Source organism: Panthera tigris, chromosome E2, assembly GCF_018350195.1.
Source record: "Panthera tigris isolate Pti1 chromosome E2, P.tigris_Pti1_mat1.1, whole genome shotgun sequence".
In the NCBI taxonomy this organism is placed as follows: domain Eukaryota; kingdom Metazoa; phylum Chordata; class Mammalia; order Carnivora; family Felidae; genus Panthera; species Panthera tigris.
In genome coordinates this window covers 28,473,423-28,617,601 of record NC_056674.1, presented here as the reverse complement: position 1 = coordinate 28,617,601, position 144,179 = coordinate 28,473,423, and the positions used below count along the sequence as shown (strand labels likewise).

Here is a 144,179-nt window from a genome sequence, read left to right as displayed (position 1 = left end):
TCATGAGATCATGGCTTATGGGTTCAAGCCCCACGTCGGGGTCTGTGCTGACAGCTCAGAGTCTGGAGCCTGCTTCGGATTCTGTGTCTCCCTCTCTCTCTGCCCCTCCCTCGCTCGTGTTCTGTCTCTCTCTCTCAAAAATAAATAAACATTAAAAAAATTAAAAAAAAAAAAGAAACGGGGCATGGTCTCTGATTAATGACCCCAACTCTACCTTAAAGAACTAGAAAAAGAAGAGAAAGTTAAACCAAAAAGAAGGAAATGAAAAAACAAAGATTAAGACAGAAACTCATGCAATAGAAAACAGAAAAACAATAAGAAAAAAATCAAGAGAACAAAAACTATGGTTCTTTGAAAAAATCCATAAAACCAGTAAATCTCTGGGCAGAATGATCAAAGAAAAAGAAAAAAACTACAAACTGACAGTATTAGGAAAGAAAGCAGGGATAGAACTACATATTCTACAGAAATTAAAATGATAAACATATTAAGAGTGACTTAATACCAATAAAATTGATAACATAGATGAAATGGACAAATACCTTAAAAAATCTATCAAAGCCTGTTTGAAATGAAACAGATAACTTTCCATAAAGAAATGTGATTCGTAGTTAAAATCCTCTCGTAAACAACAGGCCCAGATGGTTTCACTGGTAAATTCTACTGAACATTTAAGGAAGAAATAACACTCCTCCAGAAAACTGAATAAGAAATAATACTTCCTAACTCATTTTATGAAGCCAGCATTGTCCTGATACCAAAACCATACAAAGACATGGCAAGAAAAGAAAACTAGAGATAAATGTCCCTCATAAACATAGACTTGAAAATACTTTTTAAAAATGAGCAGGGGTGCCTGGGTGGCTCATTCGGTTAAGCATCCGACTTTGGCTCTGGTCACAATCTCACCATTCATGAGTTTGAGCCCCAGATGGGACTCTGTGTTGACAGCTCAGAACCTGGAGCCTGCTTCGGATTCTGTGTCTGCCTCTCTCTCTCTGCCCCTCCCTGCTTGCACTCCATCTCTCTGTCTCTCTCTCTCAAAAATAAACATTTTTTTTAAAAAAAATGAGCAAGTATAATTCAGCAATAAGTAGACTATTCTATCATGACTAAGTGGGTTTTACCCCAGAAATGAAAAATTGATTAGCACTCAAAAATGTGTAAATTCACCACAGCAACAGACTGAGGAAAGAAAAATGAAAATGTCAATAGATCTAATAACAGAGATCCACACCACTTCTATTCAACATTGTATTGGAGGGCCTAGTCAGTGCAGTAAGAAAAGCAAAAGAAATAAAAGTCATCTTTTTCACATTCAATATGATCATCTACATTAAAACAAAAAAACTACCATAGAGTTTTTTCTACCATAAAATCTACCAGAAAGCTGTTGGAATTATTATGTGAGTTTAGCATGGTCAAGGGATACAAAATAAATATACCAAAAATCATTTATATTTCTGTGTGCTGGAAATGAACAATTGGAAATTGACATTTTAAAATACCATTTATAATAATTTCAAAAACTATGAAATAGTTATGGATCAACCTAATAATATATGTGCAGGATTTGTGTGCTGAAAACTATAAAACATGACTGAAAGAAAAAACATTTAGGACCAAAATAAACACAAAGACATACCATGTTCATGGATCAGAAGACACAACGTTGTTAAAATGTTGGTTCTCTTTCAAATATGTCTAGACATCCAATTCAATCCCAATCAAAACTCCAGCAGGCTTTTGGTGGAAATTGCCAAGCTTATTCTACTTTTACATGGAAGATAAGAATACCCAAAACAACTTTGAAAAAAGATCGAATTTTTTCATCTTTGGAGGAATCATACTAATTTCAGACTCACTATAAGACTACCTGTTATTCTGAAGATGGTGCAGTATTTGCATAATGACAGATAAATCAATGGAAGGAGAGTCCAGAATAGACCCGCATAAGGATCAATTTATTTTTGGCAACGTGCCAGAGGTAATGGGATGGGGAAATGATAGTATTTTTAATAAATGGTGCTAGGAAGTTGAGCATTCCTGGACTGCCTGGGTGGTTCAGTTGGTTAATTACCCAACTTCAGCTCAGGCCATGATCTCATGGATTATGAGTTCAAACCTCACATTGTGCTCTTTGCTGAAAGCTCTGAGCCTGAAGACTGCTTTGGATTCTGTGTCTCTCTCTTTCTGCCCCTCCCCTGATCTCACTCTGTTTCTCTCTCTCTCTCTCTCTCTCTCTCTCTCTCAAAAATAAATAAACATTTGAAAAACAGAAAGAAAACTGAGCATTCCTTTCAAAAGAGAAAAAAAAAAACTCAACCATTATATTGTACCACATACCAAAAGTAATTTGAAATAGATCATAAACCTAGATGTAAGGGCTAAAAATATAAAACTTCCAGAAAAAAACATAAAAGAAATGTTTGTGACCTGGGTTTAGACAAATCATTTTAGATAGAAAACAAAAAGTTCAAATCATATAAAGAAATAATTGGAGTTCATCAAAATTTAAAATTCTGCCCTTCCAAAGATGGTGTTAAGAAAATAAAAATACAAGCCACAGACTGAGAGAAAATATTTGCAAAACTTATATCTGATTAGAGCATGCATTCTCAATGGAGGTGATTGACCCCCGGGGGGGCAAAAATTACTTCTTTGGGGACTAAAAAATGCGTAAATATCACAAGCATTGTGTGGCCCTCCAGATAGAAATAATGCATATGTCCATGGCAGTAAACTTCATGGTAGGACATTAGGAAAAAAACATCTAAGAAGGTCCTGGAAATGAAGAGGTGGGTAATATTAAAATATACCGAGAAACACTGGGCAAAACATTTGAATCTAGACTACATAGAGAACTCTCTTATAACGCAATAATAAGGCAAAAAATCCAAGAAAAAAATTGGGCAAAAACCAGAACAGATACTACACCAAGATAAAGATATGGATGGCAAATAAGCTCTTGAAAAGATATTCAACATTATTACTCATTAAAGAAATGCACATTGGGGCGCCTGGGTGGCTCCGTCGGTTAAGCATCGGACTTCAGCTCAGGTCATGATCTCGCGGTCCGTGAGCTTGAGCCCCGCGTCAGGCTCTGTGCTGACAGCTCAGAGCCTGGGTGGAGCCTGTTTCAATTCTGTGTCTCCCTCTCTCTCTGACCCTCCCCCGTTCATGCTCTGTCTCTCTCTGTCTCAAAAATAAATAAAGGTTTAAAAAAACAATTAAAAAAAAAGAAATGCACATTAAGATACTTCTACACCCCTGTCGAATGGCTAAAATTTAAGAGGCTGATAATCCCTGTGCTTGCTGGTAAAAATGTGAAGCAACCGAACTCTCTTGGAAAACCTGTTGCCCATCTTTGATAAAGTCCTAATATGTACCCTTACATTATGATCCAGCATTTTCGTGCCTGGCAGAGATGAAAACACGTCCACACAAAGTCCTACATCCAAATGCTTTGTGGCCGTATTACTTAAACTGGCCTAAACTAGGAACACCCCCCAAATCTATTAACCAATGAGTGGATGTGATGGAATACTGCTCAGCAATAAAAAGAATGAACCTTGGCAATAATATGAACGAATCTCGAAAGTGTGACGGTTGGTGAAAGAAGCCAGACTCAATTTGTATGATTTTATTTGCATGATTTTCAAGAAAAGGCGAACGCGTGAGAACAGAAATCAGAGCAGTGGTTGCCAGGGACTAGCGGTGGGGAGGCAAGTGACGCCAAGGGGCGTGAGGGAAGCTTGGGGGCTGCAAGCAATGTTCCGTATCCTGATGGTGGCTGATACATGACTGCATACGGTCAACACTACTCACGAGAGCGTTCGCTCTGTGAATTGGTTTCTACTGTATGTTATACCTCAATAAGCCTGACCAAAAGAAAACATTTCAGGATCTCCAAGTACACGCTCAGCACTGAGCTGACGCTGTTCCCACGAAGCTCAGGGTCCCTTGGCAATCTGTTCCGCGTGGTTGCCAGACCGGAAGTGGACATGGCGGACGGGGAAAGCGTCGGAATGCAGAAACCAGCTCCGCGCGGCAGTCCTGGCCGCCTCTATCAGCTGGTGCACGGAAGCTCTCCCTCTGTACCTCGGAAGGTAGTGACTGTCGACCGGGGCAGAGATGGTCTCTTTGCTTGGCCCCCCCAGGTCAGCAGGGTCAGCGTGCCTGTAGGGAGGCGGGCGGAAAGGCAGAATCTCAGTTTATAGAAGGAAGACAAGACCTGGGGTGTGACTGCTGTAGGCATCGCCCCTCCCAGCTCTTCCGAGCATTCACTAGTGGGATTTCAGGGTCTGTGGTTGACCCAGAGGAGCTCCCGATCCAACCGGCCTCCAAGCAACACCCAGACCCTCTCTTGGCCCGACACCCCGCCCGACAAGCATGGCAGCCTGGCTTTGGGGGGCCCCAGGTTTCAGAGCTCCAGGTATTTTTCTCTTTCTTCCCAACCACCATGCCACTGCTTCCCGCCAACTCCCCGAACTGCCCCACACCCCACAGCCTCCCACCAAAGGGGTTCTTTTGTGTTCTCTCACGAAGGTCCTCAGACTGAGGCCACGCCAGGGTCTGACATGGTGGAGGCAGACCCAGAGAAAGCTTGGTAGAAGGCGGGTTCTAGGTCTTCTGGGGAAGCTGTGAAGGGGCCCACAAAAAGCCACCGCCCTTTACAGAGTCTTCTGTGAACCTCACATCCTGCCTCATGGGAAGTCTTCCTGTCCTCATCTGCACAACTGTCAGGGCAACAGAAATGGTTGCCAGCGTCTTTGTTTCCTAGAGCTGCAAAAATTGCCACAGACTGTCTTAGAGCAGCAGAAGTGTATTCTCTCGCCGTCCTGGAGGCCAGAAGTCCTAATGGAGGCCTCAGCAGGGCCACGCTCCTTCTGGGGCTGAAGGAGAATGTTCTCCCGTGTTTCCCAGCATCTGCCGGCAGTCAGCGCCCCTTGGCTGCTGGACGCCTTACTCTCACCTTTGCTTCTGTCTTCACATGGCCTCTCCTGTGTCACTCTGTGTGTCTTCCTCGTCTCTGTCTCTCTCAAGGGCCCTCCTCACCGGATTTAGGCCCCTCTCTAATCCCAGATAATCTCATCTCAAAATCCTTACCTTGACTACATCTACAAAGACGCTTTTTCCAACTGAGGTCACATTCCGAGGGCCGGGGTGAAAAAGCTTTTTGGGGAGCCACTACTGAGCTCATTATGTCCAGCCTCTACTTTTGGTGAATGAGCCTGGAGGGCTCTGCCCCCTCCGTCCTGCTTCCCACCCCTCCTCCGCATAGCCATTCAGGAAGAATCTCCATGCGATACCAAAATCTAGAGCCCAAATCATGAGCAAGCCAAAACTAAGGTCCCCAGATTTCTTCAGAGCAGGGAGCACCAGGTCTTAAAAAATACGTCTGGAGGGGTCTGCAATTCCTGCAGTAGAAGGGGCTGTTTCCCCCCAGCCCCGGGCAAGGCCCAGCCTCCCCTCAGCCCACCCCCAGGAAGAGGCCACACAGGCTTCCTTCAAAGGCAAAGAGGCTGGCCCGCCATTTTCTATCTGATGGAGGCTCTCATCAACTACCCTGGCAAAGAGATCATTGTCAGGGCACAACAAATGAGGTAAATGAGGGGAGTAACCGAGTACAAGCACAGGGGTGACATGGGAATGAGGGGCACGTGCCCTTCCTGCAGTTCTATCAGCCCCCTTCCCTCGATGGTTTACCTCCATCGAGCTTCTCTGACTCCTGGGCAAAGTTTGTACAAATACATCCCCAGGTCCCGTCCTTCCAACAAGAGCCCTTCCTACAGGGAAAATTCCAGAACTGGTGCTGTTGGGGCGCATGGAAGAAGAGATACTCTTTGCGTGGATGATCGGGAAATGCTTCACAGGGACAGAAAGCAGACCCCTGCACCGGGCTTTGAGGGGCTCCAAACAGAGGGAACCGGACCGAGCCAAGCAGAATGAAGGTCTAGGGCAGACGTGATGAACAGAGCAGAAGTAGGTCCCGGCAGAACTGTGCCTAGGATTCTGAGGCCACGGCCAGGCTCCATAAAAAGTCCTCTAATCGGGCACCGGGGTGGCTCAGTCGGTTAAATGACCGACTCTTGATTTCAGCTCAGGTCATGACCTCACTGTATGTGAGTTCGAGCCCTGTGTCAGGCTCTGTGCTGACATCGTGGAGCCTGCTTGGGATCCTCTCTCCCTCTCTCTCTCTCTCTCTCTCTCTCTCTCTCTCTGCCCCTCGCTCTCTTTTTCTCTCAAAACAAATAATAAAATTTTTCTTAAGAATTTCTTTGATCAGGGGTGCCTGGGTGGCTCAGTCGGTTAAGCGTCCGACTTTGGCTCAGGTCACGATCTCACGGTCCGTGAGTTCAAGCCCCACGTCGGGCTCTGTGCTGACAGCTCGGAGCCTGGAGCCTGTTTCAGATTCTGTGTCTCCCCTCTCTCTGCCCCTCCCCTGCTCATGCTCCATCTCTCTCTGTCTCAGAAAAAAAAAAAAAAAAAAAAGTATTTAAAAAGTCCCCTGATCAGCAGATCAGGGAAGGGGGTCAGTGATACAGAAGTCATCCCTGACCTAGGGTGTCAACAGAATCACGTGACGCTGAGGAGAAAGCCAGGTGATGGCAACACATTTAGCCAAATGAAGTTGAGTCCTAAAGCCACCTGTTGGGAGTGGAATTGTGTCTTCCAAAAAACGATTTGGGAGAGTCCTAGCCCCTACCTAGCACCTTAGAATGTGACCCTATTTGGAGATGGAAACTTTCCAGAGGTCATCAGGTAAGGGTGGGCCTAATCCAGCACGACGGGCATCTTTACAAAAAGCGGACATTTGCACACAGAGGCAGACACGCACCCAGGGAAGGCGACAGGACGAGACGTGTCCAACTGGCACACAATTCATGCGAATACTCATTCGTTCGCTCATCCTGAGAAGCGCTTCCCGAAGACCCGCCTAGGGCCAGACACTGTGCCCCCTGTCCGAGTTAGGTACGGTCTTCACCTCTCGGAGCCTTTATTTTCCCATCTGTAAAATGGAACTAGAACCCAATGGGGCCGTTAGGAAAATCAGTTGTATGTCTATGAAGCGCCTTGTATGGCGCCCGTCACAGAGTCAGTACCCAGGAAATGTCACTTCTCTGCGTCCTTCTTTCTTCTGCACGTGAGGTGGTGGGATTTCTTTCCGCTTAAAATAAGACCAGTCTTGGGGCGCCTGGGTGGCCTAGTGGGTTAAGGGTCCAACTTCGGCCAAGGTCTTGATCTCCCAGTTTGTGATCTCCCAGTTCGTGGGTTCAGGCCCCGCGTCAGGCTCTCTGCTCCCAGCACAGAGCCCACTTGGGATGGAGGCGGATAGTAATTTGCCCGTGTCTGTTCATGAAAAGAAGATCTCTGGAAGTAACTAAGGAACTGGTAAAGATGTTCAACCCCAGGGAAGGGACTCTGGAACGGAGACGCATAGGCGGGAGGGAAACTTCTTGCCACTCTCATACTGTTGGACCTCTTTTTTAACCACATGGTCACATCAGTAATTTCTTAAGGAACTTTTTTTTGTTTGGGAATATTTTTAGATTCACAACAGATTTGCAGAGATAATCTAGTCACATGTACCTTCGTCTCATCTCCCGATGTCAGCGTAACTGACATTTGTCAAAGCGAGAAACTTAACACTGGCACGGCCCTATTAAATCAGCTTGGGACTTTCTCCAGACAGCACCAGGTTTTACACAAATGCCCTCTTTCTCTTCCGGGCTACCCCCCGCCCCCCGCCAGGATCCCCCCCCTCCCCCCCCCCCCCCCGTTGCGCTGGATCAGCACGTCTCCTAGGCGCGTGACAGTTTCTCAGACTCTCCTTGGTCTGCGTGACTTTAGAAGAGTAGCAGTCAGGTGTCTGAGTGTCTGATGTCCTCTCATGATTAGACGAAGCTACAGGCTTGGGGAAAGAACACAGAGGCAGCGTGCCCTTCCCATCACACCATGCGGGGAACACGCGAGCCCTGCCACCTGCCCCCTGCCCCCCGTGATATTATCCCCAGGCAGGGAGTCCGGATGCTTTTCCTATCCTGGGCACCCCTGTGCGTTCAGGGCTCTCTGGTCTCTTTCGCACTTCAGCAGGCTCGAAAGACCCCAGCCGGCCCGCCTCCTGCACCCTGCCCCAGGGTCTCAAGCAGAAGCTGGAGGAAGTGGGAGATCCCACCCTCGAAACTAATCCCCTCGGCCTGTGGGACCAGGTGTGGCGGAGGCAGGGCTGTGCTCCAGGCCCTTCCTCTGAGCAGCGAGTGGCTGGGGGCCCATTTCACAGCCCTGGAAATCGAGGCCAGGGTGAACCGCCCAAGTTAACACCGTGAATAAGTTTCTGCTCAGGGACTCACCCCAGGTCGAGACACCGCCTAGGAACCCCAGCCTGCCCACCGGTCCCCACAGACACCACCCCTCTGGGCTGGGCCAGCAGGCCGCCGCCAGAATGAGCCTCGAGCATCCTCCCTGCCCCTGCGGGAAACCCAAACCTTCCCTCAAGGCTCCCCAGCACCCCCTCCTGCAGGCAGCCCTACTGACTGAGGCCCCAGAAAGGGCTCTAGGTTCTCTTGGACCTGAGTTCGAGTTCCGGCTGAGACAACTTGGGTGACTAACTTACTTTGTACAGTGAGGGTACCGATGCCCACCTGGTGGCAATGCCACAAAAGCCAGCTGCTTGCCTGCAAAGCCCTTGGCCTTGGTAAGTGTTCAGGGAGTGGTGGATGGCACTCTTCGCCTTCCGGCCAGGACACGCCGAGCGGCGTGATATCGTCCTGTGTCCTGTATTGTTCATCCCTTCAATCATTCAGCAAGCCTTCACGGAGAACCTGCTAGCAGTCAGCAGATGGGAGCCCGGTGCTGAGTAAAGCCACACGGCGGGTCCTGTGGGGTTTGCAACCTGGTGCGGGAGCCAGACGGCCGGCGGATGGTCCCATCGTCACACGGCTGTGAGATGACAGCTGGGAACGGGCACCCATGCTGTCCTGAGAGCCCATACCTGGGGGACTTGATGGAGGCCGTGGGGTCAAGTGAGCCTTCCCCGTGGCAATGATGCTGAGGTGAACCCGGAGGGGTGAGGAGGGGAGAGAGGTGCGGTCCAGGCCAAGGGCAGCATCCCAGCTCCCGGAGGAAGACCAGAGTGCAGACTGGGAGGTAGGGCATGGAGTGGCCCCCGGGGCAGGCAACTTCCGGGGAACGGGCCATCGAGGGAGCTGGGAAGCACTGAGCTGAGGTTGGGGGACAGGAAAGCCATCAGGAGGTGAGCAGCCGATTGAGTCCGGAACATTCTACCCCCATCCACCCCAGCTGCCAGAGGGGAGTCCCCATGCTCCCTATTCATTACCTGACATAACTAATTGCCTGGTGACATTTCCCATATTATAGACAAATGTGAATTATGGGCCCAGCTGTTCCCTTTCTCGTCACCGGGAATCGGTTGATAAATATGTTTATTCGAGGTCAGCCTGGCCTCATCCATTAGAAATATTGTTTTTCTAAACATTACATTGATTTAATTTAACTCTAATCAATTTAAAATGGTTCTGACAATTAACAAAAGCTTCAAATATGACCTTAAAGTAATAGGATTCATTAGCTATGTTTAGGATTAAACTTACCCTAATAGGGCAATTTTTCTTCCGAGGGTATTTGGTAACCGACTAGTGGTCAGTCAAAATGAAATCAATTATTATAAATTATACAGTTAAAGTTGATTATGTATCCCCTGCTAATTTGTATAAATAAGGGTGTCTGACAATGGGAGTAATTTATTAATAACTATCTCTACCCCAGCCCGGTATCACACTTCATGTAACAGCTGCCAGGGCATCTGTAACCCATGAAGTATTATTTTCCAGGGCTGTTCTCGATGTATGCTAATTAAACCCATAATTAATTGGAACAGTTATAGTTAAGACACAATGCTGGTGCCCTTTGCCCATTCATGACAGTCAACTCATTCAAAAGGCAATCTGATCAAAACTTCGCACGCCAGCCCCGGTGCCCCAAAAGGAAGGTGATCCCGCCACGGAGACGATGTGATGTGACAGCTGCTGTCCCGGGGAGAGGGGAGGATGCGGTCGGAATCCAAGTCCCCGTTTCTGGGTCGTGCAGCCTGCCCCTGCCAGCCGGTGCCCTGTAAGGGAGGAATGTGGACCCAGAGGGGCTGGGGCACAGTGTCTGGGCCAGCGCTCATCAATCGGTGGCCCACGTTGTGTTTAAAAAACAAACCAGGGACGCCTGGGTGGCTCAGTCAGCTCAGCGTCCGACTTCGGCTCAGGTCACCTTCCCGCGGGTTCGTGAGTTCGAGCCCCGCGTCGGGCTCGCAGCTGTCGGCGCAAAGCCCCCTTCGGAGCCTCTGCCCCCCCTCTCTCTCCGCCCCTCCCCTGCTGGCTCACTCACTCTCAAAAGTAAATAAAACATTAAAAACCATCAAAACAATGCCCAGAAACTCAATGTTTGCCAGCATTTTACAAATGGGGAACCCTCACTTCTTTTGGAAATTCCTGACTTTGTTTGAAATATACCCTGGTCTGCTCCCCCGCCCCCAGTCTCTATGAGGCACGAACCCACTTCTTTTCTCTCTGTTACCTGCCTGGTCCCTGAGGAGCCTTGGTCTAGGACACCTCCTCATTGTATAGGTGGGGACACTGAGGCCCAGTCTCATCAGGGAGCAGACAGTGAGCCAGCTCCAAGCAGTGCGAGGGTGGCTGGTTTCACAGAGCATCTAAGCCGAGTTGGGGGCCCCCGGGGAGGTGGCCCGTCCACAAAAGAGCGTTCTCCCTGCTATAGGCGGGTGAAGTCTGGCAGGAGGAGACTATGGGCGACGAACCACGCCTCGTGAGGCCCTGAAACGCTGGGGCGATGATGGACCCACACCCCTGTGTTGGGTGTTCGCAGTTGCAAACAGCAGGCTGTGTCCTGCTAACCCCAGATTTTCGGGTTGGGCTGGAGAAGGGTGGGGAAGATTCTTCCCATGGGCCTCTGAGGCGTATGGATGAAGGGGGACCAGGGAGGGACATCTGGACAAGCAGATTAGCAGCGGCACAGAAGAACCTTCAGCTAGGAAATGTCCCTGCGTGTGAATCACTCAGTCCTCCAGCTAACATGGGACACTTGGGGCGTCCCGTGAGGGGTGCTCGGGGGACGGGGACAACGTGGCTTTTGCCTTCTGGTGGCCTCACTACCGCAGCGGGCGGATGAGTATAAAGCATTGTGGCAGCCCCCAAGGAGTCTGGGGGTGTCTGGGGATTGGAGTCTGGGGGAATTGTCACCTTGGGGGTAAAGGGAGAACACGCGAAGCCTTCAGATGAGCCTGGAGCCTCCTCTATGCTCAAGAAAGCGAGAATGATATCTTTTCCAGAAGGGTCTTGAGTCCTTCCTACCCGTCTTAGCCTGAAGCAGGAAGCAGCAACCTGGTGAGGAGGGAGGCGTAGGGATGGGGCTGGTCTGACGCCCGGAAGGCCTTGTCACACGGAGGGTGCCAGAGAGCTACAGATGTCATGATCAAACCAGGAGCTTGAGAAAACCTGGCCAGCTGCACAGGCAGCATCTGAGGCCCCCCGGTCACTGGGAATCCTGATGGCCCAAGAACCCCGGGGAAGGCCAGCATTTGGGACGCCGCACCCGCTGCATTTAGGGAAGCCCAGCTCGCATCCAGGACCCGGTCGCGGCCAAAAGCCTGCAGGGCTCAGGATCGAGCACCAGCCCCACTCAGGGCCGTCCCACGGCTGGGCGCAAACAACACCCCAGGCGAATCTCTGATTCGCCACCTGAAGTGGATATCCCAGGGAACATTGCGGTCCCCGCAATGGTGTGGGCTGTAGTCTCCCCAACTTTAAAACGAAGGGTTGGACCCAACCTCAGCGGCTCCACAGGCCCAGTCCCCTGATGCTAACGGCACGGCAGACAAAGCCCGCTTGCCAATTCGCCTTCTGGAGAGTTCTCTCATTCTGTGCTGGGCCTGGGTTGAAAAGAGAGGGCAGGGGAGAAACACACACACACACACACACACACACACACCCTATGAGCTGGAGGTAACAGAACAAAGACTGAACTTGAACACAAAGAGAAAGTTCGTCAAAACTCGTGTTTCCTTAAAACACTGTACGTAAATTATAGCTCAGTGAAGTTGGCGTGGGGGTCAGGGTGGGAAGGGGAGGGGAAACTGAGGCACATTACAATTTTTTTTTTTTTTTTGAAGAGTTTATTTGAGCCTCCAGCAATTGGAATCAGGCAGGAAGCACCAAACCCAAAGCGGCTAGAGGCGCTCCGACCTAGGAGAGAGGATTCGGGAGACACGGCCGCAGAGGCAGAGCGGGGACCCGATGTGTCTGGCTGAGGGCTTCGCTGAGGCAGTTGCCTCGTTTGGGGGCGCCTCACTGGCTGGCTGTGATCAGTGGGTCTTAAAATCGTCTCATTTTCTCGAGGCCCAGCGCATGGTCTCCGGCTCAGGCTCTGGCTCGCTCAATGAGGCTGCCAGCCCTCAGAGCCTTTCTGGTTTCACTACTGCAACGCCAGCTAAGAAAAATCAGGAAAGGAGGGCGTGCAAATTGGAAAACCGCCTTGGGAAACGGTGTGGCAGGGTCCGCTGCTCGACACGCACCCGTCTCCTGTGACCAGCAGATCCACTGCGGGGCTGGCGTTCACGGGAAAGGCTTGTGCGAGTGCCGCCCCCCAAAACATGCTCGGGAAGGTTCCTGGCACCATAGCGCTCATAGCCCCAAACTGGAAACAGTGCACCTGTCCACCAGCAGGAGCCTCGGTAAACAAACTATGGGATATTTACACGACAGAGCCCTGAAATACGCCCTCTGGTGCACACGAATGAATGCAAACCACAGACCTTGCGTTAACCGTGCGGGAGCCGTGTCCCCCTTTACACGAAGCCCCAAACCTGGCAAAATGAAGCCATGGGGGCAGGAGACAAAACCGGGCAGAGCAGAGGGAGGCCGCCCGGTGCTGGAAGGGTCCCTGAGGTTGACAGGAAGGGCGCACGGGCATGGGACATTCATGGAGCCCGTGCGGATGCGCCCAGCTGGCATGGCGAGCAGCGGAGTGACCCCGGGGTCCGGCACAGGTCTGGGGGCCCACGTTCCTGCCCTCGGAGGCCACACAGAGCTGTGCCTGCACCAGGTGGCCTGGGGGATCCCTAAATACCATCCCAGCTCAGCGCTGCCGTGCCCGTCCCCGGGAGGGTGGTGACAAGTCCGCACCGCGGCCCGGAGGATGGTTCCAAATGCCAGGCCGCACCCATGGAGCATCAGGTTGGGCCTTCAGCTGGCAGGCAGGGGCTCCCCACTGGAGAGGACCTGGACGGAGCACAGTCCTGCAGGCATACCGCAGAAGCAGGAAGGACCCAAGCTCGAGTCCCATTGCCTCTGCCCGGGCCTCGACGGGTCCCTCATCTGGGAACCAGGGAGGAGGCTCTTGGAAGCATGAGAGAACACACATGGGAGCACCCACCCCAGGGCCTGATGCTCACCAAGTGGGGAAACCAAGGCCCAGGGCGCAGACGCGCCTCCCTCAGGGTAGAGCCGTGCTTTTGTTTCCCCATTAGGACCCACGGCTACAGAGTTCTCTGCAACTCCTCCTGCACCCCGGCTGCTGTCCCAACTCCCCCCTCTTCCACTCCCCCCAGGCCACTCGGCCACCAACAGGAACGCGGGCGATGGCCACACTTCCTTCCGGGCCCCTGCTCTGGGTCCCCGAGACGCACAGTCCTGCCCACTGCTGCCCTTCGTGTTAGCCCAACACGCGTCATCTTTCACAGCCCCTGCCAGGCCTCCTGGCTCCGGGGGGGCCCCCTGCCCAGAACCCCGAGCACACGAGGCGGTGAAGCAGGCAGGGCCCCGGGAGAGTCTGGCTCCCACTTCCAGAGCCCGTGTGGCCGGCCAGCAAGCATCACGGTGCATGTGGTTGACTGGGAACTCTGGCCAAATCGTCTAGCTCCTTCGGCCTCGGTTTCTCTGCCCATAAAATGAACCTCTCTGTTCTGGCCACTCAGAGGGGGAGGGAAGCCACGAGGGTGTTTTCTAGGCGGCCACAGAGAGGACGGAACACCCAGCAGACAGCGGAGATGAGGCCAGAGGGGATGCGCTGGAGTCTACATTACATCAGAACACAGCGTACCATTAGATCTGTTCTTTCCCTGCCATACGGCTGCTCAGCTGCCTCAGTCTCCCCAGAGTGATCCTGGAGGTTTATGCTGCCCCTTCAAGACCCCCACGCACAGTCTTCCTGATCTGGGAGCTTCTGTCTTGATCCAGCCATTGGCAGCACCCCCAGGGCCCGCCATCCACACCTCTGATGTGGTGAGGTCTCCGTGGCCTCACCCTCCCGTGCCAGCTGCCGTCCCCTCCCTCCCTGGGGTCTGAAAAGCCCTCTGATTCCCATGGGCCCCTCCAGCCTCCCTTCCTGTCTCCCACCCACTGCCCGGAGGTGGGCGTCATCTGTTTGCAAAACAGCACCTGGGTCGTTACCGTGCTAAATGACCTCCCAAAGGACTACTCCAAACTCCCAAAGGACGTTTGAGCCACAGCCCCCATGCCTTCCCACGTCCATGATCTCCGATCTGGGCCCCTGCCCGGTTACACAGCCGGCATGGCCTGCCACTCGGTCAGCCACAGGCCTCCGCTGGGCTCCTACCGACAAGGCGAAACACGAAACCGTAAAACTCATCTGCACTCGCTGCAATCTATGCAGTCAGTGGGTTTCCCACTAACGAGAATGTTTATAACCCACTTTTTCTCCAACTAATACCTTATAGGCCTTTGCTCATGTCAGAAAAAAAATGTTCTAGAAGCATCTCCCCACTAACGAGAATGTTTATAACCCACTTTTTCTCCAACTAATACCTTATAGGCCTTTGCTCATGTCAGAAAAAAAATGTTCTAGAAGCATCTCCCCACTAACGAGAATGTTTATAACCCACTTTTTCTCCAACTAATACCTTATAGGCCTTTGCTCATGTCAGAAAAAAAATGTTCTAGAAGCATCTCCCCACTAACGAGAATGTTTATAACCCACTTTTTCTCCAACTAATACATTATAGGCCTTTGCTCATGTCAGAAAAAAATGTTCTAGAAGCATCTCCCCACTAACGAGAATGTTTATAACCCACTTTTTCTCCAACTAATACCTTATAGGCCTTTGCTCATGTCAGAAAAAAAATGTTCTAGAAGCATCTCCCCACTAACGAGAATGTTTATAACCCACTTTTTCTCCAACTAATACCTTATAGGCCTTTGCTCATGTCAGAAAAAAAATGTTCTAGAAGCATCTCCCCACTAACGAGAATGTTTATAACCCACTTTTTCTCCAACTAATACCTTATAGGCCTTTGCTCATGTCAGAAAAAAAATGTTCTAGAAGCATCTCCCCACTAACGAGAATGTTTATAACCCACTTTTTCTCCAACTAATACATTATAGGCCTTTGCTCATGTCAGAAAAAAAATGTTCTAGAAGCATCTCCCCACTAATAAGAATTTTTATAACCCACTTTTTCTCCAACTAATACCTTATAGGCCTTTGCTCATGTCAGAAAAAAATGTTCTAGAAGCATCTCCCCACTAACGAGAATGTTTATAACCCACTTTTTCTCCAACTAATACCTTATAGGCCTTTGCTCATGTCAGAAAAAAATGTTCTAGAAGCATCTCCGATGGCTGCAGAGTACTGCATACACAGTCCAGCTGGACCATGGATTGATCAAGGTCCTGCACACTTAAGTTTGCCAATTATAAATGATGTTGCCGATGGGGCCCTGGGTGGCGCAAAGTGTCCGGCCTCGGCTCAGGTCATGATTTCGTGGTTCGTGGGTTCGAGCCCCGCGTCGGGCTCTGTGCTGACGGCTCGGCTCGGATTCTGTGTCCCCTTCTCTCTCTGCCCCTCTCCCACTCGCACTCTGTCTCTCTCTCTAAAAAATAAATAAACGTTAAAAAATTAGAAAAAAATGACGTTGCCTATACGCATATGGCTAATTTTGGGCACCTCTGTGAGCATCATGTCCTCAGGAAAATGTCCTAGCAATAGAGTTGCTGAGTGTAAGGCATACAAGATATGAAGCCTTTTTAAAAAATAAGCATATGTCTTTTGAACACCCACGTGACTCACAGTTCGTGCGTAACTGTTTCGGGTTGGGGGCTGAGGAAGGACCTAACGGGAGAAGTCAGTAGTCTGAGGAGGGGGTTGTACACACAGAAGACCAAATACCATTAGAAGTGCAACATGTTAAAGGGGCTTATAGAGCTCCAGACCCCCAGGATGTCACAGCTAGGTAGGACAGTGTAGACTACAGTCGAATCCCCTTGTATTAGGGATGGAGAAACTGAGGCTCACAGAGAGAAGCCACCCAGGAAGGGGGGGACCGCCAGTTCTGGGGTATTTGCAACATGGCCCTGTGCTGAGCCTGGGTGCAGGCGTGTGGCCTGGCCTCATCCTGCCAACCAGGGCAGAGAGGGTGGGTGAGACACGGCCGGCAGTATGAGCACCTGGGACGGGCCAGGTGTGACCGAGGCTTGGGGTCTATTTTCAATCCACCACACAAAATGGGTGAGGGTGGGAGCCGTGGCTTTGTAAGAGATGCCGGCTCTCAGGGCGCCTGGGCGGCTCAGTCCGTGAAGCGTCCAGATCTTGATTTCGGCTCAGGTCATGATCTCATGGTTCGTGAGATCGAGCCCCACGTTGGGCTCTGCGCTGACCTGCTCGGGATTCTCTCTCTCTCTCTCTCTCTCAAAATAAAGAAAAAGAGAGAGAGAGAAATGCCTGCTGTGCCTAAGCACAAAAAGTAGTTTATTAAAGCCTTAATCCAAGTGTGAATTCTTTCCGGATGTTGCCAAAAGAAAAGTCTTTTCTACAAAGGGAGGGTCTGGGGCAGTGGTTCTGAAACTTCAGTGCAGGTAGGATTCACTCGGTGGGGAAAGGGGGAGGTGCTCACAATGCAGATTCCAGAGCCCGGATTGGAGAGTTTAATTCTATGAGGGTTGGGGGGGGGGGGCAGCTCTGAAAAATCGATGAGCGTGTGACCGGTTGTCATACAGAGACCCTGACAACTGTAGCTGTACTAACCTTAACACAGTAGCCACTGGCTCACACCGACAGTCCTGTGCCCCGTTCCCTCACCGAAGAATGTTTCTAGTGAAGAGAGAAATGTGCGCAGACTTAGGGGCTTGACATCAGGATCCTATTATTGGCCTATGTTCTTCCCACGAAGCCACGGGTTTGTACTCTGTTCCAATGCAGCTCCCCTAGCGAAGACCTCACATCGGACCTTACGGTCCTCGTCCAGTAGGTGGCACTAACTCGTCTGAAGTTAGCAGAAGTACACCTGAAAGCTGGAGGTAGCCAGAGAGACAAGGACAAGGCGGAGACAGTGGGAGAGGACAGTCCCAAGCAGAAATGTCCCACACTAGCCAGCTGTCCTGAAATGACGCAGAGGGAGCCTAAACCCTCCTGGATGTACTTTGTGTCCTGGTGTGTGTAGCCCTGACTCGTTGCCACATTTGCTTTCGTAAATCACCTGCTGCTTCCCAAACCGGGGACCTGGCGGCTGGCAGCTAGCTGGGAGCGAAGATCCAGGACGTTGCCATAACCCACTATGGCCACAAGATGGCGGTGCTGCGCCAAGAGGACACGTTTGCTTAGAAACCTCTCAATCTGAAAAAGCAATCTGGAGACTTGAGTGTGACCTGAAAGAAAATAAGATCCAGGAGGGAGAAGCGACCTGGAGAGCGATGTGTCGATTAGACTTGCAATCTGTCTCTCAAATGCATGATTATATTAGCCGCTTGCTGCTGCTAGAGGTGACCGTTTACCGAGGGGTCGCTGAGTACCCACCCCGCTGTGAGAAGCGCTGTACGTGCGTGGGTTCATTTCAGGTTCATGAAGCCTTATGAGGGAAGTTCTGTGATGTCTCCACGTCCCCGCAGAAGCATTATGTGGAGAACCAGAGGCCAGGACCTCTTGTATTATTTCAAAAGAAATGAGGGCCGTGATCTAATTCGGGCCACATAGACGATAGTGAATGGGGCGGCTTTCATGCGTCAAAGGCTGAAATTTTCTTCTTTCTCCTCGGCAAATGTTTGAGCACCTACTTTGTGCCAGGGAACTGTTCACAGTGCTAAGGAAAGGGAACTGAAGGACCTACAGAAAGTCCCTGCTTCTAGTGCAGCGAGACCACAAGAACCCATTAGGTCTGGGCAAAAGGTGCCCTGCAGAATATGAAGAGGGCCAGGGCCACGCGGTGCCGGCAGGTGCATCTTGGGTGACGTCAGCAGTAAACTGCCGCTGGCTCTTCGGAGCCAATTGCTAAGTTGTCGGGAATTTTGTGAGCCAATTCTTAAATACACCTATTATTAAAGTTAAATTATATAAACTTACAGCTAATAAGTTACATTTAAAAGTTATTACGTTTAATCACCTATACTCGGGGAAAAAAGAAGTTTAATTAAGTAAGTTCTATTTAAAACTCATCACTTCGTAATGACTTTACATTTGACAACTATCTATGCTGGGGGGAAGCAAGCTTTTTCTGTCAAGGACGGGATAGTAAATTTTTTAGGCTGAACGGGGCATACAGTTTTCTGTCGTAAGCCCTCAGCTCCCCCGCGGGGATGCAAAAGCAGCCGTAGATGTGTAATGGGAAGGGAGAGGACCGTGTTCCAGTAAAATGATATTTACAAAAACAGGCAGTGGTGAGGTGGGTTTGGTCTAACAGCCGCAGATGCCGACCCCGGTCTGTGCTCGGGTGTTTATGTCTCTCATATGTGGATGCTGGGAATGCTACGTACTTCCACGCAATCCTGCTTGCACGTTTTCCCAAACCCGCCTGTAGAGATGGCGCCACGGGTAGCACGCGATCGGCCACGGTGAGAGTATTCCCACCACAAAATCGGCAAACGCTACACATCAGGGCTTGTTCTCTCCCTGGAGAGCTGGCTGTTAAACATTTGCCAGCACGCCACGGGTTAATGTGGTCTGTGAAGGAGGCCTCTTGGAGGGGGTGACCTCTGACCTCTGAACAGAGACCTGAAACTGCGCTTCATCTTTCTACCGCGCAGCGGCCCCTCCCACCCACAAGGGGCAACCTACAGGGCACAGTTTTGAAATACATCTGAACCAAACAGCCTAAAGTTTGCAGAGATGGCCGGAAAGAGTCAAGCGCTTGTTTCAAATATAGAGATTGCAAGATGATGACCCCACCGTGCCACGCTCCAGGGAGCAGCCCCGCCTCCCCTTAGCTACTTACAATTGGGCAGCTACGAAGCCTCGCATCAGGGTCCAAGGCCTGACCTCACGTATTCCACAGGCTGCTGAGGCTCTGCCTGCCACCAGCTGGCACCCGCAAGGCTAGCCCTCCGAGGTCCCATTCAAACACCTCACAAAGTGGGGAGGAATCGGGGGAGGCGCTCAAAAGACAGCCCAAAGTCAGCTTCCAACCCGACTCTTCAAACCCGAGTGCAACCACAAGCTCCTTTCAAAGGCAGTATTTAAAACAGACTCGGGGGTCATTTGTAAGGGAGTGGTTTGATGCATGAAATTTAAGAGCCTTCCTGAGTTCCTAGGGAAGCAGAGGCGAAAGCAGGGGGCAACTTGCAAATTTCAGTTGCACGTCTGTGATGAAAGTCACCGCTGGACCAATGACTCTCTTCCCATGCTGTCCAGTGGAGGGTTCGCACGCCTAACTCTTTGCTAACCCCTCAGAAGCCACCTCCCCCTCCAGTGACACTTGGCACTGCAGAACAGTCCTCCAAAGCTGGCAGTTCACACAGATGTCACCGTCCACAGTTCTGTGTGATGCCACCCCCCCCCCAAAACCACGTCTCTTCCTGAGACTTCCTCTACTGCTCACCTAATCAGCCTGGTGGGGCGTCTACGTTTACATACCCTTTGGAATGTTCTCTGAAGGGAAAAAAAGAGCATCTGCATTGTGCCCCTTTAAGGGTGTTTTTATTCAACTCCTCTTCGTAAGTAGTGAAATTCATCCTGCTTCCAAATGCTTTCTCCTACCTCCAGAACGTGTCCCACGCAGATTTCCGAGGCTGTTTCCCAAGAGCTTGGGCCAGAAGCTCTACATTTTTTCTACTTCCCCTTGGGAGCTCGTCCAAGTCCATGATCTTGGACTTTTACAGGAGCAGACAGTTCTACCAGAGATTGATGGACGAGTAGATTACGGGTCTCAAAAAACTCCATCGCTCCTGACAAGTGGTTCCCAATCTTGCCGCACACGGGACAACGGGACAGATGTAAAGAGCTTCGAGGAATCTCAAGTGCCTGGACGGCCCCGTCTGCAGATTCTAATAGCTTGGGCAGCATGGCATTACTTTGGGGTCCCCGTGCTTGAATTCGGTGTGCAGCCAGGACTGGGAAGGGCTGTTCTAGGCAGTGCATCCACCATGCGGACCTTAATATGGAACGACATGCGGACAGTCAGGAGAAGAGCGCCGAGCCCGGCCGGTGGTTTTTCCCTGCCAGCCGGTCAGCTCTCCTCTGACCGGGACTCGTTTTCTCTTGGTGGCCCCCATCTACCGGTGGGCACAAGAACAGAAGCCCTCACTGTCACACTAACATACCCCAAGTCACAAAGAGTGGCATCTATGAGAAAGTATGCAAACCCCGGACTAAAGGCCAAAGGACGTTAAAATGGCAAAGTGGGTGCCTGGGGGGCTCAGTCAGTTAAGGATCAGGCTTCAGCCCCGGTCATGATCTCAAGGTTCGTGGGATCGAGCCCCACATCCGGCTCCACACTGACAGCATGGAGCCTGCTTGGGATTCTGTCTCTCACTGCCCCTCCCCCACTCAGGCTGTCTTTCTCTCAAAATAAATAAACTTAAAAAAAAAATTGAAAGACAGGGAGGAAGGAAAAAGGATATTCTTGAATGTACTATTATTACCAGCATCACTCAGACCATCGGGCTTTCCTACCTTGGCATAAAGTGACTAAACTCCAAGTCATTCTTGAGGAAGACTTTTTTTTTTTTTAATGTTTATTTACTACCAAGATAGAGAGCGCACCCATGCTGAGTGGGGGAGGGGCAGAGAAAGGAAGACACAGAATCCGAAGCAGGCTCCAGGCTCCGAGCTGTCATCACAGAGCCCGATGTGGGGCTCAAACCCATGTACCACGAGACCATGACCTGAGCCAGAGTTGGACGCCCAACCGACTGAGCCACCCAGGCGTCCCAAGGAAGGCTTGTTTCATCAGTACCTAAGAGTGGATAAAAGGGTCCATCGTGTGGTAGCATATAATCCCTTCTCTGGATTACACAGAAGAGTAAAGCATCTAACCACCTCCTTGTGGCTGTGGGGGACAGGGACCCACGATTCTTCTCGTCAACAGCCTTGTGCCCTTGTTTAGAGGTGAGGAAGCACAGGAGGGCAACCTCTCACTGGAGTGGTTTAGAACTGAGCTTTAATCGGGACCAGAGCTTGGAAATGCCCAGTTACTCCAAGAAACGACAGGGCGCCATGCTGCCATGAGGTAACCCAGAGACCGTCGGTCCGTCGCCCAGAGCAGGGGAAGTCTGACAGGTTTTCCAAAGCAGTCCTAAGGAGGCCAGAGGCCGGACAAGGGTGTGCGCTCCCAGGGAGAGCTCTTCCCCCAAAGGAACCTTCCATCCTGGCACCCGCAACAACGTTAAGAGGTTGTGCTCAACCCCTGCTGTCCCGTAACCCGAAACCCTTCCTCAAAGAAATCAAGGAAAAGGAACCATAAAAATTTAGTTTTAATGATACAGAAATAGTATATAGTACATTTCTTTCCACAGCAGAGCACTTCATTCATCTCTAAAAAGTTTAACAAAATTAAGGCTAAATCAGAGCAATCTGATCGTAAAGGGATAGTTTATGTGGTGTTATTTTTAAAGAAATGTCTTCATAAATACGGCATATTCTTCAAGCCAAAAAGAAAAAAACAATGGTTGAACAAGACACCAGATATGCGAAATGCAGTACAAATGTGCTCCTTTACACCCATTTACGAGTAACCTCGACTTCCCTGGGAAGTTCCAAACGGGCTTAAAAAAGAAAAAAATGCTTGTGACAGGACACTAAGACTCTCTGGAGTTAAAACTCAACGGTACTGCGGGCCATTTTACAAAACGGAACCAGTGACGGTCAAGTCCCCCACCTCCTCTCTCCAGAAAAAGTACCAAGCAAAAGCGGACAGTACTTAAACGTGCAAGAGAGATGTGAGGCCTGGGGTGCTTGGAAGGACAGCCCTCCTCCCTAACTGGCCCTTCCCCTGACCTAATGACAGGGAGACTAACATACCGTGTGGTCAAACGAAGACGGCCAAGACCGAAGGTCCGGAAACCACGCAGGCTCTGGAGTGGCCTGCAAACGCCAGCCCTACTGCGGTCGGGAGGGAGCACCCCCTTCCCCGCGTCCCCACTACCCTTGGGTCCGGTGCTGGTTGGCTGTTGACCACTGCTTTCTGACTCCGGAGACACCCTGCAGCTGCCCCAGCATGTAGAATAAGACGAAGGGCCCCCTTTCCTCTTTTTCCCTCCGGTGAAACTTCTGGAAGCAGAACAGACTGGTGCAGCGTCCGCTCCCCGCAGGCAGCCTCGCCCTCTACAGCCCTGGTCTCTCTGAGCGGTGAGCAACCTGTCCCCGCCCCAGGAGGCGCACAGGAGCTCTGTCTTCCGCGAGCCCCGTGCACCCCCATGCGGGAAGGGGTTGACCTTCTGTCCTCCCCCACCTCCCCTCTGTGCACTGGCTTCCACGTTCACACGCTCTCCTCCTCCACACGCCCCACCCGCCTCGGGGGGTCCAAGCGTTCCTCTCGCTGAAGGGGGGTCGTGGGTGCGTGGCTAACATCACTCACTGCCAGAGAAGGAGGACTTCTATTTAACGTTAAGCATCACACTCCACCTACTTTAACAAGGACATTTTTGGCTTCATGATAAGGGGCCCCATTAGCCCAGAGGAAAGTCTTCGCATATAAATGTTAAAAGTTGCATCCTAAAGTAGCAGATAGTGAGAAACGATTCTTTTCTTTACTTTCATGCCACAGTTTTGTTTTTCCCGTTTCTTTGGTACCCAGAGCGAGCCTCGGTTTCCCCCTAAAGAAATAAAATGGAAGACAAGTGTTCAGGCAAATAACATCGGATATCCTCTGAAGATCTGTGTGTGCTCCAAAGACCGCTAAAGCCTCTAGGAAACAGGGGGTTGAGGTATATGTATACTAAAATGCATTTCTTACGTAAATTCAAATGTAAACCCAGACAAACAATGTGACAAACATCCAACTGCCCCCATTTCTGTAATTACTGTGATAACATTACATGACCGCACAATCGCAAAAAGAAAAGATAATTTTGAGATCTTTTAGCTCAGTCGTTTTCAAATCTGGCCAGCGGTCAGGCTCCCCTCGCGGGGTCTTTTACTAACAAATTTCCTAGGCTCCACGCATGAAGAGTCAGACCCAACGGTCATGCCCGGGACCTAGAAGTTTGTATTTTTTTCCCCATGAAATTCGATATTCCAACGCCCTTGTTATACAGAGGACACTAAGGTCTAAAGAGGTCAAGAAGTCCTCTCAGGCTAACAGAGCAAGGGCCAGAGAAAAGGGTGGAACCAGGTCTCTTGTCCCCCAGTCCGTTAGTTTTTCTGTTGCTGTTTGTGTCCCAGCGCTTTCCCCGAGACCTGTCGCCCTCACACGTCACCAACATCTGTAGGGATCCTGTTTTCAGAAGTAGGCGTTAGGCTGTTTCAAGGCAAGGACCACGTCTCCTATTCCTTCCGACACAGTCCTAAATGTCCAGTGGCTCACATCTCTGTCTGCCATCACCCAAGCAGGTGCAGAATTATCTAGCTGGATATCCAGCTAGAGGAGGGGAGTGAAGCCTGAACGTATGAAGACGCCAAGTTCAAACAACGGGACTTTGAATGACAATACAAGCTGCATAAGATGAATTACTCTGTCTTCCCCTTGTTCCTGAATTATGTTAGGTGAAAAAATAAATGGATCCAAGGGATAGAAAGAAGCCATTTACCTATAACATTTGGCAAACGTGAATCATAAAGATCCTAAACTATTCTAAGGAGGTAATCCTCAGCAATTGTAACAACTATATGTTGCTGAATTTTGTTACTGTTTCTCTTGGTTTTCAGTGTGTTTTCTCAGTCTTACAAAACATTCTTCCCGGACGGAGTCAAACTATAACTCCTTTATAAAGCTGACTGGGAGGGACGAAATACATTTAGCCTCTACATCACAACAGGGTTCCTCTCTCTCCCTCTCTCCCCCCAAATATATACATATATATTGGGGGTAATACACACACACACACACACACACACACACACACACACACACACACTCTTACAAGTGTGAATTTAGTTGGAGGTGGGGGACCAGGACTCGTCATATTTTCTATTTGTAGCTATGAATCACAAACCATGTTATAAATAATTCTACTATATTGCCATCTTGATTTTGGATATGATAAGGAAAATGAGATCACCAACGCATTTTAAAAGCCAACGGGAACATGTTAGAGAACATCTAGGGCTAAAATGTAAATAAATCCGCAGATGCATGAACCACTGGTACCACACAGCCCAGCCCTGATGGCGCCCACTTCCCACGCAGCTGTGCCGGGGCAGGGACAAGGAGGGGCCGCCCAGAGGGACCGTCCAGGACCAGGGGGAGAGCCCAGCCCTCCACACGGAGCACTACGGCCGGCCCTGGCATCCCGGCCGGCCCTGGCATCCCGAGTGCCTCCTGCCCCAGGCAACACTAAACAGACGTACGGGTCTACCTGAAGGAAATGTCCTTAGAGATAACTGACAGATGTGGCCCTGCCCCCTGGAAAGAGCCTCCATACGGGGTGGGGGGTGGAGGGAGATGGGGAGCCCCGGACGGCTCTTCTTCAAGTCTTCCGCCACAAGAGGCTGGGCAGGACATACCTTCTTGAACTTGCATTTTAATTTTTACGGACAAGGAACTTTCTCTTCTTTTTTAACTGTTCAATTCATCTTGCCTAGGTAGAGATTCCTAGTCATTCCTCCAAATAATTTTTTCAAAAATCACATTGATACGCTCATTCATCCATTTATTCACTCAACACCTATTTACTAACGGGTGACTGGACTTACAGAAGATCAGAGCCTCAGACATCGTCACCCCAGGCCCTTCCCTTAGGACCCGAGGGGGGGGGGGCAGGGGCAGAGCCAGCCCCACAGTCTGGGCTCCTCACCCCCAAACCCCTGATTCAGTAGCCACCGCCCCACCCCACCCAAGCATTTAGCAAAACCGCATGCAAAATGTATGTACTTTTTCATTTCAAAAATGAAAAAACTTACAAAATGAGTTTTTGTACCTTACTACAATTTATAAAGCTAATGAATATTAGCAAAATGGAATGATAGAACCAAAGCTAAACGAGACTTTAAAAAAAAAAAAGTAATTGCAGGGTTTATAAAGATGCTTTCCACTTTGTTTTGACGTTAAATGTTTTATAAAGTCATATGCTATATACACATGACAACTTTTCTGTCTTTCTGCATGGTTAGGAAGTCTTTCCAGAAGGACAACAACGCCACAAAACGACACTCGAAGAAAACACAGACCATAGCACATTCCACAGCACTAACATTTATAATCTGTGGTTCTAGTCTACGACATCCACTTGGGGTCTAGACATACACTGTGGACATTAGCTGAGAAAACATCCATTTTCTACGTAATCAGAAGGAGGATAAAGCTGCTGCCAACATTTCCATAAAATATCGTAACTGCCATTATCTCCTGCGCAATCAAACCGCATTTAGTGAGCAGACTGGCTGAGCTCACTGAAGTTCTGGACGGTCTTACAACAGGAGAGGTTTACACAGACAACACATCTCTTCAGGGAGGTTTTAATGAGTAGTCTATATTCAAATTTATTTTCTGATGGACCATATATTTGTGTAGAAATATATTTATCACCCCAATCCTTTAATAAAATGCATTGTGCCCGGTTCCATAAAATAGAGTTCCTTAACAACCCCCCCCAAAAAAACAAAACAAAAAACCAAAAAACAAAGAACCCCAAAACCTCTTAGCTGACAGTTACAACTATGAATGAAGAGCTTCAGTTGCTGTGCAGTCTAATCCCCAGGAAAATTACATCAAAAATAGACGTTTTATGACAAGATCACTTAGATCTATCTCAAAAGCAGAACAAATAGAAAACAACACCATGAATGGAATTTAAGTATTTTTCTGACCACTACTGCAGAAACACAGAAACTCGGCAGATTGCTGACATGCAGAAACCAGCAGTATACAGGAAAGAATTAACAAATCAAACTCAGTACGATTTTAATAACTGGATTGAAAGCAGACACTTAATAAAACCAAAATATTTCTTCCTCAAGGCAACCGTTAGCTAAAAGGAAAAATGATTTCATATCCTTGGTCCATAAAGAAGACACATTTATTTACATTCTCAATGGACTAAAAGAGGTTTTAAACTGTCACAATTAAAATTTTATGCTTCCAAAAATATCATTATGATCAATGCACTTAACTTAAAGCTTCAGGGATTAATAACTTCATTTAGACTTCTTAAAAAACCAACACAAACATACTTTCTAGAGTGCAAAAGGCTTCTTATTAAATACTTCAGTAACACAAAAGCAATTTGTTTTTTAAACACGGGAATCCTTTTCTGAAGGATCATCACCACAAAGGCATCCATTGCCGGCAATGGATGCTGAACAAGACTGCCAGCTCAGGTAAAATGCAACACTAAAGCCTCGCATTCAGTTTCCGCCCCTGCCCAGATGAACCCACTTATTTGTACAGACTCATTGTTGGACTCTGGTACATGCACATGTACGCATCACAGAGAAGTCTTCGCGCACAGCCTTGGATTCTTCTGGAGTCCAAAGAGTGTAGGTCTTCCGGAGACATTTTCAAGTACTCTCCTACTTCCGGGCATGGGGTAACCTGAGGAATGTTGAAGCCATTCTGACCACCTACGGAAAAGAGGAAGAGCTCTATTTAGGGCAGTAAAGTTCTAAACCTTCTGCTGCCCTGACCTACCAAAGCGATTTTACAATTCTAAATTTAGGGAAGCTAACTTTCCAGATCAGAAGGACCTGGTTTCACTCCTGATTTTTAAACGCTAAAGCCTCTTTTTAACTCTTGACGGTTTTCTCATTTCTTGGGCTTGGAGAGGATTCTGGGGCCAACAGAATAAAGCTGGTAGAAGGAGGCAGATCCTGAGCAAAGTTCTAAACCCGCTTTGTAGGTTTGTCTGTATTCAGTTAGGGAACAGTGCCGCGTGCACGTAAGCACGCGTCCACCTCCTCGCATCCCGTGTCCCTTCCCAGACAGAAGCACCCCCACACGTCTCACCATGCGATCATCCAGTTTAGAGCAGATCTAGCAAAATGAATACTATTGCACTTCCAAAAATTTTAAACCTTTTGCTTCACATGTCATTAGAGTGAATGAGAACGCCGGGGGGGTGTGGTGCTAGGCGCCCCCCGAAAGCCTCTCCCGGCCTACCCTCCCAATGGCCTTTCCCAACGTCTCACATCGGGATGCTTGTCAGTTACAGTAGAGCCCCTGGTACTGTACGTGGGCTCGTTAACGCATCTGTTAAATAATGCCTACGCATCCCAGAGAAGGGCCTAGAAGGGGTAGCATGCTCCCCATTTGGGGAAGAAACACGTTACCTGCAGAATAGGCTGATTTTTCCAAAGAAGACATTTATTCTAGTCTTTGCTTTGTCATTTAGAAGACAACGTAGTTCAGTATAAAAAACATAAGCACCGAGGTCAGAAAGACGGCGTTAAATACAAACTATGTGACCTTAGGCACCCTAGCTTCAGCCTCAACAACAGAGAAAGAGGAGTGATCCCCATCTTGCAGGGATTTTGTGGGAGACTCAGTGTGCTTCCCAGAGAGCTCGGCACATGGGCGCCCGATAAACGGTGACCATGGCTTGAACAGAAAATGGGAGGAGCGCGAAAGTAAAAGAAGACAAAGCCGAAAGTAAAACCTCTCAGCCCTAAAATGAGAATTCTAGGATTCTTTTTACAAAAATCACCTGTGTGTCAAAATATCACAACGATATTATTCCTTAGTTTAGTAATGCTGTCTATGCATTTCGAGACTGTCAGCCTGTGTCCCCAAGATACTTCTCGAAGGCTTTTCGCACACACTCTTCTACTACTCAGCACAGACGACCCACCACGAACTATCCCAGCGCAAAGGAGAAAAGGGCCACAGGGAGAAGAAAGGTATTTCAGCTACCATCTCGATCGGCCATGCTGTCAAAGAAGAGCCAGGCAGAGTCGTCCTTCCCGTACTTCACAAAAGCAACATAGTGGCTTGTTTCTATGCAGAGAACAGCAAACAGTTCCATCTTCTGGCAGGGGATGCAGCCGTGCCTCCAGTCCCAGTCGGGTAAATCTTTGGGAAGTGACACTGGGTTATATTTATGGTTCAGTCTCTTGGGATGAAGGTGGACCTGAAACGGAACAGGAAGGGAATGTCGCTCACGGGCCGGACTCAGTATTGCCGGCGACGGGGCTCCACTCACCCTAACTGAATCCACCCCTGCAAACAGCAACCGAGTACTTGTAAAAAGTCCACCAAGTAAACAGAAGACACGTAAACAATCCCACTGGATTATGAATTCAAGTTAATAAGGACTCTGAAAACTTTCCAAAAACCTGACATGTTTCCAACTTCAAATAATCTCCGATTTCAGAAGAGCACATCCATTGAGTGAAGTCACACTTACTTGGGTGTTGCAGGTTTTACAAAACTGCTTGATGTTTCCGGCTGAGATGTCGGGATCATCATAACACTCTCTACACTCGTACATGGCGAGCCCCCCGCAGATCCGGCACTGCCTGGGGGCTAAAGCGGTAGGGGCGAGAGAGGGGTCAGGGGGCCTTTAAACACGTATTCTCCCATTAAAAGGGTTAAAAGGAAAAGTTTAAGCTTTATTAAGGACTTAGATTCAAACAGGTCTGTCCTTCCCGGTCCCCATAAATGTTACTGTATTTCCTTGGACACAGGATATCTTTAAAGACATTTTCTCTGATCAAGTGACCATTTTTTATTTAAAAAAAATTTTGTTTTATTACATTTATTTATTTTTGATAGAGACAGAGCACAAGTCGGGGAGGGACAGAGAGAGAAGGAGACACAGAATCCGAAGCTGGCTCCAGGTTCTGAGCCATCAGCATAGAGCCTGACGCGGGGCTCGAACTCACAAACCGTGAGATCATGACCTGAGCTGAAGTCAGATGCTCAACCAACTGAGCCATCCAGGCGCCCCTCAAGTGAGTGCAGGGGCACCTAGGTGGCTCAGTCAGTTAAGTGTCCAACTCTTGGTTTCAGCTCAGGTCATGATCTCATGCTTCGTGGGATTAAGCCCCATGTCGGGCTCTGTGCTGACAGTGTGGAGCCTGCTTGGGGTTCTTTCTCTCCTCTCTCTCTGCCCCTCCCCTGCTCACACTCTCTCAAAATAAATAAATGTTTTAAAAAATTAAAAATAGTATATTCTAGGGTGTTTTCACATGATTAAAAAATGCCTACTGATGAAAATTCAAAGATACAGCAAAGTACAAAAAGAAAGCTACAAGCATCTACAATTTCAGTTAGCAAGAGGCAACCACTGTCCACACTACTGTGAGTTTTCTCCGATGACTGACTTATACCTCCATATTTACATAAACCGTGTGTGAGTGTGCGTGTGCGTGTCTCCTCTTATAGGAAGTATCAACGTACTTACCTTTTCACTTAGCTTTACATCATAACCACCTTCTTACATTCTGGTCTTCACAAACATGAATTATAATGGCAGTACTCCATTGTACAGAGTCACGAAAATTCATTTAACTACTCTCCTCTCCTATTGTTTCTGATTTCTTAATCGTGTGACAATAAATACATTTGCATAGAGAATATTTACTTCCGTCTCTGATTATTTTCTCAGAATATCTAGGACCGAAAGTACTAGCTTAATATTTCCAGGCTCTTAAGATACTGAATTGCCTTTCAGAAGAACTGCGTCCTGTAAGACTCTTACTCATAATTAGCGAGACTGGCCTATTTCTGAAAAACAAACAAAACTGGGGTCCCTGGGTGGTTCAGTCGGTTAAGCGTCCGACTTTGGCCCAGGTCTTCATCTCACAGTCTGTGGGTTCCAGCCCCATATCAGGCTCTGTGCGGACAGCTCAGAGCCTGGAACCTGCTTCGGATTCTGTGTCTCCCTCTCTCTCTCTGCCCCTCCCTCACTTGCTCATGCATGCGCGCGTGCTTTCTCTCTCTCTCAAAAATAAACGTTAAAAAATTTTTTTGAAAAACAAACAAAAAATCTTATACTTACTGTCTTCAAGTAAATCAGTTATATTTAATTCCAGGGAAGGAAAAATTTTTTTAAACAGTTTAAAGTCTTTTCCAAATCGAGGCATCTGAATAATGAGACATGATGGTGCCTAAAAACAAGATATATATATTTTTAGAATCAAAGTGCTGAAAAAAAATGTTCCCTATGAAACTGAAGCAGCCATGGCTGGCACCCCAGGGTGTGGTGCCGCCATGACATCGATGGCCTGCGAACGGGATCCGAGCCTGAAAGTGGAGCGTCAGGGCAGGGCACCAACGAGCTGCATATTTTCAGGATCCCTTCCACGGACACCCAGAGGTCAGGCAGTTCCACAACCCTGGGTCACTAAGAGTAAGATGACAATCTAACATTCTACTGTGGGTTTATATTTAAAATCAACGTTCTAGAAAACTTGTTTTGAGGGGCGCCTGGGTGTCTCAGCATCCGACTGCGGCTCAGGTCATGATCTCCCGGTTCGTGAGTTTGAGCCCCGCGTCGGGCTCTATGCTGACATCTCAGGGCCCGGAGCCTGCTTCGGATTCTGTGTCTCCCTCTCTCTCTGCCCCTCCCTCACTCAGGCTCTGTCTCTCTGTCTCAAAAATAAATAAACCTAGAAAGAAAGAAAGAAAGAAAGAAAGAAAGAAAGAAAGAAAGAAAGAAAGAAAGAAAGAGAGAGAGAGAGAGAGAGAGAGAGAGAGAGAGAGAGAGAGAAAGAAAGAAAGAAAGAAAGAAAGAAAGAAAGAAAGAAAGAAAACTTGTTTTGACAAGTACAATAAAGAAGCTGTTGTCACCGAAGGACACCATTCCTTGTATTTCAACAGATAACTGTAACTGTTCAAAGCTTTACCAGAACATTCTTTCAGAAACAAATACAATAAAAGTGAACCACAAGCATGTACTACTAAGATCATGAAGATATTCAGTAAACAGCAGAAGAAAAATAATTTCTATCACTTGTTCATTAACAGACCAATATAAGTGAATTTGTCTCTTGTTGAAGGAAAAGTAAACATTCTTTTTTGATATACTTGGCTGATATGTTTACGTTAAATATTAAGCTGGGTAAAACTAATGACAATTTTTAAAAAATCGTAAGTCTTCCCTTTGCTTTAAATACTACTTAAAAGTTTTCAAGTTACAAATTAGTTTTATATTTTCTTTGGCACCAAAAATCCAAAAAGTTCAATCTTAATTCTAAGACGTTTTCTACAAGGACACAACTGAAACTCTGAACTTTTTTTTTTTTTAATTTGTGTTTTGCTAACCGTTTGTGTGTTCTCAATGGGGTAAGATTAACAGTTATCGAATCCAGTAGTAGTCTTAAAAATACCAAGGACTGTCACATAAAATACAATCATCACTAACCTCTGCAAACTTCAGGTTACTGTTGATAAAAGACCATTCTAACAATTGCTGAATTGTAGGCACTCCAACTTTCTCATTTTTTTCCATAAAGATTTGATAGAAGTAACAATCTTGCACTTTTTGACCTGCTGATCTAAAAACACACAGGAAAAAACCATTTATTTACAAAATGCTTAAATGAGAATGTGAAGCTGTCCCAGCAGCATTTGAGGACAGAGAACGTATGAGGTTGCAGGTGTAATCCTGGGTAGGCGGAACACCAGGTGAAAGACAGTAATTTAGATTAAGTGTACTTTGCATAAAACCTTAAAAGTGAGTTCTTATTTCAGTTTTCATATTCAAAAGTTCCCGTAGTGATCAGCAGAAAAATAAGGGAATACCATCTGCAGTCAAAGAAGCACTGTATGAACACTAATAACCAGAAGCTAACTTGGTTTCAATGTATCTGTCCACATCTAAAAATCATTTTTAATCGACAATCCATTAAACTATTGACTGAGTGTTTAAAAGTTAAACTGCATTTAATGCTTGAAACAGGAAAACAAACTCTTATATATCTGAATGGGGCAGACCCTTGAAGTCCTTCTAGACCAAACTTTTCATTTCTGAAATGAAGGCCTGGAGATCTAGGGAAAAATAATCATTGCTTCCCGGCAACTGAAAGCAGCACTACGTGTGGCAACCAGGTGCCCTACCAACCACTTATCATTCCTTCCACGAAAGCATGCTGTCTCTTTAGATGGTCGCTCATTTATTCAACAAAGGCCAAGTAAGCTCCTTCCATGCGCCAATCACAGTGTTACCATTATATTAAACATTTTGCTTTTACATATTTTACTAGAGAATGCCATTAGCCTTTAAAACGAACTCTACCAAAAGGATTAATTATCTTTAAGTGTATGATTTATCTTTTCAGCAGAATTTCTGGGTACAGAATTAGCCTACTTATAGCTAGATTTCAAGTTTTTATAGAAAATTACTAACATGGTTTTCATAATGAAACAGCTATTCAGAGACAAACCTTCAGAAACCCTCAGTTTTCCAAAGCAACTTACACCTGAAATAAACAAAACTTATTTGTTAACAAATCCAGGAGATTCATGAGAACCCACCACAAATAAACACAAATGATAATCAAAAAACCTGAAGGTTATGCTGTTATCGGTATTTTAATTGGTTGTTGATGACTGTAGGAGACCAGCATTTTTCTGTGAAAGCCAAAAGCATAAAAAAATTTTACAGGGAACAGGAAAAAAAGTAAGACAGGAAACTAAGAAAGCATAAAGCAGCAGAGGTCAGTAGTCGTGAGAACTCGAAATAGTAACGGTGACAAGGAAGGAGAATCGTGGTTGATGGGAACCCACGTTGAGAGAAGAGAGCCAGAAGTGACTCTGTAAGACCAACAACTTTGTGATATTGAAGCAGAAGGATTAGGAGCCTGGGTGGAGGCTGGGAAAGGGAAAAAAAAAAAAAAAACCCAGCAAGCACTCAAGTCTCATTACTGTAGTTTTAGAAGGCTAAAACCCTAGAGTAATTAGCTGGTCATTAAGACACACAAATACAAGAATGACAAGAAAGCTGGTGCTATTGTACAACACTGCAAATTTAGATTGCTTGTTCTCCACTAAGAAAATCTAGAAGCAGAAGGGTACAAAGGTTACAATAGCCTTAGAATAAAACAGACATCGACGGAGAAGATAAAAACATTCGTGGAATTGTAGGATATCGGTCTGTCTACCTTCACAACACAGACCTTAATGGGTAGCCACTAAAATTCTTTACAGGTTCTGGGTTATCTTGCACTGTGGAATAGAATATATCTGTGTAATAAGAATACCCAGACCATGTTCTATAATGAGAAGTACTCGGTAACACAACCTGACAATTGTCCTGTATCTTCGCTTCTTGTTGCCGATTTGATTCCATTAGTTTTCTTGGCACGCTTCACCTCCGTGCCCTATCCTCTCGTTGGTGGCTATGATTTTAGGTTCACCTTCTCTTTAACACCCCACACAGAATGAGTCACCATTACCCCTACTATCATTACCATTGTTTTTTTGAGTATGAAGGCTTAGTTTACCCACATTTACGACCTTGACTCATCCTTGTTTCTTGCATACTACTCCTTTATTCTAAATTCAGCTTGGACTTACTACAGTACATCCTGTGATAAGTCACTGAGTTAGACAATTCAGTCCTGGCTCTTCTAGCTCAGGAATTCTGTGCATCTTTCTCCTTAGAACTTAAGTCTGCCCCCAGTTCTGGAAAACCTTCAGTTAGTAACTATCAAACTATTTCTTCTTCCCCATTCTCTCTCACGTCTCCTTCTAGAACTGCACTAAGAGTCTGTCTTCCATGTCTTTTATCCTCTCTCGTTTGCCAACTTCTTTTCCCTTTGGGCTACATTCCAGGTACTTTCTTCAGATTGATCTTCCAAATGAGCAATTCTTTCTTCAGCTGTACATACTGCATTCAGTGACGTACCCCCCTCCCGGCCATAAAGTATATATGTGGAGATAGACATTTTTAAAGCTCTATTTCTGGGAATTCTATTTTTGTTTATTTGATTATGTTGGTTATCAAATCCGCATTTATCCCCCTGGGTAGCTAAGTCCTTTGCCACTTCAGTCCTCTAAGACTACCATGCAGCCTCTCAGACTGTTCCACTATTTCAGATTTTACAGTACTCCTCCCCTTATTTGTTACATCAGCTGACTCCCCACCAGAAAGGGGTACACAGGTGAAGAATGACACTTGGAAAAGAAGGGCTAACATTTAAAGCATCTTTTTATATCTTCTTATGATCTTTAAACCAGTGATTCTCCACATGAAGAGGCTGCTGAAGGGGAAGGGGAACAGTGACCCCTTCAAGGGGTGTCAGAACTTTCCAGAGCCCTCTTCAAACTGCACAAGACCTTCAAGCACTGAGATGCACTCCTACATGTGTCTGGCCCTCCTTACCCCCTGAGAATCATAGCTGTCTTCATCCTAGGTTATTACCAGAGTCTATTACATACCTAGGGTGTGTTAGGCTACAAAAAAAAAAAAAAAAAAAAAACTGTTTTGATCATCTGAAATTTATTTCTTCAAGAAGAAAAAGTGACTTTTTTCTCCCAAATTGCCTGTTAGATTTCCTATATCATGTATCAAACACAGCTTTCTTTCCTCATTTGTGTTTGAAAGCTGACTTATACTGAAATTCTATTTTTGAGCTTTCTATTCAGGTCTGTTGATCCACATTTCTACTTTTATATAGTATCACACTGTTTAATGTCTATTGCTTTGCCTTAGAGCTTTTAATAGAACTCTTTTTTAAAAAACCTTCAAACTTCAATGTTTTCACCCATTTCATCCTGTAAAGAACTCTAAAGTCACTTCACTGAGTTCAAAAAAAAAAAGTTAAGATCTTGCTTATGTGCAAGTGATTCTACAAAAATTAACATCTTTAAGTAATTTAATATTTTTACCTGGAATACAATCTTTTTTCCCTAATTAATCAAATCACCTTTTAGCTCTGTGATGGGTTTTAAAAAACCCATTTCAATAAAATTGATTTCTCGGCATTTTGTACTTTTATGAAGTATGAAAGTGTCCCTTTTTCATATTTGCTAGAAGACATATTGAAGTGCTATTGATTTCTCCATGATTACTCTCTACATGGTCAAATTACAAGGTCTTTTGTCAATTCTAGCAGTTTCTGAACAATTCTCTAGGATTTTCTAGGTGTTCATATAGCTATTACCATCTTTGAATAGATTAACAAATATTGTATTCTTGATGTTTATGTATCATGTCTTATTTCATTAGTTAGAACTTCCAAAACAATATCAAACTGTAACTGTGGTATTGTCCTCCTTCCCTTCCTTCTCATCCATCAATTCAACACTAGCATCAAACAACATCACTTAGGACCCAAAGATAAGTAAGAGTATTTGTCTGTGATTAGCTCTTAGGGAAGTAAATAGTAAATCAGCAAGACTTTTTTTTTTTTTTTTTGAAACGTTTATTCATTTTTGAGAGGGAGAGCATGAGCAGGGGAAGGGCAGAGAGAGGGGCAGGACAGAGGATCAAACGGGCTCTAGGCTTCGGTGAGCCCAACATGGGTCTCAAACTCACTAACAGTGAGATCATGACCTGAGCTGAAGTCGGACACTCAACCGACTGAGCAACCCAGGCGCCCCAATGAGCAAGATTTTCAACAGAGAAACCCAAGCTACACTGTAAAAGGGTCCAGCACGTAGACTGTGAACATTAAACCATCCACAAAGTTCATCCATTTAGAATATCTCACTAAGAACCTGGGTGCATCAGATTCAAGACTGTCATTCAAGACAGAGGAGAAAAAAGGTAAGTTACAAAACAGGGAACAAGAGAGCTACTATGAGGCTAAATTAATTCTCTGAGTGACGGATAGTCAAAACCATATTTTCGTGGTATCTCATTGGGTTAGAATAAGATTCTCTCTTGTCTACGGACGTACCACCCTGAACGCGCCCGATCTCGTCTTATCTCGGAAGCTAAGCAGGGTCGGGGCTGGTTAGTACTTGGATGGGAGAATAAGATTCTCTTAGAATCTTTAATTTCCCTTAGAACCTTTCATTGATTAAATTATAAGATACATTCAGATTTATAAGACAATGATTTGCAATGGTATTTATTACTAGGGTTAAAATTAAAAGCACAAATTTACGCTGGATTCATTCTTCCAGTTAAGTATGATACTATGGCGAGGACAATGATCAAATTAATTAAATAGTTAAATTAATTTGCATTGTAGGAACCTAGCATATTAAGATTCCTAAACAAATACAATATTATGTAATCACTAAAGAAATCATTTCTATGGAATGACAGCAGAGAAAATGAAGACTGTCTATTTTTTCCAATGCTTCCGTAATAATTTAAAAGTTACCTTATTTTTAACAATGGTTCTACCCTTAAAATATGATGAAACAGGATATTCAAGAACTCTTCAGGATCTAGAAGAAAATAAAAACTCAAGTCACAGACAAAATTTTTAAATTATTCTTTTATAATGTTATATTCTTATTCTGACTTCATTTTCATAATCAATTTGTTTTAACTAAAAGCACAGTTCTCAAGTTTTCCTGCCTATGAAAAATATAAAGGGTATTTAAATAATTATGATAAAGTACGACAGTCTAATTTTGTTATAACTTTACTGCATATGAAAAGGTATAATAATTCACGTATAATGAAATCACCTTAATTTCTCCTGAGGGGGTAAGTAGAATAAAACTGGAAATGTAACTTTGTTTTTTTCCTGTGAGTTAACAAATTATCAAGTCTCTTAACATGACAGCTGGTGACAGTGTGCTGCTTACATGTTCACAGTCAGGAGCTGAATCTCTGAGCAAATCCATTAGCTCAGAATAGATTAAAATATGGTCTCTGACCATAAGCTTCATTCCAGTTAGCCATTTTTTGACTCCCTTTATAACAAGAAAAGCTACCTGGAAAACTGGGGACAGACCCAATGCAACCCTTCAGCACAGAAAGGGAAACAATGCCAATATCACACTGGAAGGAAAGAAAAAACCTATTTCTTCCCTTAAGGTCCTGCAACTAGACAGCTTCCCACGTATCACTCACTTTTAGAAGAGGTAAAGCATTTTACAAAAAGGGGACAAAACTGCACAGCCCAGAGAAACTAATATTACACTGTATGTTAACTAACTGGAATTTAGGTAAAAACTTTTTAAAAAACGCACATCACATGGAAAGGAATTTCTAGTTTAAAAATAAAACCCCCAAAGTTACAGAGACACACATTTCCACCAATAATTTAGCATATGCTTTCAAGTTATTTTGAATGCATATCCTATAAATTAAGAGTCACCTTTTTCTTCCGAGGTAAATCCTGATGCAGCCTCAACTTTTTCAAGTATTTTCCTCAGTTTCATAATCTTTGTTGCACACACATATCCATATCTACGTGGATAACAAACAATTAGTACTGGCATATACATTAAATTAGTATAGCACTTTTGATAATCACATTCTTCTATAATTCCAACATGTCATACATAAATTAATAGGCTAGACAATTATTTTGAAAATCACAATTACAGGCTACTTCTTGACGCTTGCAAGTTAAAAATCTAGCATCAGAATTATCCCACACACTAACTACTACGCCTTAAAAACAGCTGTCATATACTAATACAGAAAAAGCATTTTTAAAGTACAATGATTGGTCTTTTATTGATTATTTTTTTAATTTTTTTAATGTTTATTTATTTGAGAGAGAGAGAGTGAGCGAGCATGAGTGGGGGAGGGGTGGAGAGAGAGGGTGACACAGAATCCGAAGCAGGCTCCAGTCGCTGAGCTGTCAGCACAGAGCCCTATGCGGGGCTTGAACCCATGAATTGTGAGATCATGACCTGAGCTGAAGTCAGACTGAGCCATCCAGGCGCTGCCCCCTGCCCAAGACTGGTCTTTTAATACTATTTGCTTAAGAAAGCAAAGCATTTACTTTAAAAAACAACTTAAAGAGAGAGTCCTTTTAATACTAAAGGCCAAAAAAGCCACCAAAGGGAATGGCAAAGGGCACTGATAAGAAACTATTGAAGGTGTGCCATCAAGCCGGTCATCACGTGCATGAGTGCATGACGTTTTCTCTCATCTTTGTCTGAATACAGGACACATTTAATACATTCAGGTTAATCCCTGACAAAATTCTATGCTAAAAACGCCTTCAGAAGAAACCTTAGAGGCCACCACATGTTTAACGAGAAAAATGGGGACTAGCTAATCTTATATCCATTTTGTATATTGACTCTTCACTCACTCATTAACCCTTTGCAACCAACATATACTGGGCACCTACCACTTATACAGTAATCTAACCTGTCAGCCTCTGGGAATACGAAAAGAGTAAGGTGGAAAAAAAGGATCTCTGCCTTTGAGAAGCTTGAAATAGAGCAGGGGTTTCAGTTCCAAATAAAACCATTCAGCTATAATACAGGTACGAACACTGCAGACACAGGGAATCTCGATCACAAGGTCCTTGCTGTGGATAGGGCGACAGAGTCTGGTTAATCATGATTCTCAACTGGACGGACAACAGTATCCAAGTAATGTCTATTGATGGACTTAGGGTATCTGGGACGGAAGGAAGGAAGTGGTAACATGACTCAGAGTTTTGGATTTGATCTGTCTTGTTCCATTATCAATTACTTGGGGGAAGAAATGGAGGGTATATTTAAAAATTTGCATAAGATAAAATAACTGATGTAAAAATCAAGCCTCATAATTATCTTAAAGGGTAAAAAAAAAAAAAAAAACAGTTATTTTCACCATTACAGAATGTAAAGAAAACAAAAGACAGAAGTAGAGAAATTTATTCCCTTATAATTTACTTTCTTCGCCATGTTACATAGTAGGCCATTCTGAATGCTCTTTATAGTTCAGTATTTTGCATGTTTTCATCAAAATCTTGTATCAAACAATTCTTTAAGTTTTATTTATTTGAGAGAGATGGCAAGTGAGCATGAGAGAGGGAGAGGGAAGAGAATCATAGGCAGGCTCCATGCTGCCAGCTCAGAGACCAATGTGGGGCTCAAACCCACGAACCGTGAGATCATGACCTGAGCCAAACTCAAGGGTCAGACACTTAAGTGACTGAGCCACCCATGCACCCCTCAAACTCTTTTAAATTTTAATTGTTAAATAAAAATGTGCCACAAGACTTAAAAATTCATCTTAATATGGACTTTAAATTCCATAGGTGGCTCTCTATATTCCTGAGTGAACAGATGTCTTTTATAATGTATGGCCCTAACTTCATAGTTTAAATTTTATAATGTGGCATTATCATGTATCCCTGCTACCACCACTTATGAAAAGTCTTTACTTAATGTCTTATTACTTGTGCTTGTATCATTACAAATTGCTTTCAGTGACCAAAGACATATTTATAATTCACAAACTAGGAAATGACCAAAAACATCATTTTTTTTTAAATTTTTTTTTTTAACGTTTATTGATTTTTTTGAGACAGAGAGAGACAGAGCATGAATGGGGGAGGGTCAGAGAGAGGGAGACACAGAATCTGAAACAGACCCCAGGCTCTGAGCTGTCAGCACAGAGCCCGACGCGGGGCTCGAACTCACGGACCGCGAGATCATGACCTGAGCCGAAGTCGGACGCTTAACCGACCGAGCCACCCAGGCGCCCCAAAACATCATTTTTTTAAGCGATGTACAGGGAGGCCTAAGTGGATTCCTTTAACCAAGAAATGTGTTAATAAAATACACCTCATCTGTTTCCAACACAAGAGTATTCAACACTAGCTATTCTATAAATTAAAATTTTCTATGGGGCATCTGGCCGTCACTTGAGCGTCTGACTGCTGATTTTGGCTCAGGTCAGGATCAGGGTCATGGAACCAAGCCCCATGTCAGGCTCCACGCCGATTCTCTCTCTCCCTCTCTGCCCCTCTCCCCTGCTCAAGCCCTGCCTCTCTCTCTCTCTCTAAAATAAAATAAAAAATTAAATAAAAATTTCCCTTGCTCCTTTTTTTCCCAGATAAAATTAAGTTTAAGAAGCCAGACATGCGAATTAGACCAGAGGGTGTACTGTTAGGCACACGGCTGGAATAAGCTAGAGCAGAAGACAAGTACTTCTTATCAGCTTTTCGAACCTACTGCAATTACTAAATTGTACTATACCGTACCAAAATGCTTTCATCATTTAATGGCAAACACTATGTGCTACACCGTGACCAGATGGGAGAAATTAAATAAGACAGTAAAGGTTAAAAAACTGTAAATGCTTTATCGAGAGAACGAATTTCCACGCATCCCCTAATAAATGAAAGCAGGTGTGATTTACTTATTGTACCAAACAACAGAGCACTGGACACCATCGAAAGGCAAAACAATTCTGGGTCTTCTGCTTACATTCTCAGAGGATTCACGATTTCCGTCCTCAGTAGCTCTTGCGTTTCACTATAATATTCTACATCATTTTTTTCTTTAGGTCTAAGTAGCACAGTGTCCAGGACAGAACTAAAAGCAAACAAGCTGTAAAATAAAAGGAATAGTTTTCCTTATTCTGTACACGTTACGTTTGGGGACACAGATACTAAAAAGAATGTAACGAGAGAAAAAACAACCAAGTCTGGAGAACAAGGAACCTTACAAATTCGTGCTTTTCGTTAACACAGGTACCAAAGACACCTGCTAAGGTTCCTGTGGTTCAATCAACAGGGGCTAGAGATCCTTCCATGTTAAAAACACCAATCTTGAGAAAGCACAATATAGACTGACCGTGTTAAAGGATAAAAATAGGCCTTAAGAATATTAAGAGAACTTCTTTGCAAAAGCTGAAAAGGGGCCTACAAATCTGAGTCAAAGTCGACACCCAACAGAGGAGGAAGTCGGGAACTACTTCTCAAGGCACGCACACATACAATGACAACCTACACTAGATATCACACTACTCTCTCCCTGCAGCCCTTTGCAGAAATATAAATTTCCTTGAATGCCAAAATCACTTGTGAGCGACTAACAGCAGTGACTTGCTGGGACCAAAGAAAACGGAAATTTGGCTGATTTGTATCACAAAATCTAAAAAGGACTGCATCAATTCCGTAAGGCTTGTTTTGTCCACACACTGAAGAGACGGACAGTATCCTGCCCAATAGCCCACCGTGTTGATTCTTCTTCCCACTTTTAAAATGTTAACACCCCAATTAACTTCCTAATTCTTACAATGTGGCTGTATAGACCTGGCCACTTATGCTCAACTAAACTGGCAACGTACGTGGTTCGATCTCAGCGTAAAAATTCTTGTCGCGTTAAGTCGTTGGACTTTGGAATCAACTACGTATACGAGGGCATCTGTGCTTCTACTGAAAGTAATTCTTTAACATAAAGCTGCCTTACGATTGCCTCCACCTAGCGAAGGAAGCAAACACTTCCTCCTTACGCAAACACATAAGCAGCCAATGACTTATCAAGTCATGTTGTTTGATACGTGACAAAGATACTGTACTTACTGTCTTCAGTTACACGGTTTCCCAGACACCCTCAGAATATCTGTCCCACCTATAACACTATCGTTCTTACTGATCATTCGCCACATTACTTTTATATTAATTTGTTAATACAAGCACCCTGAGACGATGTTCAGTAGCTTCCAAGGGTATACAGTGAAATGTAAACCTCCCTTTTTCCCTGTTCCCCAGCCACCCAGTTTCTTTACTCAGAGGCAGTGAGCGGCTCCTCTCACGCACACGCACGTGCACACGTGTCTCCGCGCTAATTTTTAACTTACCAGAATAAGGTTGAGTCTAAGTAACACGAATTGTAATGACCCTGGATACCCTTCTTCTTTCCAATCATTATCTCTAAACCTTCTTTTTCCATTTTGGGTGGGGTATTTTCTTCCACTACTTCACTCAAGTAGCCTCCGAATGCTGCCAACATAAACATGAAAATGAAAAGCATCCTTTTCGACTACTACACCATGTACTCTGATAGACTTCTTCGTTTTAAGATACATTTTTGTATCGTGAGGCAAAATCTGTTTCCCAACTTAAAACTAAGCTAAAGGTGGGTTTGGTTTCATGGTTCTTCAGCGTGGCCAGTGACAATGGTGTTGTTCATTTTCAATCTCACTTCTTCCACCGCTTAAATTTTTTTAGTTTTTTTTAATGTTTATTTATTTTTGAGAGAGAGAGAGAGACAGAGAGAGACAGAGTGTGAGTGAGGGTGGGGCGGAGAGAGAGAGGGAGACACAGAATCCGAAGCAGGCTCCAGGCTCCAAGCTGTCAGCACAGAGCCCGACACGGGGCTCGAACCCACAAACTGCGAGATCACGACCTGAGCCGAAGCCGGACACTTAACCGACTGAGCCACCCAGGTGCCCCACTTCCTCCACCATTTAAAAAACACCTTAGAGTACTCAGTAGTGTATAAACAACATGTGCCAAGTAAAATATTTTGTTCCCCAAATATTTTATTGGTCTGAGATGCTTCGTCTTCAAGTCAGAAAACAAAAATTTCCAAAGTTTTGGAAAAAAATGTACTTCAACTGTAAGGAGAAATGTTCTTCATAAAGATGGCTTTCCTACTGATAGTCACTTAACCCTCAAGATGCTTCACGACCATTACCCAAAACTGGAAAGGGAGAACATCAAGAAACTGTCACCCATTACAAGTGATGAAGGGGATCTGTCCTTTATCAATCAATCTAAAACTGCTTCATATAATAATGCTGACCTTCTTAATCAGATATGGTTATTGATATGCTTTTATGATACATCGGGAAGGTAGTCAGGGCCAAAAGAAGGCCACATTTCAATTTCTACCTCTGTGTTTTTAAAAATTAAATGCCGGCAGGGGCGCGTGGGTGGCTCTATCGGTTAAGTGTCTGACTTCGGCTCAGGTCATGATCTCGCAGAGCATAGTTCGAGCCCTGCATCCGGCTTTGTGCTGACGGCTCAGAGCCTGAACCCTGCTTCGATTCTGTGTTTCCCTCTCTCTCGACCCCTCCCCTGCTTGTACTCTCTCTTTCTCTCAAAAATAAATAAACATTAAAAAAAAAATTTTTTTTTAATTAAATGCCAGAAACCAACAGGAAGAGAAAACTGTTTTCCTGACTAATACTTTTTTCAAAAGTCCCCTCTTGGGACCATTGTCACTCTCTTAGACACCAAGCAGCAATTTTAACTGATTTACAAGCCTGATGAACGTTGGCCAGAAATATATTGAAACGCTGTCACTGTGGCCTACTGCAAAATGGCCTGAGATCAGAACCAGAGTTATTGCAGATTTGTAAGGAAATGAAAGGCATCAAATACCCAGCGAGTTACAGCGTTCGATCTGATTGGAAACTGGCTGCAGGGATGCAAATCTCGAGTCGGGCCTGCAGCTCTTCAGCTTAACAAACAGCGCCTTCTTCAGGGCACAAGTGAAGTACCGTGTGCCCCTAAAGGTTCCGTCTGTACAGCCCGCACATTCATCTTCCTGAAAAAGAAATGCTTCGCTATACGTTATTCTGCACCGTGCGGCACAGCATACGCAGCATTATGGTTTCTACAATTGGTTTCTGGTTCACCCTTTCTCAGAATTCCGTCGTCACGGAATCCTGTCCCGAGAACTCCATCAGGAAAAGGGTGGGCTAAGCAGCGCTTCTGCCCACAACTGATCATTTAAGAAATTCCTGACTCCAGCATAAGTCCTCACTGCGTTTCCTTCCAGAATGTATGCTTAGACCTTCCCTGGTTAAAAGGTGTGACTTCCCCACATCAACTCCACATGTACTGGAACTAAGGGGCGGAGGCTGTTTATTTTAACAACCTCCCCCAAAGTAGCATTCACTAGCATGCAAACATTTAAATTGTTAGTATTTTACATCTTATAAATAAAAGCTAGGGGTACTCAAAGTATCCTCTCCAGATCGTGAAATGCCAAACAATATGCTTTCCTAATCTCCAAACGGAAAACCTTTCCCTCTACTAAGATCTCAAAAAATCTCTAAAAACGGCAATTAATCTTACAATGTATGATATAAATATTAGAACTGAGTCGGGGAGGGAGACTGAGGAAGAAAAAGAAAGCTGATAACAGATTTGCTTTCCTTACTCCATGTTGCTTAATATAATGAGTCTAAACACATTAGCCTAAAAATCTATTTTCATTCCTTGAACACAGATCAACTGACATCAGGAACAAACGGACCGGATGCTTCATGGGTGCCAAAGAAGCCAGGCAACACAGTAATAAAATTTTTCTCTAGTGACGGCTTTTTTGACGAATAGAACATTTGGACACAAAAAAAGCATAAGTGGGAAAAAACTGCACAAAACTCCAGAGAGAGAAGAGCTGCAATGTTTAAGTCAAATTCAATTACCAGTTCCAGTCCAGCTAGCACTTCGTTGAGTCCTGGCGGCTGACCGATCCAACGAATTACCCCATAGAAAGGAGGATTCTCTTTAACTTCAGCCAGTGAGCCCACTTCCAGACCATGGGAGTTCCCAGAAGCCATGGCCAAGGGTGGACTCTCCTGGACAGGGGCATTGTTTAGCTCTCCCATTACGGACTGAACTGACAGAGAAAGCGGGCTGTGGCCAATGCTTCCATTGGCATTGGGCATCTTGGTCAGACTGAATGGTAAAGAGTGAAATCTGTTCTCGGTAGATAATGAGTTCATGGAAGGAGGTTGCAGTGGTGGTGAAGCATGTCCAAAGTCTGGAGATATCTCTGTAAGCGACTTTGCGGGGTCTTCAGCAACTATAAAAAAAAGTGTTCTTATTTAGAGAAACATATTCGAGAGTATTAAAAATGCCCACATCTCTAAAGAAAATCAATATACACGACTAGTGTTAAGTGCCCATTTGACTCTAGTAGGATTCTTGTAAGCACTGCACACTTAATCTCTCCAAAACAGTGTTCCACATTCTCTTCCCACCTCCAAATTTTTCTACCTAGGTAAATGGCACCCAATGGCTCAAACTAAAAAAAAAAGAAAAAAAATCCATTATTGGTTAGTATTAAATAGGTTCTATTCTTTGTCTATAATATAATTTAGAAAACGGTACCAAAAAAAATACCAAAAATTTAGAAAGATGCTTTTTTTTTTCAAGTTTATTTATTTATTTTGAGAGAGAGAGAGAGAGAGAGAGAGAGCATGCGCACACAAGAGCAGGGCAGGGGCAGAAAGAGAGGGAGAGAGAGAGAATCCCAAGCAGGCTCCATGTTGCCAGCGCAGAGCTAAACACGGGACCAGATCCCACAAACCGCGAGATCATGACCTCAGTGGAGACCAATAGTCTGATGCTTAACAGACTGAGCCAGCCAGGCACCCCAAAAGATGCTTCTTAAATAGCTAAAGGATCAAAAAAGAAATGACTATGTAAATTTTTAAAATAAAGAAAAAAGAGAAAAAGAAAAAAGCAACAAACACTCGTGGAACACAGTTAACACAGTATTTACAAAAGAAATTTATAAACTGAATAGTTTATTTCAGGGAAAAAAAAGAATAGCAATGAACTCAGAATACAACTTAGGAAGTTAAAAGAACAGATTAACTGCCCAAAAAGTCAGTCACGAGGAAAGAATAAACACAAAACAGAAATTAATGGAAGAGAAAACAAATGTACACTAAAGAGGATCAAAGCCAGAATAAATACAAAAGCAGAAAATAATTTAAGAGAAAACAAACACATAAAAAGAGAAGCAAAACCAAAAGTTATTTTCTTAAAAGAACTATTACAGTTGCCAGCCAGGCACTGCAGATCAGTGGGGAAAGAATGAACTTCTCAATAAATAATATTGAGATCATCAATTACCCGTACATTAAAAAAAAAAATTAAATTGGACTTGTACTGAATATATTCTACACGAAAATCATTTCCAGGTAGCTTAAAGACAAATGTGAAAGGCAAGACCATAAACTTCTGGAAGACAATACAGAAGAATGTTCTTCATGATTTTACAGCAGAGAGAAATTTCTTGAACATAAGTATACAAATCACAAAGAAAAAGACTGACAAATATGATCACAATGAAACTGAGCTACTTATTAAAAGGCATCATAGCAAGAATGAAAATATCAGCCAAACAGGAGAAAACACTTAAAATACATATATTTGACAAAGGATTCAAATTTGATAAAGGTCTATAAACCAATATAAAAAAGACCCCCCCCAAAAAAAAACCACAACTAAGAAGAAATGGACAAAAGGCTTAAAAAGGCAATTCAGAAGAAGATACCCAAACCACCAACGAATCAATGAAAAGATTCTTGCCCTCACAATAAAGTAGATAAAAGAAAGTCACAAGCAATGTGAGATGCCATTTCAAAAGTTAAAGTTTTTAGCATATTAACTGTTGGTAAGAATGAGGAAAAACGATACCCTCCCAAAATGCTGACGGAAGCGTCAACTGGTATAACTACTCTGGGAACAGCGTGGCATGATTTAGTAAAGGAAAGATGTGCATATCACATGACCCAATAATTCCATTCCTGGTTATATAGCCTCAACATGTGTAAGAAGGTTAACGGCTAAGCTGTTAATCATAGCAGGAAAATAAACACAATTCAAATGTCCACCGATGGTCGAATGGGGACGAATACTGTGGTATATTTGTATGTTTTGCAGCAATGGAATGAAATGGAGTGGAATGCTATACAGCAATGAAAACAAAAATTATAATCACATAAACCACTGTGGTGCATCTTGGAACATAATATTGAGGGGGAAACTACATAGCATACACACAGGCTGATTCGTTTGTATAAAACTCAGAAACATGCTAAACTAACACTATACTGTTTAGATACACAAACTTAGAAAGTTATCATGAAAACCAGGAGAATATATTAAAGATGATGGAAGCTCAGAGGAGAGCGTGAAAAGAGGGCTCTAGGAAGAGGCACCAAGGAATTTCAAGGGCAATGATCATGTTTTTCTTACAGTGAGTAGTGACTACATGGGTGTTCAATGTACGTCTTTTCTCATTGTTCTTTATACCTTATCCATTTAAGATTCTTTAGTAATGATATTTAATATAGGACTTTTAAAAGTCATTCTTTTCTTTCTCAAACCCTCAACCCCTCCAGCCCAAAAGCCAAATCCATCAAGTATTTGGGTCTGTTTCCAAAATATATTTCAAATTCATCCTCTTTCCTTCACCCCTATCATCTCCCTAATCTAAGCCACAGGGCATCATCTTTTGCCCTGTAACCAGTCTCTTTCCTGGTCTGTCCCCCTTCTTGGCCAAACTATTCACCACACAACTCTAAGAGAGATCTTTTTAAAATTTAAAGATCTTACATGATCTTATATCATCCCCCTATTTAAAAACTTTCAGTGGCTTTCCAGCATTCTTATAACAGGCAACTAAATTGCTCACTGAGACCTGCAAGGTCCTGGATGACCTAGCTCCCACCCACCTATCCGAACTCACTGTACACACCTATTCTCCTTGCTTCCCATGCTGCAGCCCCTCTGGCCTACTACTTGTTCCTCGAATGCTCTTTCTCACCTCAGGCCTTTGCCTTTACTATCTCTTCTGCCTAGAATGTTCTTCCCAAGCTCTTTCTCTGACAGGTTCATTCACATCATCCAGACCTCAAACCCAAATACCCTTTCCTCAAAGAGACTTTTCCAAAACACTCCATGGTGGCTGGCTCCCCACCAGCTGCTGTCATGCCTTGCTCATTTCCTTCACTGCACATGTCAAGGTAATTGATGATTACCTTGTCTTTCTAAATGTTCACTATGTGTCATACCAACCAGAACACCAACCAGCTCCATAGAACAGGAATTTTGTTATGGTTTTTCATGTGGATTTGTGGTTGAATCCATAGCATTTGGTATAGCCACTAATACAAGAAAAGACTCGATATTTGTTTTAAGAAAAAACTGAATGCATAAATCAAATGTTGTAGAAAAAAAGCTTTCTATTTATTTTTTTTAATTTTTTTTTTTAACATTTATTTATTTTTGAGACAGAGAGAGACAGAGCATGAACGGGGGAGGGTCAGAGAGAGGGAGACACAGAATCTGAAACAGGCTCCAGGCTCTGAGCTGTCAGCACAGAGCCCGACGCGGGGCTCGAACCCACGGACCGCGAGATCATGACCTGAGCCGAAGTCGGCCGCTTAACCGACTGAGCCACCCAGGCGCCCCTCGATTTATTTTTTTAAATGTTTGTTTTTTGAGAGACAGACAGACAGAGCACAAGTGGGGGAGGGGCAAAGAGAGGGAGACACCGAATCCGAAGTGGGCTCCAGGCTCTGAGCTGTCAGCACAGAGCCTGATGTGGGACTCGAACCCACAAACTGCGAGACTGTGACCTGAGCCAAAGTCGGACAGTTAACCAACTGAGCCACCCAGATGCCCCGAAAAAAAACCTTTTTAAATGTACAAGTGAAATTAATGATAGAAAAGAAATATTCTTTCACACTGAAATCACTTCTATTTTCTAATTTAAGGATGAAGGCCTACTCCACGTAGATTTCATCACTTTACATATCCCACTTAGGATCAATATTCTTATATAAACTTATTATACAATGTTAGACTAGAATCAAGAAGTTAAAAATATTCTCTTACACCACAGAAACTGTCTAAGGATACAATTATAGCATAAACCTGAAGAATCAATGTTACCTAGATTATGACAAACCCCAGCTTGTACCAGTTTCCGTTCCCTAGAAAGAAACAAGCTCGTAGGAAAAGCATTCACGAGGCTACGAGGAACAACAGCGTGAGAGAGCCGGGCTGTGCCCTAACCACTCTGGATGGGCCATGCACGTGCAGAAGCCAGCAGGGCTGTGACTCACCCTAAGACGCTGCCAGTAAGACCCTTGTTGTTTGGGCACTCCCAAGGTTTTTGAGAGAGCTAACAACTGTTAACAAAAGGGCCAGACCTTAACAAAAGCAGTCTATCAAGAGACAATCTCCTGGGGAGGCATCATTTAAGGAAGATTCCTGCTCTGTGGCTAGGAAGAAGTCCTGGGGATTGATGAGGCCCTGCGATTGCCTAGCTTCAAAACTCCCTACTCAGGTAGAAATGAAGGCACGGAGAAGACAAAATCTAAGAGCTCACTGAAGTCATTTCCCGTGTGAGTATCTAAGCCCAAGTGATGTTGACAGTAGGCTTGGACTGTTACATTTGTGGATAATCCATACGATAGCTAAAAAGTCACTACAGAGTTCTACAGTACTCTTAAATTCTTATTTTCATTTCGTTTGCACATAGTTCCTAGACGTACCGCGTGCCAAGCCCCGTGCGAGGCACTTGGAACTCCAGTCTGGCAGAGGAGACAGGCGACAAACAGTTACGATGGCACCTCACCTAACCTAGGAGAGACAGGAAAGGCTTCCAGGAGAAAATAATACCCAAGCTGAGATTGAACAGATGGACAGAAGTAAGCCAAAGCATGGAGTGGGAGGAATAGGAAGAAGGATTTCCAGGCAAGAGGAACAACAGGCGCCAAGAAAAGAGAAAGTATGGCACATTCCAAAATGGCCCCACTCCAAGCATGGCGGAGCAGGAGTGCACGACAAATGAGAGACGACTAAGACGTTATGCCGTGAAGGGTCCGGGCAGGCCAAACTAAGGAATCCGCGTTTTTACCTCCCAAGGGCTAGGGAAAAATTAACAGACATGAACCAAAGGAGAGACATGAGCAGAGACATCTTCAGAAAAAGCAGTCGAAGAGCAATGTGAAGAGAAACATAGTGTAGTGATCAAAAGCGCCAGGTGTGACACAGACTTGGGTTGGAAGACCGGCGCCACTAACACTAGCTGTGTGGCCTTGGGCAAGATATTTAGCCACTGTAACAAAAGAGAAAGTAAAAACACCTACCTCATAACGTTGTTATGAGGACAAAATAATGCATCTAAAGGGTGTAACACAATGCCTGGCGTAATAAGTCGTCAAGAAACGTCGGCCGCAGTGATGACGGTGGTAGTGACCACAAAGACGGTGGCGAGGAGGATTATTATTGTTCAGAATCGATTCAGAAGGAACAAGGCTGAGGTAGACAAACCAGGTGGAAGGCCGTTATATTAACTAGACAGCAAAAAAGGATTTGAACGGAGGCAGTGGCTGCAGAAATGAAGAAAAGGAAAAGAGTCTATTGATACCGAAGAGGAGGAGATCCAGAAAACTCCGTGACGGCTGGATGTGACTCGTGAGAGAGCAGAGTCCAGGATGAGGCCCAAACTTCACGTCTCCATTTCCTCACTCCACAGAAGCGTAACTGAGGTCATCATGGCTTCCGTTGGCTAAATGCAGCAGGTATTTGTGTGATCTTCGCCTTACTTGCCCTCTCAGGAGCATTCAAGGCTGCCAGCTCCGTGACTTCTTGACCCAACAACTTCCTGATTTTCCTCACCTCCCTCTGGTGGCTTTTTCTGTCTCCTTTGAAGACTTCTCCTCCTCCCAGCCACTACATTCCACAGGGTTCAGTCTTACCCCACACCCTCCCCTCAGGTGACACTATTCACAAAACTTCAATCACCAAATATGTGAGGGAAACCTGCAGATGTACGTCTCCAGAGAGCTCTTAACTTTCTTCTCAGCCACAGACCTATATATCCAACTGTCTCTTTGACAAATCACGTCTGGGAAGTTTAAGGGGCCCCTGGGGCTCAACATACTCAAAATCAAATTCATCACCTTCCTCTACAATTCGAGAAGCCTGCAAGCCGGGAAACCAGGGGTATCTCTGACACCTCTTATTCCCCAGCTCTCACTCTCAGTGCATCTGTGAGTCTCCTCAAGTCACTTCCTAAATATCTCCTACACCATCCCCTCCCCCCCCCCCCCCCCCCCCCCGCCATCCCTTCCCCCAACAAGTCTCGCCCTAGCTGCTCGAATCTATTATCTATTTCTGAGCCCTGCAACAACCTTCAGCGGTGCCCTTGTAACCACATGGTCCCCGCTTCGAGCCACTGTCTACCCTGCAGCCAGAATGATTTTCAAAAGGCAAACTTGGTCATGTCACCCCTTGCTGAAAATCCTTCCATGGCTTCCTCTTTTCCTTTAAATAGAGCACACCAGGCTCCACATGCCCTGGCCCTGTTTGCCTTTCTCATAAAATGTTCTGCCTCTCTCTTTGGTCTAGCTACTCTGACTCTTTTTAGCCTTCAGCAAACACAGGCTCCATTTTTCCATGACGCCTTTCCATACGCCATCCTCTCCGCCGAAAAGGTTCTTTGTCCCCTTTCGCTGTGTTATCTCCCACTCCTCTGGTAAACTTAAGCTCATGCTGCTTCCTCAGAGAAACATCTCTGAGTCCCTATAAGTAAAATCCACCTTTAATAGACTCTCACAGTATCAAGTACCTTCACTGCCCTCATCATGATTGCAAGGCTCTGTTTCTGTGATGGTCTGATTAATGCCTATTTCAACAACTTGATCATAAATTCCAAATGGGCAAGGACCATGTATGTCTATTCCTCCCTCACCGTTATAGCCTCTGTGCCAGAAGAGTGTCTGGCACATAGCAGGCACTCAATAAATATTTGTTGACGGGAAGAACTAAGTAAATAATAAACCCGAAAAAAAATGATGTCCCTGAACCAAGGGAAGGCAAAAAGGGAGTGTTTTTAAAAGAGACACAGAAAGACGAGACAGAAAAGTTTTTAAAGGATTCCACTGATTCTAGAAATTCACCCTAAAGATCAGGTAAGGGAAGAGAACGAGCTACTAATACATTTTCTGAATGATGTATTAGTCTTAACAGCAGTGCAGTTCAAATTGTGTACAATATTTTAGTTCAGCCATATTAATAAAGAATGTTCTACTCATTCTGTTTCCAAAACTATATACACTGGTGAAAAAGCCATTTTTTTCTGACGAGCTAAACGGACAGGATCAATATAATAAAGAACACTAAAACTACAGATTACCTTCATCAATGTACCATGTGTTTTTTGATTTGGATTGTGGTTGTGAGTCAACAGAAGATCCATTTAAGGTATAAAATAATTCAGATCTGTTTCTATTTCCAGGGTCTGAGGTAGGTCCTATGGATCAAGAAAAGTTTCTTTTAAAAATAAAGTCAATATGGTGTGAAAGTTTTTCCCTGAGAGAAATTAACACACATATGATGTTAACAATTGCTTAAGAAAGCAATAGATGTATACAAACGCAATGTATTTTATTAGCGTCTTCAACTTTTAAAAATTTGGGAACCATTTTGGCAGTGTCAAAAAACTCTTCCACCCAAGAATCAATACAGGAGGGGAACAGGAATAAGTTTAAAAGAAAAGCCTGCTATTTTTTTTTTTAAGACCAACTGCTTTTAAAAATTACTTCATGTACTATGGTTTATTTCCAAATGTCAACAGCACCATTCCCCAATTTCCCCTGATGAACCTGTTAGTTCCCAAATTTAACCTGTTAATTTAAAACAGTTCCTTTCGGAAGAAAGCGATCTTTAAATGTTGTAGACCTAAATCAATGCACAAATTAAGTTGAAAAAATATAAAGTTTAAACAGTTGGGAATTCTCGGTCATCAAATTCCTTGCTTCACTGCTTCACGTCTCTGAAAACAGGAAGCAGAATTATTTTTTTCTAGATTAGATTTATTAACGTAAGAAAGAGTGAGTGTGGCCACATTACAGACCTTTCAAGGCATTACCCTGCCTCAGTACTAAGAAGAAATGCTGTAAGTGCGACCAGGGGGGTCTCCAGAAACCATAAAAAATCTGATTTTAACTTTTCAATTTAAAGCAGATAGCTCTATACTTTATGCTTATAACTAAGATCTGCTACAACACAAGTAACCACATGTCTTCAGAAAATCTGTAGGCTATTTATACTTAAGTGAGAATAACACATGTGAGCGATCCTATCTAGATCTACAGGTTGACTTAGAAGATAACTATTACGTGTGTGTCCTATTTAATCCTAAATCGCCCCAGGTCCAGGGTCACATAAAATACTTCCTAAAATACAATTTCCTTTAAAACGGGCCAAGACAAGTTTTGTTCACCAGATAACTGAGGGAACAATATTCTTCTCCTAACCCACATCTGAGTTAACAAACATTCTCACAGCTTTTTAAATGAGCTGTTTCGCTTGTAGAACTACCATCCTTTAAAACTATAAAATATGTGGAAGCCAAAGAAAAACGCAAAGAACTCCACATGCATTGTGAGGGAGTTTCTGGAAGAGAGACAAAAATTCTTGCTTAGCAGTTTGGAATTTAACTTGTGCCACATTTTGTTAGCAAAATCCACATAATTACTCCCGATATGCTTTATCCCATCTAACATTATCCAGATACGGTTCTTCTGTACAGTTGCGACTCTAAACTCGAGGTTCAAATGTTACAAGTAGGGGCTTCCAAAAACCAGCTGACAGAAACCAACAAAAGACAACAAGGTCCTCCCGGAAAACTTTTCATCGCCTAAAAAAAGGCTGGGAACTCTTGGCTTTAGCAAGAGCGTCTATAAACAATTTTTGGTAAAATACTAAACACGTTGGGAAGAAGAGAGTCTACGTGTACACCGAGGAGTAAAACCTTTCAACCTTTTTTCAATGCTATGGCAGATCAGATAGCGTGTAAATATCTAAGAACCGTAGCCTACTGATCCATACCTGTAGCCTTTGGTTTATTATGACTGGATGAACCTTTGTCCGCAACACCTCTTGACATAAAGGCAAGTTTGGGAGGCCTCCTTTCCTGTGTCACGCTATCTGAAATGGTAAACGTGTTTTTTTAAGGATACAAGCAAATTCTTACAGAAGAGAGACAATTAAGCAAGCAATGACAACAGCAGCCAAAAAATACCTCTTTCCTACAAAAATGCAGCATTTCCAACAGCAGTTTTACAAATTTTTAAAGGTCGACAAAAGTACTGAAAGAGGATACGGGGGGAAAAAAATCAATGCTGTACTTCAAAACGTAATTTCTACAAAATATGACCCAAATACAATTCAGCTAAGTGCTTTAATGTCTTGGAAATCTAATCAATTTAGTCACTATTGTTTGATGTGTTAAAACACTACGGGGACAGACAGCTCCACTAAGTTCTTTGCAGGAGGTCCCCAGGTGTCCCCAGAACACCCAGTGTGTTAGGAAGTGCTCCACACTCAAGTATTTCTAGAAGATGCTGAGATAAACAAAGGGAAGCACATTTCTTTACCGCATAACACCAGAACCTTTAATATGCTGATGTGTACTGTGAATCTTTCAAAGAGGGATAGAATAAACGTATCTTATAATATTTTTTGTCCCAGTCTACTTAGCATCTCAGATTAATGTATTTCATGGAACACAGTTTGGAAAAAATCTGGTTAGAAATATGTATCAGTTGTAAAAATCATATATGTTAAGAATAACACTGACAAGTATACAAACATATACAACATATAAACAAGAAAAACTCAAAAAAGCCTACACAGATTAATGATGAAGAAAGCCAGAGAAAAATATCAACAATATTTTTGAAGAAAACACTTGAAACTCCTTTTTGGAATATTAGGTGTGATAAATTTGGCAAAGTTGTTTCTGATACGTAGCCGACTCTAAACCTTAAAAGGCCAGTAATTTTCATGAGATAGTCACAAATACTGATCAAACGAACGTAGAAAAGTCAATCTGCCGTTTTTCCCCTGGAAATTTCAACAACATATCTGTAGAGTCCAACATGACACTTAGGAGTCATACCTGATAAAGCTGTGTATCAGCAAAAGCGATAGCACCCACAGTGGATTTTTGAGAACAGAAAGAAAAAAATAGGATAATTTTTTACATTTTAAACACAAGGAAAAGGCCATTTTGTTAGAAAAAAAGGAAATAATATTGAATGAATTACATATAAATCATGTTTGGTAATATATATAAATCACGGTGGAGGGGGGGAGATTGCAGTGTTAATCTATATCTTGAGGGTCTCAGAATATGATCAAATGAAAAATTATTTTAATTCAAAAATTATACTAAATAACCATGGTTTCAACCAGGTGATATAGTAAAAGCTATTTACTGATACTTTGATGATTAGCCATTCAAATATCTCCAAATATCACAGATGAAAGCTACCATGGAAGGTAAAATTTCTTAGTCACTAGCAACAGTTCCCAAATTACAGCATATAAATTGACTAAAGAAAACGAATTCCCACTATTAACTGTAGTTACTACACATAAGTCTGTGTTCAAAAGACATGCACGTGCATACTGTACCCTACATGCATGATACGGTTAGTGGTAATTCTAACAAAGGCAGCAAATGGTCTTAAGTGAGGCAGCCTGGCGGTAACAGGCCACATGGACGAGCCACTGGGGACTGGGACCCTCCTGCTGGTGATTAGGGGAGGGCTTCAAAGACCGGGAATACGACAAGCACTGGAGTTGGAGACAGTAGTTATCTTCCGCCGTGTCACAGTGACATCTGCCCAAAACGAAATCTCCTGATTTACCTTAGGAGACAGACTTAGACTTTGTCCGAGAGAAGGTCAGATACCGATTTTGAGGAACAGATATTCCTACCGAATTGTATGCAGATGAGGGGTCGCATGCCACATCTAACCTGCCCTCCAGCAGTGACATACCAAATATGGTTTCCTTGCCACCACTATGCTCATGATCCCAAACCAAAGCCTTCTGCCTCGAATGGATTTTCAGAGCTTGCCACCTCAGGGAAAGGTAAGTATGGGAAAGTAAGCAAGATAAGCAATAAATTCGGCAGACAGTTTTGTGAGATTAAAACAATTCTGCTTGCTATTAAAAGAGACAGCATGCTATGTTCACCAAATGGCATGCACAAAAATGTGCCTAGCATCCTTATTCAGAATAACCAAAAGCTGAGACAATCCATTCCACAGCAAAGTAGCTCAACAAGTTGTGACCTGTTCGTACTATACAACACTGCACAGCAATAAAAAATAAAAAAAAAAAAAAAGAATAAACTACTGATATACACAACATGGACGTTGTGTTGAGTAAAAGAAACCAGATGAAGAGTATCCATTACCTGCACACAGCAGGACGACATCCAAAATGATAAAAGTACATGTGTATCCCTACAGTAGCCAAGATATGGAAGCAACCTAAGTGTCCACCAACAGATGAATGGATAAAGAAGATGTGATACGCACATGTGAATATTACTTGGCCATAAAAAAGAACGAGATCTTGCCACACACACAACATCGATGGACCTGGAGGGTATTACGCTAAGTTAAATCAGTCAGACAAAGACAAATGCTGTATGATTTCACTTATGTGTAGAATCTAAAAAAAACAAAACAAATAAAGCCAAACAGAAACAGAATCCTAGATACAACTGGCAGTTGCTGCGGGCAGGGGGAGGTGGGCAGGCAAATGGGTGAAGGGTTAGATCAAGGGGTACAAACTTCTTTGTAGTAAAAAAAAAAAAAAAAAATCACAGAGATGTAAGGTACAGCATAGGGAATACAGTCAATAATATTGCAATAACTTTGTATGGTGACAGATGGTGACTAGACCTATCATGGCATTCATTTTTTTGTCCTGTATAAAAATACTGAATCACTATCTTGTCTAACTGAAACTAATGTAGTATTCTCTGTCAATTATGATTCAGTAAAAAATTATAAAAGTAGCAGTTCATCCATCACTCTTGTTAATTTAATCAGAAATACAAAAAAAATCCCTTCGAGAATGTTGGGTTGAAAATCATAACAATAAACTAGTTAACAGTAACAATCAAAGCAGGAGAGATGCCTGTGAATTTGAATGACCCATTAAATTGAGAGAAATCCCTTAATTGATGTGCTGCTTAACATCATCAGCCACAAGAGCATAATTCAGACCCAAATGAGAGTTTAATATCCACGGAGAAAGCTACTGGAGAAAATATAAGTTTACTTGGGTAAAATGAGGTATTATAAAACCAGATACCGAAAATACTATATACACAGCAACTACACAAAGACCTCTATGAGGCAGGATTACTGATCCAAATAAGTGTTTTCCTCCTATTTTAGATCATTTTACATGAAAATTCTTTGAACACAAAACCAGAAGGTCCCATCAGAGGACATCAGAGTTGCGTACACAGGTCTAGTGCTTCAAATTAACCTTCTTTTGGGCTCTGTCTCGTACGAGCAGGAGTGCTGTCTACATAGACACTTAAGGTGATTCACGCAGACAATCTTTGTGGAAGCCCATAGAGCATTATCTATCAGAATATAAAATACACCTACCCTTTGACCCAGCAACTCTACCTCCAGGAAGTTACCTTTTCAAAAAAATATCTTATGAATATTTTACATGAATGTGAGCACCATATATCCCATTTAAATACTCAGATGAGTACAGATGGTGTGGTGTTGAGGGAGAAACAATACATGCAAAGACACACTTAGTATCCAGAACGATCTGAAAATGTTAGAAGACTGAAGGGCACTGACGACATCAAGTGTAACAGGCACAAAAGCAAGGTCCTGCTGCTGTCCTCCAAATCAACCATACAAGCATAGAATTAGAAGTAGAAGGGTGCATGAAAGAAAATTGGGGGTTTCATTCAAGAGTCAGCTCAGTATTCGTTAATTCACTGATTTATAAATGCACTCATCCATCTGTAATGCAAGGAAGGCATTACAGGGGTCGCTGGGAATACAACTCAGACGGTAACAGGGCTTTCCCCAATTTTTTTTTTTTTTTTTGTCAGTTTGTCGATAGCAACCATTAGCCCGCATAATGGATTACAGTATTCCATTTCCCTTTAGATGCTCAAGTGTTAAGAAAAAAAAAAAAAAAACATCTTCAACAAACCAGGTCTCACTCAGAGTATCATACCACAGCCAAATGGCTAAAATGACACAAAGTTTTTAGGCTGGAGCACAGAAGATGAAGGTCCCAGAGACACTCAGCTTTGAATATCTGAGGGCTGCTGTAAGGAAAAGGAGCTGCCTCTGTCCTGTGTCCATCACCAGCTCAGAACTAGAATCAGTGTGTCAACTATGGGAAAGTAGCTCTAAGCACACATCGTACAAGGAGTGACTTTTTCACAAGGATATCTGTCTAAAATGAAATTCTCCTGATTTACTTTAGGAGACACTGACTCTTCTATCTTGTCTAAGAAGATCCAGATGATAAGACAGGAAGTTATCTTTTAGCTACACTGGAACACATGCAAACTGATGCATATACATGGAGTTATTCACTAAAGCACTGCTTGTAAGAGCAAAAGATTAAAAAGAACCGAAACATCCATCAGCAGGGGACTGGTAAAAAAATCATGGCACGTTCATAAAATGAAATACAATGCATAATTTAAACAAAAGATTAAGTATGCAATACACGTACTAATAGGAAATGATGCCCCAGATCTGCTGTTAACTAACAATAACAGAGGCAACTTCCACTCCTGGGAAAATGAGTAGACATACCTTTCCTATGCCTCATGATAAGTACAACTAAAAACTCAGGACATAACATACAAAATGAGAAGATTCTAACAAGGTGGAGAGGAGAAGGCAGACCAGCTAAGGAGTTCTGGATGTAAAGAACAACACGGCAGCGAATTCCCTGGGTTTTCTTCTTGCCTTATGTATCCCAGACTTAGCACTGAAGAAGCCAGCAATCTGGAGCCATTAATGGGCACAGACCAAAGAAAGCCCCAACAAGTCAGCGCTCTCTCGTCAAAGGATGAGAAAAGAGGAAACCTAGTAAGACCGAAAAATGTTAGACAGTAATCACTCAACACCAGCCAAACACCACAGGAAAAAAACATTGGCCCTACCCACTCCAAAAAGACCAAGTGGGGAACCCAGACTTCCACTCATGTGAGGCTGTTACAAAGTGCTCCAACGCCCCAGTTGTGTGATATCAGAGAAAGCCAAGTCGGGAGCCACCACCTGATGACAAGTTCTCCCACCTCCATGGTGTCAGTGGAGACCACATGGAGAGCCCAGACTTCCATCTCTGCCTTACCTGCTGGGGTGGTTGGTATCAGAAGAGGTCTAGTGGAGAGTCAGGACTTTCACCGTAACCCACCAGCAATAAGGGCACATTCATCACAATGTCACTGGAGACCATGCGAAGAGCCACAACATCCACTGCTCCCCAGCAGGAATGAGGAGGCCAAGGGAAGAAGACTTCTATCTCCACATGGCAATAATTAGGTGGCATCTCCCCTCCTCTTCCCCGGCCATAGCAGGGTCGAAGAAAGCTGGCTAAAAGCTGGCTCTAGATCTAGTAACATCTAGAGTCTCAAAACCTAATACCCAACTGTCCAGGTTTCAAACAAAAATCACTCATTATACCAAGAACCAGGAAGTTCCTAAGAATGTTTAAAGACAGTCAATAAATGCCCACACCGAGATGACAGAGAGGTTAGAATTATCTGACAAAGATTTTAAACAACCCTGATAAAAACGCTTCAATAAGCAATTATAAACATACTTGGAACAAAACGACAGGACAGAAACCTCATCAAAGAAACAGAAAGTCTCAGCAAAGAAACGGAAGATATAAAGGAGTGAAAATGAAATAACAACGAAAATAAAAAGCTCAGTGGATGGGCTCAATAGCAAAATGGAGGAAACACAGGAAGTCATGGGTGAACTTAAAGACAGAATAATACAAATTATCCAGTATGAACAACACAGGGAAAATTGAATAAAAAAAAAAAAAAAAAAACACACACACACACACAAAAGAACAAAAGAAAAAGAACAGAGACTCAGGGACCTGTGGGACTTCACAAAAGATCTAACATTTATTTCATCAGAATCTTAAAGGAGAGAAGAAAGACGGGGCTAGGGCTGAAAACGTACTCAAAGAAGGAAAGGCTGAAACTGACGAAATGTAGCAAGAGACCACAAATTTACCAATTCAAGAAGCTGAGCAAACACCAAACAGATGAACCCAAAGAAATTCTATGCCAAGACACATCATAATTAAAGTTTAGAAAGCTAAAGTCAAAGAGAAATTCCTGAAAGCAGCCAGAGAAAAACAAAACCTATGGGGGGAAAAAAAAAGCAAATCAAATGAGAGCAGATTTCTCATCAGAAACCAGGGAGGCCCAAAAGAAGTAGCACAATATTTTCCAGGTGCTGAGAGAAAAGAATTCTTGACCCAGAATCTTATAACCAGTGAAAATATCCTCCAGGAGTGATGGGAAAGGCAAGACATTCCAGATGAGGAGAAACAAAGATCATTTGTCACCAGCAGATCTAAAAGAAGTTCTCAAAAGAAAAAAATGATAAAAAAATAGTCCCATACAAATATACCCAACTGATCTTTGACAAAGGTACAAAAGCAATTCAATGGAAGAAAGAGGTCTTTTCAACAAATGGTGGTGGGACAATTTGACATTAAAACGGGAAAAAAAAAAAACCAAAACCAGCTCTAAGTCTTATACCTCATAAAAAATTAACTCAAAACGAATCAAGGACTCAAATGTAAATGAAAAACTGTAAAACTTTAAAAAGAAAGAACAAGGATGTGAAGAAATCAGAATTCTCATACACTGTAGGTAGGTATGTAAAATATGTAGCCACTTTAGAAAACAACCTGGAGTTCTAGAAATGATTAAATATACAGTTACCATTTGACCCAGAAATTCCATTTCTAGGCACATGCCCAAGATAATTGAAAGTAGGTCCACACAAAAACTTATACACAAATGTTCATAGCATCCTTTTCATAAATGTCAAAAACTGGAAATACAAACGGCCACCAACTGATGATGAACTGGTAAAGAAAATACAGTTGACCTTTGAACACCAGGAGGGTTTGAGGCACTGACTCCCATGCAGCTGAAAATCTGCAGATAACTTTTGACTCCCCAAAAACTTAACTATCAATAGCCTACTGTTGACCAGAAGCCTTACGCATAAGGTAGTCAATGTTAACAACATAACGCATATTTTGTATATTATATGTATTACATACTGTATTCTTACAATAAAGCAAGCTAGAGAAAGTAAACAGTTATTAAGAAAATCATAAGGGGGCGCCTGGGTGGCTTGGTCGGTTAAGCGTCCGACTTCGGCTCAGGTCATGATCTCACGGTCCGTGAGTTCGAACCCCGTGTTGGGCTCTGTGCTGACAGCTCAGAGCCTGGAGCCTGTTTCAGATTCTGTGTCTCCCTCTCTCTCTGCCTCTCCCTGTTCATGCTCTGTCTCTCTATGTCTCAAAAATAAATAAACGTTAAAAAAAAATTTTTAAAGAAAATCATAAGGAAGAGAAAATACATTTACACTACTGTACTATAAAAAAATCCACTGATGCACACAGTGCAAACCCATAACATTGATCAAGGGTCAACTGTGTACTATATCTATATAATAGAATATTGTTTCCCATGAGAAGGACTGAAGTACTGATTTATTCTACAACATGGGTGAACCTTAAAAAGATTATGCTTAAGTGAAAGAAGCCAGACAAAAAAGGCCATGTTTTTTAGTTCACTTATATGAAATGTCCATATAGTGAATGGTCCATATGTCCACAGGGCAATCACAGAAACAGAGAGCAGATCTGTGTTTGCTAGGGACTGAGGGGAGTGAGTGACTGCTTAATGAATGTAGAGTTTCCGTTTGGGGTGATAAAAAAGTTCTGGAACTAGACAGCAGTGATGGTTGCACAACACTGTGAACATTCTTAATGTTACTGAATTGTACATTTTAAAAGGAGTGAATATTCTGCCGTGTGAATTATATTTTGATTTTTAAAAAACTTAGGAGGAAATCTTCACTATCTAAAGCTAGGCAAAAAAAATTGCTAGACCTAATACCAAAATCATGTTCCATTAAAAAAAAATTGTATCTTTGACTTAATAAAAATCAAAATCCTTTGTTTTGTGAAAGACCCTGTTAAAAGGAGGAAAAGACAAGCCACACACTGAGATAAAATATTCACAAACCACACATCCAACAAAGGACTAGTATCTAGAATATATAAAGAATCCCCAAACTCAACCGTAAAAAAGCAAGAATCCAAATAAAATATGGGCAAAAGAGATGAAGAGACACTTCAGTAAAGAAGATGGATGGCCACAGGTACATGAAAGATGTTCAACATCGTGAGCCATCAGGGAAAATCAAATTAAAACCATACTGAGGGGTGCCTGGGTGGCTCAGCTGGTTAAGCGGCTGACTCTTGATTTCAGCTCGGGTCATGACTTCAGGGTCTGTGGGCTCCAGCCCCACGTCGGGTTCTGTGCTAAGAACACGGAGCCTGCTTAGGATTCTCTCTGTCCCTCGCTCTGCCCGTCCTCCACTAGCACACGTGCTCTCGCTCTCAAAAATAAGTAAAACTTAAAATAAAAAAACACAATGAGATATTACTACTAAAATAAAAAAATAGTGACAACACCAAATGCCGGTGAAGATGTGGAAAAAGTGGATCACTCATATATTGCAGGTGGTGAGATAAAATGGTACAACCGCTCTGGAAAACTGTTTGGCAGTTGTTTAAAAAACTAAACATACAAATACCATACAACTGGCAATTGCAAACCTGGACATTTATGCTAGAGAAACGAAGACTTACGTTTACTTGTTCACTGTACACAAGTGTTTATGAGAGCATTATTTATAATAGCCCACAACTGGAAATAAACCAGATGTCCTTTGATGGGTAAGTGATAGAACAGTGGTACATCCATGACAGGGACTATTACTCAGCATTAGGAAAGAATAAACCAGGGATACGCACACACTGACGAGTCTCCAGAGAATGAGAAAAAAAGCCAATTTCAAAAGCTTACACGCTGTACAATTCCATCTGTATAACATTCTTGAAATAACAGAATTACCTAAGTGGAAAACACATTAGTGGCTGCCAGAGGTTAAGGAGGGAAGGACCATGGCGAAAAAAGGACAACAGGAAGGATCCTTGTGGCAATGGGAATATCCTGCGTCTTGTCCACACCCTGGCCGTGACGCTGTACTCTAGTTTTACAAGATGTTACTACTGGGGAAAAGGGTACACAGGATCTCTCTGTATTCTTTCTTACAACTGCATGCAAATCTTTATAATCTCAAATATTTTCAAATCATATATCTGTTACAGGGCTTATCATCAGAATTTGTAAAGAATTCTCAAAATTCAATAATAAAAAAGTTTTTTTAATCTAGCAAAAGATGTACACAGATACTCCACCAAGGAGGATACACAAGATGACAGATGAGCACATGAAAAGGTGTCACAGGGAAATGTGAGTTAAACCAGAATTAGCTACCACCAACAGAAGAGCTAAAGTCTGTACGACTGACCACACGCAGTGTTGGCAAGGAAGGGGAAGAAGTGGAATTTGCACACACTGCTACACAGAATGTAAATACTACAACCACTTTGGAAAGATCGTTTGGCAGGTCTAGCATGTTCGTTTTTGCTTCAAGGTAAACAATCACCAGCCATGCCACATCTAGGGATCTACCCAAGAGAAACCAAGGCCTCTGACCATACAAAGACCTCACACGATTTGTCATCGCAGCATTATTCCTAAGAGCCAAAAACTAGACACAACCCAGAGGCCATCAACAAGTGAATGGCTAAATAAAATGGTATATCCATACGTTTACAGGGAAAACAAACAGTGTATTTTCCTTTACTCTCACACAACACTTTTGACACTTCTGGTCACCCAATATGTGGGGAGTTTTCCCGCACCACCTGGGTGTCTTACAATTCAATTCAATTCTGACACTATCTGTCTGGAGTTAGAAGGAAATCCTACAAGTTAAGGGCTCAGTCCCACAAGAATGCCCTCATTTCTGACACCAGTCACAAGTTCCAGGTTGTCAGCGTTCCCGGACCCCCCTCCTTGGGTTCCGTAATTTGCTAGAATGGCTCACAGAACTAAGGGGCAACGCTCAGATTTACCATTTTATTATAAAGGATATAATAAAGTATACAGATCAACAACCAGATGAAGAGATACTCAGGGCAAGGTATAAGGAAGAGGCACAAAGCCTTCTTGCCCTCTCCAGCACAGAACTCTCCCAGCACCTCCAGGTGTTCAGCAACCTGCAAGCTCTCCAAACCTTGTACTTTAGGGGTTTCTACGGAGACCATCAAGTAGGCATGATGAATTACTGACTCCATTTCCAGCCCCTCCCCCCTTTCCAGAGGATGGTGCTTGGAGCTGGAAGTTCAAGCTTGGTCTTGCCAGGGACCAGTCCCCATCCAGCAGCCCACCAGGAGTCGTCACCTCGTTAGAACAGAAGACGCTCCCATCACCTAGGAAATTCCAAGGGATTTAGGAGCTCTGTGTCAGGAATCCGGGTCAAAGACTAAATATCAGCAAGAATCGATGATATATGTAAACTATGTTTTATAGTTGTAATATACTAATACGTATTAAGTAATACATAAATTATTTACACTAAATGTTAATATACTTATAAAATACATATAATTACAGCCTACCACAGAATGGAGTTCTCAGCAATTAAAAAAAAGCATGAATGAGTCAAAAACGAATTATATTGACTGAAATAAGGCAGACAAAAAAAGAGCACGTCTTGAGTTACTCCACATATATAAAATTCCCAAAAATGAGCAAATGTATACTGACACAAAGATGATCAATCGGTGGTTGCCTGGATTTTGGGGGGGACAGGGCAGACAGAAGTGGGAGGAAGTGATCACAAAGGACATCTCCTTTGTAGGTGACAGGGATGCTATCTTGATTGTGGTGAATTTAAGGAAAAAAAAAAAAAAAGAGCAAAAAGGAAAAAGAAAAAAAAGAAAGAGGCAAACCAGGAAACAGACTCTTCACTACAGAGAACAAACTGATGGTTACCAGAGGGGAGGTTGGTGGGGGCATCGGGAAAACAGGGGATGGGGATTAAAGAGAGCATTTGTTGTGACGAGCACTGGGTGTGGTTGTAAGTGTTGAATCACTACATTGCACGCCTGAAACTAATATTACACTGTATGTTAACTAACTGGAATTTAGATAAAAACTTTAAAAAAAGAAAGATGCAAAAGGAAAGCAGGTAGTCGGAGGTCACTGTTGGGAGGGAAAGATCTCAGAGACCCTTATAAATTCTGTGCCAATGTGCATGCAAGGCGTAATCTACAAGGCAAAATTAGCATTACATTCCCAACCTCCAACACTAAAAAAAGAAGACACAAGCTGGACCAGAAAAAGCAGAAGTGTGTAATTTAGGGGTGGCACTCAATGATATGCTCCAACACAACAGCTTTAAGAACGTGAACGTGTCAAATTAGCTATGTTGGAGCTTTTAACATTTGAAAAGCAGAAATGAAGGTGGGGAGGGAATTGAAAAGCAGACCGAGGACTCTTTTTTCGTCAAAGGTGTTCTTCAGAAGACCACCGTAACAAGCAATTGACAGAGATGAATTCTTTCCTAACCTCACCAGCTGTTAAACTGCTTCAAAACAGTTTTAAATGCCGGGAGTATTAATTTTGTCCTACAAATGAAGGCAACTGGGCCAGAAAAAACCTCAGGAACTAAAGGAGACACCAGGACTCGTTTTCTCTCTCCAGGAAAGGGTGTTAATGATGACATGAAATAGAGACGGAGACCCATTCAAAGAAACTAATTTTCATTTAGACAACTTTACTTTTTAAATCTATTTGTGAGCTTTATTTTGTTGGCGAAAAGTACTATTTGTGGGTTACACTATAAAAGCTGGGATCGTTCTTAATTATCTTCTGTTCACGGTGTATGAAATCAAGCTTTAAAAGAAAAAAGAAAAAGCATTATTTTCCTTTCTTGTCACTGCTCTGCGAGCCGGGAATAATGACAGTGAGAGCCACTGATCTAGAAGATCAAAGTGTGCCTGACAAGTGATTCCCAAGAGATTCATGTAACTAATTTTTATTATTTTAATCCTACATCACTATTTGAATAAAATGGAATTGTAAGTGTTTTTGAAGATAAATACTATTACAGAATGCCTTTGTCAGGTTATGTATAATTCCACCACAGGAAAAACAGAAATGGTAGCTTTTCCTTTCATTTTCTTTTTAAGTGCTACTGTAGAACCCAACATCATTTACATTTCAAACCTAACTGAGAGATGGAAAAAATATACAGAAGGAAATACAGCTCTAGCTAGAGTTTGGGGGGGTGGCGGGGGGAGGCATTTCAAAATCTTTATCCTACTGCAGACTAAGAAAAACAAAATCAATTATACACAAGCCAACTCTATATTTCAGATATCTTTTCTTTCCTTAAATTTTAACACTAAACTAACGATTTCCCTAGTCTCCCAACTTACTTGACATAATGAATTACATTTACTGGTAAAATGCAAAACTCAAAATTCAGTGAAGGTAGGTAAAAAGGATGGTTATACCAAAAAGGCTTGGGGCTTTCAAAAGCACCCTCTGGATTTTTTTTTTCACAGTTTCAAGATATTATTTCAATTCCAGTTAGTTAACATACAGTATAATTGAGTGATTCATCACTTACATGCAATGAACGCCCAGTGTTTATCACAAGTACCCTCCTTAATCCCCATCACCCATTCAAACCCCGCCCCACAGCATCTCTCAGTTAAGGGTCTGTTTTATGGAAACCCACAAACGTATCTGATTTGGTAAGACAAGTTAAATTACATTTATCCATGTGATTCTGGAAAAACAACATTAGCACAGAACTAGCTACCCCTGTAAGAATACCTTAATAATGAAAGAAATTTTATTTTACAAGGTATTCCCCTTAGCCATCCAGCAAGTTAACATTATAAACGTAGCGTAAGTCACGGAATTTGCTTAGGACAGGATATCTCAACCTCAGCAATACTGCCATTTTGGACCAGATCATTTTCTGTTGCGGGAGCTGCTCTCTGCATTGCAGGATGTTTATTTAGCAGTATCTCTGTCTTTACCCACTAGATTCAAGTAGTACTCCCACCCCAGATGTGATGATCAAAAATGTCTCCAGACATTCATTACAAAATGTTCCCTGGGCTCAGTATCACCCAAGGTTCAGAACTACCTGGCTTAGAAGTAAAATGACCTTCTTATAAAGGTTTTGTATTAACGCTTAAAAACAATTTTTTTTTAAACTTGGAAATTCAATAGTAAAACAATACTGTATTTCAGACAATCAAAAACTTATATGGTGATGGGGATTAGGGAGGGCACTTGTGATGAACACAGGGTGTTGTATGTTAAGTGATGAATCACTAAATTCTACTCCTAAAACTAACATTACACCGAATGTTCTGTATGGAATTTACATATTTACACTGTATATATGGACTTTAAATAAAAACTTGAAAATAAGGGGGGGGTGAAAACTATAAAACAAAATCTCATCATAAAATCCATCATGCCTGCCCAGAGAAATCCCCCTTTTTCTTGAATAAATGCTCTCCACATTCCAAAATACATATTAAAAATACAGCTGTTATGATGGAGTAAGCTCATATCAGACCCCTTTTCCTGAAAAAAATAGATTTAAACTCTGAAAAAATATAAAAAACAACTTTTGCCAGCAGGCACTGGAGAGTGAAGAAGGGAGGAAAAAAAAAAACAAAACAGGCAGATTATGAAGGAGACTCAAAATTCAGTGGAAAGGAACAATACAAGGTTATAATCCAAAACTGCTCCACACACTAAAAGAGAAAAGAGGGGGGAAAAAAGGAAACTGTGACCCATTCTCAAAAGAAAAAACCACAATGCACACCAAGCCATAGACTATTTTGATGTTGGAACTGGCAGAAAAGAATTTTAAAAGAGGACTTAGAACTATCCTTAATGAGGTAAAAGAAAATATGCTCACAGTGAAGGAGAAGATAGCAATTATCTTACCAGAGAAATAAAAACTATTTAAAGAAACAAACAAAAAAGAACAAGATGGAAGTCTTAAAATATTTCTAAAACCTTAAAAAGGCAATTTCTGAAAAGAATAATTCGTTGGATGAATGAATTTAAGCCCTAAAAACACGATGCGGACGAGAGAGGGGGAAATCAGTAAAATTCAAGACAGAACAGTCGAAATTATCTAAAGAACAGATACATAAAAGTATGAGGAAAAAAAATTAAGTCTCAAGGACTTCAGGCACAATACCAAAAACTCTCTACATGTATCTATCTGATGTCACAGAGAAAGACTGAAAGGGACAAAGAAAGCACTTGAAGAAATAATGGTCAGAATGTTTCCTACTTTGTTAAAAGACACAAATTTACAAATCCAAGAAGCTCAGTGAACTCCAAGCAGGATAAACATGAAGAAAACAATGCGAGGGACATCATAAACTGTTGTAAGTCAAACATAAGGAGAAATCATCAAAGTTCCCAGAGAAAAACCACATATTACATTACATACAGAGGGGCAATGATTTAAATGACTGCTGATGTTCACCAGAAAATACGGAGGTCAGGAAATAGAAGAAAACCCCTGGAAAGCAGAACAAAAAAGAACACAAATACCAAACAGGGAATTCTATACACACCCCAAATATCCTTCAAATATGAAGGCAAAATAAATACATTTCAGATAAAAGAAAATTATGAATTAATTAAAGTTAATTAAAATTAAAAGAAATTCATTTCTAGAAGAACTGCATCCTCAGTCAACAACAAAAGTTTTTCAGGATGAAGGAAAATGTTAACGAGTGGATACTTGGATCTTTTTTTTTTTTTAATTTTTTAAAATATTTATTTATTTTTGAGATGGAGGCAGAGTGAGAGTGGGGGAGGGGCAGAGAGAGAGGGAGACACTGAATCTGAAGCAGACTCCAGGCTCTGAGCTGTCAGCACAGAGCCCGACATGGGGCTCGAACCCACAAACGGCGAGATCATGACTTGAGCCAAAGTCGCACACTTAACCGACTGAGCCACCCAGGTGCCCCGATACTTGGATCTTTTCATTTCTAAAATATATATGACTATTTCGGCAAGAAATACGACATATTCTTGTGAGTTTTTAATGTACGTAGATGTAACATACATGACACTTAATAGTATCAAGGAGGGGAAGGGGTAACTAGACTTCCATGGTAGCCAAGGCAACTACATTTTGTGTAAAGTAGTACAATATTAACCCCCACTACACTAAAATGTTAAGGATATATACTTCATCCCTGGAGAAAGCACTAAAAGCAATATAACGATGGAACGCAGCTAGAAAGTCAACAGAGTAACATATACTTCTTAAAATTTTTCAAATAATCTTCAAAAAAGTAGAAAAAAGTATAAGAGGAAGGAAAAAAGGACAAATAAAGAATAGATAATAAAATTATAGTTCTAAACTCAATAATAATACCAATTATGACATTAAATGCTACCAGGTTACACAACAATGAAAAGACAAAGATCATCAGAATAGATTCTTCAAATTATATGCCATCTGAAAACAAGCAGGAGAGAGAGTAGGAAAATGAAATGAGTAAAGGGAGGGAAAACATCTCAATCCAATAGCACAGTGGGGGTAAAGCAGAAAAGAAGGACAAATAGAAAACACATGAGGCAATAGAAATAAATCTAATTATTAGTAATAACTATTAACAGATTAACCCTTCAGTTAAAGTACCCAAATCGCCAAACTAGATGAATAAAAAAAGATTTCCCACCATATACTGCCATATAAAAGAGCATGCCTCAAACATAACTGACTGAAAAAGAGAAATACCTGGAAAATACTAACCAAACACAATCTATCCACACCATACAAAACAGAATTTAAGACAAAAGAGTTACTAGCAATGAAGACAGCTACTATATAATGACAAATAGTTCAAATCACCTGGAAGATACAACAATTTCAAACTCTAAGTACTCAAAAATTCTGAACTTATATGCAGCAAGTAATTAGTTCAAAATTAAAGCAAACACAGAATTAAGAAACCCATTATTGTGTTAGAAATTTTTAATATATCTTGTTCAGTAACTGATAGATCCAGCAATTAAAAATTCAGTAATGATACATAAAATTTGTATAGCATAATAAATTAGCTTGATCTAAGGGACATGTAAAATACACATGCGATGCACGCAGCTACAATTGGGGCGAACATATTCTTTTCAAGCATACACAGAATATCTCTGTAAACTGATCACATATGAGGCCATAAGGTTGGCCTCAACAAACGTCAAAGGATTAGTATCATATTCTTGGACCATAAAGCAAATGGATTAAAAAAAATAAAATCATGAAGGAAATTACAAAATGTTTCAAATTTAATGGTAACAAGACAACTACATAACAAATTTTGTGGAATGTAGGTAAATAGGTACATAGAGTTTATACCCTTACATGCTTCACATTAGAAAAACTAAAAATTATTAAACTAACCATTTAAAGAGTTAGAAAGAAAAACAATAAATCCAAAAAAAGCCAAAAAGAAAATAATAAAACGGAAATTACTAAAATAGAAAACAAATACCTAGCTAAGATTAAGAAAGCCAAAAGATAAGTTTTTTTGAATAAATGAAAGCAAGAAACCTTAGTAAAAAGCTGTTAGAAGAAAACAGACACAATTTTTTTGGATGAAAACAAGGACACATCTGCAGATGCTGCTGAGATTTAACAGAAAATACAAGATCTTAAGAATAATGCTATGCTAAAAACTTTAGAAACAAAGATTAAATGGAAAAATTCATTAAAAAATAACACTATCATAAAAGACCCCGAATAGCCAAAGCAATCCTGAGAAAGAGTAAAGGCAGAAGCATTACACTCCCTGATTGCAAACTATACTACAAGGCTATAGTAATCAAAACAATATGGTACTAGCATAAAAATCAACACAAAGACCAAGAGAATAAAAATGGGAGCCCAGAAATAAACCTATGTATATATGGTCAACTAATACTTGACAAGAGCCAAGAATACTCAACAGCAAAAGGGTAGTAGTCTCTTCAATAAGTGGTGGTGGGGAAACTGGAAAACCACATGCAGAAGAATGAAACCGCATCCCTGTCTTACACCCCCTCACATAAATGAACTTGAAATAAATCAGACTTAAGTGTGAGACCCAAAACTATAAAACTCCCAGAAGAAAACACAGGAAAAGTCCTTTGGCATTGGCCTTGGCAGTGATTTCATGAACAGGACAAGAGAAGCACAAGCTACAAACGCAAAAATAAATAAATGAGACTACACCAAACTAAAATGCTCCTGCCCACCAAAAGAATCAATCAATAAAAAGGCAACCGACAGAATGGGAGAAAACACTTGCAAATAATAACCAAGGAGTTAATATCCAAAATATGTAAGATTTCATACAACTCGACAGCAAAGAAATTAACACATGATTTAAAAATGGGCATAAGAGTGCTCGCTTCGGCAGCACATATACTAAAAATGGGCAGTAGAACTGAACAGTTTTCAAAATACATACAAATGGCCAACAGGTGATATGAAAAGGTGTTCAACATCAATAATTACCAGAGAAATGCAAACTCACACCCAAGGGACCTGTGGAACACCACAGCAAATCAACATGCACACTGTGGGAGTCTCAGAAGAAGAGAGAGAGAAAGAGACAGAATGTCTGAAGAACTACGGGGTGAAACCTTCCCAAATTTGATGAAAGCAATGAACATAAATGTCCAAGATGCTCAACAAACACCAAGTAAGGTGAAGTAAAAGAGACCCCCACACCAACACATTAGAATCAAACTTTCAAAAGACAAAGAACCTTGAAAGCAGCAAGAGAGAATCAACTTGTCACATACAAGGGATCCTCCATAAAGACATAGGCAGATTTCTCATCAAAAACTTTGGAGGTCAGGAGACAGTGGGTCAATGTATTCAAAGTGCTAAAAGAAAACTAATGTGAACCAAGAATCCTGTATCTGAAAAAATGTCTTTCAGAAGTAAGGGAGAAATTAAGATAGTCCCAGATAAAGAAAAACCGAGGGAGTTTGTTTCCATTAGATCTGTCCTAAAAGAAACACCCAAGGGAGCACCTGCAGGGTGAAATCAAACGACACCAGACAGTAACCTGCAAGCACAGGAAGAAATAAAGATCTCGATAAAGGTAAATACATTGGCAATTATAAAAGCCAGTATTACCGTAACAACAGTTTGTAATACTACTCTGTTTTCGACATGCTTTAAGAGACTAACACGTTTTTAAAAAAAACAATTAGCCTAAAAGCTAGTATCACTGTAACTCTGGTTGGTAACTGTACATTTTTGTTTTCTACATAATTTAGGAAACCAATGCATTTATAACACTTAACTAGTTTATGCTTTAGGGTGTACAATGTATAAAGATGTAATTTTGTAATACCAAGAACTGAAAGGGGTGGGGTAGAGCTATAAAGAAGAGGGTTTTTTTATGTTGTTGAAGTTAAGCTATTATAAATTCAAACTAGATCACTAAAATTTGTGATGTTAAATGTAATTCTTGTGGTGAACACAAAGAAAATAGCTATAATATGTGCAAAAAGAAATGAAAAAGGAACATTTCACTACAAAAATCAACTATACACAAAAGACAATATTAATGCAGGAAATAAAGGTAAAAAAAAAAACTATAAAAAACAAATAGCAAAATGATGGAAATAAGTTCCTCTTTATCAGTAATTACTTTAAGTGTAAATTGATTAAACTCTCCAATCAAAAGACAGAAATTTGAAGAATGGATAAACACATGATCCAACTATATATTGTCTATAAGAGACTCACTTTAGCTCCAAAGGCATAGAAATTTAAAGCGAAAGGTCAGAAATAGATATCCAAAGCAAATAATAAGCAAAGGAGAGCAGTGATGGCTATACTAACATCAGACAAAAGAGACTTCAAATCAAAAAAGATTACAAGAGACAAAGAACATTTATATGTTAATGAAAGGTTCAATGCAACACGAAGATACAACAATTTTAAACATTTACATACTAATAACACATCAGCAAAATATATGAAGCAAAAACAGAGAGTTGAAGAGAAAAAAATAGTTCCACAAACACCAGTTGGAGACTTCAATCCCCCACTCTCAATAATGGATAGAACCAGACAGAAGTAAGCAGATGGAGGACTTAAACACAATAAAACAACTAGATACAACAACAAACACAAAACACTCTGCCCAGCACCCGTATACACGTTCTACTCAAGTTTACATGGAATGTTTTCAGGATAGAGCATATGTTATGCCACAAACTCTCAATAGATTTAAAAAAACAGATACCGTATGTAGTATCTTCTCTGACCGTAACAGGATGAAATTATCAAACAACAGAAGTAAAACTGGAAAACTCACCAACATGTGGGAATTACGTAATACACTTTAAACCACCAACGAATCAAAGAAGAAATCACAAGAAAATTGGAAAATTCTTAGAAGCAAATGAAAACAAAAACACAGCATTTTAGAATCTAGGGGAGGCAGTGAAAGCAGTATTAAGAGGGAAATTTATAGCTATAAATGCTTACATTGAAAAACAAAAGAGATCTCAAAGCAACAACATATCTTTACCATTTAAGGGACTAGAAAAAGGAGAACAAACTAAACCCAGAGCTAGCAGAAGGAAGAAAATAAGATTAGATCAGAGATTAACAAAATACAAAATAAACAACAGAGAAAAGCAATGAAATCAAAAGTTGGATTTTTGAAATGATCAACAAAATTGAGAAAACTTTAGCTAGATGGACTAAGAAAAAGAGAGTTGACTCACATTACTAAAATTAGAAACGAACGTAGGAACATCACTACTAATTCTACCAAAATAAAAAGGATTATAAGAGAGTACTATGAACAAAAAGGAAACCCAAAATATGGGAGAAAATACTTGAAAATCATATATCTGACAATGTATTAATATACAGAATATATAAAGAACTCCTAAAACAACAGCAAAAAAACCCCAAACAACCTAATTAAAAAATAGGCAAAGGACTTGAATAGACATATCTGCAAAGAAGATATACAAATGGCCAATAAACACATGGAAAGATACTCAACATCACTAATCATTAGGAAAATGCAAATCTAAATTACAATGAGATACCATTTCACACCCATTAAATGGTTTCTATCAGGAAAACAGAAAATAAATGTTAGCAAAGATATGGAGAAATTGGAAATCTTGTGCATTGTTGGTGGGAATGCAAAATCATTCAGCCACTGTGGAAAACCTTATGGTGGTTCCTCAAAAAATTAAGAGCAGAATTACCATATAACCTAGCAATTCCACGTCTGCATATATCCCCAAAAGAACTGAAGGCAGGGTCTCAAAGAGATATTTTTACACCCAGGTTCATAGCGGCGATATTCTCAATACTCAATAGCTAAAACACAGCAGCAACTCAAGCATCCATCAATAGATAAACACATAAACAAATGTGGTATACACATATAATGGAATATTATGTAGTCTTAAAAATGAAGGGAATTCTGGGGCCACTGGGTGGCTCAGTAGGTTAAACATCCAACTCTTCATTTCAGCTCAGGTCATGATTTCATGGCTCAAGAGACTGAGCCCCCCACGTTGGGCTCTGCTCTGACAGTGCAGAGCCTGCTTGGGATTTTCTCTCTCCCTCTCTCTCTGCCTCTCCCCTTCTCTCTCAAAATAAAGACACTTAAAAAAATCAGTTTAAAAAAAAATACAGGGAATTCTGACACATGTTACAACATGGATCAACCTTGGGGACATTATGCTAAGGGAAATAAGCCAGTCATAAAAAGGCAAACACTGCATGATTCCACTTACATGAGGTACTCAGAGGAGTTAAAAGCATAGAGGCAGAAATTAGAAGAGTGGTTGCCAGAGGCTGGGGGTGGGGTTTGGCGAGTTACTGTTTAATGGGTATAGAGTTTCAATTTTACAAGATGAAAACTGTTACAAAGATGAATGGTAGTGATGGCTCCATAAAAATGTGAATTTAGTTAATGCCACTGAACTGTATAGTTACAAATGGTTACGATGGTAAATGTTATGTGCATGTTACCACTATAAAAAAAATTTTTAATTTAAATACATGTAATTTTTAAACTTTTTTTAAATATTTTAAACATGTAATTTTTTTTTTTTATTTTAAAACATGCACAGATTAGCAAACTGGACCTAGCAATGTATGAATCATGATGAAATTAGATTTATATCAGAAATGTGAGGGCTAGGGGCGCCTGGGTGGCTCAGTCGGTTGAGCATCCGACTTCAGCTCAGGTCACGATCTTGCAGTCCGTGAGTTCGAGCCCCGCGTCAGGCTCTGGGCTGATGGCCCAGAGCCTGGAGCCTGTTTCCGATTCTGTGTCTCCCTCTCTCTCTGCCCCTCCCCCGTTCATGCTCTGTCTCTCTCTGTCTCAAAAATAAATAAATGTTAAAAAAAATTAAAAAAAAAAAAAAAAAAGAAAGAAATGTGAGGGCTGGGGCGTCTGGGTGGCTCAATCGGTTAAGTGGCCAACTGTTGAATTTTAGCTCAGGTCATGATCTCACGGTTCGTGAGTTCAAGCCCCGCATCGGGCCCTGTGCTCTCGGTGTGGAGCCTGCTTGGGATTCTCTCTCCTCCTCTCTCTCTCTCTGCCCCTCCCCTGCTCTCTCTCTCTCTGTCAAAAAATAAGAATTAAATTAAAAAAAAATGTGAGGGCTTATTTACTATTAGGAAATTGGATTAAAAGACAAGAAATACGGGGTTATGTAAATAGACAGAAAAGTTTGATAAACTTCAACATCCATTCATGATAAAACTCTTAGCAAACAGGGAGCAGTAGATAACTTCTCAACCCTGATAAATGACGGCCGCCACAATAATATCCTATGGCAAAGATCATACTTAATAGATCAAGAGCAAGATCAAGATGGCTGATACCACCTCCACTTCTATTCAACGTGCATTTAAAAGTTCATAGAGCCAAGACAATAAGAAACCATATTTTAAAAATAAAACATACAAGGATTAGAAAGAAGAGTTAAACTATTAGTATTTGCAGATGATAATGACTAGTTACTAAAAAAGTAATCTATGGATACACTGAGAATAAAAGATTTTAAGGGCCCCCAGGTGGTTAGGTTAGTTGAGTATCTGACTTCGGCTCAGATCGTGACCTCGCGGTCAGAGGGTTTGAGTCCCGCGTCAGGCTCTGTGCTGACAGCTCAGAGCCTGGAGCCTGCTTCAGATTCTGTGTCTTCCTCTCTCTCTGCCCCTCCCCTACTCATGCTCACTTTCTCTCTCTCTCAAAAATAAATAAATATTTAAAAAATAATTTAAAAAAAGATTTTAAAAAGACTGTCTGCAACAAAACTCAGCCCACAAAAGTCAACTGAGATAACACTTACCCACTAGGCTGGCTAGAATCAAAAACTCAGATAATAATAAATGTTGGCAAGGGTGTGAAGAAATCAGAACCTTTATACAATGCTGGTAGGAATGCAAAATGGTGCAGCCGCTTTGGAAAACAGTCTGACAGTTCCACAAATGCTTAAACCCACTTATCAAGTGACCCAGCAGTTCCACTCCTAGGTATGTACCCAGAAAAAGGAAAGCATACGTCCACACAAAAACTTGTACACAAATGTGATAGCAGCATTATGTACAGCAAAAGATGGAAGGAACTCAAGTGTCCTTCAACAAATGAATAAACGAAATGGGGTACATCCATACTACGGCATATTATCTGGGCATAAAAAGGAATAAAATAAGGATACATGCTACACCATGGATGAACCTTGAGAACATTCTGCTACACGAAGGAACCAGTCACAAAAGACCACATGTTAAGTGATTCTATTTATATGAAACGTGCAGAATGGACAAACATCCAGAGACAGAGAGTGGATTAGTGGTTGGTTAGGACTGAGGAGGAGGAAGAGATAGGACAGTAATAGCTAAAAGGTACAGGGTTTCTTTGTGAGGTGATGAAAATGTTCTACAACTGGCTATAGTGATGACTGCACGTATCTGTAAATATACTAAAATACACTGAATGGAACAGCTTAAATGAGGGAGATATATGGTATGTGAATTAGGTTTCAATACAACTGTTCTCTAAGAGTCGACTGTATTTCTATAGATCACAGAAAATTGTTAGAAAACATGTTTTACTTTATAATGTATCAGAATGCATGCAAGAAATGGAGAAATGTATAAAATTTTACTAAAAAGAGATTAAATAAATGAAAGGTAATGCGATGTTCACGTATTAGAAATTTCAGTATAATGAAAACGTCTCCTCAAATTACTCTACAGGTTGACTACAGTTCCAACCAAAATCCCAACGGAACTCTCCTGTAATGTCGGAGAAGCCGACTGTTAAATTTACAACGAAGAGGCAAAGGCCAACAATAGCCAAGAACAAACGGGGAAGTGTACTCTCCAGCTATAAAGCTTCTTGTAAAGCTATGATAATGAAGGCCTAGACGTCTTAGTGTAAGGAAAGAGTAGAGCCCAGGAAGAGGTCCATATATACCCGTGTCGAAGCTTGATTTATACGCAGCGAGCCTGGTAGATCAAATTGGGTATGTGTACCTCATCTCCTACACAAAATTAAATCTAGATGGATTGTAGACTTAAATGTGTCTATTACCCTTTTTGAAGACAATGTGGAACGGTGGGAAAATTCAGAAGAGCAATGAGGCAAGACTAGTGCTCCTATTAAAACATACTATAAAGAATCGTTAAAAACAGTGTGGTACTGAAGCATGAGCAGGCGGAAGAGAAAGTCCAGAAATATGCCAAAGTATATATGGGAACTGAGTATGGGAAAAGTGGCATCTCAAAGGAGCAGGAAAAAGGTGAACTTTTAATCAAAGATGTTGTGACAACTGGGCAGCTATCTGGGGAGGGGGACCCAAACTAGATCCATATATCACATTATATATCACATAAAATAAAAATGGATCAAAGATATATATACAATAAAACCACAAGAGCCATGTAAGAAAACATGGGGAAATGCCTATATAACCTTGGAGTAACTCATAATTCAACTACATAAAAATTTTAAAATTCTGCACGGCTAAAAACACCTAAAGCAAAGTCAAAAGACATGACACTAAGTGAGACAAGCCATTTACAAAGGACCAAATACTGGAAGATTCCACTTGTATGAAGTATCTAGAATAGGCAAATTCATAAAGACAGAAAGTAGAGAATAGAAGTTACCAGAGGCTGAGGGAAGGGAGGAAAGGGGAGTTATTTCATAATGCATATAGTTTCTGTTTGAGATGATGAAAAAAGTCTGGAAATAGATAGAGGTGATGGTTTCACATCACAGTAAATGTATGTAATGTCACTGAATTGCACACTGACAAATGGTTAAAATGGTAAATATTGTTACATTTATCTTACCATAATTTTCAAAAATGAGGACAACCAGATAAAAAAGGACGAGTTACAAATGAGAGTTGGCAAGTAGGAAACATTTACACCCCATATCATAAAACAGTTGGCTTTCCTAACACATTAAAAAGAAACTGGTAAGAAAAAAGGCCAATAATCCAATTTAAAAAAATAAACAAGGTATGAATATACAGGTCACAGAAAGAAATACACAAATTGCCCTTAATCATAGGAAAAGATGCTTAACCTCATTCAAAAGAGAAATGGAAATTAAAACTATACTGAAATAGATTTTTCACCTTGCAGACTGGGAGAAAAGTCAACAACATACTCTCATGGAAAGTCCATAAAAAAAAGTCACCCTCATATTCTGCTGGTAACTGTTATATACACTGCTGAAGGCAATGTAGTAATATCTAGAACAATACAAGTTCATGGATCTTTTCACCAAATGACCCCACTTCTCAGAATTTATCCTATAGATTTGCTAGCGCATGTGGGATACTATTACTTTGTGATAGTAAAAAGTTAGAAACAATCCAAATATACGTCGGTAGGAATCTGGTTAAATAAATGCAGTGGAAAAGTATAGCAACAGCTCCAAGATATAGATTTAAGAGAATAAGACAAGGTGCAGAATAGTATAAATAGTATGTTTTTTATTTAAAAAGGGAAGGGAGAATATGTGCTTATACTGTATAAAGAAGTTCTGGAAAGATATACAAGAAACTAATAAAAATAGTTAGCAGTGGGAGGCAAGGGATGGAATGAGGAGGTACCGGAAGTGGAGGAGATAAGAATGGAAATGAGATGTTTTACTGTGCTTTTTTTGTTATTTTGATTTGAGATATGCAAATATTTTTCTTATTAGAAGTTATTTTAGTAACTTCATAAGGGTTTCCAATTCAAGGGTATATGCATTAGTCAAAACTCAAATGACACAACATGTATTTTGTTACGTGTCTGTCTTAACTCAAAAGGAAGAAAAAAACCCTAAACTTCTCTCTGGTTAATTATATGTGTGCTGGTGTCTGCGACGTACTCTGAAATGCATACAGAAATAACATGGGTTAGTGAACAGATACAGGAATGGATACCTGAAAAAGCAAGCACAGTAAAAATGTTCCTTGGAGAGTCTAGGTAGGTGGTAGGTATAGGATCTACCCTAAAATTCAAGAAAAGCCGAGTTTGTCAGACTTTTACAAAGTAAAATCGAAACCAAGCCCTTATTTGAACCCCATACCTCCAATTAATGTACTCTTGCTATAAAGCTAAAAGCCAAAGTAGAAAGCATTCTGTAACTCAGCAAAACAAGCATTTATTACTTGCCAAGCCAACAAGGAACAGGAGAAGGGCAAACAGTGCAGGCTAGAAGGAATCCTAAGGATCATCTAGTAATAGCCCCTTCATTTTTACAAAAAAAAAAAAAAAAAAAAAAAGTTACTGAGGACCTGAAATGACCTGTGGGAAACTCCAAAGTGTTCTGCATCAACATGAGGAAGAAGGGAAAAAAAATACCGGAGCGGAAAAAATCATCTTGTTCGGTTATGATCCCTGCTTCAGTGAAATTCAGCTTTTATAGAATTAGAGACAAAACCCATTTCCATGGAAACAATATTCCCAAGTATCCATCTGAGGCTGAGAAGGATGCTTTTCTATGCAAGTCTTCACATCCAAAGTGTATACACAAAGGGTGAGGAGGGACTGAAAAGAGCAGAGCCTTTCAATCAGACAGGTCTGGATTTGAATTCTGGCTCTACCACCTACTTGATCCTAGCCAACCTCAGCACTAGCTAAGCCCCAGTTTTTATCGGCAAAACAGGCAATAATTAAGACCTTAAAATTGGGGGGACGCCTGGGTGACTCAGTCGGTGAAGCCTCCGACTTCGGCTCAAGGCATGATCTCACGGTTCGTGAGCTCGAGCCCCGTATAGGGCTCTGTGCTGACAGCTCAGAGCCTGGAGCCTGCTTCGGATTCTGTGTCTCCCTCTCTCTCTGTCTCTCTGTCTCTCTCTCTCTCTCTCTCTCTCAAAAATAAATAAATATTTTTTTAAGTTAAAAAAAAATGACCTTATAAACTTGTCAAGAATGTGAAGAAGTGTAAGTCATCTAATTCATGGATGCATACATTGGTGGCTACTGAATGTAGGCTTTCTGACATTTATTCATGGCTGCATAATGATCAATTAAAAGCACCACCTATGAATGCCTCTGTCAGTTTCATGATTAACATACTATCAGCCAACTAGCCTGTAACTGGAACTCTGCTAAGGTTGGGGGGGGGGGGGGAGATGCTGTCGATTTTTGCCATCAATGGGAATTTATCAGTTAGTTGACAGAGGCCATTAGGTGCTACTTGTTTACAGGAAATAAAAGGCGGCTTAATGTTTTTTTGTTTTGTTTTGTTTTGTTTTCCTAAGGTGTAAAGTTGGGTGATCTGACTCGAGAGTCATGAATCCTGATCAATTACAGCAGCTCAAAACTGGAAGAAATCTCAAAGGGCACGCAGGAAGAATCCTCTCCACAGTATATTATGTCACATGACGTGACCAACTTCTGCTTACAGGCTTCTAGTTTAAACCAGGCTCTTACTCAAACAGGTAGCAGGTGATTTATTTTCTAACTCTTCCAATGATCAGAAAGGGCTTTTTCCCCCACTTAGAATCAACAGGTAATGAAAAGTTAACGATAATGTATAAATGCCACCCCATGCTCATATGCTTTTGGAAATAAAAAGTCTGTAAGTATTATTCTCATTTGGAGATAAGACAGGATATTCTATTTGATAACAATTCCATAGGACAAGAAGTCAACTTCCAAAAATGCATCTTGAAGCTTATATTTACATAACAAAACACATCTTAGGAACCCTGCCTTATTAATACATAAAAACACAAAGAAAACATACCTGGGATGATATCATTGATATGCAAGAGAATTGTACTTTCAACACTTGCAAAACTACAAAGTTGCACCCCATCAAATCTTCCATCCCAGTTGCCAATAGGATTATCCTAGAAAGTAAGCAATACAGTTTTAAAACCTGTCTCAATAAAACATGAATACAAAAATCTGTATTTTCCAGAAAAGGATCTTCCACAAGATTTTACGCTGGCAAATTTTAACTATTTTTCCTAAAAGAAAAAAAGAACATATCAGAAACAACTGCCACGCTAATAAAGCTTTTGGTGTGTTTTTGCTTATTTGTTTTTTGGTTTTGTGTTGGTAAAAATGAGATCCAAGAATAATCAAGGTACAGTAAGCCCACAGACAAGCAAGGAATTGAAAGGATTCCTCCTACTTTACTGGACAACAAATGCTAGTCTACATAACACCCATCTGCATAGGAAGATTCATTAATAATACATTGTTTCACCCAGAAATCGGCCCCTAGTTAAGCCTACCTTGTTCTAATTACTTTTACATTCCCTGAGCACTTAAATATTCTATTTGAACCCCTGTGTGCATTTCTGTACACAGAAGATCTATTTGTTATTGTTCTTTTGACATCTTATGGATATGTAAGAGTTCCCTCCAAAATAGACTTCTATATTTAATTATTTTATATTCCAACATAGCACCAAGGAGTATAGTGCTGTTCATGGAGTCAGATTAAGAGACAAGCCAGTCAGACAACTGCCCTGAGCACCAATGTGTACAACATGCTGTCGTTGGAAATAGATGAGGAATACTGTGTTTGCCAGAACTTTCCTTTCCAGGAGCGCACTAGAGGGGTTTGGAATGCACACTCGCACAGGCCAACTAAAGGACAGACAGAGGTGGGGAAAAGCCAGTGGGGCAAAACTCCAGGTAGCCTGCCAAGAGGATCCTCAGACTGCCATCCATATTGGCAAAATATTATAAAGAGAAGGAGGGGGCGGGGGGAATCTTTTCAAGATAAAGAAAAACAAGATATCATGGAACATCTCTGGGTGGGGCTTTTTTTTTCCTGTTTCTTGGTCAGCCATCATAGAACAAATTGAAGGATTGAAACATTACTCCAGTTTATTCAAACTGGAAAAAGAGTAAATGTAACTCCATATCTAGACTCCTGTCCCACGTCAATGTTCCTCTACCAAAGATAAATTAGAAGATGTTTTTTACGTTACCCTTTTAAATATTCAAAGTGCTCAATTTGTACCTAAACTGGTCATGAAACTAATAGATACACCCACAAAGATAATCTATTCCAAAAGTTTCTTACCATGTCCACACCGACAAAATATCCTAAGCTTTCTTTCCCAGGCAAGACGTCGCAGAATATAACCGTGCCGGACTCTGTGGTTTCTCCGAGCTTCAAAGAAACTCTGGAGTTTATCTCCAAGGGTGGAAGTTCCATCTGCACGGTGTCCCCTGGACCTGCATAATCACTTTCCAATCCATTGTCATCATCTTCCAGGATTTCTAGCTTGTCCAACGCAACAAACACTCCACAGTCTTCATCACACTGGAAAAGCTGTTTCCCTTGATATATCCCGTCAGTAAAACCTTGGCCACGGCCTTCTTCCTAGTTTTCAAGTGAGGGGGGGGAAAAAAATGACTGATAGGTAGAGAAGAAAGGAAGTAAGATGACCCATAAGAAACAAAGATCCACTCCGGGGATTTCAGAGAAATCACTGGGAAAATTCTGAACGACAAAGATAAGAAATATAATTATTAGCAGTTGCTGGTGAATTTTGAGTGTCTAAAAAAAAGGAAAAAAGAAGCTGTATCTGATGCTGAAATATAATTAATTAATTAATTAATTAAAAGTCATAATTCCACTGTGAGAGAGCCGGGCTAGATTCTACATTTCAATACGAACAATAACTTTGTCATAAAAAGAAAAATTTACTTTAACACCATGATAACGTTAGCTCCATTTACTGAGTACTTACTATGTGCCAGCCACCACACTGACTCTTGAATCAATGTATCACAAAAAAACGCTTCAAGCTGTGTGCTGGTTTCATTATTTTACAGATGAGGAAGCAGCTTTAGGAGAAGTAGCTTGGGTTAAGTAACCTGGCAGCCCAACTCGTAAACAGTATAGCTGGGATTCAGATCTCTTACTTCGTTTACAATTGGCTGCTTTAGAAACTTTTTGATCATGAAATTCTATATGCAAGAATGTAAAAAATGTAACTGACATTTAAGCTCTTGAGAATATTAACTTTGGAAATGAATCACGGAGTTGTTGGTCCTCCCTTCAGGAGAAATAAGTTCCTGGGTCATTTTCACATATATTATCAGGGACAACTATAAGCCATTTTAAATTGCCGCACCTTATTTTTTGAAAATCTTATATCTAAGTTTCATGAACTTAATAGCACACCCTAAGAAAAACTGAAAGACCTACAGTTACTACGGTCACAAGGTAATTCATAATTTTGTGAGATGATTAATTCAATTATAATTGGCAGAGTTCACTTTTAACAGACAATGTTAAAATTTCTAATATTGGAAACCCTTCAACAATTACATGATCTATGTGTATTTCCTACTACATTAGGTAGTTTTTAAAAAGTTTTCAATGCATCATCTTTACGTTATCTCAATTTATCATTAAAAAGTAAATCCTAAGAATTGTGAATATTAAAAACTATGGGAGATTTCTGGAAAAACTTCTGTTGTATTTAATTTAAAGGGGTAAAAAAAAAAAAGCAAACATGTGTGCATACAAATATACACAGAAAGAAACACACACACGCACAAGCTCACTAAAAAGGTTTATCAAACTTACCAGTAGTTCTACTCCAAAGAATATTCCCGATACTGTCCTCTCTGCTAATAAGGGTCCTCTGAAGCGCACAACTCCAGGAAATTTTTCTTCCCCGGATCTCAGCTGTACTTTCACAGGGCAGCCCACATCTATCTGGAGGCCTTTACTCAGTCTGTTTCTGTTTTTAAACAGGCTGAACCTCTCTTCACAATTGGTAATTGCCAAAAGCAACTCTGTGAATTTTTCATTTATTTCTACAACATCCTTTTCATCAACAAAGAGAACTGCGTGTGGTTGCTCTAGGATTTTTAATCCAATCTGATTTTTCTTGCCTTTTGCAGACGGAATCCTCGAGTGCCCCATAGAACGATCTTGGATATACTGTCCTATACTCCCCTTTGGTACTTTAAGGAGCTTTTGCGTTTGTTTGTCTGTAACACTGCATTCTTGAAGAAGCAAATAAAAAATCCGCTCTTCCCAGTAGGGTGAAGTAACTTTTTCTTGGCTCCATAAGCCTGAACTCATGGTGACATTAACTCCGAAATATTAACTCAAAAAAAAGGGAACTACTAAGTTTGTAGGAAAACCACAAAAGATAAATTCACTGGCAGTCCCAAAGCACGTTTTTAGCAATTTGGTGTCCATGCTGTAACAAGACAGCAAAGCAAAATGCCTGGAGGACAAGCAAAAAGAAACTTTACACTTTATTCTACATGAGCTAATATCAAGGTTAAAGACTTAAGATCTCATTTGATTAGTAAAAGCACACACATAAATGAAATACTTCCAAAATTACCTAAAAAGGCTAAAAGACATGCATCACTTGTACCTACTGTAACGTTGCATCTTTAATTAAGGAGATCCAGTTGTAAAGTAGCTTCAAACACAATACAATAATGTTTGTTTCCATGGCAATGCAATGTATAAAATCAAATTCTAGTAAAAGATAACATTCTATACAGATTTAAACATATATATGCATTTTTAAGCTTTAAAAAGTAGCGTTTTTAATAGATCAGACCTAACCTAAATGAGTAAGTTGCTGCATTTCAGCAAAACAGACATCAGTCAAAGAGGCTATTGTTTCTGTACACGTGGTTTAAGTGAAAAGTTACCCATCATAATTATTATGCTGAACATCTTTTATCAAAAAAACATAAATCATATTCTGAAACTGTAACCACGATTCATTTATCTGTGCTCCCTATTTTGATAATGGATCATTTACTTGATCTCTGATTCAGTTTCATTCCTTTCATCATGTACATTTTGTCCTTAGACAGGCAAATGTTAACCATATTAATCGGAGCCATCATTTAATTTCTCATAATCTCAAATATCAGGTATTGTAAATCTGATGATAGTAAAGATGTTAAAAATCAATTTTGTAGCCATTAAAACTTGGACTACATAACAAAGAACATAACTGTAGTACAGTAACAAACACCACAATTTTAACTATGTTTTGCTAGAAAGAAAAACATAAAAAGACTATTTCCAGTTTCAAATCTTCACTGAAAATTTTTACAATACTAGTCTTGCACAATTAAAACAGCCTTCGCAACCCTACCTTAACTGGGGGTTAAACACTATGCGATTTCACTAAATCAAATTCAGAATTCATTATTTTAATTAATTATCTTACTGAAAAAAAATAGTCCTTATGTATTCTCTGGGACACAAGTGTGGCTATTTGGTTTCTAAACACAGTTACTTCTTCCCTCCTTCTTTGAGGTAGATTTATCCACCATTCTGAGTAACAGCAACAGTTGATTGGACTATCATATTTCTCTAGTTTCCTCTTGGAATTTAAAAATAAATACTCCAAAAAGTAAAGAACCAAATTTTCAGTTTAATAATTTAACTTAATGATTAAATAATCAGTCAAGTCTATACAAAGAATGCATCATTAGATAATGAAGTGCTCTCTAATGGTGAGGTTTTTTAAAAGTCTGTCCCACTACAACCCAGAACGAGAGATGTAAATTACCCAAGACCAGATAAAGAGTTTGGCATCCCTTTAAACCAATACTCTTGAAATACCTGTGCAACATTTAGTAAAAAGCAGGGGTAGAGCTGGCTTAAAGTGGTTCTCTCTCTGTCTCTCTCTTTTTTTTTTTTTTTTTTTCTTTTTTTTATAATGTGTTTGTCTTAATTCCACTTGAGGGCACTGTCTACTTCGGCAGGAATAGAATCAATTTATATTTGCCACTTACATAAGACACCTGTGGAAACCCCTATCTTGGCACCATTATGAGCAAAACCCCTCATGAAGGCTACTCAAACAGCAACCCAAATCCTTACTTTGGCTGCATTCCTTTAAGGTACCAAAATGAAGTATTTGTTGTTTCTGACTAAAATTCTTCTCAAAAATCAACAGGGAAATAGCCTTTTCTGAATCACTGAGTTATCAATATGAATATAAAGTTGTCACCTGACTCTCAATATACAAAGATGTTTGTTACTTTGTTGAAAGGCTTTGCGAGTTCTTGGGTCTGCTTTCTGTAGATTTACAGTCCTTGATTTTCCCTTGCAATCAGCCATTTTCTGTGGTTTCCCGCAATGTGTATTTGGCTCATTTTATGGCCTTGTTGCTTTCCAACTTACTGCTTCTAATCGGTTCTGAGAAGCCAGAGGGTGAAATACGTTTGTGTGTTTAAAAAAAAACAAACAACAGTAACTAAAAGAGGTATACATAAATTCTGAACAGCCTTTTAGGAGTAAAGCACAGAGGCTTTACTGCACTGACCCCGTTTGGGTTACTTCCTGGAAGGAGGAGAGACTCAAAGAGCAACTTCTAAAAAAGTGTGTTGTTTTGTTCTCCTTATAAATGTATTTAAATATTTATGGCCAAAATTGCTTTTGAAAGTATGGTAATTCTATTTAGAAAAGGAATGACTTCTTAAAATTCCTAAAAATTACACCCTCAAATATTAAAATTAAGAACGTCCTTGAATCTTAATATTGTATACCCACAATTCCTACCCTGTTGGCTCTCTAGATTACTACGTCATGTCATGATTTAAAATAAAACCCACCAGTGGGTCATGAAATATTACCAAGACAAAACTAAATTGCTATACGTAATGCATTAGGACACTATGTTTTAAATGAATTTGATTACAGAAGTGTTTTATGCAAGTCATTTAAGAGCCAGTCCACAGTAAAATTTAATATAACTACTTTGGTTTATAAAAAAGTGGAAGGCAATTTAACAACAGTTATTAAGAACTGTATTTTACAGTGAGCACACAAGGAGAGCTCTTCTCTAACCTGAGTTAGCACAAGTGGCAGTGAGCTTAAAGTCGATAAAAGCAGGGATCACGTTAGACAACTAGAACGGACAGAACAAAAGTTCATAAAATATTGAAAAAGCATTACCCAAAAATAAAAAGGCGGTGGCCTTTCCTCTTTCGGAAAGTACACATTAAGAAAGAATAGGTTTGCAACTACATTAAACACAGATTCTCTTCATTGCAACTGACAGAGAAAGGTGAATGGGGAACTTGATGACTCTACAACGATACAAGATAATAAATTTCATGATTGTTAATATCTCCATACACTGGCACTGCAGCAGATATAGGTTAATCAAGAGACTTTCCTCCACCGTAGAAATGAATATTATGACAACATTCTTCTTTCCCTGGGACATGCACAATAGTTAAATTAAGTCTTAAGCACCCAAGCCGTAAAAACTAAAGACTGCAACGGGAAAGACATAAAAGACACCGTCGATGAGTTATCAATCAAGGTTTGCTGGTGTGTTGAGTATTTCTGTGCACTCAGCACAGTGTTAGATACTGGGAAATATGGCAGATTTAAGATATGATAACTGCCCTACTTTGTGTTCTCTTACTACCTTTCAGGTCTAATTGGTTTAAAATTGCCTCTAATCGTATACTTCACTGTGAGTGTAAATATATCACAAATGATTCATCTAAATGCCATCGTACTTATTTCAGGCTGGGAAATGGAGTGATTATGAATATCCTGATAATTACTCTAAGTGCTGAATGAAGATTACCAAAGAGGCGGAATGCAATGATGTATTTAACTCTAAACCGTATCGAACAGAAGAAGGCCCTTCCTTTAACAACATTCCAGATGAGGGAATGGTTCAGGGTCACAAAGATTTGAAAATGTGTCTGGTTACCTGAGCTTGTTGAGGGTCTGGATTCTGAATCAATGAGAGTCTAATGGCACTAAAATAAAGTCACTAAATCAAGATGAGGGTTGAAAGATACAAATAACTACCAGCTTCCTATCAATGCAATGAAACGCTGGTCAAGAAATACATTTTATAGGAAAATATTAAAGGTCACAATTACCACGTTCTAAAAGACAACATGTGGTACAAATGAACATAATCAGCTGCATACAACTGACAACGGTTGTCTAGAAAACACAATGTCTTTTTGATTCGCAAGCTATCAGGTTATACCGTTCAAAGAACCTCACTGAAGAAAACAGAGACAGATCTAATTCAAGAACGTTTCACATCTTCTCAAATGTCCTGACTTGTTCCAGAAACCAAAGGAGACTGTGTAAATCAGAAAAAAACTTGACAATACTAAAATACTGCCCCTAATTATGAATGGCAGGGACAGGAAGGTCAGCATGAATACCAAAGTAAGAAGACACACAGGACTTCTTCCAAAAGCTTCTAGATAGCTAGAATAATCACCATTTTAAGAAAGGATATCTCTCACTAAAAGAACAAGTTTGTAAGCGTTATACTACTAAACGGCTGGAAAACAGAGATTCCATGAGCAGAAAAGAGAGTCAGTTTTATTCTTCTTCACATACTAACTTGTGACCCAAGCACACAAGGATTCAGTCTGTAAAGCAGGCAGGACTTACAAAGTTAAAAAATGGCCTGGCTCCTGCACCTGTATTTATATGAACAAGGAACCCTGCGGTCGCACTAGAGTTAAACCTGGCCACGACACTTCCCAACTGTGAATTCCCCAAGTCCTGTATCTTCGGATTTCTAGCTCCCGAGCCAGTGCCTGGCACGTCATGGGCATTCCGTAGATGTGAAATGAACAGACGATTTGGTTAACTCAGGTGCAAAAGCGAAAGCCAAAATTCCATTTCCTCATCTTCACTGGTTAAGTGATTAAAAGCCTCTTCCAGGTTAAAAGGGAAACAAACAAAAAGTACACTTTACCACATCTCAGAATGAATGAAGTCATGGTCAGTGTTAACCCCCCTACATTGCTACACGAGAGAAACAAACAAGAAATCTTTCACAATTGCAAAAACAAGTTCTGAGGTTCATCTGAAATTGGTTTCCTAGATCGTCACACCATGTCTGATGCCTGTAAGTGCTGTGTAACCAATCAAAGTACCTTGACAAATTTAAGACCAGAGTGTGGAAATCAGGAACAAAATATTAATCGTTTCATGAAGAGGGTAATGACCCCTTTGTCTCTTCTTGGGTTAGAGTTAAAGACTTCCATAAATCAGGCAAAATTACAGTTTAGGCATGCCAGACCACAAGAAATCACTGCTGCTGCGGGCTCGTTGTGTGTAACAGTGCCTTGGTCTTATCGGCTCTTCGCAAAAGTTACCATCCAGAGGAAGGCTTCTTCAGGGCAATACTGTAACATTTTGCAGCAGAACATTAGAGAATGTTCTGGGTGATATCAACATTCGCAGTACATGAACTTCCACAAGAACCCCCAGCAAATCATTTTCTCCTAATACTGTTCTAGTTCAAATCCACCCACTACCCAGTGGGGAATTGGCAGGCTAAATCCTCAGGGCCATTCAGTCTACTTGGGGCGTGAGGGGGTGTGCAGAAAACCAGCACTTGAATGAACAACCTCCCTCAAGGCCTGGATTTTTCTCCAGCGAGCCAATGACTGCAAAAGGAACAATCTTATTAAGATCTCTATTAGCCCCAGTTCAAAAGCAAGGTAAGGAATGATCCTCAGCCCAGCTGAGGCTACAACTCAGGGAGACTGGGGAGAGGATGGGGGCAGGGATGTTGGGGGCTGAGAGACACTGCAAGGCTGGGTGGCTGGAAGATGACAACCACCCTAAAACATGCAAATGCCACAGGGTGGAATAGAAAAGATGCCAAGTACATGAATAACCGGGCAGCTGACCCAGCTGAGAACCAAATCCAGGAACACGATCTTCTGTCAAGACTTCCCGATTTCCCCCACAGATCATTAATACGATCGTAAAGAAAAACAAAAAGAAGGAAAAGAATACCTTGTCTCGACAGAGCGCACCTTTCAACTAATGAACTCCAGGTTGTACAAAACCATCCTCACCCTGGAAAGGGGGAAACTGAAAGAAAAAGCAGAACACGCCATTAACGAGGCCAGAACCCCGACTGCTGCTCTTCCTGGACAGGGGCCACCAACACCCCCAAACCGACGGAACGATACGCCCCCCTCGACTCCGAGAGGAGATAATACAGCCCAGGGCTCCCGAAGCCAACAGCGACCGTCGGGAGCCGGCCAGCGGCCCGTGCCTCGGTTTCCCCGTCTGTAAATGGGGGAGACCGCAGGCGGAGACGGTTTCCTGCGCGGCTCTCACCCCAAGTCCTCGCTCCCCCGGAGGTCCCGGCGGCGGCGACCAGGCTCCCACGGCTCGGGAGCCCTCTCAGGAAGCCGGGGGGAAGGGTGGGGGAAGCCCCGGGGGTGAGGAAGCCCGGGCTGACGTCAGCGGGCTCAACACCCCGCGGGCCTGGCCGGCTCCGGGCCAGGGCAACTAACGGGCCGGCGCCTAGGGCCCGACGACCGCGGCGGCGGCTGGAGGCGTCCGGAGGCCGGGCAGGGACGCCCGAGGGGACCCAGGCGCCAGCCGCTCGCCGGCTCAACCGCCCGTTCTCTCACTCACCTCGGGCGGCGGGGCGTCGCCCCTTCCCCAGCTCGGCTAGCCCGCGTCCCGGTTCGGCCCCGGCGCCCCACACCCACCGCCTTAATATTTACCTCCGACGCGCGGCCCCGGCGCAGCCGAACCTGCTACCTGGGCCCGCCCCCACCTGCCCCGCCTCCGAGCCGCCCAGGGGGGTGAGAGCGAGCGGGGGCGAGGGGGCAACCGCCGCGCTAACCAATCACAGCCCGAGATGCGTTTCTGTGCACGCGCTGATTGGGCGGCCCAGTGACAGACCTTCCTCCAATGGCTGCCGGCCCGGAGTCGGCTGAAGGGACTTTCCGCTCCGTCAAGCTCGGTCGAGCCAAAGGGAAAGCGGAGGGGAGGGGCAGAGGAGCAGGGGAGGGGGGACGGAGAGCTCTGGCTGATTGGGCAAAAGACTGGGTGCCGCGTTACCATTGGCTGACACCCGAGCCGGGGCGGGGCTCTTGTGCTGCGCCCTGCTCCACCTCCCAGGCCGGGGTCTTGGCTCGGGGCTTAGCTGTCAAAACTCCTGCAGGGAGTTTGGGGCCAGGGTGGAGAGCAGTCCAGACGCGAGGTGGGACTAGGATTTCAGGATCCCATGAAAAAGCAAAGCTTTAGAATCAGACCTAAGTTTGAATCCTTTGCTCTTTGAATTAGTAGCCGCGCGACTTGAGGATCTCACCACCATGCTAAGCCTCGATATCCTAATCTGTAAAATGGAGATCATCGTTATGACCTGTCCTACAGAAGCACCGTAGGTGAAGTTCCTGACACATAGCAGGAGCTCAGTCATGTTAAATTTCTTCTCCCTCAGATTGGGCCCGGGACCTCTGCCGTTTCTGAACCTCTGTTGCCACCTATCCCAGTTTGGAGGGACGTCTCCCTAGAGTGGCGAAGAAGGGATTTCCACACGCCGCCTCACTCAGCTCTGCACCCCTGGCCACCAGCCAGGACTTGGGGTGTAGTTAAGGATCTTTCAATTAGAAGGGAGGTTTCTGATTCCCCAAAGTGCTCAAAATATTTAAGGAAGTGCTTTTTATAATCAGTCCCAGAGCCTTGCAGCATACCATGCCTTGCTGCACTGGATACTCCTGTTAATTAATTCCTTCTCCTTTGACATTTTAAGTACCAATTATAGGAGAAGGTGATTAATACTAAGGAAAGGAGGGGGGGGCTGTGTTTAATCATGAGAGGGAAAATTTCCCCAGTGGAAAGTGACACTTCTGAAGATCTGGGGAGTTTAAACCAGTAACTACATAAAAGAAGTCACATGAGTGGTTACTAACAGTACTGGGAAACAGGCCACCCATCTCCCTTGCCATAAGCACCCAGGACGAAATGGACATCTGTTGAAATCCTTAGTCCACTCCTGTCTCTCCTTAGTGCATCCTTAGCCTGTGTCCCAAGCCTCATGACCACACTGCAGTAAAAAGCACTAAAATGGAAATCAACAGGTCTGGCCCATAGTGTGGCCTTAGATGACACTGTTACCTCCCAGATCTAGATTCTCCAATAAAGTCGTGAGGACTCAGAGGTCACGTTCTGGCTGTCCGGGCAAGAAATTCATCCCAAAGATTGTTCTTGTTTGATCTGTGCAGTGAGGAGGAAGCATGAGAAGAGGAAATAGAGTGAGAGAGAAAGAATCCTTTGAGACAGGGCACGTGGTCTCCCTTTCCCCATTTTACCACGCTCCTTACCATTCCCCATTTTATTCTCCTGGCACATTTCTCTCCTTTAACGTTATCTACTGGCCCCTGAAAGTCAGCTTGCCACCACGGTGCCAGAACATCTTCAAGTCCTTTCTGATGATGGCATCCGGTGCTGCTGAGCCCTTTCCCTCGGTAGGGCTTTCTGCCCTACCCGCAGCTGTCAGAACCCTTGCTCAGTCCTCCCGCGACCCATTCCCTGAATCAGACAATGTCATAGCCTGACTTCATCCAAGAGATTGTCTTCCAAGCCAGGCCCGATACACAGGGCTGATCTCAATTACCATCTCCTATCAATTGGTAATGACTGCCTAGAACACTGTGTCGAAAACAATTGTAAAGCTGTATTCAGGCTCTCGGGGCAAAGAGATGTCTGCCAGCGGATGAGATGGGGGAATAGTGTCATGATGCTATTATCTGCAGTCCCTGATAAGCCAGCCTCTCATTTTACAGACAGGAGATTAGGGTCCAGAGAGGGCAAATAACCCGTCCCAGGTCACCCAGGAGTTGAGCTGAGACCCTGATTCTCCTGATTTCAGGTCAGGGCTCTTCCCAGGTCTGTTTAGACAGATTCCCCGACTGAAACGGCCTGTCCTCTCTGCTGTCCAATCCTCCCTTTGTTTAAGGCCCAACCAAAGTCCTCCCTCTTCCAAGGGTCTTTGCAGACGGCTCCGGGCCCTGCTTGACCTCCTCTATTCACCACCTCCGCCTGTTCCACTCAGCCTGGCCTGGATACACACAACTGCTGGTTGCGGTACTGAGCAGGTAGCAAGCAATGGCAGTGTCCGAGAGAGATGTCACCCTTGCCATCCGGCGGGGAAGTGCAGGTTGGAGTAAGCCCCGGAAGGAGAACCGTTCTGAGCACACATACCAGGTGGTCGGGCACTCAGGGGAGGCCCGTTTGAGGAAGTCACCTGTAAGATGAGGTAGTAAGCATGGCTAGTGGATGAGGGTGAAGGGAGCCCTTCAGGCAACGGGAACAGGACTGTGCGTGACATGTGGAAGGAACTGAAAGAGACAGAGCACAGTAAATGTGGGCACGACAGAGCCGTTCAGGCAGGACCTTGTGAGCCAGGGCCAAGTTCTGGTCTTTAGCTTAAGAGCAGTGGGATCCCGCTGAAAGCTTTTAACAGAGTAGTTAACGATGATTCTAAACTGTCCCGCTTAGCTCTCTCATTGTACACAGCAGAAAACCAGCAAAAGGCCGGTGGATTAAATGGATCTCTCTCCCCCAGGGGCTGGAAACCTGGTCACCTGGTAGGGGCCTGTGCCTTAGAGTGACACCTCCTAGTCATGGTCATTTCTCAGCCCCTGCCCCGTGCTCCCCAAATGGCTATCACAGACCCCCTCCTACTTCCCGCCTCACCAAATTCGGTATTTTATAGCCTCCTGCCTACTCAGCGTCTCCACCCCACACAGCCAAAGGCGAGCTCCTGACCCTCCTCCACTCCTACCGCAGTCCTCCCGTGCCCCCATCTCAGGAAATGGCAACTTGCGGTGGTTCACCCAGCCTCCCAAGCGTCCAGCCATTCCCCCACCACTCCTGTGAGTCGGGGGCGTGCAGAATAAGCTCTAAACCATGGGGCTAACTGGAGCAGGTGCCCCTACGGGCAAGGGTATTGTGTGGGCGCTTTCTCCACGATAGCCCAGCGTGGTATTCCAATCAGTGGATGAGTGGAGACGACCACACCGGGGATGTGCTTATCTCTTAGCGAGGGGAAATTCCAGATGCCACTGGAACATTCTGTCTGAGGGCTTTTACCCTGGTCACCCAAAAGCTCTTTTTGATAAAATAAAAGGGATTACATTAATCATCTTTACCCTAATCCTGCTGAACTATAAGCCCATGCTCTCCTGTTTGAGCTATTTGCTGTTATCAATGACAAATGATTTCTGTGTGATTTGAAAAACACACCCACAGAGAGAGGGGGTCTCATGCTCTTCATTGGGGCCTTTGCGCTACATCTGGAATCCTATTTGCGGCAGTAAATACATTAGAAATGATCCCATGATGGGGTGCCTGGGTAGGTTCAGTCGGTGAAGCATCCGGCTTCAGCTCAGGTCATGATCTCGCCGTCCATGAGTTCAGGTCCCTCATCGGGCTCTGTGCTGACAGCTCAGAACCTGGAGCCTGTTTTGGATTCTGTGTCTCCCTCGCTCTCTGCCCCTCCCCCGCTCACGCTCTGTCTTTCTGTCTCTGAAAAATGAATAAACCTTTAAAAAATTGGGTTTTTTTTTTCAAGAAATGATCCCATGATGCAGGAAACCTCCCTCCCTTAGGGAGGAGACACTAATGGTGAGAGGAAAAAGGTGATTCGTTTTGATAATCTTCCGCAACTTCTATATTCTGCCTCCTTTAGGCAGGTAGATTCTCCATTCATTTAACAAGTATTTGAACATCTGCTATGCGCTAGGTACTATTCTAGACTCCGTGGACTCTACAGCGAGCATGGCTCTTGTTCTCATGGAGCTGGCATTCTAGGGAAAGGAAGAAACACAGGTACATCAGGCGGTATGTGCTGAGAAGCCAATATTAAGCACGGCAGCGGAGAAGAGAGTGGTTGGGGACTGCTATTTTGGGTGGATTGTTCAGGAAGGACGCCCTTGATGAGCTGACACCTGAACAAAGACCTGCAATAAATGAGGAAGCCAGCCATGCCACTGCCTAGGGAAGAGTGTTCCTGGAGGAGGAAATAGGCATTTCCTCCTGGAAGCAGTTAGCATTGTCAAGGAACGGCCAAGAAGCGGTGTGGCTGGAGGGCAGCGAATGGGAGTATGAGTGGCAAAGGGGAGGCCAGTGAAAACACAGGGGTGGGCCAGGCTGGGAGGAGACCTTGACTTTCACTCTGCATTAGATTGAGAAGTTCTGGAGAATTTCGATCAGAGCACAGCTCACCTGACTTCCCTTTTAACAGGCTCACACCATGAGTCAAGGGCAGAAGCAGGGGGGCCGGCTATCCCCCTGGTGAGGTAATCCGGGCAAGGGTGGGCCCCTAAGGAGGCCCTTGTTTCCCAGAAGGCACAGGGGAGAGCGGGGGAGGGGGAGGAGGATGTGGAACGGAAGATGTCAAGAAAGAAATTGTTCCAAGTGAAAAAGGGAGACCAGGGATTTTCAGGGTGATTGATAAGGGAAGGGTGATACTTAGGAGATTGGGTTTGTGGACTATTCCAGAAGCAATGATACATGAGATTAAATTTAGAGCAAAAAGGGGCGCCTGGGTGGCTCAGTCAGTTAAACGTCTGACTCTTGATCTCATGGTTTGTGAGTTCGAGCCTGCCATCAAGCTCTGCACTGACAGCATGGAACCTGCTTGGGATTCTCTCTCTCTCTCTCTCTCTCTCTCTCTCTCTCTCTCTCAAATTAAATAAGCTTAAAAAAATATTTAAAAAATTTAGAGCAAGAAAAAGGAATCTTGGGGACTCCAAAAATCTTGGATTGTCAGCCTGTACAGCTGCAGTCTCTCCCGATGTCATTCTCCAAGGGGAATGGCTCAGGATGGTCCCGATGTCGTTCGTGACCTTGCTCTTCACCTAAAACCTGCCCCCCAGGGCCCGAGCCTATGTTCCCTGGCGTGTGGGCCTTGCCAGAGTGTGCACCCCCCACTGCTGTGTGCGTCACCCCTGGGCTGCACCGGTCTCCTGGGTGGGATGGAAGCGTGAAGGTGTGTTGGCACAATAATGAAATGATGCTGTATGTAGTCTCAACTCAGCCTGCTTAGAATGTGATTCCACCTCCCACACTTCTGCGAGGTGTATTCATTCCAGTATCTGGTTTGGGCGCAATTGTGGGGCGGCGGCTGGGGGTGGGAGGGGGGGTGGCGGCGGCGGCGGGGGGGGGGTAGGGGTGGGGGGAACACTCAGATTGACTTTTTTTTTCCCTTCTAGGATGATGCTGAATATAATGAAAGACTACAGCTCTTTAAAAAAAATTCTCTTGCTCTGGTACCCCCCTCTTTTTTTCTTTCTGCATATAAAAATTAGGTATTCTTGGCCACAAATCTGAGATCTTGTCTGCTCCTATTCTAGAAGCGACTTCTGAAATCTGCAAAGCGATTTCTGGAAGTCTGCGGACTTGTTCGCAAGTTACCTGCCCCGGCTTAGAATGTTTTTGGTGGATCTGCTAGACTTTGGAAATTTAGACTCACGGCATAACTTGACGTCTTCCCTTGACTTCACTTAGGTGTCCCAAACGTGACAATCCAAAACAAGGTCCCTCCCGCTTCCAAACTTGTTTCCCACCTGTCTTCCCACCTGAGCTCCAGGATGGTGTGTCCCAGCCAAAATTCGAAGAGCCAGCCTTGAGTCTTCCCTCCCCCTCTTCTCTCATCCATTCCATTTTAAACCTTCGGGAATCGACTCCTAGAATGTTTCTGGAAAACGCTCCTCTGGCTTGCTATTATTCCAAGATCAAACCCAAACCCTTGACCACGGTCCACTAGGTCCTTCGTGACCTGACCCTACCTACCTCCGTAAACCCACGTGGTGATGCTCTCCTCTTAGCTTGCCCTCAACATACCATATTTGTTTTCTGCGGCTGCTGTGACAAATCACCACAGTCTTCGTAGCTTAAATGACACCAATTAATTCTCCTACGGTCCTGGAGGCCAGGAGGCCAGATTCCAAAATGGGCTGCAACCAAAGCGGGAGCAGACCTGTGCTCCTTCCAGAGGTTCTCGGGGAAAATCTGTGCCCTGGCTTTTTCCAGCTTCCAGAGCCGCACACCTGGACCCATGGGGCCCTTTCCTCCACCTCCAAAGCCAGGAATCTAGTATCTTACTTCAGTGGTCACACCTTCTCCTGTGTCAAGCCTCCCTCAGCCTCGCTCCTACAAAGACACGCATGGTTGTGATTAGGGCCTAGCTAGCTAATCGAGGACCATCTCCCCAACCCAAGATCCTCATCATAATCACTTAAATTCAGTCCCTTTTGCCACATAAGGCAATATTCACAGGCTCAAGGAATTAGGAGCTAAGTATTTGGGGCCATTATTCAGCCCACTACACGCACCAAGCCCTTTCCCATGACAGGGTCTTCAGACAACTTGTTCTCTGTGAATAAGCCCCCTCTCATTCTTGGGGTCCCAGCCTCTCCGTCTCTGACCAATCTGAAGGTCCCCCCCCATCCTGAACCTTTACTTCCTTCCTAGCGCTTACTACAGTGGGCTCTATTTTTATATAACTTCCAGTTCACTAGTTTTCTGCCCACCTCTCCTGCCCCCTCAACCCAACTGCCCTGACGACAAGGATCGTGTGTGTTTTGTTCATCCACCGATTGTCCTAACGTATCTGGCTGGTAAATAATCACCAAATGGGTTTAAGGAAAATGAAATTTTCCGATTTTTCCAATCCAAGACGCCACCACACAAATGCATTGCCATGTTTACGCCTCAGAGAAAGCAGGCCCATCGGTGTCCACTCTCCTCCTGATCTTCTGTATCAGAACAGTGGTCTGGACAGAACCTAACGCCACCAACGGAGAGCCCACGAGCACGCTCACAGACAGGAGCCCACGGAGAGGCCGCAGCATTTAGCGAGCCAGGCCCACACAAAACATTTCAAGGAGGCGGATGTCACTTCGGTGAGGAAGCACCTGAGCCCTTGTTCATTAAATGCCGCTGAGGAGGATTTCAACAAGGAGGATGCTTGCTGAGGAGAGCTGTTCCCGAACCTTCTCCATCCTTTTCCTGGTAAAGACTCCTGGAGCCACTGGGAGAGAATCAAGGGAGGCCCAGGGGCCTCCTCACATTTGCCTTTCAGCCACGAGGGGCACCAGGAGGCGCCAACACAGCTTAAAACTTCACACTGGGTGGGGAGCCTGGGTGGCTCAGTCGGTTAAGCGTCCGACTTCGGCTCAGGTCATGATCTCGTGGTTTTTGAGTTGGAGCCCTGTGTTAGGGTCTGTGCTGACAGCTCAGAGCCTGGAGCCTGCTTCAGACTCTGGGTCTCCCTCTGCCCCTCCCCTGCTTGTGCTCTGTCTCTCTCTCTCTCAAAAATGAATAAATGTAAAAAAAATAAAAATAAATCAAAAAAAAAAAAAAACTTCACGCTGGGTTAGACCTTTGTAAACCAAAGCCCAAAGGGCTTTGATTGCAAGCCTATTTCTATGAATTGCTTTTGCCCTAAACAATAAATTATCTAGTCAAAACATCATTTTTGCCCCTCCAAGTAGAAAATTGTGCTTTAATATTTGACAACATTCACGAATATCTTTTAAACATTCTGGTCACCATCTATTGAGACCCCCACAGCTTTGAGGACTCAACAGTTCTCCTTCCCTGTGACTATTTACAGCATAAAATTCATGGTCGTGTTTTTTACAAAAACAAACTGGAGAGAATCAAACCAAGTGGTTTATAAATAGTAACCAGTTTGCACAAAAAGTAACGTTTAAGTAATAACACTTGGACCAGCACCTGATGGTTTAAGGAGGCTTCAACAATGCATCATTTTGAAAAATCCAGAAAAACATCTGCCTTATAAGAAAAAGTCTTTGATTTCGCCCCTGTAAACTTTTGATCCATAACTCTGTATCACGTAACACTGAACCATGTCGGGGGTCTGCTGTCACAACTCACAGGCATCAACCAGAGACCTGGTGGGACTATTCAAAATTCTGATTCTAAAAAGCTGCATTTGGGTGGGGAGTTGTTTCCAAAGGCTTAACTGAAGAGTAATTGACTTCGCTGAAAAAAAAAAAAAAAAAAAAAAATTGTGCGTGTGATATTTGCCGTAGTGTCGTCTTATTTTTTGGAAAATCTAGCCCATCTTAGGGAACGAACGGCTGTCATGTGTCCCCTTTCGATCATGTGTTAAGTATCAGGAAGGAGAGCAGGTGAATTGCAGCCCTTCCCACCCTGGGCTTGTTGGTGGGGGGGGGGAGGCTATAAATACCAAAGCTGAGAACAACTGTATTCTGAAACTTTACCCTCAGAGGAAGTGCCACGTGCAGGGATCCAGGATGGGGGGAGGGACCAGATGTGGGGAACTTCTGGATGGGCGACAACCCGTGAGTTAAAACATGGCAGAAAGCTGCTCCCTGAATCCCCCCTCCTCACTGTGAGGCAGGTGGGAAGGGGGGCCGCTCCTGTGGGTCCAGGTCTCTACAGCACCAGGCACGCAGTAACCTCCATGGGCCCCACTGACCCACGTCGGATCAGCCAGAGGCGGCGGGGAGCTGCTCCTCTTCTACGTTCCACAGATCGACTCTTGGGAAGAACGGGATGCAAAACAGGCTGCAGAAGAGTTACTCTAAAGGGCACGGTTGCTCCTTCTTCTGCCAGAACAAAGGTGACCTATTGTGCTTGTCCCGGGCAGGACTCGGCTCTGGGTGAATGGACTGCTGCCAGATGGAATCCAGCTTCTGGGATCCAAACCCACGGTCTGTTCACAAACAAACTGAGATGAACGTTGGCCTCCGGGCTTCAGAGCAAGAGTCTGGTGTCCCTCTGGCTGAGCCTCTCAGTCTCCTCTGGAGAGAGAGTGTTGCCTCGGAGCCTAAAGGGGATAAAGCAAAGAGAGGTCTGGGCGAACGCTGAGCCAGAGCGGTGCTTTTAACTGGAGGCTGCTCCTTTCCAAACCTGCGCCTGAACGGCCTGGCCCCAAGGCCCCGCTGCAGCCCTCCTGTGCTGGTGTTAGCCTCTGTCCACCAGGGCAGCTCATGAGTCACTGTGTGTGACAAAGCAAGCCTCCGTGACTCTGCAGAGAGAATCCACACCGGACCCAGCCAGCCCTGACTCCCCAAGGCAGGCGATTCTTTTTAAGGCAACAGCAGAATCTGTCAAGAATGCAATGAGCAAGCCCTGATACCCTCCCAAGTCCTGCCAACGGGCGGCAAATAACATCAGAACCCTTAAAATATCAACCTGATGCTGGTCTCCTCCTCCCGGACACAGAATGTGACATTTCCTCTGACCGTGTAAGGGTTTAAAACAAAAACTCACACTCTGCCAGGGGCCTGAGGATCTCACTGCCTATAGGGATTACACGACCATACAGAAAGGAAAAGCTCTTCATCACAGGACAGATTCCTAGACATCTTTATTTTAAACCTCATCATTGGATATGTATTAGTGCCGCTGCCTTGATATGATTTTTGAGGGCGTAACCAGTCAGTCTGCGTATGTAAAGCAGGGGCCACAAGTTTGCAGGGGTGAGACAGGGGGCCTGGTCCAAAACAGCAGGCCTAGGGCGGGGGGAGGAGGTGAGGGGTGGGGGGTGCAGTCAGCCTGAGCCCATGCGCCCAGCTGACAGAGAGTGCGATCAGCCCTTCTCTACTCTGCTTACTTCCTGGCATTTTGTGTGGGGGGCGCAGAGAGGGAAGTTTTGGTAGAAAACTTGGAAATATAGATTTTCATGGGGGGATCTGCTAGTTTTAAAAGATTGGCTTCAGGGCACCTGGATTGGCTTCAGGGCACCAACTCTTGATTTTGGCTCAAGTTATGATCTCATGGTTCATGAGATCGAGCCCTGCATGGGACTGTGCACTGACAGAGCAGAGCCTGCTTGGGATTCTTTCTCTCCCTCTTACTCTGCCCCTCCCCTGCTTGTGCAATAGATAGATAGATAGATAGATAGATAGATAGATAGACAGATAAAGATTGGCTTCTAGACCAGTGCCTGAAACACATATAGTGACATTCACTCATGACGTGTAAAGTCAGGGGAAGCTTTTGTACTTATTATATGAGTTATAAATATAAATATGTCCCTGGAAAGAAGGAGGATAAATCTCTGTAGTTGTGACTCAATGCTTTTTACAAAACATGAAGGAATGTGGCTTTTAATTATAAAGGTCTGGAAACACTAGGCAACAGTACCCACCCCCCCACCGCCAATGTAGCCTCCACCCAGAGGCTCTGATATAACATCCTCGACCTGGGAAGGCAGGTGTAAGGCCCCTGAGTTCTTGTGTGTGTTTCATTCTTCATCCTCCTACACTATTACCTGTAACTAAGACCTTTCTGAATACCCGGGATTTAAAAATGAATGACTTGGTCCATGCTTGGAGACGTGAAAACATCTTTCCCAGAGAGAAATCAGATCCACTGTAGACAGAATGCCACTGAACGTCAGAGCCAGGAGGAAAAATTACCCAGTCCCCCTCCCTCTGGGCCCCATTTTACAGATTGGACAAGTGAGGCTCAGAGACATAACGAGGCCCACCGAGGGGGCCTTACCAGACTTCCAGGATGGTATCATTCCTTTCCAGGGCCTGCAGAAGGACTTCAGCTCCAAGGTAGGTGATGTGGTTGTTGGACAGCCTGGAGAGGAAGACAGAAAGGTGAGCTTCAAGAATGTTGGTTCTCCTCTCGGGCCTGTCCAATGAAAAGAGGCTTTGGGAGTTGGCCCCCACAACATGTCCCTCTCTTGTCTGCGATTCCCAATGAGCCTCAGTGCCTAAAGAGAAAGGCACCCCTCTCTCCTCTGTTCACCAGATGTGTTTGTGTAATGAAGCAGCTACTCCCTTACGAAGGCGATATCGCATGGTGGTTAAGTATGTGCATTTTAGGGGCACCTGGGTGGCTCAGTCGGTTAGGCGTCCGACTTCAACTCAGGTCACGATCTCACGGTTCGGGAGTTCAAGGCTCGCATCGGGCTCTGTGCTGACAGCTCAGAGCCTGGAGCCTGCTTTGGATTCTGTGCCTCCCTCTCTCTCTGCCCACCCCCCCCCCTTCTCTCTCAAGAATAAATAAGCATTAAAAAAAATTTTTTTTTAAGTATGTACATTTTACTTCCTGGGTCCCAATCCAGCTTACACCACTTCCTTTTTAATCTCGGGCAAATCAGTCCCAAATTCCTCATCTGTAAAGGCAGACCTAAAAGAGCACCTGCCTCATGAAACATAAGAATGAAAAGAATGGCATATTCTGTAGTGCAGTTGGCACCATACCCAACTGATAGGAAATAATCAACGAACAGTAATATTTTCGTATGGCGGTGGGCAGGGGAGGGGCGTGGAATCGAGAAAATACAAGGTTGGGAATTGAGAGGGGAGAACTCACACCGTCAGGGACAGCAGGGAAAGAGCCACCGGCCCATGCTGCTCTTTTGCTCACAGCTTGGCCTTCGAGACATCACCACCTGTCTGCCACCTCCACGGAGTAAGGAACATCCGGGAAGCTGACCCTAAGGCAGTGCCAGTGATAACAACGGCCAGTATCTGCTGGGCTCTTACCATGAGCCTGCTCAACACCTCCATCACGCCAGTAATGCTCATGGCCCTGAGAGGGGGTCCGCCTCGTACCCCTGTTTACACCCAAGGCTACAGGAGCCCAAAGCCAAGGAGAAACGGCGGGTAACGGTGGAACTGGGGTCCAAACCTAGGCTGTCAGGTGCCTGAGCCCACACACTGAAGCAGCATTTGGCAGTCACTATGCCCAGAAAAAGAAGGATGCTAGCTTTTTTTAAAAAAGATACATAAGAAGCTCGCTTTTTATGGGGAAACAGTGAGGGATGATGTAGACCGGTGGCACTTAACTATAAGACTCGCCGAGGCAGCGTGGGACAAACCCCTGCAGCCCCTGGGGTTGGCTGGGGTAAATGCATGACAACGAGGGGGGACAAATGTGCCACAGCCACACCCGGTTAATGCGAAACCAGGTACCGCGCAAAGCCTGGCGTCCCAGCTTAGACCACCCAGGCATCACCGGGGCCTCCCAGCCCGGTTTCACCCAAGTGACGAGTGGAAGTGTTTCCCCCAAACATTTGGCAACTTGCTCGCCCCTGCAAAGCAACACAAACAAGTGTTGCCAGAGTGGATGGCAGGCTGGCAGCGAAGCACACACTCTCCCGGAGGCAGCTGTCTGCTTGCCTCTGAAGGCGAGTGTTTTCCACGGGCCACATTTGCCAGGGCGGATGCCACCCCGTCCTGTAGCACAAGGAGCCATCTGATGATGCCCGGACGTCCCTCTCCAATGAGACCTCTGGCACCCCCCGGCAGCGCGGCACCAGCCTCGGAGAGCGCCGGCACAAGGTCGTGATGATCGCGAGCTGGGCTCCTGCTCGCATCCACTCTCCCTGTCCACGCGGAGTGGGAGCCTGCCCGCCGAGCCCGCCACCAGTGATCCCCATCGCCTCCAGCCACCCACCACTGCCGCTGTCCAGCCCTCCAGGTCCTGGATGCTCCGCAGGACCTCCACCACTGCCTGCTCGCTTTCACCCGCCTTCTCCACTGCCATCGGCCTGATCCAGGCCCCCTCCATCTCCCACCTGGAAGACAGCAGGACCTTAATTCCCCCTGACCCGTCTTCTATCCGTTCTGCACAGAGCAGCCGGCACGATCTTGTTATGATGTAAATCAGATGTTACTGTCCTAATTAAACTCCTCCAAAGGTTTCTCATTGCCCCTAGAATAAAGCCCTAAATCCTCCCCATGGCTCTGAGACCTACGTGGCCCCCTCACCCTGCCTCTTTCCCCCTGTACCTTCCCCTACAGTCCAACCACGCTGGCCCTGCCCTCTGTTCTCAAAACAACCGAGCTTGTTTCTGCCACAGGGCCTTTGCACTTGCTGTTCGGTCTTCTTGGAATGTGCATTCCTGAGACCTCAGCACTGCAAAAACAGTAACCTTCCTCATTATCCAGGTTTCAGCTCCAATGCCACCTTCTCAGAGAGGCTCTCCCCAGGCAGCTGCGACCCTGCCCTCTCCAGCCACTCCCTGGCACATCTCCTCTTGAATACTCTTTAGAGCCTTTATTATATATAATCTTGTGTATTGGCCTGCTTGTTCATTATATGCCTCTCCCATTAGAATCCAAGAGCTAAGGGGGCTGAGGCCTGCTCTGTTCTTTCCACCGCTCTATCCTCTAGCCTCCAACAGCACTTGGCACAGCAGGTGCTCCAGAAATATTTCTTGCATTGATACATAAGTGGGTGAATGTATGCATGAATGCACAACAACGAAATGAATGAATGCACACATGAATAAATGCAAGCACGCCTGCCTGCATAACCCAAGAGAAACCACTAACGATGACCATTAGAACAGGTCTCCCGCCTGAGCCAAAGATGGCCCCGCGAGAGGGATGCTGTCGGCAACCCACCCAAACGCCCTCAGCTTTCACCTCTAACTCTGAGGGCTGCCTGCTGGGAAGACCTCCCCTCTCTGCCTGAGGCCTTTCTCCTGACCCCAGGAGGGTCCTCGCACAGGGCAAGCCGGAAGTGCCGGAAAATTAATATCCCCACAAGCACGCAAATGAAGGACAGGCAGTTGGCAGATAAATACCCCTGCTGCCTCGCTTCTCTGTTGGGTAGGGGCTCCTGGAGCCCCACAGCAAGTCTGAGGCGGTTGCCCTCGGGGACAACCAGGGCCATAACAGGCTTGGCCACTGGCCATGGGTTCCCTTCCCTCCCCTGCTTCATTTCCCTGACCCCTCACCAGGGTTTGCTGGAACCACCTCCCAAGTAAACAACTTGCCCTGGGATCCCGGTCTGTGTTTGGGGGAACCCTGACTCTACCAGCCGTTTTCTGCCAGGCCACGTTTGCATGAGTTAGAGAGGTGGGAAGCTGCCCATATCCACCCCTTGTCCCCCCTCTCCCCCGACGCTGCCCCCTATAAGGCCTGTCATTATCATCCCGGCTCCTTATAGGTTCCTTACTTTAGGACTTTCAAACTTGAATTCCTCTGAAGTCCCTTGGCAAGAGAACACACACCTTCATCCTGGAGATGGTTCTCCTCTAGGCTGGCAAGAAAAAGAGAGAAAATCCCGTTCATATGGTAACATTTGTTACGGAAGACGATGTCGATAAGGATTAGCCTGCTTGCCCCCAGTTAGAAAATCCAACATCTGGGGCGCCTGGGTGGCTCAGTCGGTTAAGCCTCCGACTTCGGCTCAGGTCATGATCTCGCGGTCCGTGGGTTTGAGCCCCGCGTCAGGCTCTGTGCTGATAGCTCAGAGCCTGGAGCCTGCTTCAGATTCTGTGTCTCCCTCTCTCTCCGCCCCTCCCCTGCTCATACTGTCTCTGTCTCAAAAAAATAATAAAGAAATAAAAACATTTAAAAAAAACTTTGAAAAAAAGAAAATCCGACATCTGAAAATCTATATTTAGCAGATGAAGTAAGAAAAGATATAGTAAGAGTATGAGGGTTTTCAACTCCAGGGACGTCTCTGGGAGAGAATTTACCCCAGGGCTCCTCTATATAAAAGGTACCCTCATGCCCCAGTGATCTAATATCCTTTTCCCTTTCTTATTAATGGAAGCCTCCTTCGGTTTGGGCAACCATGTGCATGCGCTTGGTGAAAAAACTACATTTTGACTCTCCACTACAGCCAGTGACATCCACACGGCCATGAACACATAAGGGGAGGTTGACAGATGGGGCTCCGGGAAATTCTCTTTAAAATGGAGAGCTTGGGGCACCTGGGTGACTCAGTCGGTGAAGCATCCGACTCTTGGTTTCAGCTCGGGTCATGATGTCACGGTTCTTGGGTTTGAGCCCTGCGTCGGGCTGTGTGCTGACAGTGCGAAGCCTGCTTGGGATTCTCTCTCTCCCGCTCACCCTGCCCCTCCCCTGCTTGTGTTCTCTCTCTCTCAAAATAAACTTTAAAAATAAAAACAACAACAAAAGTAAAAATAAAATAAAAGGGAGAGGTGGCCTGGGCCTCCTGCCCTTCCTGGATACACAGACTGAATCTGGGGACACGGAAGCAGTGTCGCAGGTACAGCAGCCATCTGCTGACCATGAGGCAACCAACCACGGCTTCAGGCGAAGCCACCGACTGGGGACCCCTGCTGGCCTCATGGAGCCATTACACCAGCCCTACGCCACTTACCTCCAGACCGGTTGGACACGGAATAAAGAAACCCTTTACTGGTTTGAGCCACTGTACCTAGAGTTCTTCCCTCACTTGCAGCCTAGTGTAGTCATAACTGATACACTCAATGGCGAGGCATGCCTCTAACAAGAACTTCCAAGTGGCAAAGTCCACTCAGGATATAATCAATGGGACACCGGCAGAGCTATCCCACCACAATATCCACTTTGTGACGGTGATCATGGGTTTCAAAGGCCTTCTGCTTCCTGGAGAAATCAGCATATTTATCTCCCTGATAGAATTGGGAACTGCCCAGAACATGTCATAAGAAGTCCAAGCTAGTGGCATCTAAAGGACGGGAGACTTAGAATCAGCTTCAGGTCAACAGTGTGAGCACAGTTTATGGCTCACGTTTTAACTTGCCCCAAACCCCACTCCACCTTCCAGGGAGACCTTTACTCTACTTCTCCCGCGTTCTTAGGCACTCAGCCTCCCTTAGAATCCACAAAACGTGGGGTGCCTCGGTGGCTCATTTGGTTAAGCTTCTGACTTTGGCTCAAGGCACGATCTCGAGGTTTGTGAGTTCACGCCCCACGTCGGGCTCTGCACTGTGCACAGCCCGCTCCCGAGCCTCTGTCTCCCTCCCTCTGCCCCTCTCCCGCGCACGCGCTCTCTCTCTCAAAAATAAACATTTTTTAAAAATAAAATACAACCTGGGAAAGGAACACCTGTGTTTAAAAAAGACTTTATGCATATAACCATATACGCTTCACAGTTGGAAGCAGTCAGCCCCTCATTTTCCAGGTAAGAAACCTGGGATTCAGAGCTTATTATTTAACTTGCCTGAGATCACAGCAGGCCTTGAAGCTCAGTCTGCTTGACTCCAGAGTCTCGGGCCTCAACCATTAGGCCACACGGAGGCAGTATACAAGCCGACAAACCAGGAAATATAATTCCATTAAAAGAATTAGCACCTACGTGCCAGGCTCTATCAGCTTCACGCACCCAGCACATAGAAGGACAAACCCAACAGCCCAACCACTCGGTTATCCACCTCTGTTTTACCGACTTCCATGGAGGAGGCCAGGGAATGAATGAGGCCTCCTCAAAGCAGGGAACCCCTCAACTCACCAGAGTTCTTCCAGTGTCACGTTCTTTTCCAACATTAAGGCTAAGGCTTGAGCCCCCACACTGCCGATGTTGTTTCCCACCAGGCTGGACGGAATCAAGGAACAAAAACACATCAGAGCAGGGAGGGACCTCAGAGATAAGGTAACCCGGGAAGGGCAAAATGCACGACGCACATAGCCCCACATCCTGGTCTGCTTTGTTCACACATTACCAACTGACTACAGTGCTCATTTTCATTAAGCTAAGAAGCAGCCTTAGAACTCTTTCCAACGTGATGTCCTGGGTAGCCATTACTCCGTGATGTCCTGGGTAGCCATTACTCGTGGACTGCAGTTGGTCCTTGAGATAAAATATATCTGATCCAGGGGCGCCTTGGTGGCTCAGTCATTGGGACATCAGACTTGATTTCGGCTCAGGTCACGATCTCACAGTTCGTGGGTTCAAGCCCTGTGATGGGGGGCTCTGCGCTGTGTAAGCGTGCAGCCTGCTCGGAATTCTCCCTCCCTCCCTCTCTCCCCTTCCCCTGCTCATGCGCACGTGTATGCACACACACTCTCTCTCTCTCTCAAAATAAACCTAAAAAGAAATTTTTAAATATACTTGATTCAGCCCCAAACCTTCAATTAACAGATAGGGAATCAAGACCCTTAAGGGGAGAAGGAATACCTCCAAAGTCACCCAGAAAGACTCAAGTGTCCTGACTCCAAACCCAAGGGTCTTTTCTTCGCATCCCACTGCCTAACACAGGGGGCTAAGAACAAAGTTCAATCAAATGAAGGTCCCTCAAAACTGGCCCAGGCCCCTCCCTTCCTCATTCTGGCTCCCTGTGACCATGCAGACCCCAAAGCTTACCTGAGCCACCTCAAGCTCTGGTGATCACCCAAGGCTTCAGCCAAGGCCTGGGCCCCTTCATCACCCACCTTGTTGCCCCAGAACCTAAAAAAGGCCAACAGATTGCGTCATTTGGTCAGGGAGTAACTGCTATGTGTTCTAGACATGCGTGAACAGTGTCCTTCCTCTCCATGGTTCTGCCTCTCTGGGACCTTCCAGAAAGATCTGAGAGGGGCTCCTAGGCCCCAGCAAAGTAGATCTGCCTCCACCTTTTGGGAGGGATGGTGAAACTGAATTCATTTTTCAGTCAGACTTACAGAATAGTAGAGGTCCACCCAGCACACGTCCTCAGGGACAAGGAACTCAGTCACTCACTCTCAAAGTCAATTCACAGCGTGGTGACATTTTTCCTGATATGTAGGTCAGATCTGCTTCCTGGTGCCTGCCACCCACAGGTCCTCAACTACCCTCTGGGAGCACCCAAAACAAATCTCACTCTTCTCCCGCAAGCCAGCTCTCTCTCTTGTTCTTCTCTAATGTCCCCCATTTCCTCACGGTGTCATACTCCTTCACCTCCTGGGTCATCCCCCTCAGGCCCACAGAAATTGAGAAACTTCCCTTTTCAAAGGTGGAGCCCAACTCGTTCCTTATGACCTGGCTGTTTTACATATGGGAAGCTAGCCCAGACCTGTCTGTGCACATGTGAGCAAAGCTAGCCGAGCTAGGATGTTCACCACGCTTTCATTCATCTGGTTAATATTTATTGAGCTCTGGCTGTGTGCCAGCACTGCTCTGCGCCCCTGGGGAGAGAGCAAAAAACTACGTCATAGCGAAAAACCTGGAATAACGTAAGGGCGCACCAACATGGGGCCAGTTACATAGATTACAGACATCCAGCCAGTGGAATACCAACCAGCTAGTGTTTTAAAAATGAAGTCGTTATGGTACAAAAGATATATTGTTAAGCAGGCAAAAAAAACACACACAAAAAAACAAAAACCAATATTCAGAACGGTTTGTGTCATATGATAGTATCTGGTGGGGGGGGGGCAGGGGGTTAGCACAGTGCTTGGTGCAGACAGGTGCCTTAACAAAGAGGTGTTGAAAGAGAACAGCCCGCATACGCTGGTTGTGACCTCGAGCAGGAGAGAGCTTGGTGGGGCTGGGGCCACCCTTGTACTGGACTCTGTGCTCCTGGTAATGCAGCGTGGAAAAGGTGCTGATCTCTCAAGCAACCCGGTTCCGCCCTTAGCTCCGGCTGAGCTTGTGGGCAGCTTGCCGGCCGAGGAAATGGGTTGGGCCCTAAGATTAGTGTCCCTTCCTACAGTCTTGGGTTCTCAGACTCCCATTTCTCATCAAATGGATGCCAGCTCACACCAGGTAAGGCAGGACAGCAGCAGGGCTACAGGGGACTGCCCGGTTGCAACCCTAGGGGCGGGGGTGGGGGGGGGGTAGTCACTCAGCCACCAGAGGAAGCCCCTCCCCCACACACACATACTCTGGGGACCTGTGGTCTGTGGGACTGCCCTCCCAGCCTGTGCCTGACTCCTCTCCCCTCACTGGAAGGCTCGGCACGACCCTGCAGCTGCAAACGCTCAGAAGGACCCGGCGAAGCCCCCTCCTGTCCTGGGTCCCGTCTCCAGCCTGGTCCACTTACTTCTCTTCCCTTGATTCTCACCCCTTGGGTGGGGCCCAGGCAATGGCACTCTTCAGAAGCTCCCAAAGGTGAGAGGCACAGCCCTAGCACCAGTGAGGACCAGAGGGCTTCCTGCCACCCACTCAGGGGCACTGCCCACCCCCCACATCCTGAACTTCCTGTTTATTGAGTGAAAGGCAAGTACTGAGGCAGCCAGGGGCCACCCGCTCTCTCCCGCTGCCTCTGGGGCCTTCCAGCTGAAAAATTGCACCTGCTAAGTCCCCCAACCCGCCCCCACGGGGGCCCCTCTGCCCCAGAATCCAACCTACCCCAAGAACTGCAAGGAGGCGTTGGCTCTGAGCCCCTCAGCCAGCACCTGGGCTCCCGAGGCAGTGATGTGGTTATTGCCCAGCCTGGAAAAGAAGGCAGGGAGGCTGAAGGAGTGTGGGACGGACGTGGGGGTGTTAGTGCCCAGAAGCACCCGGGGCTGGTGGAGGAAGTGTGTCCCAGACACAGAAACGTGGAGAAAAGCTTTGAGGCAGCCCGACTTCTTCCTGCCTGTCGAGCAGACTGCCCGGGTGCTAGTCTATTCCTGCTTGGCCAACCTTACTCAACCGTGACTCCCGCTAGTTCATTCTCCAGCTGCAAAGGGGAAAAAGTGGGGGGAAACCTGTTTTGCAAAGCAGTGTGACAGGTATGGGCAGGAGGCACTATTGTCAGCTGTCCTACGAGGTGGTTTCCCCAGGGGAGGGAGGGTGACCCACTGTCACACCTTTTCCTCCTGTCTCAGCCACCAGCTGGTGCCAGACTCCGTGCCCCCTGCAGCTTTCCTGGGTCCCTCGTTGCTGCAGGTGGCTTTCACCTGTTCCGCCCAAGCTGCTGGGAAAGGGCAAGGGATTCTGCAGGGGGGTTGGGAGGTTGGAGGAGGGAGGGTTCAGCCGTATCCAGATACCTCAGAGAACTTTGGAGAGGTCCCCAGAACTCTTACTCACGACCCCAGGCTTCCTGGAATTAATAACACACTTTTCCTCTTTTTAGAGAACTTTCACGCCCTTGAAGCCACTCTGGCTGACAACTACCCTGCAGAGCAGGCACTATTATCCTCTTTGAGAAGGGGCAGGGTGCCCTCCCACACCTCTGACCACAGGCTGCTGTGCCGGGAAATTCAAGGTCGCTTCCCACAGGCTGCTCCCAGCCAGTGACTGGGAAACACAAGACTCTGCTGGGCAAATCTGGCTGGAGGACTCCCCCACAGCCTTCTGTGCTCTCAGAACTGCCCCAAGGTCTAGAGGCTTCCTCCCAGCCTTCCTTCCTTCCCTCTCCCGTCTCTCAGGGTCAGACTTGCACTGTAGTGAGCTGACTCTCCCAGCCTCCTCCAGCCCCCTTCCCCGTTTCCCCTCGGAGGCATTTTTCCCAACAAATAGTTCCGCATCTAATCCCTTCTGGGAGGGCTGAACTATCTAATCCCTTCTGGGAGGGCTGAACTACCGTAGGATAAACAGATAAACACGCTGAGAATTTACATGATTACCCACCACCTTTTAGCCACTAAGCTCCCTCCATAAAGCACTGACCATATCGCGCCAGCTTTCTATGTATCCTAACTCATTTAACCGTTACAACAACCTAGGAGGAAGCTGTAATTATTATCTACATTTTACAGAAGGGGAAACAGAGTCACAGAGACATTGGGCTGACCCAAGGTCACATAGCAAATGAGGATTCAAATCTCAGGGATCCTAGATCCAAACCTCAGTTGGTCTGGCCCCAGAACCCCATGCTCTCTCAACTATTCTGCTATACCAGCCCAAAACCCAGGCTTCAAATTCTGAGCATAGTACCTTCCTACTACCCCACAGCCTTCCCTGGGGGATAGGCCAGCCCCCCGCTCTGGCCACAGCCGCTCTCAGCATCCTGAGTCTGGGGGAGCAGGTGGTAGCAACAGAAGAGAGTCCTTTGTGGGGAGCCCGGGCGACCAAATCTTGACTTGGGCTCAGGCCATGATCTCGCAGTTTGTGAGTTCAAGCCCCGTATCAGGCTCTGTGCTGACAGCGCGGAACCTGCTTGGGATTCTGTCTCCCTCTCTCTCTGCCCCTCCCCTGCTCGCTCTCTTTCTCTCAAAAGGAATTAAGTTTTAAAAAGTTAAAACAAAAAGAAGAAGAGAGTCCTTTGTACAGAACAGCGCCACTGGGGCTGGCTTCAGCAGCCCTGCCTGAGACTGGGCCACATGGTTAGTAATTTTAACATGGCGGCTTCGAACCCCAAACCCAGCCCAGCAGGTATGAAGAATGGACAAAAGCGATGGTTTACTTTGTCTTCTTTTACTGTCACATAAATCCAGGAAGCAAGAAGACCCCAGGGAGAAAGAGAAGCCAGGCTGACCCGGGGGCCAGCAGGACAGGTGACTGAATGGTGTCAGATGGGAGAGAGACCCCCACTGAGCCAGGAAGGTCAGGAGCAGCAGAAAGGCAGACATCAAAGACTGGAGTGCAAAGCCGGCACCCACCGAGCTGGGCAAGGACCTTCTGAGAGCTTTTCAGCAACTGGCTGTCACAGCTGTGGTGGCAGGTGACTCCACGTGCCTCCCCCCGCAACACGTGCTCAATGAACACTAGGGAACCCGGTAACCCCAGCTTGTGACACTCTTAGACACAGGGAAGGAAAGGGTCCCAGAAACCGTCTTCAGCCCTGGGGGCCCCAAGGTCAAAGGGCAGGCAGCCCTCAGCAGAGCCAATCTTGGGTTTGCTGGGGAGGTCACAGCATTAGCGAAACCCTGCTCAAAGGAGACACTGCCCCTGATTCAGTCAGCAGATCACGAGCCCAGTAGGGGCCGAACCAGGGCCAGGACCAGACCGAACTGACTCAGCTCTGAAGAAGAAAAACAATTTCCACAGAATAGGAAAGCCCTGGGCTCACCTCAAAGCCAAGAAGTTCTGCCTGCACGCAAGGAGCCTCGCCACGGAGTGTGCACAGCCATCGGTCAGTTTGTTGTTGAAGAGACTGGAACGTTCCAAAGGAGAGGAGACATGGAGACCTAGCACAGCAGTCAGGGACCACCCCAAGCCCAGGGTAGCCCGTTCCCGCGACCCAGGAGTCACCTGCACCCTCCAAATATGCCAACACCCTCGCCGCAGCTCACGGCTGCTGCCCAAACGGCACGACCCGGAGCGTGGCCGGGGACACGATGTCCACCACTCGAGCCCGACTTACGCTAACTTCTGCAGCTGCTCACAGTGAAGAGCATGTTCGACGAGCTTGCAGATGCCTCGGTCTGAGATATTGTTATCTCGCAAGCTAAGAAAAAAAGACAAATAGATTTGGAAAATGGAGCTGAGAAAAGAGAAATAAACAAGACCCCAAAAGAGACTTCTGCTCGTGCCCAAAGTGCCAGCATCTGTGTTTCTGGGAAACACCGCAAGGGCTGAGCACCCCAAGAAAGAGGAGACGCCCCCATCCCTGGTCAGGGTGCTGACGTCATGCACCATGTGGGGGACCGCTCAGGAGGTGGGGCCCCAGAGTTCCTGCTAAAGAACGCTGGAGTCCCGGCGGGTCACTGGAGTCCTAGGCTGAGGCACTGTTTCCATGTTGTAAAACAGAAATGATCACCATAGCAGCCTCACAGAAGGTTCCTAGCTGGGAGGGTGTGTCGGGAACTAGCCAGGCCACCCCGGGGGTGACGGTGGGTACCAGACGGCAGACCAGTCAGACAAGAGTGGCCAAGACTCTGGAACACCAGCAAGTGAGCCGTGGTCAGGGAGGCCCTGCCGTCCAGCACTTCACCCCAGTGACATCACTCCTGTCGTCAGACCCTGCCCAGAAAGCCCCCTCTGACACTCCTCTCGGGGTGGTGCCCCCAAACTCACCTGATCACAAGATCTTCAGAAAGCATCCCTAAAATACAGACTCTGGGGCCCCTCCCCTGGAGCTGGCAATTCTGGGAGTGGGGGTGGGGTGGGGGGTTGGGGCCCAGGGATCCGTGTATATTAACAACCGTGCCTAGGATTCTTCATCCTCGGGCAGATCTGGGAGACCCTAACTTAATTTTTTTTTTTTTAACGTTTATTTATTTTTGAGACAGAGAGAGACAGAGCATGAACAGGGGAGGGGCAGAGAGAGAGGGAGACACAGAATCTGAAACGGGCTCCAGGCTCCGAGCTGTCAGCACAGAGCCCGACGCGGGGCTCGAACTCACAGACCGTGAGATCATGACCTGAGCCGAAGTCAGACGCTTAACTGACTGAGCCACCCAGGCGCCCCTGGGAGACCCTAACTTAAAGGCTAACAGCTTGGGGATCTGGAATCTTCCCTCCGTGGAAACTCTCATCCTCAGCAGCCACTTACTAGCTATTTGCTGTAAAAAAAAAAGGGGGGGGGGAAGATGGTATTCCCAGCCTCACCTGGCTGAGAGAGGATTTAAAGAGACAGCACACACAAAGCCCTGTGAGTGCCTGGCGCAGGCAGAATGTAGCTGTAATCACGGCTGCTCGCACGCATGGGGCATCTGATGTGCCAGCACCGACCCAAGCGCTTCCCAATAGTAAAGGTGTTTAATCCTCACAAAAGCCCACGACGTAGGTACCATTATGATGTCCGTTAGAGGGAAGGCAGTTGAGGCACAGACAAGTGAAGTGACTTTGCCAAGGTTGCACAGCACCTAAAGGATCTGGGCCCCAGGCGGTCTGGCTCTAAAGCCCACCGTTAAGCATGACCTTGTACGCCTCTGTCCCAAGGCCCCCTGCAGCCAAAAAATTTTGAAAGCCAGAACCCTAGAGTCAGATCCAGGGCCTAAAGAAAGCTATATGGGGGCACTTCGTAGACAGGCTTCCTGGAGGCTGAGGGTTTGTTTCTGTTGGCATGGAAACATTTCAAGTGGGAGAGATACAGCATGGCTCTGGGGGAGAGGAGCACCTCCTCGCCAGCCTCTGTCTGTCTCTGTCTCTGTCTGTCTGTCTCTCTGTCTCTCTGTCTCTCTGTCTCTCTCTCTCTCTCTCACACACACACACACACACACACAGGAAATACCTGACCTCCAGATCATTTCCCCTCCCACATAATGCTGGCAATTTCTGTGTGGAGAGTAAAGAGCAGTAGAACTTAGTCAAGGTCTTTTATTGCTCATGGAAAATCAAGCTGGTTCCCACAGACCAGCTGTTTTCACAGGGTGGCTCTGGACTCCTTGGAGCAGTATCACCAGGGATGTCAGTTAGAAAACATCGATCCCTGGCCGCACCACCCCACCCCCCGCAGACCGAGGGAGCGAGAATCGCTGGGGGTAGGCTTCCGAATCTGCATTTCTACATGCTTCTCTGCACCTCTAGGCTGAGCATGGAAGATGAGCATCCTCATCTTCCTCCGAAAACGGAGAGAGACCTCTAACCCCCCCTCAGCCCTTGGACACATCCTGGGAGTGGCAAGGCTTTCCTGAGGAGAGAGGATCCATTCATTCTAGGGATGGACTGGTCTAGAAGGATCATCCCAGCCAGCGGTTCCTGACCTCCCGGGGCTCGAGGACCCCTTTGAGAACTATGGGCTCATTATCCACAAGAATGGACTCATAATTCTATCAGGTAAATGACTCCCACAGATAGGTCTCGGACTTCTTGAGTGAAAATATGGCGGTTCCTCCTTCCTGGGGAGATCGAGTATTGTGCTGGCCATCTTTCCATTTCCCTGGCCAGATCCGCTTTCCTCTTTCTACCTGGCTCTCGGTCCTGAGGGGCTGATGCCCATGGACTACAGCAGCAGGCACCCTGTGTTGGCTTTCTGTCTGGGGGTCAAGGCAAGAGCAAGAAGGGGAGGAAAAGCCAGGGTTTATTCCCCCAGACCCCACCCTTCCAGCTTTCTGTAGCCTCAGTTTCTATCAGGCAGCCTTCTCCACACCTCTCCCCCAGCCCTGCCCCTCCAGGCTTGAGGACGGTGACAGCCCCGTCCCCACCCCCACCGCCACAGTCACTGGCCCCAGGACCCTGCACTTTCCCTTCTCGCTCTTCCTAACTGCTGCCCAGTCCCTTCTAAACAGTCTGCAAACCACCCAATTTCAATGTGTTATCTGTTTCCTCCTGATATATTCACAACATACGTTACCTATAATGCACACGTGAGCTGCATAAAATATGCTAACGTTATATTATTATTACATTATGCAAACAAACTTATGACCATGGTCCCTATGGAAAGGATAACACAGGCCACCCTACAATTTCTAAGAGATATCCATATGTTTGCTCCAAAGAGAGAAAAAAAGTCTTAATGCTGTAGCCCAGAGGAAGTAGGCCATCGTAATATATTCAAGGAAAGGCTTGTCCCTTGCTTCGGGGCAAATAAAGTCACCTGGGATAGACCAAAAGCCCTGGAAGGCCGTGAGTCGATTTTAACTTGAAGCTACCTTCTGCTTTTTCAGCGGTTTTAAACAGGGCGCAGGACATCCCCTTTCAAGGACGGAAGGGAAGTTGGGGAGTCTGCAGAACGCTGGCCACGAGACCCGGGCATGCCCTCTGCTCTCACCTGGCCCACGGGTGCTGGAACAGACATTCCCAAGGGGGAAAGCTCACACCCTCAGAGGGGGCGGGGGGAGGGTGCTGGGAGCAGTACGGGTGGTGGCGAAAATCTCATCTGGACTCTGCACAGCATGCGGGCTACGAGGGCAGATGGCAGTCCGTGGCCACTTTCCAGCTCTTGGATCCTGAAATCCTCATCTCATTGGGATTTTAAAATCTCTCGGGGGGCACAAGTCACCTCTAAATTTCGGCTCGTTCCTAATACAGACACTTAGTACACAAAACTTTGCACATCACTTCAAGGTTCTCATGGAGCCCCTGAACGCTGTCCATAAATAGGCTGCTTGTGGGGAGCACAGACCTGTCCCCGGAAAGGTGTTATATGTGAACCCCAGCTCTACCATTTCCTGGGTCACTTGAGACCAGTCACTTTGCTTCTCTGAGCCTCGATTTGAGGATAATAGGGAGCATCTGGGTGGCTCAGGGGGTTGAGCATCCAACTTCAGCTTAGGTCACGGTCTCACAGTTGTGAGCTGAGTCTTGGATCACACAGCCTGCTTCAGACCCTCTATCAGTCCCCCGCTCACGCTCTCTCTCTCTCTCTCTCTCTCAAAAATTAGTAAACATTAAAAAATTTTGAGGATAAGGGGGATAATAACGTCCCTGCCTACAGCCCAGGGTGGTCACGGAGATTAAAGGAATTAATTCCAGGAAGCGTGTAACACAGTGCCTGACACCCAGGACATTCAATAAGCACGGCTGTCGTTCTCCTACGTTGTAAGGAAGGCTCGGACCGGGGAAGGGGCTGGGCTGGGGGTTGCACAGAAGGGGTGGCGGGGCTGGCGCTGGGCCCCGACTCCTGGGTCCTAGCCTGGTGCTCCCACACCGGCATCTCCGGGATGGCATCCCTTCCCCCCCCCCCCCCCCCCCCCCGCCAACCTGTGCACAGCGGGCAGTGCCCAGCAACACTCACTAAAGAGCCTTGCACACGTCGAGACAAGGCAGCAGCTGCTCCACACCAACGTCACCTACAGAGTTGTGGTCCAGCTGCAGGGCCACGGGCCGCCGCAGGTGCCGCAGCACAAACGCCAGGGCGGCACATTCCGCGGGGCCCACGCCGCAAAAGGTCAGCTTGAGGTGCCCGACCTTCAGGCCTCGCACGGCCTCCCGCGCCAGTCGCTCCTCCTGCATCTCGTACAGGCTCCGGCTGAGCCAGACGAACCCGGGCATGGCGTGCATGCTCTTGGCCTCCCCGGGCACGGCCGGGGGGATGGCGTGAAAGTGCTTGTGGAGGCTGCGCGACAGACACCACCGGGCGCAGACCCGGCGCCGGAGCAGGGCCTTCTCAGACGCCTGGCCCTCGGCCAGCAGGCCCCTGTGCTCCCGGGACAGCAGCCCCGCCAGGAAGGCCGCCGTGATCTGGAGGTTGTGCGGCTCGGCCTCCTGGAGCAACGCCGCCACGCCGCCCTCCTCGCGCCCCGGGCGCCGCACGCACGCCGCGGGCAGCAGCCTGGCCAGGAGCGAGCCGCCCGGCGTGTGACAGCGGAAGAGGCGTCTGAGCGAGGACGGTGGCACGTCGGCGCTGAGCACGAGGTAGAAGGCGGCGAAGAAGCACTGGAAGGTGATGTGCAGGAATTCCAGGGGGGCGACGCTCCCGGGCGCGACGCTCTTGGCGCGCACCAGGAAGCCTAGAGAGACGTCGTCGCCGTCGACGTGTGCCGCCTGGAGCTGCCTGGAGGAGAACACGTAGCAGCACATGCCCAGGCCCCAGAGGGCCAGCCAGCCGAGGTGCAGAAGGGCGGGGAGCCTGCCTCGAAGCAGCCCGGACCCCGGGCTGCGGGGGGCCGCGTCGGGCGGGGAGGCGCGCAGCAGAAAATGCTGCACGATCAGCAGGTACATATCCGTGGTGGTCCTTGGGGACCCTCCGCCCTGCAGCAACAGTTCCTGGTGGCATTTGGACACCATCCACGTGATGACGGGAAGGTGGCACAAGCCGTGCAGGGCTGAGGTCGCTCGGAGCATGCGGATGAGGCGGTCGGCCACCCCCGGCTCGCGGTGGCGCTTCCTCAGGTACAGTTCGATGCCCTCTTCCGAGAAGCCCTTCAGGTTGAGTTCCACGCGCAGGTACTTCCTGAGGAAAGCCGACACCGCGTCCGGACGGCTGGTCAACACCTTGCGGGCGTTCTTCAGCAGGTTGCCCTGCAGTAGGTTGAACAGCAGATTCTGGACCGACGTGGGGTCGGTCGGAGAGCAGTGGCGCTCGCCGCGATCCGTGAACCTGAACCTGAACTCGTCGAAGCCGTCGAAGGTTAAGAGGACGCGGTTGGGGTGGTCAAGGAGGAACTGGAAGACGTCCTGGCGGCCGACGTCGGGCCAACAGCAGTGTTCAAAGAGCAGCGTCTGCACGGACAGCGGCTTTGCCACACGCTGCAGCTGCCGGCAGCTGAACGGGAAGACGAAGAGGAATTCCCGGAAGTGGCGCCCCGTGGCCCACAGCAAGTGCACCCGCTGCAGCAAAGTGCTCTTGCCGCTGCCCGCCTCGCCCACCACCAGCACGGTGTCAGCGTCGTCGTTGAGGTGGCCACAGGTGCTGAAGAGTTCCTCCAGGCCCAGGGTGGCGGCGCTTTTCGGTGGGGGGCCGGCCACGCCCAGCTCTGTCCGGATTTCCAGAACATTCTCTGTGTACACTTCCTCCAGGCAAAGATTGTCTGCCCCATCATAGGTGCTCAGGAAACGAGACTGAGCAGATAGCGTGGTCCTCAGCTTGGACATGTACTTCTCACACGCGGCATCTGGAAGAAGAGGCAAATGAGGCAGGATCGTGGGGAAGACGCCATCTGACAGAGCAGGTGCATGGGGGAATGTGATGTTCTGTGTGGAGACACTAGCCGGCGCGGGCCAGTCCTGGCTGTCCCCTTGCAAGCTACGGGCTTTGATGATAGTCACGTAACCTTCCTTAACCTGGGTCTCCTCCCCTGTGAAGGGGGAAAATGGTGGTCCCTACCTTATAGGGTTTACACGGACCAATTAAGATAATTCAAGTCAAGTGCTTCCATTCAGTGCCCAACACAAAATGCTCAAAGGATATTAGCGAGTGGTATTACTATTACTGACATCGGGAAGATCTGTAGATTAGAAGGAGCATTGGGCTGGGATCAGAAGACCGGCATTCCAATGCCTGTCCCGCCATACTGGTCAGATAGCCTTCACCACTCAACCTCGGTTGTGTCTTTCTAAAGACAAACGGTGTAAGAGCCTAGGAGCGCAGTTTCTAAAGTCAGATACACCTGACTTTGAAAGCTGGGTCCACCATTAGCTTGCACAAGCCACTCAACCTTTCTGGCCTCAGTATACTTATCCCCAGAATTAGGGACAATCCACACCTTGAAGGATTGTTACAGGAGGAAATGAGATAAAATAGTTTGGAAGAATGTCTGACATATGACAAATTCTCAGAAGATGGTATTTATTATCATTATTACTAAAGGATTTGGTAGGCACACCAGCAGCACCCATGTCCTAATCCGTATGATCTACGAACACGTTACTGGACTTGCTAAAAAGGGACTAGCCAGAGGGGCACCTGGGTGGCTCAGTCGGTTGGGCGTCCGACTTCAGCTCGGGTCACGGTCTCACGGTTCGTGGGGTTTGAGCCCCACGTCGGGATCTGTGCTGACAGCTCAGAGCCTGGAGCTTTCTTCAGATTCTGGGTCTCCCTCTTTCTCTGCTCGCCACCCGCCCCCCCCCCATCATGCTCTGTATCTCTCTCTCTCAAAAATAAATAAACATTAATTTTTTTTTAACATTTATTTATTGTTGAGACAGAGAGAGAGAGAGAGAGTATGAACAGGGGAGGGTCAGAGAAAGAGGGAGACACAGAATCTGAAACAGGCTCCAGGCTCTGAGCTGTCAGCACAGAGCCCGACGCGGGGCTCGAACCCACGGACCGCGAGATCATGACCTGAGCTGAAGTTGGACGCTTAACCGACTGAGCCACCCAGGCGCCCCTAATTTTTTTTTTAATAATAAAAAAAAGGGACTAGCCGGGGGTGCCTCGGTGGCTCAGTTGGTTGAGCGTCCAACTCTTGATTTCAGCTCGGATCATGATCCCAGAGTCATGGGATGGAGCCCTGCTAAGCATGGAGCCTGCCTGAGATATTCTCTCTCTCCCCCACTCTCTCTCTCTCTCTCAAATAAAAACATAAATTAAAACAAATCAAATTAAATTTAAGAAGGACTCGATAAATGTGACTGAACTAAAGACACCGAGATGGGGAGATTATCCTGGATGATCCAAGTGGACCTGACACTGAATGGTCTCAGAGTCACTAGGGTGCCCGGGTCAAGCACGTGGACGAGATTCTTTAATCAAGACTCACTTCCCCATCTTCTTCGCCGGCCCTCTGCAACACAGGGTGTGCCCACAGGACTGCTGCTTTTCCTTTATTATCCCAGTAGCCAATGCGAACAAACCACTTCCTGTGTCAGGGGGTAGTTCCCTTTTAGGGAATGAGGAAGTGCTGGTCCAGAGGCCCCAGGGTTGGGGGACCTTAGAGCATCATGGCCTCACTGCTCCCAACCAAATACTGGCCCATTTGTTCTCAACTCAGAAGGGAACAAGAAATTCTCACAGAGCACCCTTGGAATACCAAAGCTGTATTTATGCATCCGAAGGAGATGCCCTGTGTTTGTGTCTCCTCTTCTGCTCCCAGAGCTGATGATTATCACCGCTCTTAATGCCCTCTGGATATACCAGGAGCCCTGAACGGATACCAGAAGATATACACCTTTTTCTCTAATATCCTGATTTCGTTTTTTTTTTTTTTTAATGTTTATTTTTGAAAGAGAGAGAGACAGAGCGCAAACAGGGGAGGGTCAGAGGAAGAGGGAGACCCAGAACCTAAAGCAGGCTCCAGGCTCTGAGCTGTCAGCACAGAGCCCAACGCGGGGCTCGAACCCAAGAACTGTGAGATCGTGACCTGAGCCGAAGTCAGACGCTCAACCGACTGGGCCACCCAGGCGCCCCTCTAATACCCTGATTTCTAAGGCAGGTTTTCCAGCCACCAACAATATAAAATTCTCCAGGGGGAGAAAGGAAAAAAAAAAAAAAAAAGGTATCTCTCATTTAAAACATTTTTTTTAACGTTTATTTTATTTTTGAGACAGAGAGAGACAGAGCATGAACGGGGGAGGGGCAGAGAGAGAGGGAGACACAGAATCGGAAGCAGGCTCCAGGCTCTGAGCCATCAGCCCAGAGCCCGACACGGGGCTCAAACTCACAGACCGTGAGATCGTGACCTGAGCTGAAGTCGGACGCTTAACCGACTGAGCCACCCAGGCGCCCCTCTCTCATTTTAAACCCAAATACATGTCCATCATCAACTTCGGAATTGTCACCCTGGGGGATCTTGCACCATGTCATAGTGGTAAAACGCATGAAAGCCAGCTGTGCTTGATGATGTCAATGGCACACATTAACCAAGGGCCAATCGGAGCACTGTGCTCCCCAGCCCGTCACTCGCCCTCCCTGCCCCAGTTTTCACCTCTGTAAAGTGGAAAAAATAACAGCCATTTCTTAAGACTGTCGCAAACAGAGCACCCGGGAGGACGCCTGAGCTGTTGCAGCTGAGTTATCTGAGCCCCCTCCCGTTCCAGAGATGGGTCGGTGAACGTGTGCAATGAGAGATACCACATTATCTAAGTCCACTCGGTCCTGGGGTTTCTGATAGTGACTGCAGAAATCAAGAGATAACAGCCCTATCTCAAAAGTGTCTCCTTTTCAGTGCAGATAATCAGAGTTTGGCCAGTATGGGACACCTGTTTTTAGCGTCAACGCGTGGTAGCTCCAGTTTTCACGGTGCAGCTCACGAATAAAAGCTAACCCTAATATTACACATGGGAACCCTTTCGATCTTCCCACTAGCCCAGTGAGTCGGTGGTGGTGTTATCCTTGAAATCAGGAAACTGAGCCTGAGGGAGGCCTGCACAGCCAGTGAGGAGAAATCTAACGGATGTCTCGCTCTGGAGTTTCGCTCTTAACCTTCAATCTGTACAGCCTTTCTTTCCCTTTCTGATGAACTGAGAAGAACATATACATACCACTGAAAGGCAGGGCCACCGGGACTGGCAATTCCTGAACATGTCGTAGAAGGAAGGCGGCCAACCCATTCGCCTTCACGGTCGCAAGATCCAGCAGCCTTCTTGCCTGTGGGGAAAGCAAAAGTCGGTGTCTTTCCAGAAAGCCGACGGACGGGTGTGTGAAGGTTTCCGCGGATTACTCCAATTTCATAGACGTCTCTCCCCCCACCCCAATAAAACGCCAGTAAAACAGCCACAACAGCAAGACACGGTATTACGTGGCAGAGTGAACACACAGCCAATCTGGCCCCGAGTAAGAGTGAATAACATAAAAAAAGGAAAGAAAAAAAAAAGACATAAATCTATAAACCTGCAAGGATAGGAAAAACAGTTCTGGAAGCTGCAAATCATTTGGAAGAGAGGTGATTTCATGGAGCCCTGAGGCTTGAAATCCCATCTCTGAGTACGACCTCCCACATTTTCATCGCCAACCCGAACTGCTCCCCTGAACCTTCGCTGGGCACATCTCAAACTACCTCCCTGCTGTCTCCACTTACATGTTCCGTAAACACCTCCGGCTTAAGATACCCAAAACAAAACCCCTAATCTACACCCACCCCCACACCTACAGGTGCAACTCTGTAACTCTGAACCCTCAGACACATTCTACTTCTCTTCCACAGCACATATCACCTCCCAGGATGTTCTGCCATTTCCTCCTTTTGCTTATTGCCCGTCTCCCTGCACTGGAATGTGAGTATTTCCAGGACAAGGGTTTTTGTCTGTTTTGTTCACCGATATATCCTCAACACCTAGAACAGTGCCTGGCACAGAGCATGAACTTAAGGACTTGCCAAATGAATAAATAGTAATAGACTTAGAAGAGCCCCGAAGGCCAAATCCTCATCCAACAATGGGCAGGTTGAAAAGCACACAATGTACATCTCAGAATCTATAAAGGTCTCTGGAATTAAAAGCATCAGGTACAGGGACACCTGGGTGGCTCAGTCGGTTAAGCATCTGACTTTTGATTTTGGATCAGGTCGTGATCTCGCAGTTCGTGAGTTCCAGCCCCGCGTAGGGCTCTGCACTGGCAGGGTGGGGCCTGCTTGGGATTTTTTCTCCCTCTCTCTCTGCCCCTTCCCTGCTTGCTATCTCTCTGTCAAAAAAAAATAAATAAAAAGAAAGAAATGATGAACTTTAAAAAATCTTTTCATGTAAAAAAAAAAAAGCATCAGGTACCTTGAGAACCAAAGGAAATGGTCAAATTAAGGAGGGCTAAGTCAAAGTTGTTTATAAAATAGATCTCCAGTTTCCTTTACCCACTCCAAGTCAACAGCAACCGTCCCTGCCCTGCCATGCCAAAGTGCAGAGATTTGCATTCTGGAAAGGCTCAAACAGGGTCCCTGGACTGGGAGGCACCAGGTACAATAATGGAAGTGGGTGTCATACCCTAAAAGAAGGTTTAAATGACCACGTGCAAAATGAGTATTGAATGCTGATACCTCTCCCCAACACTATAACCACCCAGCCCTCAGCCCTCTTACTCACTGGGTTCCCACGACTCTGGCGGTCAGACCTTTACTTCCAGGCAGGAGGTCTGTGACGTCTACATTGGTAACTTGACCAGCCTAGGGGGAAAGGTCTCAAGATACAAAAAGAACCACTTCCCAAAATGTCTACAGTGAAACTCAAGGTAGACAAGTATCACCTGCAGCCTCTGAGTTTCCAGTAAGTTTTAGAGAGTCTATTTCAGTCATGAGAAGACAACTAAGGATCATCATATGCCCAAAGAAAGCATCTACTATGGGAGACTGAGCCCAAATAAGTGGAGAAGGGAAAAGCAACTTGTAGGATAAAAAGGTGATGCAGGGTGAAAAAATAAAATCTGCCCCCCCCACAAAACAAACAAACAATGACAGTAACAACAACACCAAAAAACCCACACCGTATCATTATGATCCTTAAGTAAGACAAGAAATTGCATCCGTAAAACAAAAACAGGATGCTATAATAAGAAACATTTTTAAATAGCTCTTGGAAATTAAAAGTGATAGCAAAAATGAAAAATGCAAGGTTTTAAAGATAAGTTGAAGATATCATAGGGGAAGCAGTACAAAAGGACACAGAGATGGAAAACAGAAAAGAAGGAGAAGAAAATTAGGGGATCAGTCCAGGAGTCCTAAAATTCAAATAGTAGTTCCATAAAGAGAGAAGAGAGAAAACAGAAAGAAATCACCAATGAAGTAACCAAGAAAATTTTCCAGACAATAAAGACATGAGTTTTCGGTTCAAAGTGCCCCTTGAGTGTCCAGCACAATGGAAAAACACTAAGGCACATCATTGTGAAATTTCAGAATGTTAAGGGCCAAAAGAAAATTTTACATGCTTCCAGAACGAGCTATAAAATAGTTTTGGAATTCTAGCAATTCTTCTCTGGAAGACAGCAGATAAGGGAGTGATCATCTTCAAATTCTGAAGAAAAATGATGACCAACCCAGAATTCTATACCCAGCCAAATTACTGACCAAATACGAGGAAAGTCTGCGATATAGAAGAGCTTAAAATTTAACTCCTATATACTCATTTTAAAGCAGAGGTGAGACCTGATCTCCCAGAATAGAACAAACCATGAAAAGGAAGACATAGTAATCAGGATTTAGGAAAACCAACACAAGAGGACCATAAAGGGAAATCTTGGGATGACGGCTCCGCACTGCAAGCAGAAGACCACTAGTCGAGGAAGATTGGAGCAGTGTGACTCAAGACTCAGATGTGTTGAGGGTAATTATATCCTAAATGTCCAGGCAGGCCTGGCTCTAATCCTTGTCTATATTTGGTGTGTCTGCGCCACAGGCTAATGTCATTCTTTCTCTCGCCCCCTGTTGCCTGGGTCAGCTGAGGACACCCATTTCACCCCACAGAAGTGTTTGGCCTGGCCCTATTCCTGGGAGCTGGAAGAGCCGTTGACAAGCTTACAACCGAACACACAGAGAGCCCACTTCCTCTGACCATATTCCTGCTGGACATCCGGCCCCTGACTCATATCCGCCCTACCAGATCCTCCAGCTGTAGTGAATCCTATATTTCTCAGGACTCACTCATGACTTTGCCCACTGACTTCTCAGCAGGAGCCCATACAAACTTGAGAAGGTGAAGCCAGACCATGTCCCTGAGACCCTGTTCAGCATCCCTGCTCCTGGGAGCCTGCATCCAAGAAAGTGAGGCAGCACTACCCTTTCCAGACACCGCTATGCTTGTGCTTGCTACGTGTTTTTCAAAACAAAACACATTGCTCGGAGAATCATTGCATAAGGTGTTAAAACTATAAAGAAAAGCAAAGAATTGATTTAACACAGAAGTCAGGCTAGCGGTTGCGATCGAGGAAAGTACTAGTAACATTCTATGCCTTCGCATGGGTGAATGGGAACATGTTTATACCACCATATAGGGCATTATACGTTTCTCTGTTGGCATGCTACATTTCCCAAGTTAAAGGTGTTGGAGTTAATATTGTAAAAGAGTCAAGCGATTCAGTCTGACACCCTGGCCCTAGCCACCTTAGCAGGTGCACGAGTCAGATGGACAGCTGGTATTACAGCCTCAGGTTTGCTAGCAACTGTTATGCTCACCTGTGCGAGTTCACCCCACGAAGCCCCATATTTCATGTCAGAGAGTAAAGATCATAAGCTCTGGAGACAGTCAGGCCTGGATTTGAACTCTAGCTGGGCCACTTCTCAAATGGGTAGTTTGGGTAGTAGTGTTCACTGTTAAGAAACAGTATAGCCAACACTACACCCTTGGAAGGTAGCAGTGTGGCTTAGAGACAATAAATATAGAGGCTAAGGACAGTGCCTGGCACATGGTAGGCACTCGGTGAATAGTAGCATTGGGTATTTAAGGATATGGTTCTTTACCTTACATTTTGATTTGTTCCATAGCATTTTTCAGCCCCCAACCTGCAATCTATGACAACCACCTCTTTACAGGAAATTATAAGGTCAGTATATGAGAGTATACAAGGCAGTCCTGGATTGGGAAGATAAGGTTAGTGGGACACACCACAAGAGCCACCCACACTTGTCAGAAATGCAGCCACTGGAGGAAAGCCACCAAGTTCGAGAACAATAGCATTCCAGAGCTCAAAACAGGCTCAGAGAGAACTGGATTCTAAAAACTTCAACCTCAGGCAGCCCAGTCCCTTTGTAAACTCCTACCACCTGCAGATCTCTTGTCAGCTACTCAGCTCAGTCCCAGCCCTCCCTGCTTCTGCTGCCCACAGAGCCCTTTCTTCAGATGGATTCTTGGCTTGTTAAAATGCAGCCTTTCTTCTTTCCTAATATCAGTATTTAAGGTTACAAATTTCCTTCAATGTTCTGCTTTCACTGTCCCCCATAAATTTTTATAAACCAGGTTCTCATTATTGTTTGGTTCCGAATATTTTCTGATTTCCATTATGATTTCTTCTTTGGCCCATGAGTTCTCCTATTTTCTTTTTTCATCAACCCAATTACCTCCTCTCTTAGTGCCCTGTTTTCTCTAGACCCGAGGCCACCTTCTCTAAACCCATCAGAGCATCCAGACCAGACCACATTGTTGAACACGCCATCAAAAATGACAAGACACAATTCTTTAACTTCCCGTGTGGGCTGATTTGATCCTCTCAACAGATCACAAAAGACACCAAGGTAGGTGCAACAACTAACATGTCTTCTGTAATCCCCACAGGGCCAGGATCAAGGAGCTAGTACTCAGGGGACAATTGTAGGTTTCATGTGAACTAAGGAGTAACGAGAGGGGACCACATCACATCTGCTCTGTAAATACTCAGCCACCTTGAGCTAGCTTTAAAACAGTCTTGAGGACAGACTGGCTTATCCTATCAGTCTCAACCACTTACCTAAATGCCAAATACACTTTTTTAAATAGTCAAATAAAAACTAGAAAGTCCCCCAATTCAGCCCATCCTAATGCTGCAATTTAGCTGTAATTCATTCAATAATCCATGTGCTTCGTCAACAAGTATTTATTGAATGCCTGCTTATCGAGCCCAATAAGATTCAAGAATCTGGCACATAGTAGGCATCTACCTATATTCTGGCCAAATAAATGAATGAATAAATTAACAATGAACAAACGAGTCAAGGTACTTGGTCCAACATGGCACTCTCATGCCACCAAACCCCTTTTCTGGGCATCAATTTTCCAATATATAAAATGGGATGTCAGCTACTGTTCCATCTGTATCACAAGAGCCCTGAGGGTCACTGTCTGGGGAAAAGTGAATAAAGAGTTTCCAAGACACTTTTCTGGTCTCGTGGAATGGCATCCTCGGAGGGAGTTGCACCCCAGCTCTGAAGGTCCACGAGCCAATGCAAGTCCATATCAGAAATCCAATGTGGACATTTAGGCTACATTAGTCCATAGCAGGCTCTTACTAATAATTAACGATTAACTATTAAGTTAAATGATGTACTAAGTGCAACGTAAAAATTATTAAATACAGATACAATCCAACGAATTTTCATGATCTGTTGAGCTGTTAATTCAAGAGAGCCAAAAAGCATACGAGTACAGAATAGCATTGAGAACAGAGCTGAGAGCAGCCAATGGAAACGAGCAGTGAATCTGGTAGACACCGTTCTAAGCATCATGCACATGAACTCAGTGACTTCTCCCGAGAGCTTTACTGATGCTTTACAGATGAGGAAAGGAGACAGGGGAGATTAAGGATGGAGAGTCCCCAGAGAGAAGCCCAAAGTCGCACAAAGCAGGCCCTGAACAACTTTTACCTGCCTGGCTGCCTTGTTAGGGAGCATCCCATCACCTTTCTCCCCAGAGGGCTGACTCCACAAAGGCAACTTAGTCTCGGTGACTAAACACTCTTTTCCTATGAATTCTGATCGCCCAAAACGGAAGTGCCTTACCCGCTGGGATGACGTGAAAACAGGCAGCCTGATTTCATCACATTCATACCGGCTGATGAAACCCCGCTCCTGTGCCAGGTCCAGCACGCCCTCCACGTGGCTGTAGAGTCTCCTGACGATGGCGGGCCGGTGACTCTGCAGGTCATGCGCTGGGTGGGGTGAGTGGGGATCCCAGCGGCAGGAAAGCTCCGGAGCCTGACAGCCGGTCTGGGCCTCCCGGACAGCTGCAATGAGCTGTTCACAGCCCCAAGCACCCTTATTCCAGACAGTGTCCAGGAGGCGCCTGGCCAACTGGGAGAGGGGTTGGCCCAGGAGGCTGAGGCCCTCGTAGTCTTCCCAGGAGAGGACTTCCCAGGAAAGCAGCCAGTCCAGGATGCTCTCGAAGCCCTCCAGGGACCCCGAGACCAGCAGCTCCACCAGCTGGCTCCTCTGCGCCTGGAGAGCCTCCTGTGTGCACATCTCATAACCTGGGAAGGAGAGTGAGATCAGCACAGGACTCCTCTGGAGGCAGGCAGGGGGCAGTGGAGGGGGCAATTCGGCCCCACCCCAAGTCCGGAGAGGCCACAGATCTACTCGGATATCACCCAGTCCACACTCTCCATTATACAGATGTACAGACTGGGGCCCAGAGAAGGCAAGAAATTGGTCCAAGGTCCCACAGAGAGTTCGAAGCAGCCAGGAGTTAAATCAAGACCCCTGGTTTCCACATCTGCCTTCCTCCCTGCCTTAAGAAGTTTAGTAAGGCTTGCGCTGATATTATGAGCAATGTTCCCAAGGAACCTGGAAATGAACACTCTTTGAGATCTTAGGAGAGGGCTATGCCCTGCCGGCTGGATTCAGGCGGACAGCAGCACTCTCTCCAATGACAGCTAATAGCTACTAAGCACAGGCAAAATGCTGGCACCATACTAAATGCTTTCACATGTGAATTCGTCAGCACTCTGAAGTAGATGCTATGTCGGCCCCGTTTCACAGACGAAGAAATTGAGGCGCGGGAAGGCCAAGTGACTTATACAAGAATTCACAGACAGATGAGGTGGGGCTGGGGTTTGAACGTAAGCAGTGCAATTCCAGAAAGCATGCCTTCAATCCCCTCCATATTTGGGTTCCACACCAGGGGCCCGAGCCCATGCCTGGTAGGTAACCCACTGCGATTCCAAGGGACAGAACAGAATACTGCTATAAAGATCCCAACCCAGGGACACCTGGGTGGCTCAGTCGGTTAAATGTCCTACTCGATTTCGGCTCAGGTCATGATCTCATGGGTTCGTGAGTTCAAGCCTGGCATCGAGCTCTGTGCTGACAGAGCAGAGCCTGCTCGGGACTCCCTCTCTCTCTGCCCCTCCCCTGCTCACGCATGCATGCTTACTCTGTCTGTCTGTCTCTTTCAAAATAAATAAACTTAAAAAACAATCTCAGGGGCACCTGGGTGGCTCAGGTGGTTAAGTGTCCGACTTCGGCTCAGGTCATTATCTCACACCATTTATGATAAGTTCAAGCCCTGCGTCAGGTTCTGTGCTGACAGCTCGGAGCCTGGAACCTGCTTCAGATTCTGTGTCCCCCTCTCTCTCTGCCCCTCCCCCACTAGCACTCTGTCTCTCTTTCTCTCTAAAAAATAAATAAACATTAAAAAAAAAATCTCAGCCCCAGGTGAAGCAAAAATCATAGCGCAAACTAAGTCATTTCAAAGCCTAGGAGAGCACGGACCCCACTTACCACCGCCTCCTTCCCAACTGCCCCCAGGCCCTCCCTTCCCTTTCACTCCCGCCACCGCACCACACATTACATGCTGTCATGCCTCTGTCAGTGGCTTGCTCTGGGCTCCGCCTTCAGACTCTGGGTTCTGGGAATCTGAGGGGAAGAGATTTCTCTGAGCTCCAAGCCCTGGGAGGGTCCCCAAGCAGCAGAGAAAATCTCTCAGCGGGCTCCATTGTGCGACTGTCACAGGGACCAGGGACGCGGACTGGTACAGTGCCCAGAGAAAGTGAAAGGGAAAGGGAAAGGGAAAGGGGAAAGGAAGGGCAACACCTCCTTGTTTTTACAAAACAGAGACATTCTGAGATACTCAAGGGAGCAGATGCCAAGGTGCCTAGAGATTTTGCAACTTTCCTCGTTACTGTTTATGTGTCTCCCGTCCTTCTTGGCCCAAGCAGAAGCCTGGGTCTTACTCATCCTGGCATCCATAAGCTTGGCACAGGGCTGAGCCCCGGGGAGGCGCGGGGGACGGTGGGGGGAATGCTTATGAATCAAAACTCCACCGAGGAAGGGGAGGGGCTGGAACATTCTACGCCGGTCCACATATGCCAGCCAAAGGAAGGGACAGGAGATGTCTCCAACCCAGACTGCTGCCAACACTTAGGATGGAAATCCTTGGGCTCCACATGAGGAAACTGAGGCAGCAAGGTTACCTGCAGTTCGGGCAGCTTGCGAGGGCATCCCCCGTGCAGCAGCTGCTGCTGTAAGTCAGGAACTGAAATAGATCTCTCTGGACAAGCAGGCCTCCGCCCTGTGTCCACTGCCAAGCAGAGGAGTCAGGAGGGTAGAGATGGGGCGCGGGGAAAGGAGAGAACAGGACAGGTAGGAAGAGGTCTGGGGTTGGCCCTGGCACAGCTCTCAGCTGTAGAAACGCCAGACCCACCGCCACACCTGTCCAGGACCTGGGGCAAAGAACCACCTCCCTCTGGGAACAGCCCAGAAATGGGGTGGGCGCTCTCCCTCTGACCCAATGCCTGGCGGGTATGTGTGCAGCCAGGAATCAAAAACAGGAGACCTGACATTCCTTGCTGACATCCTCTTACCCAGAGGATGCGTGGGAATGAACAGCAGCCCACTTCTCTGCTTCGGGAGAGCCTGGGCCACACTCTCCCCCTGCAGAGATCATTAGGCTTGGTGGGCATGGCCAAGTCCCCTGGGGGCAGGCCTTGGGCATGAAGGCAAAGGCTGAGTGACACAGGACCGGCGGGTCTAGATTTCCCCACAGACCCCAGCTCCCGGGGAAATCCTGAAAGGATGGTCTGGAGGCCAGAGCTGGCCAAGCCACTGTGCAGAAGTAGGTAATTTTCATCCATCCTGGTGGAAAGCCCTGTGCGTCCACCATGACCTGCACCGACAGACCCCCTCCCCCCGACCTGAGACACACCCACAACTGTGCTCACCCACAAGGGGACAAGCAGGGGCCCTTCCCAAACATACCAACAATGCTTGAGCCACACACACCCAACTGGTGATATCAAGGATTTGTGGACACCTGCAGGGAGAGACAGGCCCCAGCCCTAAGGGTTGGGGCTCTGGTCCCCCACCAGCAGCTGGAAAGTCCCAACTCTTCCCTGGCCTCCTTCCAGAAACCTCAGAGCAGGCGGAATCCCCAAGGACCAATTTGGTCAGACCCCTGCCTCTGAGCAGGCATTGTTCTCGTAACATCCTTGTAAATATCCGGGGGGAAAACCTGGCCTTGCTGCCAGCTCAGGAATTTCTTCATCATGTCCAACTTAAGTTTCTCCTGCTTTAGCTTAAATTGGGAGCAAGAGAAAACAGATGACCAGTCAACCCTTATTTCATAAAAACCGTCCCGAAAATCCAGCTTCTTGCCTCCTTATCACCTGTTCAGACTTCCCCTTCAGACGAACTAAATCTCTCTCTACTGTCTTTTCTTCTCTACTTGAGTTACTGCAAGTTTGGAGTCCTTCACAGTCTTCTCTTGAGGAAGGTGAGGCCCATGAAAAGAAAGAGGCATGAAACAGAGTCAAGTAAAAGGGGCAACCCACATGGGCCTCCCCTGACCCTCCGGCCCGGGGCCCAGGCCCAGGCCCTGACACCTCCTTCCTTCCTGAGACCACAGCCAGCCGACTTTCTCCAGACCTCTGAGCCCGCTGATTTGCTTAAGGGCTGAAATTTCAGCCCCCTGGGCCCATGCAGGCCAGAGAAGGAGGGAGGCCCAGGGAACCTTGGCTCCTTTATCTCAGGGGGGCCCAGGCCTTCCCTGGGGCCTTGGACCCAGCCCCGCCCCTCCTGCAACCCTCTTGTATTCTGCCCCCTTCCCCGAGCTTCTCTCTGGGAGACCATTTCCCTCCCGCACACAGACTGCAGTCTCTCCATCAGGAGAATAAGAGCCCTCTCTTCCTCGGCCGGCTCCCACCCCAATTCTGTGACTCCCTTCAAAGCAGGAGCCCTTGTCTCTTGCCCGTACTGCTCTCCTGCAGTCCTCCCCTCCCATGCCCTCTGGGCACGTCCTCCTGGGCCCCCCAGATGGCCACCAGTGACGTGCACATTGCTGGGCTCTCAGCTCTGGACTGGCTAGCTCCGCAAAGGCATCTATCAGAATGCTCTCTCTCTCTCTCTCTCTCTCTCTCTCTCTCTCTCTCCTTGAAACACTCCCCCAACTCTGACTTCTCCTCCCATCCTACCGGCTGCTCCTTCTGTCTCCTTGGCTAGTTCCTGATGCTGGGAGCCCCAGAGTTGTGTCTCCCTCCCTAGGTGAGCTCACCTGCTCTTCTGACTTGAAATGCCAGCCCCCAACTTTCTTCCTGGCTCCAACCTCCCCACTAAACTTATCTGACTGCCTAATGGGCATCTCACACTTAAAAAGCATAACACTCCAGATCCCCTAAACAGCCCCCATCTCGGGTGACAGCAGGGCCAAATTTCCAGACTCACCAGCCAAAAACCTCCGACCCATCCCTGACTCTACCTTTCGCTCCCATCCAGATCTCCCTGACTCTACCTTCAAACTATACCTCAAATTGGAAAATCTGGTATTTTCCCACGGCCTCTATATCATGGGTACAAGCCCCCAGGGCCTCTTCCCAGAATGACAACAGTGGTCCCCTCGCCGTCCCCCCACTCCACGCTTTCTGCCCTCACCTCTCTACAGTCTGACTTAGTCTCTGCTAACTCCTGAGTCAGAGCAGGTGACTCCTGCCTTCAAAGTCCTCCAGTGGATCCCAATGCACTCAGAGTAAAAACCAGAGTCCTCACAGTGGCCTTCAAGGCCCCATGCAACAGACACCCACCTCCTCACCCCTCACCTCTCTGTACTCATGTCCTACTAATCCCCCACGGGCACCTCGCCCACCCTGCTCCAGCCACACAGACTTCTTCCTTGTTCCCAGAACAAGCTGGACCTGCTCCCACCAGGCATGCCTCTACCTGAGGGCCTTTGCACATGCTCTTCCCTCTACAGGTGAACTGTCCTTCCCGTCAGATATTCACATAGCTCACCCTTCACCTCCTTCAAGGCTTTGCTCAATTGTCACCACCTCAGGGAGGCCCTCCCTGATTATGCTATATAAAATTGCAATACCCAACCCCAGCCCTCATCCCCCATGCCTGCTTTGTTTTTCTCCGCAGCACCTCTCACCGCCTGACATATCACGTATGTACTTATTTGATTGCTGTCCTCCTCCTTTCTAGAATACCAACTCCATGAGGGCAGGGAGTTTTGTCTGATTTTTTTTTTTTTTTTTTTTTTTACCACTATAGCCCCACTGTCTTACCCAGGGTATCAATAAAGATCATTTGAATGAATAAAAGAATGAATTTACTCTGGGGCGCCTGGGTGGCTTAGTTGGTTAAGCGTCCAACTCTTGATTTCAGCTCAGGTCATGATCTCGTGGTTCATGGGTTCAAGCCCCGCACAGGGCTCTGCGCTGACAGGGCAGAGTCTGCTTGGGATTCTCTCTTTCCCTCGCTCTCTGCCCCTCCCCAACTCACGCTGTCCCTCTCTCTCTCTCTCTCTCTCTCTCTCTCTCTCTCTCTCCCTCTCTCTCTCTTTCAAAATAAAAAAGAATGCATTTACTCTGCATGGTTCCAGGAGGCAGAAGTGGAACCAAGCAGGGGAAATCTGCAAGTCATAGATTTTAGCTAATTGTAACAAGAGCCGTAGGACACTGAACGGGCACCTCGTAACTCACTGTCACTGGGCATACCCAGCAGAGGGATCTTGCACTCGGTGGGAGGTGGCTGGGCCAGATAGGGGCCCCTCCCAGCCTCAGATCCCAAATTGGCAAAGAGAATCTGAGAGCAGAGGCAATGGAAATGTCACTCTGGTCTTTACCAAGGGGACAGGACCAGGCAGACAAGACCAGCCCATGGGGAGACGGAGGCCACAAGAGGGACAAGCCTAAGGGCTCAGAAAGAGGGGAAGAAGCCAAGAGCTGACACACAGCCTGGGGTCCAGATGGGGGAGGCCCTCCCAGAGAAGATTTGGGGAGGCTTTTTAGTTTGCTCAAAAGCAAGTAGGACCAGATGGCTGCTCCCCAACATGAGGACTAAAGGAGAAGGCGGAAGGCACACAGGATGTAAGGCTGGGCAGGCCCTGGTGTGGGGGCCTGGGTGGGAAGGGCTGGGGATGAGCAGGGGTCTCCACACCCACCAAGGGAGGGGAGGAGGCAGAAGGCTCCCCTAAGAGTTTCAAGTCCCCAAGCAGGGTTAGAGATCACCCCGGCCCTCTCTCACCTACACCCACCCCCTCACAGGCATGCTGAAGACGGGGAAACTGAGGCCCGGAGAGAGGGTAGCCTCCTTTAAGACCTGAAATGTGGCCTCCTAATTCCCAGGCCAGCCCTGCGCCTCAGGACTTCTCATCCTGCAAGTTCTCCCTCCACACCCACCAGGAAGGCCAGACACAACTTCTCTCCAGACAGCAAAGGCTCCTGGGCCCGGGGCCCGGAAGTTCTGCTCACGCCCCCCAAACCTCCCTATCCTCTGTAGACACTGCCCGCCAGGGGGCTCCCCTACCTCCAGAAGCCCCCTTTCCTTCTACCTCCTATTTAGTGGCCGGGACACCCGAACGGAAAACCAGGGCAAGGCCTCCCCAAGCCCGGCTGGGAAGCCAGATGTCCGAGTCCGAGGGACCGGACTCTGGGCGCCCAGCCCCTCCCCGCGCTCAGGTGCCGGATCGGGGAACACTCACCGCGCAGTCACCTGCGCCCCAGTTCCTCCCCGCGGTCTGGCCCAAAACTCCTGGCTCTGACTCGTACACCCCTTCCGCTCGCCCCGCCCCTCCGGTCCGGGTGCCCCACCCCCCGCACTCTCCCTAGCCACCCTACCCGGCGGGCCCCGCCCCTCCAGCCGGGACGCCCCGCCCCTGCGCCCTGCCCACCCACCCTGCCTGGTGGGCCCCGCCCCTCCGGTCCAGGCTCTCGCCCCCCCACCACCCTCCCGCTGGCTCCCACCTCTGAGCGCTCAGAGCTCTACCGGGACTGGGCAGGTGGGCGGGCAGGAACGGGACCCCCGCCAAGTGTCTCCTACTGAGTGAGCCGTCTTTCTTTCTTTTTTTTTCCTTTTTTTAAATTTTTTAATTTAAATCCAAGTTAGTTAACATATAGTATAATAATGGTTTCAGGAGTAGAATTTAGTGATTCATCACTTATGTGTCAACCCAGTGCTCATCCCCGCAAGTGCCCAGTGAACCAACTTTCTACAACAGGGAACCAGAGAGCTCTCAGGACAAGGCCCCCTCCAGACACACACGCCCCAGATATCCTGTGGCAGGAAAAGCTAAGAAAGCTGTCTCAGCCGGTATGCGCCCTTTGTGTCCACAGTCATCTAAGGCCTTAATATTGAGAAGTCCCAGAAGAGTGTTTTCCAGAGTGTGATGGGTTACCTGTCCGGTGAGCGTGGACAGGACATTTAAATTCCTCTTTTTTCCTTTGTCTTGCCAGCCTTCCGTTTCAGTTGAGGCAAGCCGGCTCTGTTTGGTACTAATGGGGCTTGAGCCTCTCTAACACTGCCCGCTCTACTTGGTTCTGCCACCATACCTAACCAGAATTTAACGGTACTGTTGTTGTTTCCAGTACAGTAAATTTATTTTATTGTATGGTTTCCTATTCGTCTGAGCAGGTGACACTGGTTTTCCATTGAAGGTATTAATATAAACGTTCCTTTTAAAACACTGGTATTTGGACATCTTTTAACGTAAAAGAAAATAACGGACATTCACATGGCGCTTACTGTGTGCCAGGCTTTACACACATTAACCCAAGTCATCCCAGCTATTGGGTATTGGTTGTGATTTCCAATTTATAGGGGGAGAAACTGAGGCACAGAAACGTTAACTAACCTATCCAAGCAGTGACAGAAGAACCAAGATTCGCCCCCCAGGCGTCTGGCACCAAAGTTGTGGCTCTACCCACTGGACCACACTGCCTCCAGGTAAATACCTGCGATGCTGAGTTATTAGACAGACTGCCTCTACCCCAGGGAAATCATTCCAGATGGGGCACAGATCTATCTAGAGGAAGGTTCGCCACCATTTTCTCTGTAAGAGTGAAAAGCTGGAAGCTTCCTAATGCCCCGTAATAGCAGATTACTTGAGAAAACTGACAGAGCAACTGAACTTGAAAAACTGAACGGACTCATCTTCTCTCATACCCATATCCAACCTGGGAGCAAACTTTCCAGCTTGACCTTCAAAATATATTCAGAATGCAGCCACTTCTTACCATATCCACCATGACCACCCAGGTCCAAATCACCATCGTGTCTCACCTGGGTTATGGCAACAGCTCCCAGCCTTTCTCCATGATTTTCCAGCTACAGTCTTCAACACGGCAACAGCAGCGAGTCTGTTAAAAAAAAATAAAAAATAAAATAAAAAAATTTTTAAAGAGTCCCATTATATCACTTCTCTGCTAAAACCACCGCAATGAGGCCCATTTCAGAGTAAGAGCCAGGAGGCCCTTACAAATGCTGTTTGCACCCAGTGCCCTCTCCAAGCTATCCCCTCATTCATTCTGCACTGACCACACTGGTCTCCTGGCTGTTCCTGGAATATGCAAGGCCTGCAGCCTTTGCATTTGCTATTCCTTCCACCTGGAATGCTTTTCCTCTAGAAATCTACATGGCTCCCTCCTTCACCTCTTTCAGGCCTTTGCTTATTTTTTTATTTTTATTTCTATTTTTAATTTTTTTTTAAATATGAAATTTATTGTCAAATTGGTTTCCATACAACACCCAGTGCTCATCCCAACAGGTGCCCTCCTCAGTACCCATCACCCCCCCCCCCCCACCCCCCATCAACCCTCAGTTTGTTCTCAGTTTTTAGGAGTCTCTTATGTTTTGGCTCCCTCCCTCTCCAACCTCTTTTTTTTTTTTTCTCTCCCTTCCCCTCCCCCATGGTCTTCTGTTAAGTTTCTCAGGATCCACATAAGAGTGAAAACATATGGTATCTGTCTTTCTCTGTATGGCTTATTTCACTTAGCATAACCCTCTCCAGTTCCATCCACGTTGCTACAAAAGGCCATATTTCATTCTTCCTCATTGCCATGTAGTACTCCATTGTGTATATAAACCACAATTTCTTTATCCATTGGCCTTTGCTTAAATGAAACTTACCGGGGCACCTGGGTGGTTCAGTCAGTTGAGCGTCCGACTTTGGCTCAGGTCATGATCTTACGGTCCATGAGTTGGGGACCTGGGTCGGGCTCTATGCTGACAGCTCAGAGCGTGGAGCCTGCTTCAGATTCTATGTCTCTGTCTCTGTCTTCCCCTCCCCCATTCGCACTCTGTCTCTCTGAACAGTAAATAAACATTAAAAAAAATGTTCAGAGGGGGCGCCTGAGTGGTTCAGTCAGTTAAGCGACTGACTTCGACACGGGTCATGATCTCAACTGCTTGTGAGTTCGAGCCCCTTGTCAGGCTCTGTGCTGACAGCTCAGAGCCTGGAGCCTGCTTCGGATTCTGGGTCTCCCTCTCTCTCTGCCCCTCCCTCGCTCACGTTCAGTCTCTGTCTCTCAGAAATAAATAAAACATTTAAAGAAACATTTTTTAATTTAAATGGGACTTTCTCAGTGAGGCCTTCCCTGACCATCCTATGTACAACTGTGCCCCTCCCCCGGCATCCTTTTCCCTGTTTTATTTTGTATTTTTCTAGAGTGCACTTATCTGTATACCACGTACTGTATATATTTCCTTATTTATTGTCTTTGATGTCAGTCTCTCACCCCAAAGAACACAAGCTCCAAGGCAGCAGAAACCTGTCTTGGCTCCTGTCTTATCCCAGGGCCTAGAACAGGACCCGAAATGCAATAAATATTTGTCAAGTGAGTGTACCAAAAATGACACCATAATTCTAATAAGCAAGGAAAATGAATGAACTACCGTAGTCCACAAGAATCACAGTCTCATAAACATCGTGTTGGGTGAAAGAATCCGGATACAAAAGCTTAATACTGTCTGATGTCATTTGTATAAAGTTCAAAAGCAGGAAAAACTAAGTGCCAGTGACAGGAGCCAGGATAGAGGTTACAACTGGGAAAGAGGTTGGAGGTTGTGACCAGGACAGGGGATAAAGGGGATTTCTAGGGTGCTAGTAATGTTCTAATTTTTTATCTGAGTGGTGGTTACATGGGTGTGAATACTCTGTGAAAACTGATCAAGCTAAACACCTATGATATTTGCATTTTCCTTTACGCTTGTTATATTATCAATAGAAATTTATTTTTTTTTTAACGTTTATTTATTTTTGAGACAGAGAGAGACAGAGCATGAACAGGAGAGGGGCAGAGAGAGAGGGAGACACAGAATCTGAAACGGGCTCTAGGCTCTGAGCTGTCAGCACAGAGCCCGACGCGGGGCTCGAACTCACGGACCATGAGATCATGACCTGAGCCGAAGTCGGCCGCTTAACCGACTGAGCCACCCAGGCGTCCCTAGAAATTTATTTTTAAAAGATGCTCCAGAGGTATGCTTTTTAGCCTGGTAAGACCCCATAACATATGGCTAAATTTCAAAAGTAGGTTGCCTTTCAACAAGAATGCCAAGACAAGTTAAGGGGGAAATGTCTTTTCACCAAATGGCGCTGGGAAAATTGGATAGCCACGTGCAAAAGAATAAATTTGGTACCCTCCCTCATATATACAAAAATTAATTCAAAATGGATCAAAGACCTAAAAATAAGACCTAAAATATAAATCTCTTGCAAGTATAGGCGTGAATCTTCATGATCTGTTATATCTCTGTACAACCACAGCAGTGCCCTCAGCGTATTCTGTCTGTGGCCCCAGTTTTAAAATCCCACAGTGGCGCCTGGGTGGCTCAGTCGGTTAAGCGTCCGACTTCAGCTCAGGTCACAATCTCGCAACCCGTGAGTTCGAGCCCCGCGTCAGGCTCTGAGCTGATGGCTCAGAGCCTGGAGTCTGCTTCTGATTCTGTGTCTCCCTCGCTCTCTGCTCCTCCCCTGTTCATGCTCTGTCTCTCTCTGTCTCAAAAAAAAATAAATAAACATTAAAATTTTTTTTTTTTAAATCCCACAGTATTGGGGTGCCTGGCGGGCTCAGTCAGAGGAGCATGTGACTCCTGATCTCCTAGTCATGAGTTCGAGCCCCACAGTGGATGTAGAGATTACTAAAAAAATAAATAAACTTTAAAATCCCATTAAGAAACTTCGGGAGTTTTTTTTTTAATTTTTTATATCAAGATTAGTTTCAGGTGTGCAACATAATGATTCAATGCTTGTATATATTATGATATAATATAATATTTATATATATATAATATATATATAATATATACATATATATAATATATACCCCAATAAGACCAGTCACAGAACACAATAGTCACAGAACACAAAGACTTGTTTTTCTTGTGATGAGAAACTTTTAAGATCTACTCTCTTAGCCACTTTCAAATATACACTACAGTATTATTACCTGCATTTGCCAGGCTGTACGTTACAACCTCATGATTTATTTGTGTTATAACTGGAAGTTTGTACCTTCTGGCCCCCTTCACTCATTTCACCCACCCTCCCAACCCCTGGCTCTGGTAACCACCAATCCATTGTCTGTATCCAAGAGCTTTTTTTTTTTTTCCCTTGTTAATTCCACATATAAGCGAGCTCGCGCAGTGTTTGTCTGGCTTATTTCACGTGGCATGTGAAAGGTCCACCCGTATTGTCGCAAATGGCAAGATGTCATTCTTTTTTTGTGGCTGAGTAGTAGTCCATCCTACCTAGACATCACATTTCCTTTACATTCATCCATCGTGGGTACCTAGGCTGTTTCTATGTCTCGGGCGTTGTAGTTAATGCTGCGGTGAACATGGGGGTTCAAATATTTTTTCAAGCCCGTGTTTGCACTGTCTTCAGATAAATACCCAGGAGTGGGCTTGCTGGATCATACCATAGCAGGACCTTTGAGAGTTTTAAAAGGTTTATGTGTGTACCCCCAGCTGTGGAAAAACAAGATCGACAACGACCAGGTTTTGCATCACCTACGATCAAACACACCTCGCCAGTTTGGGTTTTCTTTGCCACCCTTGTGGCGACATACCTGTGAGTGATCAATTCTTGAATGTAACACAGGAAGTGTGGCAGCGTTGGAGTCTCAGGCTTGAAAGACACCCAGAGTGGCGGTGAGCGGTCGTTTGCAGCGTTCAGCTATTTGCCTGGGGGTGCTCGGAGGATCCTTGACTTAGTCTCATGTTGCAATTGGGGAAACCAAGATTCAGAGAGGGGCGGCGGCCTGCCCAGGTCACACAGTGAGTCGTGGGCCCAATCAGCACTTCTGCGCTCACCCCCTCACTAGTGCACCACACGATTGCCGAGCACCCGCTCTGGGGCAGGTACGGTGGTAGGCAACGGGGACAGAATGCTGACCCAGGCAAGGTCCCTGTCGTGGTGGCATTTGAGACTGGCAGCGAACAAGCAAACAAGTAAGCAAAACCATGATAGGTGTCAACAGAGGGGCCGGGGAGGGCCACACCGAGCACAGACAGCCAAGCTGCAGGATGAGAGAGAGCCAGTTGTGGCAAGAACCAAGGGAAGGGCGTTGCTGGTTGAAGAGACTGTGAGCACAGGCCGTGAGGCAGGCGGAGGCATAGAAAGCAGCCCAGGCTGGCGGGCAAGTCCAAGAGTGAGGTGAGGGAGGCAGCTGGCGGCTGGACAGGAGGCCTCCCGAGGGAGTCTGGACTTACTCTGACTGTGCTGGGGGCAGGAGGAGAAGGAGGAAGTCACTGAAAGGTCCCAGCCATTTGAATTCTAGAACAGACACCCAGACTCAAAGATGCCAACATTTCCCTTTCTGACTCTCCGAGGTCTCTTGGTGCCCACCGCTCACCCTGTGGTTTCAGCCCGGCAACATAGGGACACCCAGCCTGTGCCTCCCGTGTCAGCGGGGCCTTGCCTGTCCTTGCCTGTTCTCTCCTACCATACACAGCTCTGTGCTGCAAAGAAAAGCCAAGCCCTGGCAGGTGGCCATCCATAGCCACTCTGGTCCATCTAGGTCCTTCCCACACCAGCTAGACATCCCTGCATGATCGGGGGTTTCCAAAGATCACCTCCTACCCCCAGAAGAGGAAGCAGTAGCTTCCACGTACCCATCCCCCCCATGCAATGGCTGCTGGGTGAGAGGCATAGAGTCTACACCGGTGTCTCAAAGACTCCAGGCCTAGATAGAGACAGGGAGAAAACTGGAAAGCTGCAGAAGGGACCTAGGGAAAGGATGAGAGGGGAACTTCCAGCCTCACTCAACATAGAGCCAGCATCTCCAGCCATGCCAGGCCCTCTGCAGGGCAGTGTGGGGTGGAGGTGAATGGGTTATGGGTTCTCACCGGCCGGCAGGCCAGAAGCACACTGTTTGGGGTGTTCCCCTCAAGGTCCCAAGACCCTGACATTCTCTTTTAACGATGACAGCATGACTGTGCCGTGGCATTGGATGACCACTTCAATAAACAAGGCCAGTAGGCAGACACTTAGGGAGAAAACACTGGGTCCCCTACCTCACACCATATGTGAAAATCGACTGTAAGGGCATTAGAGAATCCCAGAGAAGAATGGCAAACTGGAAAGGTGTTGAGAACAGTGGGAACTGCCAGCACTTGTGCAGTGCTTATGAGGGACCAGCGCTGTTCTACGTGTTTTGCACATGTTAACTCAGTTTCAGCCTCACAGTGGCCGGCAAAGTTGTTGCAGAAGCAGCGAGAAAGAACAGTAACAGAGAAATCTCTGTGGTCTTAAGGTACGACATGGGCTGTGAAAACCAAGATTGATAGGGTTGACTACTTTAAGCTTGGCAACTTCTATTCATCCAAGCACCCTATTTTTATTTTTTTTAATTTTTTTAAAGTTTATTTACTTTTCAGAGAGACAGAGCATGAGCAGAGGAGGGGCAGAGAGACAGAGGGAGACATAGAATCTCAAGCAGGCTCCAGGTTCTGAGCCATCAGCACAGAGCCCGATGCGGGGCTTGAACTCACGGACTGCAAGATCATGTCCTAAGCTGAAGTCGGGCGCTTAACCGACTGAGAGACCGCAGCGCCCCCCCGAACACCCTATTTTTAGGGAGTACAATGCAAACCGCAGGGTGGGAAAGAATATTGGAAAGCACAAAGACCCAAACGAACTCATGAAGAACACCTACAAACCACTCAGAAAATAAGCCAATCAAAAAAATAAACAAAAAAACAAACAAACAAAAAAACAAGCAATGGACTTGAACGGAGGCTATACGGGTAGAAAATCATCCCATGAAAAGATGCTCCACATCACTTCTCCTTAGGAAATGCAGTGTAAAACCATGAGAGCCCGCTCCCCACCCACTGGAATGATGGCAATAAAAATACACCAACCGCATGAAGTGAGCGACAATGGACCTAGGACTCACGCGCCCTGCGGGTGGCGGGTGGGGGCACAAAGAGACACAGCCACTGGGGGCATGTTTGCTATAATCCAGCCCAGATGAAGTTCTTCGGCTGTTCGTTCTCTAAAACCCGGGGATTTCATCTCACGTGCGCGTGTGCACTTGGGTGAATGTGCAAGAATATGCCGCACGGGCCACAGTGGCCCAAACTAGAAACAACCCTCAATGTGTGTTGACAGATAAAAGAGAGAGAGAGAGAGAGAGAGAGAAACAATGAGCTATTCAAATAATGTAGCGACACAACAACAAAAAATGAAAAGGCTGCAGCTACACACACACAAATGGATGACTGCGATACACAGACATGTTGAATAAAGGAAGCAAAACACCAAAGCAGACAAACTGCGCGGCGCATGGCTCGATTTACATAAAATTCCAAAGTAGGTAAAATGAAGCTCTATTGTCTTGGGGTCTATTCATAGGTGCTAAATTTGCAAAGAAAAGCAAAGAAGTGACCCTCCTCAGAATTAGGAGTGTGACGATTTCTAATGGGGAAGGAGGGGATCGTAGCTGGGAAGAGACACGTAGTGGCCTCCTTGGGGACTGGTGAGGCTCTATTCTCTTGGTTTTGTCCCCGTCTCTTGCCCTCGAGGCCACAAGTGCTAGTGGCCATGAATCACATCACAGCCACAGGTCTGCCTTCCCCCGTACTTTCTGTCGTGAGTGTCGGATGCAGCTTTGCCCAGAGGAAGGCCCCAGACGGAACTGTGAGTTTACCCCATTTCCCTTCCATGTCAGGCATTGGCCCTGCATCCCACCAGCTCTGTGCTCCAAGCCTCACTTTCCCCACCTGTTAATGGGGCACAGTGGCCCCCCCCAGGCCTGGCTCATAGGCTAGAACAAGGAATGTTAATTGGGAAGTGCTGCTTGAATGCCAGAGATTATCTGGGGCTCTGAGGGACAGCCCAGCCCGCTGCAGGCTGTGTGAGGCCCAGCTAGATCCCTCAGAAGTAGAGCCCTCAGGGCTGGCCCTGCCTCGCCTTGTCCTGCTCGCCCCTTCCCCGCCGGGCTGCCTGTCAGCGGGGTTCAATACACTATCTGTCATCAGCCAATGGGCTGGG

At 45.5% G+C, this 144,179-nt stretch overlaps 2 protein-coding genes across 6 annotated transcripts; both read right to left on the bottom strand.

Annotated features, from left to right (window-relative positions):
• Positions 1-25,848: 25,848 nt before the first annotated feature.
• Positions 25,849-91,067, bottom strand: CYLD (CYLD lysine 63 deubiquitinase). 5 transcript variants are annotated; one of them, XM_042970505.1, is made up of 18 exons: positions 91,013-91,067; positions 90,288-90,365; positions 84,084-84,735; positions 82,566-82,868; positions 81,270-81,375; positions 53,805-53,903; positions 52,108-52,224; positions 44,588-44,967; positions 43,536-43,701; positions 42,008-42,149; positions 40,630-40,752; positions 37,566-37,657; positions 36,618-36,684; positions 31,706-31,838; positions 30,341-30,449; positions 28,745-28,863; positions 28,252-28,468; positions 25,849-26,966 (listed from the first exon to the last, which is right to left on the bottom strand). In XM_042970505.1, the coding sequence occupies exons 3-18, from the start codon at positions 84,585-84,587 to the stop codon at positions 26,782-26,784; spliced, it is 2,862 nt and encodes a 953-aa protein (XP_042826439.1). In that variant the 5' UTR covers positions 84,588-84,735; positions 90,288-90,365; positions 91,013-91,067; the 3' UTR covers positions 25,849-26,781. The 5 variants fall into 5 exon arrangements, with proteins under 5 accessions (XP_042826439.1, XP_042826441.1, XP_007096743.2 ...); XM_042970507.1 differs by having other exon boundaries at positions 90,308-90,365; positions 91,013-91,064; XM_007096681.3 differs by lacking the exon at positions 91,013-91,067 and adding an exon at positions 90,921-91,006.
• Positions 91,068-99,534: 8,467 nt separating this feature from the next.
• NOD2 (nucleotide binding oligomerization domain containing 2) lies at positions 99,535-135,437 on the bottom strand. The gene is made up of 12 exons (XM_042969274.1): positions 135,390-135,437; positions 128,480-128,946; positions 122,574-122,679; positions 117,448-119,266; positions 113,188-113,271; positions 112,894-112,977; positions 110,307-110,390; positions 108,363-108,446; positions 107,511-107,594; positions 105,222-105,305; positions 101,802-101,885; positions 99,535-100,119 (listed from the first exon to the last, which is right to left on the bottom strand). Exons 2-12 carry the CDS (start codon positions 128,936-128,938, stop codon positions 100,047-100,049), a joined length of 3,045 nt encoding a protein of 1,014 aa, XP_042825208.1. The 5' UTR covers positions 128,939-128,946; positions 135,390-135,437; the 3' UTR covers positions 99,535-100,046.
• Positions 135,438-144,179: the final 8,742 nt, after the last annotated feature.

Coding starts and splice junctions, on each gene's coding strand:
- NOD2 (XM_042969274.1), bottom strand. CDS start 128,938: ATGTGCACACAGGAGGCTCTCCAGGCGCAGAGGAGCCAGCTGGTGGAG. Junction 112,978..113,187: donor GAGCAGCTGCAGAAGTTAGC/GTAAGTCGGGCT, acceptor GGAACGTTCCAG/TCTCTTCAACAACAAACTGA. Junction 100,120..101,801: donor GATACCATCCTGGAAGTCTG/GTAAGGCCCCCT, acceptor TATCCCCTTTAG/GCTCCGAGGCAACACTCTCT.
- CYLD (XM_042970505.1), bottom strand. CDS start 84,587: ATGAGTTCAGGCTTATGGAGCCAAGAAAAAGTTACTTCACCCTACTGG. Junction 28,864..30,340: donor AACTGATTTACTTGAAGACA/GTAAGTATAAGA, acceptor CTACCGCTTTAG/CCCCCAGGCAGTGCCGGATC. Junction 28,469..28,744: donor GTAAAACCTGCAACACCCAA/GTAAGTGTGACT, acceptor GTTCCGTTTCAG/GTCCACCTTCATCCCAAGAG.